At 36.7% G+C, this 128,089-nt stretch overlaps 1 protein-coding gene across 1 annotated transcript; it reads left to right on the top strand.

Annotated features, from left to right (window-relative positions):
• The first annotated feature begins 42,366 nt into the window (after positions 1-42,366).
• On the top strand, positions 42,367-113,375 carry LOC107650799 (inaD-like protein). The gene is made up of 6 exons (XM_056815408.1): positions 42,367-42,511; positions 42,949-43,064; positions 85,260-85,297; positions 94,626-94,693; positions 111,408-111,569; positions 113,193-113,375. The coding sequence occupies exons 2-6, from the start codon at positions 42,979-42,981 to the stop codon at positions 113,373-113,375; spliced, it is 537 nt and encodes a 178-aa protein (XP_056671386.1). The 5' UTR covers positions 42,367-42,511; positions 42,949-42,978.
• Positions 113,376-128,089: the final 14,714 nt, after the last annotated feature.

Below are 128,089 nucleotides of genomic sequence, written 5' to 3'. Positions count from 1 at the left end.
TCCTCTGCTGACTATTTCCAAATTACTGCATAATATCTTGTTTGTATGTAAGTGTTTGTATGTTGCTTTCTCCCATTAGACATTAGACTCTAAATTCTTTGTGAATGTGGATTGTCTTTTGCCTTTCTTCATATCCCCAGAGCTTAGAATAGTGCCTGATGTTGGAGGGGTAAGCACATGGCACCTAGGCTTAAGTACCAGCTTGTTGACTTGATTTGACTAAAATGTTAGGAATGACATTTTTGGTGGGATTTTTCTTGATGTACATTCCCATTCCTACTAATATGATAGTCATTTCTGGTTTATACTTGTCTGAGCACTTATCTTTAAAACCCTGACAAAGTATTTTTTACCTTAACTTTAACATTTAACGTTTTATATATGTGCTGATTCACAAAAAATGAGAGTTACTGGTTCTTGGCTTTTAGTTGTTATTGCTCAGTATCTGTGATTTTCTTCTCAACATACAGCAGCGACTAGTTTGTATCTCATCATAGGTAATTATATAGAGGAGGCAATAAGAGATTAAGTGACCTCCTTAGAGTTACACAGCCAGTAAGACTCAGAGACAAGCCTTGACCTCCTATCCTCTGACTCCAAGGTATTGCCTCTCTACCAGGCTTGCTTTAGTGGAAAATATTTCTATTAAATTGAATTGAGTCAACACTGTGTATTAAAATCTCATTAGGGTAAAGAGAAAGGCAAACAGAAAGACAGACAGAAAGAAAGACAGGAAGGAAGGAAAGAAGGAAGAGAGAGAGGGAGGGAAGGAGGAAGGAAGGAAGGAAGGGAGAAAGGGAAAGTCAGAGAGAAAGCAAGCAAGCAAGACAGACAGACAGACAGACAGGAAGGAAGGAAGGGAGAAAGAAAGGAGGAAAGGAAGGAAGAGAGGAACAGAAAGAGGAGAGAGTGAGAGAGACTTTTTAAGGGAACTTGCAGTCTAGACCTTGGGGTTCTTAATTATTTTTGTGGGTCCTGCACTACTCTGGCAGTCTGATGAAGTCTTGAATCTTTCATGAAGAATGTCTTGTCTACATTTATAATCAAAGGAAATGCTAAATTTCAATTAGAGCCTAGCAAAAATAAAAAAAAAAAGTAATTTTCCCCCCATCTAAGTTCTCAGATTGGCTGAAATCTGTCCATTGCCTCTCTGCCATGAGTTCTTAGACTCTATTTTAAAATTCCTGAATGCATAAATCTATAAATGCTATAAAACAGTACAGGCAGTATAATTCAGTATCAAATGAAGTTGTACCATAGCCTGCAATCAGCACCTTGCACAAGTCACCAAAGTGAGGAACCCTGTTCGACATTTTAAGAGGTACTGCTGAATTCCAAAGGGACCTTGGCTAATTTGTTAGCACAGTCCAAATCCTCGGGAGACCTAGTGGGATCAGCCATGGCCAGGAGAGGGCAGCAGATGGCTGACTGAGGCAAGGTCTCACCAATGGGCAACTGCCATCTTCTGGATAGGCTAAAAGGAGAATAAAAAGACAAAAAACTGATTACCTGATGTCCAAATGGCCACTGTTCTTGCTAGGACTTCTGATAAAAGGATGAATTTCAGTCTTGGAGGGAGCGCTAAGCACCTGCATTCATTGGTGAAGCCTTTTAAAATGCTCAAGCACTGAAGGGTTTTGGGAATCAAAAAGAATCAAAGAAACCAAAGATGGGGGCTAACTCACTCACACAAGACTGATCTTGTAAATTCCTTGAGAGCAGCAACTGGTTCATTTCTGTCTTTCTAACTCCCAATACTTGAATAATTAGAGTAGCATTGTGGATGGAAGGCTGCCTTTAGAGCCAAGGAGACCAGAGGTCAGTTCCTGTTTGTAAGCATGTATATATATGCATACACACATATTATAACACCTAATTGTAATATTATATATGTATAATATTCTATATAATATTTTATGTAATTATATGTTATATATTTAATGCATTCCTAGGGGTAGACACACAAATACATATAATATAAAATTACTATATAATATTACTCATCAGTTACATATTATATAGTATTAATTATACATTATATATGATGTGAAACACTTTCCTGTATGTATATAATTACATATGTACACACAAATGCACATACATTTTGATAGTTATTTTAATACAATTAATTTCATTGGTAACTATATTTATATTTATTTTTATTTTATACAGAACTTTACTCTGGGAAGAGATCTGTAGTAAATACCACCAAGGGATACATAACATAAACCAGGTTGAGAATCCCTTCTCTAAGACTAAGTTATGCATGAGTTGCTGAGATACCTAGGTCTGGATCCAAAATAAAATACCCCGCATGCCCCAAATGAAGCAGACTGAAATCCATAATACCCAGCACAATCCTTTCGCACAGTAGGCAATTAATGGCAGTTGAACTGAACTGAATTGAAATTGCAGTCTGTTTAATTTTAAGCCTTGCATTTATCTTGCCGTGTGGGTTTAGCCAATAGCTGACATGGAGCTGGAAGTTTCATATACGAAATAAATTATTCAAATTCTTCTAATTAAAGATGCTTATCTACATCTGTGATTATTATTAATTATTGGAATAATCATCACTGCAATGGGTTCCTGGAAATTGTCAAAAGTAAATGAATTCTAAAGTGGATTATATTTTCCCAGAGGAAATTTGGGGTTTGTTTTTCTGACCAGGACTTTGGTGTGACATGAATTGTATATATAATGAAAGTGTATTCAAAAGGCAAAAACTATAGTATTTTTGATTATGCCATTTATCTCCTCATAAAATGTTAGTAGCTTCCTATTGCCTACAGAATAAAATCCTAGCTCTCTAGATTGACATTCCTTCTCTTCTTTGATGTGACCCCAATCAATTCTTTTAGTTTCCTTTACTACCACTCTCTTTGGTTACACCTGGTAATTTAGACAAAGTGATACACTGTCCTTTTCTTATAATTCTATATATCTGTCTATCTATCTATCTATCTATCTATCTATCTATCTATCTATCTATCTATCTATCATCTCTATCTTTCAGTCTATCTGCCTATCTGCTGTCCATTTGTCCATCCATCTATCCATCCATCTGTCCATTCTTCCATCTATCATCTATCTAATCTCTCTCTTTTATAATCTCTCTCTCTCTCTCTCTCTCTCTCTCTCTCTCTCTCTCTCTCTCTCTCTCTCTCTCTCTTTCTCTCCCTCCTTTCTTTCTGTATATGTCTTCTCTATTAGAATGTAAGCTCCTTGTGAATAGGCATGACTTCATTCTATATAATTATATTCTTGGCACCTAGCAAAATGATTGGACATAGTATATGCTTATTAAATGTTTATTATGTAAGTTTCTATAGTACATGGTGTCTTAAAGAAGTATTTTCCTGATTATAACCCTGAAATAGACAGTACAAAATTATTATCCATATTTTATGGATAAGGAAATTGAGGCTTAGGGAGGTCAAGTGATCGCCCAAGGTCATTTAAGTCCCAGTTAAGATCCATCTTTTATTGGAAACTTTCCTCATCTATTCTTAATTCTAGTGCTTTCCCTCTTTTAATAATTTCCTATTTATTTATTCTGTATACAGCTTGCTTTGAATGTAAATTTTTTCATGTTTTCTCCCTTATTAAATTATAAGTTCCTTGAATCCAGAGGCTGTGTTTTGCCCCCTTTTTTATCCTCAGGTCTTAGCACAGTGTATGGCACAATGTAGGCACTTAATAAATATTCATTAAATATTTTGTAGCTACAAAGTGTCAAAGTTAGTAATTAAATGTAGATCTTCTGACTCCTACCATGTATATCCTTTTAACAAGATTGAATAACAAAAATCTGAGCCTTTGGATTCAGCTAGAATGATCAGTTAAACAAGAGACACTCCATTTTTGGCAATATTTTTCATATATGCTCCCTTCTATTCTCTCACACAGCCACCACTGTGGTACAGTGCTCTTTGCCTGTTTCTGAGACTATTGAAATAGGTTGTTTTTTCTGTTGGTCTCCTTGTTGTAAGTATTTCACCATTCCAGTCCATTTCCACCCAGCTGTCAATTAATCTTCCTAAAACTATTTTATATTGAAATGCCTTCCAGCCTGGCACCTTTTCCTTTTCCAATTTTCTTGCATCTTGCTTCTCCCACATATTCTGTGATCCAGTGACCCTAATGTCCTTGTTTCTTACACAAGACATTCCATTTCTAGGATCCAGGCATTTTTACTGCCTATCCCTTGTGCCTTGAAGTCTCTTCCTCCTCATCTCTGACTTGTGGCTTTTATGGCTTTCTTCAAGCCCAAGCTAAAATCTCTCCTTGTATAAGAGAGTGGGATCCCCAATAATGCTAGTGCCTTCCCTCTGATAATTATCTCCAATTTACTCTATTTTTTTACCTCATTATTTTCATGTAATCTCTCCAATTAGATTGTCAGCTTCTTGAGGAAAGAAGGAAGAAAGCCATTATTTATTAAATACCTACGGTGTACCAGGCATTATACTAATATTTACAAATATTTGGTTTATAATATAAATATTATTTTTATAAATCTTATTTTATCCTCACAATAATCTTGAGAGGTAGTGCTGTTGGTATTTCTATTTTCCCAATGAGGAAACTGGGGCAATAGGTAAAGTGCCCTTCTTAAGTTCATAGAGCTACTAAGTGTCTGAAGCTTGATTTGAATTCAGGTCTTTCTGATGCCAGGTCCAGGAATTGACCTAGTGTGCCATTTAACTGTTCTTCTTGAGAATATGATCTGTGAGGTTTTTTCTTTCTTCATATTCCCAGGGCTTAGCATAGTACTTGGCCTCATAGTTAGATGTATAATAAATGCTTATAAACTGATTGGCAAAGGGATCTAATATACTATAAACTGTACACATATTTAAGTGCTTCAAACATTCAGTATTTCATTGGTTTAGTTACTCCTCCCTTCAAAAAACATCACAAATGTCTGTATTAGTAGCTTTTATGAATGGAAGAAAGTTTAAAATCTAACAGTTAGCAATTGTGGTAAGAGCGTCTGAATTTAGCTACATCAATCCATGGAAAACCAACACATAATCTGTTGTTGAGACCAAAGTGAATACTCTTAAGCCTAGTGAGATCTTTGAGATCTTGTGCTCTGTTACTACCCCCCAGACAAACATCCCCCTTCCTACCACTTTGTATTCATCTGGGATGGAGGGGAGGTTTCTTCAGAACAAAAAGGAAGTTTGGGCAGAACCATTCAGCTTTTGCACATGAGGTAGTGGATGAGCATCTCTTTTTGATATGGATTGCTTATAAACCAGTTTGTCTAGCCTGAGAGCTCCTAGCTCTTTTCAGGTTTTTGGAATAATGTTTTATTGACTTATTTATATATTCTGTATAAACTAGAAAAATTAAAAAAAGTGTGAATAACATTGTACGAAATTTCAGAGAGACCCTCTTTACTTTCTGTCTTAGTAACAACTCTAAGACAGGAGGGCAAGGGCTAGGAAAATGGGGTTAAATGACTTGATCCTTCAGAAACCCACATTATATCCAATCTATGGAGATGCATCAATTAATCAATCAACATTCATTAAGCACCAACCAAGTACCAAACAATGGAGATCAGTGGAAGAAAACCTCTTTATAGCAGCTAGTCTTAGAGCCTCATCACTTCTAGGATTAAATTCAAACTATTTTGGTTGGCATTTCAAATTCTTAATAACCTGGCTCCACATTACCTTTCCAGGAACTTCAGTCATTATTCTTTATTCTAGCCAAACCAATCTTGTAGCTGTTCCTGGCACATAGCATTCCATCTCCTGACTTTGAGTCTTTGTATGAACTGTGCCTGATTCCTGGAATGCCCTCTATCCTCACTCCTGCTTATTTAAATACTCAGTTCAAGTGTTACCTCCTACATGAAGCCTTTTCCCTGATTTCTCCCAACCTAGTGTCCTGAAATTACCTTGCATTTACTTGGTATATAGATTTTGCATATACTTAGATGTCTATCTTGATATAAACTCATGTTGTGTAGGGAGTGTTTCATATCTGACTTTTTGGTTCAACACTTAGCACAGTGCCTGGCATATAATAAATGATTAATAAGTGCTTATTGATTGATTAATTGATCACTTCTTACTAGACTTTTCAATAGGATACTGGGTGATTTTCTTGCTTTTAGTCTCTTCCCTTCCTATCCCTCCTTTAGAGAAGTATAAAAATATTCTTTTTAAAGCTCTCTTCTGACCAGTCTTTTGCTTCCTGATTACTTCATGCATAAAATACAAATTCCTCTGCCTGACACCTAAAGTGCATCATAATTGTCTTTCCCAATTTATTTTATATTACTCTCCTTCATGGACTTGACATTCCAGGAAAAAATTAGTGAATGTCTCCTCAAATTATCTTGTATTTATGTTTTCCTATTGTATCTATCTCCTAGTGCCATCCATAATATTTTGGAAATATATGATAATTAATAATTTTTCTTTATTGAATATAATATGAAATGGTCTGTATCACCTTTAAAAATAAAATCAATGAATAAAAATTTATCCCTCCTGAAAGAAAAAGGAAACTAAAACTCTCAAACAAATATTCAGAAAAACAAAACATTATCACATTGTCTGTATCCAAAAATTGAATATCTTCTTTTTTTATAAAGTCCATCTTCTATCACTTTTTTTAGAAAACGAGTTCCACTTTTCATTTTCAGTGCTCTGGAATCAGTGACTACATTGATCAGAGATCTTCAGTTGTTCGCTTTACAAATGATGTCCAAAAAATTTCAACTTAATTTATTTCTCTAAGGATACCCTCAAAACAAGAAGTCATATTTGAAGTTGTTCTGATAGTCCCCATCTAACTTTAAGAGGACAATTACAAACAATTAAGAATTCAATAAATTAGAACTCAAACCTATGTAACTTTTAGCTCCTCTTCTGGGATCCCCATCAGTCTGGAAAACGTACCCATACATATTAGAAGGTACTGAAAGTGAGGTTTTTAAGTCAGAATAACCTACTCTGTAAGGTTTGGCCAAGCAGATAAATACAAACTACTCCATCATGAAAGTACACAGTCCTGGAGGGTAATCCTTGGCACAGATGCCAAGGGATTCTGATACATAAATGTCCTTATTGTGCCATGGAAATTTTCTGGATGCTAACTTTGACCCTCAGCATTATGTCATTATGTGTCTCTTGCTTCAGAGACCATCTCATTACATGAAGGACTCAAGAGATTTTCTAACTTATTTGACATCACCAACTTGGGGGGAATTATTGCCTCTGAGATGAAGTATCCTGAAATGGACTCTCCACTCACAAGCACACAATTCAGGAAATTAAAGAAGGATAATATTACAGAAAAGTAGAAGAAAAACAAAATTGAATCCACAATATAACTCATAATAAATAAGAGACACCTTCCAATGAGCAGCCTTTTTCCCAAAGGTCTCTATAGAGTCTTAAGCATTTATAGGCAGGGAGAGGAACGTTCCACATGGGTGTTCCCAGCTGCTGTTGCTATGCACAGCTTTTCCTACAGTGCTCCCTAGCTCCCATCAGGCCATTTTAGTCAATGCTTTGAGCATGGCTTCTCTAGCACTGCTACTAAGTAGGACCCAAGAGGAGCCATTTACTATAATTCCTCATGGTGAGTCTTCATGTAGTTTCCTATTGGTAGAATCTGTGATGTTTACTCCCATCAAATGGTACCAGGTGTTGCTATGAGGCAATGTTTAAACTATCTCCTAGGACACAGAAATCATGGTCATCATCATTCCCATCCTCTCCATTGTCCTTATCTTTCTTAGTATCATTTATGTGGCACTTTAATGGCTTTACAACTATTCCCTCATTTGATTGTTATAACAATCCTAGGAAGTAGGCATTATTATTTATCTCCATTTTATATATAAGGAAATTGAGCCAAATAGAGGTTAAGTGACTTGTCCAGGTCATACAGATAGTTTCTAAGGCCAAGATTTAAACTCAGTTTTCCTGAATCCAAATCTAACTCTCTAATCCATTGAATTTTAATAAAATCTAATCTCATCGCATTTTACAGAGGAGGAAAATGATGCCAAGATCCAGAGAAGTTGCTCAAGATCACAAGGTTCAGTCAAAAATCATTTATGAATATTTATTGTGTGCTAGGAGCTGTGTAACACTGGGGTTACAAAGAAAAACAGTAGATCTGAGATTTGGACCCAGATTCTCTGACTCCAAAACCAAAACTCCACTATATTTTGTACTTTCTTTGAATCAGTTTCCCTTTATGACAGACATACTCTTCTCACTGTCTTACAGATTCAGTGATGCACTGGCAGGTTTCAGGCACCATCACATGAGGCTATGCCCTATTTCTATTATTACTGAGAATCTCTTCTTTCACAAAATCTCTCCCTGACAGAAGGATTCACCTAACTCTGCTCTCAAGAGTATCAAATTCCCAAATCCAGGTTAGGATAGGGAAATTCTATATTTTTATGTCCTTTACCCCTCTGATACACAGTGAGTGATGTTTCTTCTCCTTAAAAAAGTACTTCCATGTATTCAGATCATAGGATCATGGATATAAAGCTAGAAGGAATCTTAGAGGCCATTTACTTTACAGGTAAGAAGACTAAGGCCCATAGAGTTTAAGGGATTTTTTTTTTACTTTTTAAAATTTTTATGTAGAAACAATTTTTCACAATTGTTTTCTGACATTTTCTGATTTGGATTCTCTCCCTTCCTCTCTCCTCCTCCCCCAGGCAGTAAATAGTCTGATTATCTATCTATCTATCTATCTATCTATCTATCTATCTATCTATCTATCTATCTATCTATCTATCTATACATTTCTATTTTGCACATTCCCTCACATAGGATATTTGTTACACATACAATTAAAAAAAACTTGCTAAGGAAATAAAATGGAAGGTAGCATGTTTTGTTCTGCAACCAGACTCCAACAGTTCACTCTTTGGCTATGAATATGATGATGTTAAGTGATTTTTCAAAGTCATAAAACTAGTCAGTGGAAGGTCTGGGATTTGAACTCTGGACCTATGATGCTAAGTCCAATATTGTTTTTCATTTCATTATGATGAAGAAAGAGCCTTTATTCCTTCCTAATCCTTCTTCAGATACCAAGGGACTTTTCTGAGGCAACTTAGTGAGATTATTCATCAGATCATAGAATCTTTAAGTTTAAAGGAACTAATCTAACCTCTACCCAAACAGAAATCCTCTGGTACTTGGAGGCAGTCCATTAACTTTTGGACAATTTCAGTTAGGAAATTCAACCTCATTATGCTAAAATCTGACTGTGGCTTGTACCCATTTCTTCAGTTTTGCTTTTCAAAAACCAAGCAGAATAAATAGAATCTCTCTTCTACAAGGAAGACTTTAATATATTTTAGAGCAGCCCTTGATAGCCCTCCCTAAGTCTTTACTGGTCTAAACATCCCTGGTTCCTTCAATCTATCCTATGGAATGGCTCAGAGAGGACATTTCTCTATTCCCTCAATTTTCCTCCCTCTCTGGTTGGAGGTTAGAACACTAAGCTCTTCCCAAAGTTTTCCTTTATAGAAAGCATGACATGGACTTTCTAGTTGACTTTGCTTTCTGCATGGAGTTCTGCTTGATTTGAACTCCACAGATGCTCCCCATGCTGGGCATTCCATGTGTCCCTTGGCCCTTTCCACCTTCTTTTTGTGTTGTCTTCCCCCCCAGTAGATTGTAAGCTTTTTGAGGGTGAGATTATTTTTCTTTTCCTTATTTGTATCCCCAGAATGTAGAACAGTGCGTAGCACATAGTGGTCACTTAATGACTATTTATAGATTTAAATCAAATTGAAAGTGTGTTTGTAGCTATCCAGGAAGAAACAGGTGAAGAGAGAGTTTTTGAAGGTGTTGAAGAAAATGAAATCATTGATAGATCTGATTTAGAAGAATATGGGAGGTTATGGAATCAAAGGGACAAAATTTAGCTTTGGGAATGAGGGAAAACCACCACTTTTTTCATGGAAAAGAGGAATCTGAGACAAAGACTGGTGAAAAAATTGAGTGGTTATGTTGGAGAGGAGGGAGGATGTGCCATTTAATGGCCTCAATCTTCTTGGTAGGAGGTGATGCTGTTTGCTGAAAGGAAAGGAAGGGCAGGTTGGGAATAGGAATTTGAAGGAAGTAGGGAACATTTTTTTGTTCACTAATCTTTCACCCATCAATCATTCTCTAATTTAGTTTTGAAAGGGAAAAAGTCATAAAAGTCCAGTTTGAAAAGTTAGATGTGGAAATGAGGACATAAAGACAAGGACACTTTGTACTGTATGAAAATCAGCTTCAGGAATATTAATTTTTATTTTTTTAACATAAGCTGACTGAATCTCTTCTCTCCTTTTACTGTTTGGTGCTATCAAATAATGATCCATCATGGAATGAATGAGTAAAAGCAGAAAAAAAGCCCAAGTATGAATTAATATCCTATACAGTGATCCCTCATCTATCTCAGGATTTATATTCCAACGACCCCCATGATAGATGAAAATTCTCAAAGTAACAGCATAGAGCACTTCCTTTGTATACAGTATAGTATTCATTCACAAAATCCCATGATATAATGAAAACTCCATGATTCAGAATATATATATATATATATATATATATATATACACACACACACACACACATATATATATATACATATATTTAAAACTCATGATACAGCAAAGCACTGGTAAGTGATAAAGTGAGGGATGGCTGTATATGCCTTCATGGAAATACACATACATATTCTTTGGGAGATAATGTAAAGTATATAGTATACTAGCTCTGGAAGTCAAAAGGACCCAGATTTTAGTCCTGACTGATACTTGTGTGATTTTGGGAAAGTTATGACTTTCTTAGTCCTCAATTTTCTCATATATAAAATGAGGGACTTGATCTAGACAACCTCCTAAAGTTTTTCCAGTTCCCAAACTATGAATAAGATATTGATGAATGAGTAGAATGGTAAAATGAGACACAATTAAAAAAAACTTTGTTCTCAACTTAAATACCAAAAAATGAAAAAATAATCCCAACCCTCAGCATTTTCATACACACAGCAAAACACAAAGAGAATTATATATGGTGCTTTAGAGAACCAAATATCTCAATTTCATAACTCTTGCTTTAAAAAAAGTACCTAATGAATTCTATACTCACCCTCTTCTCTTTCTATATCATTTCACTTGGCAATACCATCACCTTCCATGGATTCAGTGATAATTTCTGATGACTTTCAAAACGATTTATCTAACCTTTTCCCTAACTTCTAATCTTGCATCTTCAGCTGCCTCTTAGACATTTAGATCTGTATGTCCATTAGCATCTTAAACTCAACATGTCGAGAATAGAACTCATAATTTTCCCCTACTCAACTTCTTCCTTTCCCCAAACTTCACTATTATTGTTGGGGCAACATTATTCTCCTAGATACCTGGGTTTGAATCTAGGCTTCATCCTTGATGCCTCCTTAGGTTTCTACCCTTGACCCCATATCCAATCTTTTGCTAAGACCTGTTGATTTCACCATTGCAACAACTCCTCAATATGGCCCCTTCTATCCCCTGATACTGTCATCAACCTTGTACAGGTCCTCTTCACCTTGTGGCTGAAGTTTGGTAATAGCCTACTGGTTAATCTGCCTATCAAAAATCTCATGGTCATCTATCTTCCATTTCACCATTGAAGTGATTTTCCTAAAGCATAGTAATAACCATGAGACCCTCTACCCCCATTCAATAAGCTTCAGTAGCTCCTTATCACCTCTATGATCAAATATAAAATCCTCTATTTGGTATTCAACACCATTCATAACTCCTTTGTCCACCCACATTTCCATTCTTCTTGTACCTTATACACTTATCCTTCATACTCTTTGATCTAGTGACACTGGTGTGTCCTCATTGTTCCTCAAACAAGATATGCCATGCCCCTCCTCAAGGCATTTCCACTGATTGTCTCCAATGCTTGAAATGCTCTCCTTACTCATCTCTACCTCTTGTCCTTTTTTGCTTCCCTCCAGTTCCAACTAAAAGCCCACATTCTAAAGGAAAGCTTTTCAAATCTCTTTTAACTCCAGACCTTTCCCTTTGGATTATTTTCAATTTATCCTGTATGTAGTTTGTTTATATATTGCTTACGTGTTGTCTCCTTCCATTAAGTTGTAAGCTCCATGAGGACATGGGCTGTCTTGCCTTTATCTGTATCTCCTTTGCTTATCACAGTGCCTGGTATATAGTAGGTGCTTAATATATGTGTGTTGCAGTTACCCATGATCTCACCCTTAGTTTCCTTATCAGTAAAATAGGGATAATAATAATTCCTTCTTCATTAGGTTGCTATGAGGATAAAATGAAATAACATATATAAAATGCTTTGGAAACTCAGAAGTACCATATAAATGCTAGCTATTGTCAGTATTATTATCAAGAACTTAATGTCAGCTCTTTACTGTGATAATATATCAGAGCAGACCTTTGGGAAGTTCCCCCCTCCCTCCCAGTTAGAAGTATTGTTGAAAAGAAACAACTCTTTATAGGCTGGTCCTGATTAGATTGAATAATGAATTCCCTAAAGTGGTCACATTTCTTCACATTCACACTATTCATAGTTATGATTATGTAAATTATTTCAACTGGTTCAAGCCCAACAGAATTATGTGGGGTGAATTTGAATGATGCCACCATTTTAGGGGATTCATTATTCATACTCATTTGGACCTAGCTGTACTACTCTTAGAAATATTATGTGAACAGTCTGTAACCAATATAACTTACCCTTTCTACATGTCATGTATAAAGATACTAATTGCATCTTGATGCCACCGCAAGAAAGCAGTCCTAGTATCAGAGGACCTCGGTTTATCCTTTAGCTCAACCACTGATTAGCTATTTAACATTACACAAGTCATTTAACCAATTGAGCCTCAGTTTCTTTATCTATAACATGGAGAAATTCCCCCTTGTTTTATTTATGAGTCATATGAAGAAAGTGGGTGTTATATGAAAAAATGCATAATTACGCATGTGTAGGTATATATTAATACTCAAGTAGTTTCTGTTAGCAACTCTAATTTCTATGGATAGAGGAAAGCAGAACCCACAGAACCAAAAGAACATGCTACTCACAACCTTATAAGAAGAAATGTGACTAAGAATCACTGAAAAAATGTGTCCTGAAACAGATACAGGAAGTGCTTGAAAAATTGGTATGCTATTTTATGTGGGTGAATTTCCTATATTTGAGTGTAAATAGCTGCAAAGAAATTAATTGTATCAACGCTCAATTTCATGAATACTAAATCATTAAAAAGTTAGAAAAAGAGAAAGACTTACTCATGATGTCAAATTGAACAGGGAAACTTGGACTGGAAAAATACTAGTGTTCTCCATTTGTGAGGAGCATTAATTTTATGAAGACTCAAGGAAAAGTATAACCCAATTCCCAAAACATAATGGTATGGGATTCTTTCCTCTTGCCCACTGAGGTAGATGAGAAAATTAATCTCAGCCAATAAGGAGAGAATTCCATACCAATGGGCTTTGGGACTGAGGTTACGTGAAGATAAATTAAATTGATTGCAATCAATTGGATTTAATATTTATTAAGGACTTAATGCTCGAAAATCACTATCCTAAATACTGGTGATAAGAAGGAAAAAAACGGATACCTGATTTCTAGGAGCATAATTCTTGAAGTACTTTAAAAACTTTGTGTGGGGCTGTGTCAAGGAGAAAGAATCTGGGGATGCATTTTCAATAAGTTGACAATAGGTGAGAGTTAAAGGGAAGGAAAATTGTATATGTAAAATTATTCAAATTCAGTGTTGTTGAGTTGTTTGGTCATTTTCGGTCACCTCCAACTCTTCATGATCTCATTTGGGATTTTCTTAGCAAAGATATTGTAGTACTATGCCATTTCCTTCCCCAGATCATTTTACAGATGAGGAAACAGTGGCAATCAGAATTAAGTGCTTTGCCCAGGAACACAAAGTTAGTAAGTGTCTGGGATTGGATTTGAACTCAGGAAGATGAGCTTTGCTCCAGGACTGACACTCTATCTACTGGTTCCTCAAATTCAATAATTTCCAGCAATTAGAAAGGGCTTTATTTCTGATTTTGAGTCAAGTAACTTTCTTTTTCTAGTAGATGTTCTTTTTTTTTCTTTTTGTCACCTCTAACTGCTTTGTCCTTTGTTTCTCAGTAAAAACTGTCTAAATAAAAGAGATCCCAGGAAACCTCTCCATTGGGCTCTTCTCTTGCTCTTATAAACCTTTCAGTTCTTTCACCAAACAAAAGCTTCATAGAAAAGTTTTTCTGCTGCATTTCTCAGAATGAGTTATTGTTTTTCAAATGCTGGCCTTTATTTCCTAGGGCTATACTTATCCACAGACTTCTTCATAAGGGATCTTAGAGCATTTTGAAAAAAAATTGTTGTAAAAAGGAGTTTGTGATCCTTTGCTTTTCTACATTTATAGGAAAACTCTTCAATCCCTTAAAAATCTTTTTCTTTACATAAACAAGCTTTAAAATGCTATATAGAAAGTGGACTTCCGGTCAAGATGGCGGTGTAGAAGCAGCGAAAGTTCAGACCTCCGAAACCCTTCCTTACCGATCGCAAACAAAGTGCTCCTAGGTCACCGAAATTCAAGCTGAACAACAGGATAGACCTGGGGAAACCTCCTCCTGGACCTGGATCAAAAGGTACCACACCCCAAAAGCCAGAACCCTAGATCACTCAGATCTAAGGGGTAGACAGAAAGAAGGTCCCAGGACCCATCCCCCCCAACCCAGAGTGCTGAGCCCAAGGCAGCAGCGGGAACCTCAGGGCTCTGAGGACTCACCTTGAAAGCAACCTGAGCCAGTCTCCGGAGCGCCCAACACAGACGGCAGGGAAGCATAGAGAGAAGGGGGAAGCCTGTGGCCTCCTGGCTGGGTTCTTCCCTCTGGGTCTCGGGGGAGGTCCCAGCTTCGGGGCACCAGCTGAGCCCAATCCCATCGGGAGCCCTCAGAGCTACTGAAAGGACAGAGGGCTCAGGGCTGGCAAAGGGGTGGCTCCGAAGAGCCTACCTTGAAAGTAACCCGGGCCAGTTTCTGGGCACTCAACACAGACTGAGGAAGAGGAGGTTGCTGCTTTTCTCTTTCTTCCTTTTTTTGGCTCCGGGATCATTTGGCCCACACTACCTGAACCTAATCCCATCAGGAGCCATCAGAGTCCAGGCAAGCCACTACCCCTCCCCTCTTAGAGAGCAGGGTCTTCTGAAAGAACCAGTTGAACCTAATCCCATCAGGAGCCCTTAGAGCTGCTGAGAGGACGGAGAACTCAGGGCTGGCAAGGGGGGTGCTCCGGGGAGCTTGCCTTGAAAGTAACCCGGGCCAGTTTCCGGTCATTCAACACAGACTGTGGAAGAGGAGGTTGCTGCTCTTCTCTTTCTTCTTTTTTGGCTCTGGGATCATTCGGCCCACACTACCTGAACCTAATCCCATCAGGAGCCATTAGAGTCTAGGCAAGCCACGACCCCTCCCCCCTTAGAGAGCAGGGTCTTCTGAAAGAACCAGCTGAACCTAATCCCATCAGGAGCCCTCAGAGCTACTGAAAGGACAGAAAACTCAGGGCTGGCAAAGGGGTTGCTCCAAAGAGCTTTCCTTGAAAGTAACTCGGCCAGTCTCTGGGCACTCAACACAGGCTGTGGAAGAGGAGGTGGCTGCTTTTTTTTTTCCCTTCCCTTTTTTGGCTCTGGGATCTTTCGGCCCACACCACCTGAACCTAATCTCATCAGGAGCCCTCAGAGTCCAGGCAAGCCACAACCCCTCCCCCCTTAGAGAGCTGGGTCTTCTGAAAAAACAGAAACCTAGAGGCGAAGTCAAGATGGCAGCCTAGAAGGAGCATAGACCTGGCAGCCTGGCTAGAGCTTTAGAGATCCTCCATATCTGCTCCAGCCGTCCAGGAAGTTTAAAACTCAGAATAAACCCATCCCAAATAAGCTGAACTCAATCCCATCAAAAGTCTCCAGAACACAGGGAAGCCCAGGCTCCCCATCCATCCTCACTGACTGCTGAACTTTAAGCCAATCAAAAGCCTCCAGAGGACAGGAAAGCTCAAACCCCCAACAACCCTCCCTCAGAGATTACACCAAGAGATCCTCTGTTAAAGCTCCAAGAGGGGAGACTGATAGAAGTCCCTAAAAAACAGAAAAATGAGAGGAACAAGAGCACAGACAAATACAGGGAGGAAAGAAGGGGTGAATTTGAACAAACAACAGAAACAGAAGAAAGAAACTACAATAGACAGCTACTACTCACCAAATGGAACAGAGGGGGAGAGATCAGCAAACGATAAACCAGAAATCCCAGCAAATTGGATACAGGCTGTGGAAGAACTCAAAACACAGCTAAGAGAGGCTGAAGACAATTGGGAAAAGAACTTAAAAATTAAGATAAGTCATCTGGAAACAGAGGCACTTGAACTAAAACAAGAAAATAGTTCCCTGAAAGCCAAAATCATCCAGCTGGAAAATGAGGCAAAGGAGATGAAAGATGAAGCAAAGGAGATGAAAGACGAGATAAAGAGGATGAAAGACAATCTTCAAAGAAACTCAGACCAGAAGGAAAAAGACGACCAAAAAGCCAAAGATGAAATCCAATCTTTAAGAACCCGAGTAAAACAACTAGAATCAAGTGACCTCACAAGGCAGCAGGACACTATAAGACAAAACAAAAAGAATGAAAAAATTGAGGAAAATGTGAAGCATCTCATTCACAAAACAGACGATTTAGAAAATCGTTCAAGAAGAGACAATTTAAGAATAATTGGACTACCAGAAGACCACGACAAAAGAAAAAGCCTGGACATAATACTAGAGGAAATTATCCAGGAAAACTGTCCCGAAATCCTAGAACAAGAGGGGAAAGTGGAGATTGAAAGAATCCACAGATCACCCCCTGTTTTTAATCCCCAACTGACAACACCAAGAAATGTTATAGCCAAATTCAAAAACAATCAGATAAAAGAACAGGTATTACAAGCTGCCAAAAAGAAACCATTCAGATACCATGGAAACATGGTGAGGATAACACAGGATCTTTCTGCATCCACACTGAAGGACCGAAAGGCATGGAATATGATATTCCGGAAAGCAAGGGAACTAGGCCTACAGCCAAGAATAAAATACCCATCAAAACTGACTGTATTCTTACAGGGGAAAGTATGGTCATTTAACACAACAGAGGAATTCCAAGCATTCATAAATAAAAGACCAGACCTGAACAGAAAATTTGAAGTCCAACCACAGAATTCAAGAGAATCATCAAAAGGTAATTAAAAAAGAGGGGAAAAACAACAACAACAACAAAGGTTTTTTTTAAGAGACTCAATAAGTTAAAATGATATGTATCCCTATAAGAAAAGAGGTCATTGGCAACTCTTAAAAACTGTTGCTATCACCTAAGCAGCTAGAAGAACTACACTCAGAGGGAAGGGACAAACTGTATAGGATGAAAGGACAAGACATAAATAGGTATATAGAGATATGCATGCATAAATACATATACATGTGTATGTATATATATATATATACATGACTAAAGCTAAAAAAGAAAAGAGGTTATGACTAAAAGAAATGGGAAAAGAAACAAATGGGGATAAATTTATATGTCACAAAGAAGCTCATGGTGGGAGGGGGGAGAACATCGATACACTGGAAGGGTAAAGAGGTCGGAGATAGGAAATATTCAACTCTTACATACTTTGAAACTGACCCAAAGAGGGAAGAACAATCCAATCCATTGGGGAAGAGAATAGATTTGCGCCCTATAGAGGAGTAGAAGGGTAAAAAACAGACTGGTGGGGAGGGAAGCAGTACAAGGGAGGGAGAGGGTGGGGGGGGAATTTTTAAAAAGACTACAGGGGAAAATAAGGGAGGGAATTAGAAGGGAGGGGGGTAGAAAGGGAAATACAAGGGGGACTGATTTAAAGTAAATCACTGGACTAAAAGGTAGAGCTGAAGAAGAAAGGTTAGAATTAGGGAAGGATATCAAAATGCCAGGGAGTCCACAAGTGACAGTCATAACATTGAACGTGAATGGGATGAACTCACCCATAAAACGTAAACAAATAGAAGAATGGATTAGAATCCAAAACCCTACCATATGTTGTCTCCAAGAAACACACATGAGGCGGGTAGACACCCACAAGGTCAGAATTAAAGGATGGAGTAAGACCTTCTGGGCCTCAAGTGACAGAAAGAAGGCAGGAGTGGCAATCATGATATCTGATAAAGCCAAAGCAAAAATAGACCTGATCAAAAGGGATAGGGAAGGTTATTATATTTTGTTAAAAGGGACTTTAGATAATGAGGAAATATCACTAATCAACATATATGCACCAAATAATATAGCACCCAAATTTCTAATGAAGAAACTAGGAGAATTGAAGGAAGAAATAGACAGTAAAACCATATTAGTGGGAGACTTAAACCAACCATTATCAAATTTAGATAAATCAAATCAAAAAATAAATAAGAAAGAGGTAAAAGAAGTGAATGAAATCTTAGAAAAATTAGAATTAATAGACATATGGAGAAAAATAAATAGGGATAAAAAGGAATACACCTTCTTCTCAGCACCACATGGCACATTCACAAAGATTGACCATACATTAGGTCACAGAAACATGGCACACAAATGCAGAAAAGCAGAAATAATAAATGCAGCCTTTTCAGACCACAAGGCAATAAAAATAATGATCAGTAATGGTACGTGGAAAACCAAATCAAAAACTAATTGGAAACTAAACAATATGATACTCCAAAATCATTTAGTTAGAGAAGAAATCATAGAAACAATTAATAATTTCATTGAGGAAAATGACAATGGTGAGACATCCTTTCAAACCTTTTGGGATGCAGCCAAAGCAGTAATCAGAGGTAAATTCATATCCCTGAGTGCATATATTAACAAACTAGGGAGAACAGAGATCAATCAATTGGAAATGCAAATAAAAAAACTCGAAAGTGACCAAATTAAAAACCCCCAGCAGAAAACCAAACTAGAAATCCTAAAAATTAAGGGAGAAATTAATAAAATTGAAAGTGATAGAACTATTGATTTAATAAATAAGACAAGAAGCTGGTACTTTGAAAAAACAAACAAAATAGACAAAGTACTGGTCAATCTAATTAAAAAAAGGAAGGAAGAAAAGCAAATTAACAGCATCAAAGATGAAAAGGGGGACATCACCTCTGAGGAAGAGGAAATTAAGGCAATCATTAGAAATTACTTTGCCCAATTATATGGCAATAAATATACCAATTTAAGTGATATGGATGAATATATACAAAAATACAAACTGCCTAGACTAACAGAAGAGGAAATAGAATTCTTAAATAATCCCATATCAGAAAATGAAATCCACCAAGCCATCAAAGAACTTCCTAAGAAAAAATCCCCAGGGCCTGATGGATTCACCAGTGAATTCTATCAAACATTCAGAGAACAGTTAATCCCAATACTATACAAACTATTTGACATAATAAGCAAAGAGGGAGTTCTACCAAACTCCTTTTATGACACAAACATGGTACTGATTCCAAAACCAGGCAGGTCAAAAACAGAGAAAGAAAACTATAGACCAATCTCCCTAATGAATATAGATGCAAAAATCTTAAATAGGATACTAGCAAAAAGACTTCAGCAAGTGATCAGAAGGGTCATCCACCATGATCAAGTAGGATTTATACCAGGGATGCAGGGCTGGTTCAATATTAGGAAAACCATCCACATAATTGACCACATTAACAAGCAAACCAACAAGAACCACATGATTATCTCAATAGATGCAGAAAAAGCCTTTGATAAAATACAACACCCATTCCTATTAAAAACACTAGAAAGCATAGGAATAGAAGGGTCATTCCTAAAAATAATAAACAGTATATATCTAAAACCATCAGCTAATATCATTTGCAATGGGGATAAACTAGATGCATTCCCAATAAGATCAGGAGTGAAACAAGGATGCCCATTATCACCTCTATTATTTGACATCGTACTAGAAACACTAGCAGTAGCAATTAGAGAAGAAAAAGAAATTGAAGGCATCAAAATAGGCAAGGAGGAGACCAAGTTATCACTTTTTGCAGATGACATGATGGTCTACTTAAAGAATCCTAGAGATTCAACCAAAAAGCTAATTGAAATAATCAACAACTTTAGCAAAGTTGCAGGATACAAAATAAACCCACATTAGTCATCAGCTTTTCTATATATCTCCAACACAGCTCAGCAGCAAGAACTAGAAAGAGAAATCCCATTCAAAATCACCTTAGACAAAATAAAATACCTAGGAATCTACCTCCCAAGACAAACACAGGAACTATATGAACACAACTACAAAACACTCGCCACACAACTAAAACTAGACTTGAGCAATTGGAAAAACATTAACTGCTCATGGGTAGGACGAGCCAACATAATAAAAATGACTATCCTGCCCAAACTTATTTATCTATTTAGTGCCATACCCATGGAACTCCCAAAAAATTTCTTTACTGATTTGGAAAAAAGCATAACAAAGTTCATTTGGAATAACAAAAGATCAAGGATATCCAGGGAAATAATGAAAAAAAAACACTAATGAGGGGGGCCTAGCAGTCCCAGACCTCAAACTATATTACAAAGCAGCAGTCATCAAAACAATTTGGTACTGGCTAAGAGACAGAAAGGAGGATCAGTGGAATAGACTGGGGGAAAGCGACCTCAGCCAGATAGTATACGATAAACCCAAAGATCCCAGGTCTTGGGACAAAAATTCACTATTTGATAAGAACTGCTGGGAAAATTGGAAGACAGTGTGGGAGAGAATAGGAATTGATCAACACCTCACACCCTACACCAAGATAAATTCAAAATGGGTGAAAGACTTAAACATAAAGAAGGAAACCATAAGTAAATTGGGTAAACACAGAATAGTATATATGTCAGACCTTTGGGAAGGGAAAGACTTTAAAACCAAGCAAGACATAGAGAGAATCACAAAATGTAAAATAAATAATTTCGACTACATCAAATTAAAAGGCTTTTGTACAAACAAAAGCAATGTAACTAAAATCAGAAGGAAAACAACAAGTTGGGAAAAAATCTTCATAAAAACCTCTGACAAAGGTTTAATTACTCAAATTTATAAAGAGCTAAATCAGTTGTACAAAAAATCAAGCCATTCCCCAATTGATAAATGGGCAAGGGACATGGATAGACAGTTTTCAGATAAAGAAATCAAAACTATTAATAAGCACATGAAGAAGTGCTCCACATCTCTTATAATCAGAGAGATGCAAATCAAAACAACTCTGAGGTATCACCTCACACCTAGCAGATTGGCTAACATGACAGTTATGGAAAGTAATGAATGCTGGAGGGGATGTGGCAAAGTAGGGACATTAATTCATTGCTGGTGGAGTTGTGAACTGATCCAGCCATTCTGGAGGGCAATTTGGAACTATGCACAAAGGGCGATAAAAGAATGTCTACCCTTTGATCCAGCCATAGCACTGCTGGGTTTGTACCCCAAAGAGATAATGGACAAAAAGACTTGTACAAAAATATTCATAGCTGCGCTCTTTGTGGTGGCCAAAAATTGGAAAATGAGGGGATGCCCATCAATCGGGGAATGGCTGAACAAATTGTGGTATATGTTGGTGATGGAATACTATTGTGCTCAAAGGAATAATAAAGTGGAGGATTTCCATGTGAACTGGAACAACCTCCAGGAAGTGATGCAGAGCGAGAGGAGCAGAACCAGGAGAACATTGTACACAGAGACAAACACACTGTGGTATCATCGAACGTAATGGACTTCTCCATTAGTGGTGGTGTAATGTCCCTGCACAATCTGCAGGGATCAAGGAGAAAAAAACACTATCCAAAAGCAGAGGACAAACTGAGGGAATAGAAATACCGAGGAAAAGCAACTGCCTGACTACAATGGCTGAGGGGACATGACAGAGGAAAGACTCGGAGCGAACACTCTGATGCAAATACTAACAACATGGCAATGGGTTCAAGTCAAGAACACATATGATACCAGTGGAATCACACGTCGGCCATGGGGGGTGGGAGGGAGGAAAAGAAAATGATCTTTGTCTTTAATGAAAAATGCATGGAAATGATCAAATAAAATACTATTAAAAAAAAACTAGAAAGTGAACAAATTAAAAATCCTCAGATGAAGACTAAATTAGAGATCCTAAAAACCAAAGGAGAAATTAATAAAATTGAAAGTCAAAGAACTATTGATTTAATAAATAAGACCAAAAGCTGGTACTTTGGGGGGAAAAACCAAATAAAATAGACAAAGTACTGGTCAGTCTAATTAAAAAAAGGAAAGAAGAAAACCAAATTGACAGTATCCAAGATGAAAAGGGAGATCTCACCTCTAAATGAAGAGGAAATTAAGGCAAGCATTAAAAACTATTATGCCCAATTATATGGCAACAAATATGGCAATCTAGGTGATATGGATGAATACTTACAAAAATATAAATTGCCTAGACTAACATAGTAAGAAATAGATTACCTAAACAACCCCATATCAGAAAAAGAAATTAAGCAAGCCATCAAAGAACTCCCTAAGAAAAAATCCCCAGGTCCAGAAATTGTGGTATCTGTTGGTGATGAAATACTATTGTGCTCAAAGGAATAATAAAGTGGAGGAATTCCATGGGGACTGGAAGAACCTCCAGGAATTGATGCAGAGTGAGAGGAGCAGAACCAGGAAACCATGTACACAGAGACTGATACACTGTGGTACAATTGAATGTAATGGACTTCTCCATTAGTGACAATGCAATGACCCTGAACAACTTGGAGGAACCTATGAGAAAAACCACTATCCACATTCAGAGGAAACACTGTGGGAGTAAAAACACAGAAGAAAAACAATCACTTGAATACATGTGTCGAATGGTTAGGGCTGTAGACTCTAAATGAATATCCTAGTATAAACAACAACATGGAAATAGGTTCTGATCAAGGACACAAGTAATAACCAATGAAATTGCAAGTTGGCTGCTGGATGAGTGGGTGGAGGGGAGGGAGGGAAATAATGTGATTATTGTAACCAAGGAATAATGTTCTAAATTGACTAAATAAACTCATTCAAATGGGGAAAAAATGCTATATAAATTTATTATTTAATTTAATTTTTTTCCTAACATCATGTAAAAATAATTTCCAACAATTCAAGACAAATTTTGAATCCCAAATTCTCTCCTTCTCTTTTTCCTCCCCTTTATTTTTCCTACTGCTCTGCTGAAATGGTAACAATATAATGTAGATTCTACATGTGCAATCATGTAAAACATTTTCTCATGTTCATCATTTTGTGGAAAGGAGATTGAACAAAAGCATTAACAAAGAAACTGAAAATTTTTTTGCTTTATTCTGGACTCAGACTCCATTATTTCTTTATCTGGAAACAAATGACAGTTTTTATCACAAGTTCTTTGGGACAATATGTGATCATTTATTGCTGAGAATAGCTATGTTATTCACAGTTGTCCATTGTGCAATATTGCTGTCAGTGTACAGTGTCTCCTAGTTCTTTTTACTTCACTCTACCTTAGTTCATGTAAGTCTTTCCAAGATTTTCTGAGTTCCTCCTGCATGTCCTTTCTTAAAATACAGTGATATACTGTGACTTACTCAGCCATTCTCTAATTGATGGATATCTCCTCACTTTCTAATTCTTTGACCATGCACCAAAAAAGAGCTGCTTTAAATATTTTTGCACATATAGAATACCTTGCTACCACAACTATGGGAAGCTCAGGGCTCTGACAACAGCTGGAAAGGAGGCAGCTGATGGTGTATAATTATTCTAAATTGCAAAGTTTAAATTCTTTTTGAGAGTGATTTTAGGTAAAGAAACTTGCTACCTCTCCGATTCCAGAAAGTGAACTGTTTGGAGAAGGCACCATGAAGATGCCTGCATAGATCACAAGTTGCACCAGAAGATCCAGAGTGAACTTTGGGATGTGGTGATTTGAACTGTGTGGGGTTGAATGCATTTGTTTTGTATGTGTACTCTTATGCTGAAGGGGACTGCCGCCTCATTGGCTTTTTGTCAATGCACCTAGCAATCATTGGTTTTGTTCTCTTTTCCTCTTATCCTCAAATTATTGTAATTTCAGCATTGATTATGTTTACAAGATCCATTGGAGAGACTAGTTTTCCGTGGATCTCAGGGGGAAATGTATAATTGAATATCTATTACCCTAAAACAAAGAACTACATTTCCCAGGAGCCCACTGACTTCCTGTATTTATGTACTTCAGTAGATAGGGGATATTAGACAAGGACACGAAGGCTCCCACCTTTTTACTTCTTGTCCCAAGCTTGGTGGTGGTAAGGCAGGTGTTTAAACTGACTGATCAGCCATGGACAAGTGGTCTTTATTTTGTATTTTCTTTATTCTTTATTCCTTGATTTCTAATGATCATTAATGAATCTCTTAATATTTTTATTATTGAGATTTAATTTTAACTTTTACAATGGAGAGGACCAGAGGAGAGGGCAGACTGGTTGCAACCTTCATCTACCATATCTCCATTTTAGGCCTCTGCCTGGGAAGTTTTGGCCTCACGGCACATTCAGCTCTGCAGATCAGCTCAACTGGCTTAATCCAGTATACAAGCAACACAGAGAAGAAGCCTCTAGATAGCAGAAAAGCTTAAACACACAAGCAGAGGAGGAAGTTTACAAACCACAAAGGGAGTGGGGGGGGGGAGAGAAAAATATGAGTAAACAACAGAAGAAAAAAAGATACTACAATTGAAAGCTATAATTTGGGTATAATATCCTTGGGAGTTGTCCTTTTGGGATCTCTTTCAGGAGGTGATTGGTGGATTTTTTTCAATTTGATTTTACACTCTGGTTCCAGAATATCAGGGCAATTTCTTTAAAATGTTGCACAAACTTTTTTTTATCATAGCTTTCAGCAAGTCCAATAATTCTTAGATTGTCTCTCCTGATTTATTTTACATTTCATTTGAGTTTTTCCAGTGAGATATTTCATATTTTTCTATTTTTTCATTCTGAAGTCTTGTGGATTCAATAGCTTCCATTTGCCCAATTCCAATTTTTTAGACATTGCTTTCTTGAGTTAGCTTTTGTACCTCCTTTTCCATTTGGCAAGTTCTACTTTGTAAAGGGTAATTTTCCTCAGTGAATTTTTGTACCTCTTTTTCTGTATGGTCTATTCTGCCTGCCTTTTAAGAAGTTCTCTTTAGTGAATTTTTGTACATTTTTTCCATTTGATCAGTTCTGCTTTTTAAGATCTTCTTTTTGGTGGATTTTTATGCCTCTTTAACCAACTGGCCTATTATGTTTTTTAAAGATATTTTCTTCACTATTTTGTGCCTCCTTTACCAAGCTGTTGACATTTTTTTTTCTGATTTTCCTGCTTTACTCTCATTTATTTTTTTAATTTTTCCTTTTCTTATGTTGAATTTCTTTTTTATGTTTGCTCATTTTTCAGTCTTTTTTTCTTTTAATTAAAAAAAAAACTATTAAGGTGGTTCCTGTGGTGAAGGGAACATTGTTTTAAGTTTAATGTTCTTTGTGCAGATGCTTTCAAAGGATCGATACATTTTCAATTCTTTCAAGATGGTATGATCTAATTATAGGTGTGTTTAATATTCACCCAGCCTGTGCTCTAGTCTTTTAGGAAGACCTAAGTTGAGATCTGGTCTTAGACACTTATTAACTGTGACCTTGAGCAAGTCACTTATTGTTGTCTACCTCGATTTCCACATCTGAAATATGAGCTGGAGAAGGAAATGGCAAACCACTCCATCATCTTTGCCAAGAAAAACCCACCTGATATAACAAAGAAAAGAGGACTGTACAGCAACAATAAATGTTCTCTTATATTTTAATTTTATTTTGTTAAATGTTTTTCCAATACATTTTATTTTGGTTCTGGCCCACGGAGAATGTGGTGGGTGTATCTGTCTGAGGCTGTCAGGCCCCATGTTTTATTAAACATCTGGTTTAGAGCACTGAGAACTTAAATGACTTACCTAGGACATTTTAAACATTATATTTCAGAGTCAAGACTCTAATCCAGATCTTCCTGGTTTTTATTCCATGCCTTTCAATACTACATTTTTTTTGGTAGCAGAAGTATTAGAAATTAGGAATGGTGTGTGTGTGTGTGTGTGTGTGTGTGTGTGTGTGTGTGTGTGTGTCTGTCTGTCTGTCTGTCTGTGTGAAAAGTCAAGAAAGACTCAATTACTACAGGAGCCAGAAAGGAAGAGAATAATAGTAATGTTGGTGGTAGTAATTAATCATAATGCTAATGACAGTAGCTAGCATTTATATAGTACTTACTAAATGCCAGAAACTGTACATTATTCATAAATATCATTTCAATTAATTGTTATAGCACCCCTGGGATGTAGATACTATTATGATTCTAATTTTATATTTGAGGAAATAGAAGTGGACAGAAGGTAAGTGACTTGACCAAGGTCACACAACTAGTAAATGCTGAAGATAGATTTGAATTTGGAGGTTGTTCTGACTACAGGAATGTTTTGTGTCATATGGTGCCACTACATTTTATTCTAGAATACTGTTCCACATGAGCATAAATTTTTTTCTTTTTGAGTATTATGTATTATGTATAATATTAAGTATTATGAATGTTGAGTGAGAAGTTGATCATAAAATGTTGGAGAGTGAGTAGATTTCTTTTTTTAAGCCCTGAATTTAAAAGGTGTGATTATGATGAATTTCATAAGTACTGTCTTCCTGAGGTTCCATCTCCCACCCCTGTTGATGAAGAATATCTTACTATAAATACTACATCTGCAACTCTACTCTCCTATGGAGAATTGTTGGAAGCACCTTCAAGGACTACTCTTCAGCCACTATCCTGCACATCTGGGCCCCACTCTATATCTTTGCTGATTGAGGAATCTGGTAATAGTGAAGAAGAATGGGAAGATCTGGAGGAGATAATAGACCCAGAAAATGGCCTGTCCAAGGTAGGCTGCAATTCCCATTGTGGGACAGATTTTTTCAGAGCTCAGACTTCATACTAGTGTTCTTCAGAGTCATCTCTATTGCTCTTTTTATCTCACTAACTGTTGACAGTGCCTAAGATCTCAAGGGGTCAGTTGTGTCATTTTCATATTCATATGTAGAATGATACTCCCCTTAGCCTTATTATACTCATTTTTTTCTTGTTTATACTTGGTTTATTCTTTGATTTAATTGATTAACTTAATGTAGAGTACATACTTTACTCATACATAAATGGGGAAACTGAGTCCAGGAAAAAAGAAGGCTTTCTTTTTTACCCCCAAAGGATACATAGAAGCACTCAAGTCTAGAGTTTAGGTCTTTTGGCTCCCATTTAGTACTCAGCATAGTATGTTATTAGCTTAGGCCACCCAGCAAAAATCTTTCCTGCACCAGGAAAAGATGGATAGTTAGATGTTGATATTGATGTTGATGATGATGATGATGTTGTTGTTGTTGATGATGATGTTGATTTTAACAAAGATGTTGATGTTGATGATGATGTTAATGTAGATGGTGTTGATGATGTTGATTTTGATGATAATGTTGATGATGATGTTGTTGATGGTGGTGCTGCTGCTGATTAAATTTGGAGTTGGAAGTTTTCCTTCCATTTGAACCTTTCTGATCCTTCCCACTGTAATGATTAAAATTTTCTTGGAGACTGTCTCCAATCTCTTTCACCCTTCCATTGGTCTTCTGCCCCCCATGCACTTCTTTATGAAATATAAAAATATCTAATTTTATTTCTTTTTCCATTTTTCTTAGTATTATCCTCTTTTGTTACCACTAGTTATATATATATATATATATACATTTCATCCTATACAGTTTGTCATGGTTCCCTCTAAGTATACTTCTTCTAGATACCTGATGATAATAATAATTTTTAAGAGTTACCAATATCATCTTTTCTTATAGGAATAAAAATCATTTGAACTTATTGGGTCCCTTAAAAAAGTTTTTTTTTCCCTTTTCTTAATTACCTTTTTGTGATTCTCTTGAGTTCTGTGTTTAGGCATTAAATTTTCTGTTTAAGTCAGACTTTTTTCTTTATGAATACTTGGAAGTCTTCTATTTTATTAAATGACCATACTTTGCCCTGAAAGAATATAGTTAATTTTTCTGGGTAGTTGATTCTTGGTTGTAGACCCAGTTCCCTTGCTTTCCAGAATATATTCCATGCCTTCCAGTCCTTCATTGTGGATGCATCCAGGTCCTGTGTTATCCTAACTGTGGTTCCATGATATCTGAATGCTTTCTTCTTAGCAGTTTGCAGTATTTTTCCCTTGGTCTGATAGTTCTTGAATTTGGCTATGACATTCCTGGGCATTGTCAATTGGGAATTAAATGTAGGAGGTGATCTATGGATTCTTTCAATCTCCACCTTTCCCTCTTGTTCAAGAATGTTGGGGCACTTTTCTTGGATAATTTCCTGTAGAATGATGTCCAGGCTTTTTCTTTTGTCAGGATTTTCTGGTAGTCCAATAATTCTTGAATTGTCTCTTCTATAGTTATTTTCCAGGTCTATAATTTTATCAATGAGGTGTTTTGTATTTTCCTCCCTTTTTTCATTCTTTTGATTTTGTTTCATAGACTCTTGCTGCCTTGCAAAGTAATTTGCTTCTAGTTGTTGGTTTCTAATTTTTTGAGGCTGAATTTCATCCTTATACTTCTGGTCTATTTTTCTTTGTATGTCATCTTTCACTTTCTTTGCCTCATTTTCAAACTAGTTGATTCTGGCTTTCAAGAAACTATTTTCTTGTCTTAGTTCATGTACCTCTGTTTTCAGATGACTTATTTTGTTTTTAAGTTCTTTTCCCAATTGTCTTCAGCCTCTCTTAATTGTTTTTAAAATTGTGTTTTGAGTTCTTCCAAAGTCTGGATCTAATTTGCTGGAGTTTCTGCATTTTTGCTTGGTGTTCTGTGTTCCCCTAATTTTCTTATAACATCACTCTTTGATTTTAAATCATATGCCCATTTTGATCTTATCATCATAAGTGTGAGATATTTTGATCTAAACATAATTTTTGTCATACTGTTTTTCAATTTTCCCAGCAGTTTTAAAATTGTGAGTTATTATCTCAAAAGCTGGGATCTTTGGGTTTATCAAACACTAGATTGCTGAGGTCATTTACCCTTACTCTATTGCATTGATCCACTTTTCTATTTCTTAGCCAGTACCAGGTTGTTTTGATGATTACTGCTTTATAGTTCAGTCATAGTTATAGCTGGTACTACTAGACCACCATCTTCCCCCATTTTTTATTAGCTCTCTTGAGATTTTTGATCTTTCCTTCTTTCAGATGAATTTTTTCCCTAGTGCTATAAATTAGCTTTTCTTGTAGTTTGATAGTTATGGAACTGAATAAATAAATTAGGTAGGATTGTCATTTTTATTATATTAGCTCAGCCTACCCATGAGCAATGAATGTTTTTCCAAAACTAGTTTGATTTATCCATTGAAATTAGATCAATTTGAAGTCAATTGTCTTCTTATTTTACAACCCTTCTTCTTTTATGTTCTGACCCTATGTTTTTCCATGCATTCTATATTTATAATTGGCTGGATAGAAATAACCTGGAGAAATGACATGATATCAAGGGATGACAACTTAGTTATTTTCTTCTGAATTTCTATGTTGGAATAAATTGGACTTAGTCTAGAAAACAAGTTTAGGAATATCATAGTGTTTCCTCTAGCCAAGGCAGGCACAGGAGGTCATAGAATGAGGATATGGTAAGAAAATTTAGGAATGAGAATCTGGAAGTAGAGGATGAAGATAAACTGCATAAATAGCAAGTTAGGTCAGGAGTACTGGATGTTAGAGTCCTGTATTCAACAGGAGGCATACAAGAACTTGTTAAGAGCCTTTAACTGCTGCCCATAATGAGAAAAAACACTGAATTGTCAAGAAATATAAAAAAACACATTGGAACTAGAACACAATGTGCTAAAATGCCCAATGCTTGAAACGGTTACTAAAACATACTAGTTTTCATTCTGTTGTCATTCAAATTCCACTTTCTTTTATTTGTATTAAATATTTCTAGTCTTCATCTGGGAAGCTCCACTTGCTACAAATAATTAAGCTAGTCTCCAAGGACTATGGTAGGCAGACACATATGGAGGGTAAAGATTTGTAATTCAAATCACTCTCCATGTAAAAGAACTAGTTCTTATCTGAAATATGAAGCAAAAAGTTAATATAGGAGATGAAACAGAGGCTTTGAACGTGCTAGGCTGCCATTAATAGGAAAGTCAGGTCCCTTTGACATGGTCTGAAATGATTAATTATGGATTCACAACAGCATGAAGTAAACTGGAGAGCTACTTAAGGAGAGAAGCCATTCTTAATGAAGTGACTGTTACAGCTCAGAAGCCCAAAGTTGGTAATGTGATTCTAAGGCTCTGGGAAATAATCGTAGAAGTCAAATGAATGTATGATTGGAATTGCAATCTCAAATAAATACACATATATAGATACTAAAGGCATCATGGACAGAGACAGAGGGAGACCTAGCCTTGGAGTCAGGAAGAACTAGATTCAACTCTAGCCTCTAACAGATAGAACTTTGCAACTATGGACAAACAACTTAACTCTAAGACTCTCAGTAAGCCTTTGCCTTGTGCTGGGTAGAGGACAGTTTAAAAAAATTATCTTTATTTTGTTCCAATAACAAATTTACACATACGTTTTCCAAACTTATGATTTATGTTGTCTCCTTCCCATCTTCTCTCCCCCAGAGGACATTTCTATCAATAATCTCCTATACCAATGATATAACCAATCCAGACCAGTTAAAGACAACAAGAATTGAAACATGTCTATTTTTGTGTACAAGATATTAGTTATTTCACTTTGTAATCGAATAACTTTCTTCAAACAGATTATTACAGTGAAATCTTATTAATACATGTAATATTTTTTTCTCTCTGTGCCTCTGAGATAAGGAGTCTGTCCTTGAGTGTGTAAAAATATCCTGTGTCATTATATGTCATGTGCATGTGTATGCATGTATGTATGTAATTACCTTATATGGGGAGGGGGATGCTAAGTCTTACATGATGAGTGGTCTATATATGGACTACATTGACTTCAAATATGAATAGAATTCAGAGTGTAGCTTGGGTGTGCATGGGAGGAGTCTAGACTAAATCAATTATTCACTTAGCCCCTATGATATATGTAGTTCTTTTCAGGAAACTACTTCCTATATATTATTCATTTGGTTGACATTAGGTTCTTGGGCGTGGTATGGTTGTGAAGAAAGGAGAGGCACATATATGTACCCCAAAGATTTCCTTCTCATCTTCCACCCATGTGAGGATGACTAAAGCAGAAAGTAGCTTCATGGAAGAATATGGCAGATACATTTAGAACCAAAGTTGCCTCAGAGATGGTGTGTGTTTATTAGGTCTTTGGGAGACTGGCCTACCACATTAATATGGAGGATGAGAAAACAGCTGTGGAAAGAATGTATTCTGGATGTGTGTTCATATGAGATTAAAGAGTGAAGGATTCAGAGTAGGGGTGTGTGCTTGAATAAGATTAGGGCATGAGTACAATAAGGTTTTGTAGTTAGATGTAGCAAGAGTATGATTGGCATTGACTTGAGAAAGTGAGTCATAGTGGTTGTTCCCTCAAAGATGAGGATGAGAGTGATCAAGGTTGGTCTGTTTTCAAGGCCAAAATCCATTGCTTAGTTCCTCAGAACCTGGGAACAGGAAATGGGTCATCATTTCAAGAAATGTTTGTTGTTTTAGGGGAATGGAAAGAATGGGATCTCCTGTGGCAACACCAACATGCTCCTCCTGCCTGATGTTTCTTCTGAACTTAACATGGTGGCTGACTCAAAGGAAGACCCCTCAGTTTTCCTCAGACCAGAAGATTTACCAGAAATAGCCCTTTTCAAAGATAGTTATGGGCAGCTCGGTAGGTGAACCTTTATAGAAAACATAGCTCTACTTGGGAAGAGCTTACTTCAATAGTATTATGTCTTTTCTAGGTATCAAGAGAGACGACATGGGGTAACAGATAGCATCCTGGACTGAGAGCCAGTTAGAACAGGATCTGAATCCTGATGCAAACATTAATAGTTCTGTGATTGTGAGCAAGTTAATGATTCTCTTGGAACTTCCTTTACCTTATCTGTGAAATGGGGATAATAAACTGCTAGTGCTTGACAGGTTGTTGTAAGATTCAAATGAGTAAATCTAGTAAAGCGTTTTGTGAACTTTAAAGCCTTAAATGAATATTGTCTATTATTAATATTACTGGCTTTAAGCAGTTAACTCAACTCACCAGCAATCAGAATTCTAAATGGACAATTTTCCTAAATATGATTCAATGAATTCCTTTGGCTGCTAAACTTTAAAGGGTTATGATAGCATGAGATAATTTATTTCTTAGGACAAATATGCTAGGGCAGATTCAGTTATGTGTAATGAAGAGATAATCTTGGAGATATTTCTAGTTGCAGTAAATGGTATTAGAAATAGGATACGGAGGTATTTCTAGTTGTAATTACTGAGATACTCTGGCTGTGACTAGAAAGATACTAGAGGAAACCTGTGGGTGCCTAGTTGTAACAACTTGATATTTATTACATATGTTGTATTTCTGTTTAGCAAAGGAATAGGAGAGAAGTGATTCAGTCAGAGGACCTGGCTTCAAATCTCCACTCTGCCAATTACTATTTGTCTGACTGAACAATTCACTTAATTTCCCTGGGCTTCAGTTTTCTCACTTAAAAAATGAGGACTAATGGCCTCTAAGGTCCTTCCCAAATCTAAGCCTATGATTTTATGGTTCTGTGATCCTAAGTTAGAAAGCAGCTGAGAATGTCTTTATTCTTGGCATCTGTTGGATACTACTCCAGAAATGATATAACTAGATGGTGCAGTGAATAAACAGAGCACTAAGTCTGAAGTCATGATGACATGAACTCAAATACTGCCTCATATACCAGTTATGTGACCTTGGAAAAGTCAATCTAACTTCTGTTCACCTCAGTTTCTTCAGGTATAAAACAGCATCTATCTGGCAGGGTTCTTGTGAGGATCAAATGAGATAATATTTGTAAAGTATTTATCACTGTGTAATGGATAGAAAATGTGAGGGGTTTTTATAAAAGGTTGGACTGGATTATTTGAGAATAGGATTGCCAGGAATTTAATTAATTCCAAAGATATTTATTTTAACAATTTATTTATAAAATATAGAAAGAGTGAAGTAAGAAATCAGAGAGAGGATAGGCTAAGATATCTGGCCTACACACTAAGTATTTTGCTCTGGCCCCTGGGTCAACCCAGGCAGGGCTAATTAGTCCTTAGCCAGAGAGGCCTTAGTTTTTGAGTCAAGGACCTGGGAATGCAGGGAGCCTCTCTCAAAAGAGTAGGTCTCTCCTGAGGTTAGTCCCTTCAGAAAATCCAGGAAAGGAGTCAGTCTGTCACTCACCACATTTCAGTTCAAAGGGAGAGATCTAAGAACAGTCTCACCAAGACCAAGGTATTAGGTCCAGTAAGCAGATTCTTTATCAACCTCTAATTTGAATTCCAAGCTCCAGAAGAACTCCCCACAGGAAGTTGTAACTCCTTTTTAAAGGCACTTCTTTTGCATCACTTCCTGTGCCTTCCTCCACTTTTACATGTACTAATTACAGCTCCAACTTTTCTTAGGACTGCCCAGGGGGCAGTAAGTCAATTTTGATTCATCACCCACTATCACACACGTGGATCACAAATCTCCCCCACTCAAGTGTAAAGTGGGGGTGTTTGCACTTTTGGTGATTAAATCTAAAAATTGGGCAGTGAAGAGTTAATTTAATTTTCACAATCAAGGGAGAATTAATTTAATCTTCACCATGGTACCTGGCAATTAATAGATACTTTACAAATGCTAGCAATTAATAATGATCATAATTATTAATATTTAGCAGTATGACGAGTAGCCCACAGTGATGAAAAAGAATAAATAGTACTTACTCATTCACACACCTAAGTGGTGCAGTGCACTGAACACTGGCTTTGGAGTTACTAAGTCCTGAGTCTAGCCTTAGCCATTTACTAGCTGTGTGATCCTGAACAAGTCACTTAAATTCTGATTTCTCAGTTTTCTCAACTATAAAATGGGTATGATAAAGCAATTACCTCACAGGATGTTTTAAGACTCAAATGAGGAAATATATGAAAAGCTTAACTTAGAACAGTTCCTGGTACATAGCAAGTGCTATAGAAATTCTTATTCCCTATCACTACCCCTACTTCCACAAGCATTTAGCCTTCCCTTCCTTAGGAATAAGTTGTTTAGCTTTTGTCTGCCCTCACTAGCCTTATTGAAAAAACAACAACAACAACCAGATATTTAAATAGGTTCTAAAAGGCAGAATGTAGAAATAAAGAATGTACAAACATCAGTAGGTGCTTAATTTATGATTTTCCAAATCTTTTATATTAAAGACAGGAAAAAAGTCCATAATGTCATCTTGTTTCCTGCCTCCCCTTATTAATATTTTACTAGTAGCAATAGTTATAACTATAGCAATTCACATCTAGTATTACCACTTTGTGGTTTCATAGGTCTTTCATTACAACCATCCTAGGTTAATAGGTTAATCTGTTATTCAGAAGTTAATAGAGAAAGTAGCAGCATTTTCCTGACACTTATGGGTATAATAAGGTCTGAGAAGAGCTTGTCCTTCCCAGTTATCAAGTGACAGATACAGGACTTAAATTCAGATTGCCTTAACACAAATCCAGTGATATTTATCCATTGTCAACCTTCCACACATTAAAAAAATTCTCTTTTTGTAGAGAGGAGACTATAGGTACAAAATGTCTTATACATTTTCAGACTGGGTTGCTTTGTTAGTTGGTTTTGCTTATTTTTTGGGAAGTATACTAGGAGATGATTATAATATATATAGAATATGACAAAAATGATCAATTTTTAAAATGGGGAGGAGTCAAAACCATAAAGTTGTGAAGTCTGGTTTGAAATATTCTCAGAATTAGGACCTGCTTCCTTGGTATACCTTTTCCAAGGCTTCAAGGTTAGGGCAGTTAATGAATAAGGCAATGAAGCACATCTATCACTGTTATCACAACTTTGGAGCTGCCGGGAGGCTGAGAACTTGAGCTGTTTATTTTCATTCTGGAAGAGAAATGAGTGGATGTAAATTCAAGATGAATGCTTTCCCCTTCCCTCTTGTATGCCCAAGTATCTCCTGGGTGTGATTTTCTCATAATTTCTTGACTATAACTCAGGCTGAGCAGATGAATTTATCTCTAGCCAAGTTCGGCACTAGTCCTTAAGCCTCTCTTCTGGATTGGGGTTTAAAAGAAAACCCCAGCTTTCTTCTCAAGGCTTTCTGTTTAGGCTGTGGTACTCAACATTTTCTATTTCCTTGCTAACATTCCTACTTGCTAGGAAATCGTCTCTTCCTTTTGTCCTCCAAACTAATCAACACGGTACAAGCTTTTTGTGAATCTCTTTAAAGTTACAAGTGATATTTCTTGACTCTACCTCTTCTTTACATCACTCCTTGGAGAACAAAAGCATTTACCTCTCTATGTTAAGTGTAATTTGTCATCTATTATCCTATCCTCAGATATTAGTCCCTGTCTCTTTTTTATCATTAATATCCTGGAAGACTATCCATTAATTCTCAGTAAATTCTTTGCACGTAGTTGTCTTTCAATAAATAGGTGGTAATTGATGTAATGAAGTTGATTCTTCTAAGATGGAATCAATTCCAAGACCTTAGACAAGTTGCTCCACCCTATCTGGACCTTAGTTTATTCCTTTGTACAATTAAGCAGTTGGAAAAATGCCCCCCCCCCAACACATGACTCTCCTCTCAGGAGTAAGGTAAACTATTGAATAAATAACTGGAAACAATCATTGTATCGGTCGTTTTGGATTCACTGCTTTTAGTGTAAGTGAAGGATCAAATCTGGGACTAGGTGTGAAGGAGGGAAAAAGTTACTTTGGAAAGTAATGTGATGTAAAAACAACAATAATAATAAACATCAATAAAACTTAAAATTTTAACAAAATGAAGCTTAATGTTCTGTTCTGTTCTGATATGAATTATAACATTTTCAAAGTGTTTTAAAATTTGAAGAATACATTGAATGTATTATTGCATTAAGTCTCACAGTAACTTACTGATTTAGGTACCTCAGATATGTAGATGGCACAGAGATTTCTAGGTGACACAGTGGGTAAAGACCTAGGCATGGGGTCTGAAAGACCCGAGTTGAAATCTAGTCTTAGACAATTACTAGCTGTGTGACTCTAAGCAAGTCATTTAATCTCTACTTGCCTCACTTTCTTCAACTTCAAAATGGAATAATAGTAGAACCTACCTGACAGAGTTGTTGTAAGATTCAAATATGATATTTCTAAAGTGTTTAGCACAGTGCCAGGTGCATTTTAGGCATTTAGTGAATGCTTATTTCCACCCTATATATTTTAGTCTCTACTCTATGCAATTGTGTGCTTCCTCTCCTCTAATTTCTTGCTGTTGAAATCCTACCCATCATTTAAGGTTTAGTCCAAATGTCATGTGTTCCTAGAATGAAGCTTTCCTTGATCCTTTCAATAGAAATTAATCATGAATAAGCATTTATTAATAGCCTAATATGTATTTGGGAGTGGGCTATTACAATTTTCAGATCCTGAAAGCATTTTATAATATTCTATTCCATAGTATATTGTATAGCAATATCCCATCTTTCTATTTGATTATAAACTCCATAAGGACAAGAACTATGTCTGTTGTTGTGGCTCTTTCAGAACCAAGGACAGAGCCCTGTACTATTTGCTATTATATGGAATAACTTAGTCCCTTTCCCCCTTGACTGTTATCATATGGTCTTAGAACATTAGAGCTGTTGTAGACCCTTTTCTGATCTAGTCTGATCCTCTCATTCTATATATAAAGAACCTGAGACCCAGAAAGATTAGTAGTATAGTGAGGAGCAGGGAAATTTATATGAAAGTGTGAAGAAGAATGGAGGAAGTTAAATGCAAAGTGAATGGACAGGTTTCAAAATTGTCTATGAGACAGTAGGGGAAGAATAAAAAGATGAGAAGGGAAGTGTCTTAGAAAGAGTTCTCTTTTATATGTCTGAAAATGAACCCTGAAAACTCAATTTCTCTGTGACATAGGAAACTACTTAATTTCTAATACACAATACATCCTCACTAGTGGGGAAGATAGTCTCTAAACCAACTCTCACAACTAGATACACTTATTCTTAGCAGCTTTTTGTCTATAGTTTGTACTTCTTCATACTCCAGTCCCTGAAACTTCTTTTTGGCAAATTTTCTTGACCATCTTTTATCAGCTTTTCATGGATCGTATTGTGTGATTGAGGCCATTCTTGTACATTATTATTTCCCTTGACTGTTTTGAGAGAAATTAAAAATCACAGGCCATATTTATATCTATTATATGTGAAAAATATTCTTTTCCCTATCATATTATTTTTCTATCACAATGGGTCACTGTATCCTTTAAATTAACCATGGAGAGGGGTTTAAATCCTAAGAATTGGAGATATCATCAGTAATGAAGAGGTGGATGTGGAAATACTGAGACACTTTGAAAAAGAGACAAATGACCAAATTTTGCACCTCTGAACAAGTAGAAGTGCTCTGAGCCTTCCCTATCAGCATGCTCAGCTCTTATCAAAGATGACTAACAGTGAACTGAGATGTCCCCAAAGGTTATTTCTCTATGTCGCCCTGTTCTTTATCTGGGTTCTTCATTAGAGGATCCCTTCTGCACTTTTTATCCTCCCTGTCTTGCCTTTTTCTGTATTCTTAGTCATGGTGTAGTTCTGCAAATTTAAAATTTACTTCTTTTCCATTTCATTACTGTAGGGTTAAAGCTAAAAGGAGGACCTGAAGGTGAAGTACAGGGCATTTATGTTCTGGAAATCATGTCAGGTTCACCAGTCAGCAGAGAAGGGAGTCTTCAGCCAAATGATCAAATATTATCTGTCTGTGGAATATGGATGGAGGGCTTTAGTCTGAATGAAGCTTTGCAAGTGTGTGAGGCAGCTGGTCACACAGTCCACATCCGGGCAATGAGGTAAGTTCATATCTCCCTGTAGTTTGAAAGAAATATTCGCTATCTGGATTTTTTCTGGTATTGGACTTAATGCAATTTATTTTTATATTGTCCCATATGAAATCTCTCACAATGCGAGAGGGAAAGAGAATGAGAGAAAATAAATATGTCTTCCAGATTGACTTTTAAATCTTCCCCCTTCATAACTGACTCACATGTGGCAGTATTTGCTGTGAAGGATGCCATCTAAAAATAAATCGTGTTGTAAATCATAGGAATACAAAATGGCAGACCCTTAAGAAAAGAAGTGTTATTGAAAAAATTCTTGCTATTTCCTTGTTTGGAGGCTGGCACATTCTATTGCAGCAAGGAAGTGACTTGAATTAGATAATACAGCTTCTCAAACTCAGATCTGACAATCCTAGAGGAGAAGTGAACTTTCTACTGGTGGCCTACGGGACAAGCTGGAATTTTTCAAAGGAAATTTGAATGGTATGGTATGGTATGATATGGTATGGTATGGTATGGTAGATAATAAGCCCAAGGATCCACTTATCTTGAGAATTTCCTAAGCTTGTTGGTAGAAATTGTCTAACTCTGCCTTCAAAGGGATTGAGAGTGATGCCAGATTATCATCTTTCAGTAAAATAAAGTTGATGGTAAGGAAAGAACAGATTTAGGGGATGGGCAATAATATGAAAAGTATGTTTTTTCTAAGACTTTCCATAATTGCTTTTTGCAATTTTCAATCATGGGAAAGCTCAGAATTATCTTCAAGTATTGGCAAAGAAATATAAAAAGGTCAAAGATATGATATTCCAGGGTTTGTGCCTTCTTACTAGCTAGAAAATCAACAACAACAAAAAAAACTTACAAGAGAATTATAAATAGTAGACTAGATCAAGTGTAGCTATCTTGTCTGCCAGGCCAGTATGGGAATATAGGATTCCTGGAAGGGGATGTATGATCTAAAAGCAGGTATCATTTCTTCTATCAATTTTTCTCTAATAGAAATTATATATGTATATGTATATTCTTTTACAGTGTGAGGAACATGGAATTATGTATAGCATGATAGCACATGTACAACCTATGTCATATTACCTGCTGTTTTGGGGAAGATGGAAGGGTGGGAGGGAGAAAAAAAGGATTGAAAAATGTCATAAAACAATTACTAAAAATTGTATATACATGTAATCTAGAAAAAATATAAAAATTAATAATAACATTAAAATCAGGTTTAAAGCAGCAGGAATACAGGTCAATAACTAATAATTTTATTTAGTTGAACTCTGCTGCTACTCCACTTCTATCTTTTATCTTTTGTTATGTTTATTAGACTTTTGACTAACATTTTGACTGTATTGGACTAACTTCCAATGGCTCATAGAATCCTTTCATTGTTTTTGTTGTTGAATCTTTTCAGTTGGGTCTGAATCTTTGTGACCCTATTTGAGATTTTCTTGGCAAAGATACTGGAATGGTTTGCCATTTCCTTCACCACATTTTATAGATGAAGAACTGAGGCAAACAAGGTTAAATGATTTGCCCAGGGTCACAAAGCTAGTAAGTGTTTGAGGCCAGATTTGAACTCAGGAAAATGAGTATACCTGATTCCAAGCCCAACACACCATCAACTGCACCACACCACCTAGCTATCCTAAATAATGCCTCTAGCTTGCCATGCTATAATGTTCATCTATATGAAAGCAGTCCCTGGCTCCACAGTTAATGCTTTTGAACCAGGTTAGCTATATATGACAAGTTGCCTTTTAGTAGTCGAGTAAGCAACTTTCTGACACTCTGTAAGTCAACTTTTCTGGTCTAGGAAATAACATTTTTTCACAGGCTGGGATACATCCAGGTGAGCATGGAAAAGAATACTTCCTTCCTTCCTTCCTTCCTTCCTTCCTTCCTTCCTTCCTTCCTTCCTTCCTTCCTTCCATACTTCTCTTCTTCTTCTTCTTCTTCTTCTTCTTCTTCTTCTTCTTCTTCTTCTTCTTCTTCTTCTTCTTCTTCTTCTTCTTCTTCTTCTTCTTCTTCTTCTTCTTCTTCTTCTTCTTCTTCTTCTTCTTCTTCTTCTTCTTCTTCTTCTTCTTCTTCTTCTTCTTCTTCTTCTTCTTCTTCTTCTTCTTCTTCTTCTTCTTCTTCTTCTTCTTCTTCTTCTTCTTCTTCTTCTTCTTCTTCTTCTTCTTCTTCTTCTTCTTCTTCTTCTTCTTCTTCTTCTTCTTCTTCTTCTTCTTCTTCTTCTTCTTCTTCTTCTTCTTCTTCTTCTTCTTCTTCTTCTTCTTCTTCTTCTTCTTCTTCTTCTTCTTCTTCTTCTTCTTCTTCTTCTTCTTCTTCTTCTTCTTCTTCTTCTTCTCCTCTCTGTCTCTGTCTCTCTGTCTCTGTCTCTCTATCTCTCTGTCTCTGTCTCTGTCTCTCTGTCTGTCTGTGTCTCTTTCCCACCCCATCTCTAGACCTGGCATGTTATCTTCTGTGCCTCCTGGCAGCCCCAGATGACCTGCATTTCAAATTGATTGAACCCCTTCATCCTTCTGGGTTTGAGTTTCTTCATCTGTAAAATGAGGGAGTTGGCCTAAATTACTTGCTATATCACTTCCCATTCTAGATCTATAATATGGTCATACTACAATCTGTTAAGCTTCTGGTCAGTCCTAGAAGATGAAAATGAGAGAGTAGAAACCATCAACATAATTTCTGATTCTTTGTTTAGTAATTCTTACTTTTTTCTAATCTGGTACTTAAGGAAAACATTTTTCACATTTATACAATGTTTGAAGGTTTATAGACACCTTTAGATGCATTATTTTATTGGCTCCTCACGACAACCTGGGAAGGAAGGTACATTATTCAATACCCTCCTTCTCTTTTATTGGACCTATGATTTCAATGATGGAGGGAAACCCTAGAGAGGAAACTCCTTCTCCCAATGTAGTTTAGATTTTTTCTTCAATTTCTAGCCTATGATTGATGAGTTAGATGATTTACTTAAGTATCAGTCAATCAGTATTTATCAGAGATAGGACTTGAATCTAGGTCTTCCTGACTCAGAAGCCAGTTGTCTCTACTAATATTAAGCAGAAGAAACTCTAAGACTCTAAGCCATGAATGTTTGTTGATTGCCCCTGGTGACATAGGTCTATTTTAGACTTGAAGAGACTGCAGAGTATGGATTATACAAGATATCCCCCAGAAGTAGGCTATTTCCTTTTTTAATAGAGTTATTAATCTGTTAGCTAACAATTGTGATTGATTTTTTAAAATTGCAAAATACCTTTTGTTGTTCATTTGTTTCAGTTGTGTCAGACTCTTTATGATCCCATTTGAAGTATTCTTGGTAAAGATATTGGAGTGATTTGCTATTTCCTTCTCTTATTTTACAGATGAATAACTGAGGCAAACAGGGTGAAGTGACTTGTTCAGGGTCACAGCTAGTCTGAGGCTAGGTCTATCCACTACTGTACCATATAGATGCTTATAAAATACATTACCCACATTATTTCACCTCAGCCTAACAGTAGCCTTATGGGGTATGTGTTGACATAATCTTTTTTGACTAGTTCTATGATCTTAAAAATTCTCCTTATGAGGAATTTCCTCTGCCAATGCAGTCAGTCACCTCTTTGCCACTTATCATGTTGGGAAGTTGCCCATTGCTCTTAGAGGAAAAGAGATTTGTCTAGGCTCATACAGCTAGTTTATGACAAAAGGCAGGACCTGAACCTATGTCATGATTCAAAAATGGTCTCTCTATGTGTATGCATGATGATATATGCTGAATCATTCCCATTTTAGGATAAGAGAATTAAGACTCAGAAAAGTTGATAATCTTATTCTTAGTCATGGATCCAGTAGATGTGACAGGCAGGGTTATTGATACCCTCCTGTGCTGTGATAATATCAGTCTCTGGGGAGAAGAGGTCCACTCTCGACAAACCCAGAGCATATCAATCTCACTCCAATCCTCAGGTCAGCTGGAAGGTACAGTCCAGATTTTCTCTCTTCCAGTTCTCAAACAGACACATTGAAGTTTTGAGGCTGAGTCAAAAGGACTATTTTTACTCAGGGGAACTGAAGCTCTCCAGAATCAAAGACCTCAGATTTCAGAGATTCTCTATCAAAAGAGCTCACTGTTAAAATTGTTCTTTCCTGGCACTCCTATTGAGTGACGTACCCTTGCTGAAACCTTCCATGCCAGCCTGCCCAATCACAGATCTTGGATCAATGACCCACTTCCAGTCTGTCCCTTTTGGATAAGAATCCCAATCCCAGTGAAAACAGTAATCAGCCTGAACCTACCATGGATTTAACTCCTCTGCTATAACTGCAAAGCTAATATCTACCTAAGAAGGGATGGTACGTTATTTTTGGGTTGGGGAAATGAGACTCACAAGTATTGAACAGCTAGAGAATGATTGTGTGATGTGATAGACTAGACTGTGTAGCTCTTGGTCTCCTCTGTGCTTTGAGAATATAAGTGGCTAATTGACCCAGAGGTGATGGGGCAGGAGGCAGGGGGATCAGCCTTGGTAGGAAGCAAAGCTAGTTGTTCTAGCCCTAAGATTAAGAGCAGAAAGTTTGGTGGAGGATATGGGATGGAGTTTCTAATTACTCTGGGTGGACCAAGCCCTTTTTTGGGGGAGGGTGCTGTGCATTCTGTCAGAGAGCATTGACACTTCACCATTCTGAGCCACCAGACATGGGATCCACTGAGGGACTTGGGACTAGAGATGTAGGACACTGGGAAAGGACTTCAGCCAGTAGAGGCACATAATACAGACTATCTTTTCCAGATTGACCTTTAGCCAAAGGGAGGCAGGGCAATGGAGTCCTCTGTAACAGCTACATCAACCAGCCGCCGAGGTATACGTTACAGATCGCTGGATGAACTGAGTCTTTACCAAGAATTGTAAGTGATATTTAGGGAATGCCCTCTGGGGTCTTTGAAATGCTACTGTTTACTTGCTTGAATTAGTATGTAGCTACTATGTTTATTTTTAAATGGTACACAAAACAACATTCAGTACATTGTATTCCATAGCCTTGAAAGACTATGTGCATGTATGTGACCATAGTATTGTGGGAAAAATATTGGCAACCCTATAGGATGCCCTGGACTAGGGTTTCAATTTCCCAAGTGTCTACAGTTTCTTTTGGGGAGATGGTTGGGGAGCTTGAGGCGGGTGATACATAGAGCAATTAATGGAAGTAATTCAGAGTAAGGCCAACAACATTGCATCAGTGGGTAGATGGAGAACATGGGAAATGATAAACTAATCAGATAAAGTAGATATTCTGGTGGGGATAATCTTGTGAGTTCTGCAAGAAAGGAGAAGGGAAAGAAAAGGGAGGAGAACAGGCATTTATTGAGTGCCGAATATTTGCAAACACTTTGCTAGATGTTTTACAAATATTATCTCATGTAATTCTCACAAAACCCTAGGATGAAGGTGCTATTATTATCCCCAATTTTTGTCCTTATTTGGAAATTGAGACAGACGGAGGTTCAAATAATTTGCTGAAGATCACATGGCTACAATGCACCTGAGGATAGATTTGAACACAGGCCCAAATTCTCTATCTATTATGCATCGAAGTTGGGTATTTTATGCAGGAATGGGGGCAATCAGACTTGCTCTACCTCCTTGACAAGATCATTAGGAGGAGGTCCCTTTTTATTTTGGACCCACCTCTTGATTTCTTTGAAATAAGAGATTCCCAATGAGAGGAATCCTTGTAAAAACACAGAAAAAGTACCTGCATTGTAGCTTATAGGTTTAGAGAATTGCCTGGGGGAATTGGGGAGTTTAATGGCCTCTAAAGCCTGATTCAAACAGCTAACTTGAATCTAGTTTTCCTGTCTCCATAAGCCATCTCTTTGGCTTTAAGAAATTACGAAAATGTTACAATCTTATTTACTGATTCTGATACCTTCTCATGGTATAAGTTGACTCTGGGTTCTCAAAGGTTCTCTTAGAAAACAACCAAATCTATCAGATTCTACTTTTAACTAGTTTTTTAACTAAAAAGTTAAGTTAAAAAGACTGTTTATATAGTCTGTGACAACAAAATATGTCCTCTCTGAAGGTCAGGCTAACAAAGTCTAACAAGGAGTTTGGCCTCATGATGGTGTATTCATTGGCTATGGGAGCCTTTGAACAGATAATAAAACAGGCTTCTTCATCTCATGTGGTCCTCTTCTAAAGCAATCAGTAGTAAGAAAAGATGCTAAAATTAATCACACGATGTTTTGGAGTATGTGCAAACATTAATTCAAATGTCAGATCTTTGTCCAATGACATAGTTGACATAATTTTGGAGGCACTCAACTACATTCCCATTAATATTTGATAGAAATAACATCAGAAGACCCAATGAATTTAAAGCAAAATGATATGATGGCTTACATGTTTTCTTTGCAAAGGGTAAAAATCGAATTGGGTGAGTCAGTTTCATTATAGACTCAGTAAGAAATATTATATCTGGACTATCTGGACTGGATTATAAAATCACAGCTCTAGAGCTCTAAGGGATGTATGTAAGCAAATAGATCACCATGAAGCGAATTGTGGCCCATATATTAACATATTCTGCACCAGATGAAATTTTAGAGAAATTCTAGAGGGAATTTGTTAATGTTGACTTGGTGACCTCCATGTGAAGACTGGGAAAGGAAAGGTCAGAGCATATTGTAAAATAGAATTCAGAATTAAGAATTAAAAATGAAAACTTGTTATTATTTAGAAACTTCATGTATTTATATCACAAATGCTTTCTTTAGAAAATGAAGAACATTGCATATTTTTACAAAAATGATTCTTAGAGAGAAAAAAAAACAACCACTCCAGAATTAGTAATCTTCATGAAGTCAAGCTGTCAACCTGTTATAACAAATGTCAAAATCAACAACCTTTTAAAGGAAAGGATAGAGTAGACAAGGAGATACTATTGGCATAATTACTACAGTGTTAACTCCATTTATTCAAACAAGTTAATTCTGAAAGGTGGAAAACAATAAGGGTAAAGGACATGGGCTTTGTTTAGTATTTCTAGGAGCATTTGACATTTATATATTCACCATCATGAGGGAGGGAGGCAAAAGAGCTCAGAAAACAATTGATTATCTTTGACAAACAAAAGGTGCATTGCAGCTAAAGGCTTCAAAGGTTAAGAATATGAACTTATTTGTAAAATTTTCTGGTGGAAGTGATAACTAGTCAAAAATAATGGGGAGGAAAAAGAGCCTGAAAAAAATGTTTGGCTTGAGACCCTTAAACCAGAACCTTAAACCATTTTAAGAACACTTACAGATTAAACTGGAAAATGGACAACAAATAGACACATCATGGAACAGATTTATTGATCTAAACTGTGAGAGTACTTCATGAGCGTCTGAATTACTCATTGAAATTAGTGTCTCATCATACATGATAAAAGAATGACATATCAATATAGTCATTAGTGTATTGGGCATTGAGTCAGGAGGACCATGGATCAAAGTCTGCCAACAATACTAGCTTTGAGATTATGGGCTGTGATTTTCCTTAAATTTTCTGAGCTTCAGTTTTCTTACTTGTGAAATAAGGATAATAAGTAAAGAATTATTCACAATTTATCAAGTGCTGCTATGTGTTAGGAAGAGGAGATAAAGCCAAAAAGGGGAAATAATTCCAGCCTTCAAGGACTTGAATATAAACTATTAAAAACAAAATATAAACTATTAAAAACAAAAAATGAATATAAACTATTAAAAACAAAATAGGATCAAAATAAATAGAATGTAATTTTTGAGAAGTAATCAATAACAACTGGGGGAATCAGGAAAGGTCCTTCATTACTTTCATAAAGTTGCCATTTGACTCAGAAGAAGACTCATAAGAAAATGTTTGTAAAGGACTTGGCAAAACTTAAAGCACTATATACATATCAGCTATTATTGGGAGCAAATAAGAAAACATATGTGAAAATATTTTGCAAACCTTAAAGTGCTATTAACATGTCAACTGTTATTAATGATCACATTTGGACTTTAATACCTTAGTATTAGATGTGTCCTCCATCAGGAAATGTAAATGACATTTAAGAGAGAGTAGGAAAGAGCAACTGGACCTGCTCAGGTCTACAGAGGAGAAACCAGCACTTGAAGTGACATTTAAAAATATATCCTGGGATTGATTTTTAAACTTTTTATGATTTCATTAACTTAAATACCAGCAAACTTGAACGTTACTATATACAACACCCCCCAAGAATACCATATGAAAAGATGAATCTCTAATATATACTTGCTTTAAAAAAAGATATATCAGGACAACTAGGTGGCTCAATGGATAGAGAACCAGACCTGGAGAAAGGAGGATGTGGGTTCAAATTTGGGTTCAGATACTTCCTAGCTATGTGACCTTGGGCAAGTCACTTAACTCCAATTGCCTAGCCCTTATCCCTCTTCTGCCTTAGAACTCATACTTGGTAAGGATTCCAAGATAGAAGGTAAGGGTTAAAAAAAAGGGTATATTAAATTGAGCAATAGTAATTCCAGTTCTGCCCTTCTTGTCTTTGTTTTTTTCTGAACCTCCTTCTACTCTATTCTGTGTATTTTTATTGTTTTATTTTAAACCCTTATTCTTTGCCTTAAAATTGATATCGTGTATTGGTTCCAAGGCAGAAGAATTGTAAGGTCTAGGCAATGGGGCTTAAGTGACTTGTCCAGGGTCATACAGCTAGGAAGTATCTGAACATAAATTTGAACCCATAACTTTCCATCTCTAGGTCTGGCTCTCAATCCACTGAACCACCCAGGTGCCCCCATATTCTGTGTATTTTTAATTGTTCATTTATATTTCTATTGTCCATTTCTCATTTTTGATTTTTGATATATTTTTTAAAATGACAGCGTAAACTCAATTGTTTATCATGTATTTTCTCATTACTATCCTTTCTTCTTGTTTATTATAAATTTGGATCCTAGTTCTGATGAGTCAGTGATCCAGCTGAGCCCAGATAGCCAATTCATGGATAACCCCTCATGGCAATAAGAAGTCTTTTCTTTAATGTTAAAATGTAGTCAATTTTATTCTTTGTGTTGTCATTTGCTGCTTTCCATATCTAGTACACAAAAATTCTTCTTTGGGAAAAACATGTTCATGATATAAAAGTATGAAGCCTTTACATAATTTACATGTTTTTAGCTATCTTAATTTCTTTTTCCAGAATAGTATTTTTCCATATAGTTCATCCTTAGCTTTTTCTTTAATTAATGAAGTCATTAATTATCAGAATGTATGATGACTTGATTTGAAAGGTCTTGCCAGGTTCTTCATAGAATTTCTACACCATTTTATCTCTAGCAAAAGGTGTTAGTGCAGAAGCCTCAATTCTTTGCATGGAAGTTGTTTTGAAAATATTTATCATTATACTTCAATAAGCAGAAGAAATAATATTTCTTCTCATGTTGGGGTATATAATAAAAAATGAAAACAATATCCATTTCCAAACACTATTTTGGCCTCTCAAAGGAGTGCCTACAAGTCACCCTTTCCATTCAATTGTAGTTTCCTTCTTCCAGTTTTATTTTGTGAACTCTAGGTAATGTCCCTATATTTCCCTACCAAAAAGGGGATAATGTCAACAACCTCCAGGGTATCATATCTATATCTCCTGGGCTGATTGAAGCAGGACTTTTCTTCTAGTTCTTTTACCTTGTTACAGAGGGTAGCACATAAGAAAAGTGCCAGGCTGAAGAGTGTGTGGAACTGATCCCCTTGACGTGGGAGGGGCCCCAGGAGTTGGGATTCTGGAGGAGGAAAAGACTCTGGCTGGTAGAGGAGTTGGTCTCTCAGTCAGGAGAAGCTGAAGAGAGAAGGTTGAAAAAGACTTTCTCCTGAAGGTTACCCACTTTTTCCTGCTCATGACTGGAAATATTTCCCCCCAACATTTCCCAATTGAAAAGACTATTGAAGAGGAAATCTGAGAAAGACATTTTAAATCTCTGTCTGGCTTTACTTCAGCTTCTGTTGTCCTGAGTCTGAACTGTGGCCAAGGGGCCAAACCCAGGGTGAGTCAACCTGACTTTCCTTCAGGGGGCTCAGGCTGCCAAGGCTTGAGTTCCCCCCAAACAGGAGGAGGGAAAGAAAAGGGTTTAGATAGAGACAGGGACCCCCTTTTCCCCACTTCCCTCTCCCATTCTTTCCCTGCTAATTATTCTTTGTATTACCCTGATTGAGTTGACATTAAAATAGTTATCTTTTCCCCAAGCTGTGTGTGAGTGAACAAATCAAGTGGAGACCCTTTGGGTCTCAAATAGTGGAGGGAGGACAAGAGGGACAAGAGTGAATCTGGGAGAGCAGCCTTAGCTAAGGAGAGAAGGCAGAATAGGGAAAATCTTCAAACCCCCTCTCCTCTCTCTGAGTCAACCCTAAACATCAGTCATCTCCTCTGAACCCTGCTTTGAGAAGGGAGGTCTCCACTCTTTCCCCCTCTCTATACTGAAAGTCTTAACCCCTCTAATACAAATAAACAACCTCTCGAATACAACCCCACTATCTCCATTTTCTCTTTTTTCTCTCTCACTTACCTGGGGTAAGTGAATTTACTGACTTCTGGGGTACCATATACTATAACTAAGAGAAATGAGAGATTAGCTCTTGATCTTGGAGGCTTATATCAGGTTTTGTTTCAGTTATTCCCTTAGAAGCTCAGCTATAATGAACAATAGGGTAATTAGATGTCACAGTAGTTAGAGTAGACATGGCATCAGGAAGATTCAAGTTCAAATCCTATTTTAGATGCAATTTATGGAAATTAGGCAAATATCTCCTTTTTTCTGTCTCAACTGTGGCTCAGCATATAGAATAATAGGATTATTCATGGTTTGAGGGTTCACATAAAGAGTCCTCTTAATAAAAATGTTCATACATCCCCTAGGAATGGGTGTGCTGTTAAATGTTTGACAATTGTGCTCCAGAATAAAAGTCACACACTTTAAAATTTAACCTGTATTACTAACATTTTCTCCATCACTTTTAAAAGTCGAAACAATCCACCAAACAATAAATCAAGCCATCACTTGTAGCTGACATATAGACTGAAAATTGAACAATCTGTAGCCTTTGGGAGCAGGCTTCAGCACAAGCCTGACCCCGAGTAAAAATAGTTCTCTAGGACATTAAAAAGTAGTTCACAGGAAGATAAAAATGGGTAAAAGTCACCAGTGAGGCTGCTTAAGCAATGCACAAGGCAGTTGCCTGGGATTCCAAGAACTCTCTATGAGTGTCTTGAACATGATTTAAATACTTCTTCTCCAAAGGGCCCATAGCTGCATCCCAAATCATCTATCTGAGGGCAAAGTAACTCAAATTGCCCCAGGTCAACTCCATAGCTTATTTCCATAGCAGATGTCTCTTCTCCCCTTCTCCCATGCCCCACCTTGGTTATTGTGGTAATGTGGAGAATTAAGGAAAGATCCTATAATTGCACCAGTTTCCTGGACCACAATAAACTCTAACTCTATTTCCTCATTTGTAAAATGGGGATAATAATAGCATGTACCTCGCAGGGGTGTTGTGAAGAACAAATGAGATGTAAAGCACTTTGCCAACCTTAAACTGCTTTAATGTTAGTTGTTTTTTATTGTAGTTATTGTTATTATACAGAAGAAAATGGCTCCTAAAGTATGTCCCCGGGTGCTCTCCTTAAAACATCAAATCAGGACTGAGGCTTAAAGATTATGTGAAATATAAAACCTCCTCAGAGCAGCCCTTGGGCAACATTTAGTCATACTCAGCAAAAACATGAAAAAAATGAACTCTTTATGCAAATGAGCCAAGATTAAGAAAAAAGCCCACAAATGCACAGGGAAAGATCTGTGTAACAGATGTATAAAGCTCTAGTGGAAAAAAAAATCTTTATTTGCTGATGGAAGGGAGGGGAAAAAGGAGAGAGAAGACTGCTCAATTTCTTTTCAGCACAGCCAATTGACAAAAGGTCTATTACTGTTTGTTCCTGTTATTCTCCCTCAGTAAGCCAGTTCAACTCTACACTTTCCTCTTCTTTTGCATCCCTGATGCCTGTATCATATTGCGGACTATCTCTAATCAAGTCTCAGTCTCAGATCACTCCCACCAACTTCTTCGTTCACTTCTACAATGTACTATTCAGTGAAGGTAGAGAAGATCTTGTATTGTTCTGAATGAGTGTGCTAAAAATTTATGTTACATAGCCTCAACTAATCTCACTATTGCTGGGCAATCCTGCTATACCTCACTGATTAACTTGCTGTCCTACATAGCTTCTCTTTCAAACTTTTTCATTCATCCTTAAACCTTTCATGGCTTCCCCTTCCACCATACTCTCATTTGAGAATCTAGCCTCAAATTTACTGAGAAAAAATGAAACAATTCATTGAGAGCTCCTTTCCTTTCCCTTTCTCCAAATTGCACATCATTCAGATGCTTTTGGCTACTGTCTTACAATACCTCTAACTTACATTAAAAGATGGCCTTTATCCTCACCCAGGCAAATGCTTCTAGCTACACAAGTCATCCCATTCCTGCAGATTGACCTCTCTGTCCTCCTCACTCTCTGACTTATCTTCAATTTCTCTGTCAATTGGCTGCTTCCCTACTGCCTATAGACTTGTCTATATCTCTCCCAACCTAAAAAAAATCCCTTGATTCTTCTGTCTCTGATGATTATCATTACATATCTTTCTTATCATTTATATATAAATTCCTTTGCAAGGCTTTTTACAAGTGCCTCCACTTATTCTCTTCTTACACTCTTCTTTAATTGTCAACTAGTTGGCTTCTCCAAAGTTATTAATGATCTTTTAATTGTCAGATCTGATGGCCTTTTCTCAATTTTCACCCTTGACCTTTTTGAAGCCTTTGACACTACCAATCATGCTCTTCTGCTTAATACTCTTTAGATTTTCAAGATAGTACTTTTTCCTGGCTCTCATTGTACCTATCTGACCATTCTTCATTTTCTTTCCTTGGATCTATATTTGGGTAATACCTATTAATCACAGGTGTACCATAAGACTATGTTCTGTGCCCACTTCATATCTCCCTATATACTATTTCAGTTTGTGAGCTCATCAGCTTCTATGGATTCAATTATAATTTATGCTGATGGTTTTCTAATCTACTTCTTTAGTCCTTAACCCATCACCCCCAGTCTTACATCTCCAATTGCCTATTAGAAATCTCAGACTAGATATATTGTAGACATCTTAAACTCCAAATATCCAAAATTGAATTCATTTTCTTTCCCTCAAACTCATCCCTTCTACACTTCCCTATTATTATAGAGGGCATCACCATCCAATCCCTTAGGCTAAGAAACTGGATGTTATCCTTGATTCTTCATTATCTGGTACCACCCTCTCTCTCCAACGTCTGTTACGATGGTCTATTGATTTCACCCACCGTTGCAACATCTCTAGAATATACTCCATTTTCTTCTTTGATACTGCCAACACCATGTTGTAGGTCCTCATCACACCTGGACTATTTCAAGATCCTGTTGGTAGGTCTTCCTGTTTCTAATTTTCTCCCCCTGTCTAGTCCATCCTCTGCTTTACTATCAGAATGACTGTCCTAAAGCACAGGTCCAACCATTTCACCCTCCAATTCAATGAACTTCAACAGTTCCCTATCATCTACAGGATGAAAGCTAAAATCTTCTCTGTTTAAAAACTTCATATCATTGTTGCCCCATATTATTTTCAGTCTTCTCATAATTTACATCTCCAATGTATTTTTTGATTCAGTGACAATGACTTTCTTGCTGTTCCTTTAACAATTAACTCTATTTTTCAGTCCATTGAATTTCCTAGGTTATTTTCCATGAATAGAATGCTTTCCCTTCTCATTTCTACCTCTTTGCTTCTCAGGACTTCTTCAAGTCTTAGCTCAAATTCTACCTTATGCAAGAACCTTTTTTAAAAATCCCTCTTAATTCTAATACTTTCTCTCCATTGATTATTTCCTGTCTATGCTATCTATAGTCTTTTATATAGCCTTTAGTTGTTTGTATGTGTTAAAGTTAAATTAAAAACTCTGGTTCTTAGTTTCCATAGAGTTTATTAACATTTGCTTGAATAAAGAAGGCAGATAGACAGAAATTAATGTCTATTTCTAATCTAACCACATGTCTCTCCACATGGCTATCTCTCTCAGTCATGGTCTCCTCTACTGTCCTCTACTGTCACTGTCCAAGGAAATAGAGACAGTCTACTTCCTTGTCTTGAACCTTTTAACCTTTCCCTTTCCTTCTGGGTCAGAACTCGGTCAATTTCAGATCCCTTATGTAGGCCACAGTCTTGTGACCTACTCTGGGTTGAACTCAAGTGATGTATACTCACATGACGTAAAGCTAGCTGTCCGGGGGACACAGGTAAGAGCCAAGGAGATGTCCTTTTCACAATCCCCCCCCTTTGATTCTTTGGGAGAACAGCCTGCTAAAATATCCTCCCTTGGAGTTTCTAGGAGATTAACATGGTAGGTCTCTCCAATGAATCATTCCACATATGTAGCTAATTCCTCTAATGCTTCCCTTACTAGAGGTATATAAAACATTGCACTTTACAAAGAGGGAATTACAACAATTGGGGGATAAGAAGGAAAGAAAAGAGAAATAGAAAGTAAACAAAAAATGATTGATAGAGGCATTGACAAAAAGCCAATTAGGGGGCACTCTTCTTTGGCATAAGAATTTATATTCAGAATAAATTATATGCTCAACCCCCTTCACTTCAGTTCATTATGTCCCAAAGTTCATGCTGGTTCTTTTGATATAGTGTGTAGTTTCTGCAGGCATCCTTATGGCACCTTTTCCAAAAGATCCCTTTTCTTGATTTAGGGTCTTGGTGATTTTCTTTTCCTAAAATTTCTTTAAAAGATTTTAAACCTTGGATTTTGGGATAATTATACTTAATCAAGTTTTTACATATGTCTGCTCTATTAGATTATGAGCTCCTTGAGAGTAGGGAATGCCTTTTGCCTTTCTTTCTGTACTCAACCCTTAGCAAAGGGCCTGGCATATAATAGAGACTTAATAAGTGCTCAATGATTGACTGACTAACATCTTAGAGTGCTGCTTTCTGTTGGTTCATTTTTTTTTTGCCCATAGTGTACCTCTGTTCTTATTTAGATAGTCTTTCCTCTCTCCATTCACTTGTCTTTTGGTGACCCCACATTCCTTCTAGCTACCATACCTCCTCTTGATCCCTTCTTTATTTCTACCCCCTTACTCCCAGGAGCTAACAAATTCATTAAAAAGTATTAATTTTGGGGCAGCTGGATGACTCAGTGGATTGAGAGCCAGGCCTAGAGATGAGAGATCCTAGGTTCAAATCTGACCTCAGATACTTTCCAGCTGTGTGACCTTGGGCAAGTCACTTGACCCCCATTGCCTAGCCCTTACCACTCCTCTGCCTTGGAACCAATACACAGTATTGATTCTAAGACAGAAGGCAAAGTTTTAAAAATATTAATTTATTATTTACTTTTAAGTTTCATAGGTAAAAAATTTTGAGTTTTGAATTATTTCCCTCCTTCCAGTTCCTTCCCTACCTATTAATAAGGCAAATAATATATCAAATATATCAATGATACATGAAAAATCATGCAAAATACATGTCTATGTTAGTTTTTAATCATCTTGCAAAAAAGCAAGAAAAATAAAATAAAAAATATACTTCAATCCATTCACAATTCATCAGCTTTCTCTTTGGAGGTGAATAGCATTTTTCATGAATTGCCTTAGATCTTTGCATTAATCAGAGATGCCAAGTCTTTAACAGATGATCATCATTACAAAATTGCTGTTACTGTGTACATTATTCTCCTGGTTTTGCTTGCTTCACTTTGTATTACTTCAAATGTCTTCCCAGGTCTTTACGAAACTGTTCTGCTAGTCATTTCTTATATCACGATTGTATTCCACCACAATCATATATAAGAAGTTATTTAGTAAATCCCTAATTGGTGGATATTATCAGATTATTTCCTAATCTTGCGTTTGGTGCTATGGTTTATAGCAAGAATGTCAAGATTTATATGATTCACAGCAATATATACATTCATTGGTGACTAGAGATCTTACATTTTGATGACCAATTGTCATTTAGTGAACAAACTGATACTCTAAAGAATGTGTGTTTCTTAGCATCCTCTGTTCCAATTCCCATAATTTTCTTTGTTTCATGGACTGTATTGGCTAATAGAGAAACAAATAAACTAATAAATAATTCGTCATATGTGGCCAGCTTATTGGCAATGTACTTCCCTGTGATTATCTGGGCCAACTCTTTAGAAAATACTCAGGATATTCCTGAATCCTTATTCAAAGATATGCCAGAATGGTAGATCTTGTCATAGTTTATACTTCATTGGCACAGCCTTAAAACCCAGCCTTACCTCTATACCATATTGAGATATCAGAGTAAGAGTTAATAAGGGAAAATGAAAATGATGTCAACATCGACAGTAATTATTTAAATTTAGAAGTTAAAACACTGTAAACTAACAAGTTACAAATGATATAAAAACAAACAAACCTAGAAAGTACCTTAGTCAGCAAATATTTGACTTAGTTGAGAAATAGGGAGATGGCTGCCAAAGGCAACACTAGATTAGAATATAAATTTGTATCTAAAATCTCATGAAAAAGGATGGTAGTCAATTATGAGTAGTTCTATCTCATAAAGCAGAGAGAAGTAGTGGAGGCTAAAACCAGTTAAAATAAGTTTGGCAAGATATCAACAAGGCAGAGAAATAAAGAGAAGTATCACACAGAAGGCAATGGAAAAAATAGCAGTATCATTTAGACAGAGACATTTAACTAACAAAGAATTCTGAATAGGAACAGTAGTAAAGAATGTCATCAAGAAATGATTGGACAGAGAGGCAAAATACGAGAGTGATGGAAATTAGGAACATAGTGTATATACTACCAAATAAAAGCCCTGCTTTGTAAAAAAGTAAGTAAAAGTATCCTTTGCACATTGCAGGGGTTACAGGTACAGCACCCCATGCAATCTGGAAAATCTGGGTACCATAGAAGAAGTCTGAATTTTTTCTTTTTCTTTTATGTTTATAGTACCCTTATAAAATTTGGGTTTAGCATTTGTTTGTAGGCTATATAGTTGCTAAACATTTTTTGTGTCTTCTGTTACCTTTTGCTTGTCATCTGTGATTTCTACAAAACTCCCCCAAAATTCCCATTTAATTTCTTTTGCTGACCCATGCTATATATATAAACCAAATGGAGAAAGTCATGATGTGAAAGGGAAACCTGTATAGTCAAGCTAAATAATTCTACATGTTGGCCATTTCTGAGGATATATGTTTTATTCTGTCAATCTGTACTTCTAGTCCATCAGTTCTCTTCTGGAATTATGATTGATCATTGCTCTGATGAGAGTTCTTAAGTCTTTAATAACTATTTCTGTTACAATGTTGTAGTTGCTTTATAATTCTTCTTGTTTTGCTTTCTTTATTCTATATCCAATATTCACACAAAATCAGATGAATTCACAAGTAACTTCTACCAAATATCTAAAGAACAATGAATTCCAATGTTATATAAAAGATTTTGGAAACTAGACAAAGGAAAGTCCTTCCAAATTCCATTTATGACACAAATATGATTCTGATATCTAAACCAGGAGGAGCAAAAACAGAGAAAGAAATCTATAGACTAATCTCTTTACTGAATATTAATGCAAAAATATTAATCATAACACTAGCAAGGAGACTACAGCGATATATCATAAAGATCAATCACTATGATTTATATCAGGAATGTAGGGCTGGTTCAACATTAGAAAAACTATGAGCATAATTGACCACATCAATAGCAAAAAAAGCCCCAAATAATATAATTATCTTTATAGATGGTGAAAAAAACCTGTTGGCTGAAGTGCAACACTCATTCCTATTAAAAACACTAGAAAGCAGAGAAATTAAAAAAAAAAAACTTTCCTTAAAATAATAAGTAGTAACTATGTAAAAACACCTCCAAGGATTATCTATACTGGAGTTAAGCTAGAAGCCTTCCCAATAAGATCAAGGGTGATGCAAGAATGTTCATTATCACTGTTATTCAATATGAAGAAAAAGAAATTGAGGGGAATTAGAATAAACAATGAAGAAATGAAACTATTGCTATGTAGATGATAGTTGTATACTAGGAAAGTCCTAGAGAATCTACTAAAAAGCTAGTTGAAATATTTAATTTTGGCAATGTTGCAGGAAATAAAATAAGCATACATAAATCATCAGAATTTATACACACACACACACACACACACACACACACACACACACACACACATATATATATATAATGAACAAAGTCCAACAGGAAAAAAATAGAAAGAAATTCCATTAAAAATAACTACAGAGTTAGCAGCTGGGTAGCTGAGTAGATTGAGAGCCAGGTCTAGAGATGGGAGGTCCTAGGTTCAAATCTGGCTTCATATACTTCCTAGCTGTGTGACCCTGGGCAAGTCAATTAACCCCCATTGCTCAGCCCTTACCACTCTCCTACCTTGAAATCAATACCTAGTATTGATTTTAAGGAGGAAGGTAGGGGTTTAAAAAATAACTGCAGAAAATATAAAATACCTGGGAGTATGACTACTGTGACAAATCTAGGAACTACACTTTCAATACATGTTTCATAAAAATTAAATTAGTTATAAACAATTAGAGAAATGTTTATTTCTCATGGGTCAGCTCAGTGAATGTAATAAAAATGATTATTCTATTTAAATGTATTTATTTGGTGTCATACCAAACAAACTACCACAAATAATTTTATATAGCTAGAAAATAATTATACTAAAATTCATCTGGAAAAAGAAAAGTTCAAAAATATCAAGAGAATAAATGAAAAATGTGAAGGAAGATGGATTAGTATTACTAATTCTCAAACTGTGTTAAAACTGGTCATTAAAACAATCTGATATTGGCTAAGAAATAAAGTGATGGAGCAGTAAATGACCATGGTAATCTAGCATTTGAAAAACCCAAAGATTCAAGTTTTTGGGACAAAAGCTTCACTATTTGACAAAAACTGCTAGGAAAATTGGAAATATCTGGCAGAAATTAGATTTGATATAGATCTTACATTCTGTATCAAGGTAATGTCAAAATTGGTACATGATTTAGACATAAAGGATGATATAAACAAATTAAGTACATAGGAAAATTTTACTTCTCTGGTCTATGGAGAAGGCAAGATATAAAATGGATAATTTTGCTAAAAACATTTTTGCACAAAATCAATGCAGCCAAGATTAAAAGGAAAGTAGGAAAATAGTAAAAATCTTCAGCAAGTTTCTCTGATAAAAGCCTCATTTCTCAAATATATAGAGAACTAGTCAAATGTATAAGAATACAAGTCATTCCCCATTTGACAAGTGGTTAAAGGTAACAATATGGACAGATCCTTAGGCTGCAGATATAATTTATTGCCAGGACAACACTCTTTCCAAAGCCAACTCTTCCCATTTTGGTTGTACCCAGTGAAACTTTTGGTCCAATGCCACAAACCCTCAGGAATGCAGGATTATCTCCATCATATGATGTGTTAAAGTAAGACTTTTGTAGAATGCTTTCTAAGGCATTATCCCACTGGAAACTATGTTTGGATTACTTGTATACTCAGGCTTAAATCTACTACTAGTCTCATGCAGTCATATGGGGGCTCTCTAGATACCTATCATATTTAACTTATCTAAAGTTCTATTTATTTCCTTAACCTTTTAATTTTTTTTTGGTTAGATTTATTTAGTTCTAAGGGAGGGAAATTTAAGTCTCTTGATATTATTTTATTATCTATTTCTATCTGTATCTCATTTAGTTTTTCCTTTAAAAACATGGATGTTATAACTCTTGGTGCATACAGGTCCAATAATGATAATGCTTCATTATCCATAGTACCCCCCCCCCCAACATAATATAATTATCCTGTTCATTATACCAATTATATCCATTTTGGCCCCAACTCTGTCAAAGATTATGACCGTTTCACTTGTCTTTTCTGGATCATTTGAGGCATTGTATGTCCTGATTTAGCCCCTCATCTTCACTATATATGTATCCATCATTTTCAGTGTATTTCTTAAAAACAGCATATTGTCAGGTCCTAGTTCTTGATCCTTCCTGCTATCCATTTTCTTTCTAGGGGTGAATTAATCTCATTTACACTCAATGTCAAAGTTACTTGCTGTGCATTTCCAAAATCTCTTTCTTCTTGAGTTGGATTAATACCTCTCCAATTCATATCCCTTCCCCCAAATCCTCCCTTATCCTCTCTCCTTGCCCTCCTAGATCCAAATTGACAAATCTTTCTAAAGGTCCTTGCCTTGTCCCTTCCCCTTTATTTTAAAATTCTTTTTCTATCTACCTTTCACAAAATCTCTTCCTTATCTCCACAACTGTGTTCTCCTACTTCTTGATATGAATTTGATTCTAAACATCCATCCCCTGTCTTATCCTAGGAGACTCTCTCCTATTACTTCAACTTGATCTCCCTTCCTCTTGATATGCACATTTATCTAGGCATACCTTCCTTCCTCCCTTTACTTAACCCCTTGCTCTCCTTTCTCTTAACTCACCCTTCCTTCTCTTCTTCCCTCAATTTCCCCAAGAGGATATCAAGTCCCTCCATTATCCCATCTCCCTTCCCTCCTGTTTCCCCTGTATATTAAGAAGATTTTTACCTTTCTAATTGTGTATATTTTTCTCTCTATTCCAGGTCTGATGAGAGTAGGGTTCTAGTACTACTATCCCTTCCTCTCTTATTCTGTGGTATTTTCTGCCCTCATTCCTCCTCCATATGAGATAAACATTCTCCCCTAACTCTCCCTGGTCTATTGCACTACCATTTCAGTTTATTCCATTATACTCACCTTGACCTTGAGTTTTTTATCCATACATATCCCTTGAAAATATCCAGGCAATATTGCCATTCCCAGGGGCCAGAGATGACATTTTCCCACAGAGGAATCAAACATTTTGACCTTTTGGATTGCTTGAGATTATCCTTTCATTAACATTGTATGTTTCTTGTAGATCAAATTATCTACTGAGTTCTGGGTTTTTACCCAGAAATAGTTGAAACTTCTTTAGTTCATTAAATATGCATTTTTACCTTTCATAATTATGCTCCTCTTTGCTGAATGTTATTCTTGCTTGTAAGCCCAGTTCTTTAGCTCTACCAAATACTGTCCACATCCCACTTTTAATGCTATGACTGCTAAGTCTTATACTATTTTGACTATAACTCTACAGATTTTAAATTGTTTTTTTCTTCTTGTTGCTTATAGTATTTTCTTCTTAACCTGGGAGCTATAAAACTTAGCAATGATGTTCCTGTGCATTTTTATCTTTGGGTCTTTTAGAGGTGGTAATTGGTGAATTCTTTCATTTCTTCTCTGATCCTTTGATTCTAGAATTTCTGGGCAATTTTCCTTTATGATTTCTTTGAAAATACTGTCTGAATGGTTTTTTTTTAGATCATAACTCTGGAAGTCCAATTATTCTTATATTGTCTCTCCATGTATTTTCTAGGTCACTTGTTTTTGTGATATTTCATATTCTCTCCTATTATTTCATTCTTTTGATTTTCCTTTCCTATTTATTATTTTTTAAAGAAACCATTAGGTTCCTCTTGTCCAATTCTAGTTCTTAATACATTGTTTTTTTAATGAGCTTTTTGACTTTTGCCATTTTTTTTCATATTTTCCTAATTTTTTTGCATTGCTCTTATCTTAGTTTTTTCCTAGTTTTTCCTTAGCCTCTCTCATTTATTTTTTGAAGTCTTTTTAAAAAAAAAGATCTTTCAAAAGCTTTTTTGAGCTCATGACCATTTATGATATTTCTTTTTTGTTTTTGAAGTAGGTGTTTTTTTCTTCATTCTCCTCTGAGTTTGAGCTGAGTTCTTCTCTGTCTCTATAATAGCTACCAATATTTGGGTTCTTTCTTCTTTGCTTTATGACTTTTATTTATTTATTTTTTAATTTTAGTGGCCAAGCCAATAGACTTAATATTTGGCTTTTTGCTAGAGTCCCCAGGGTTCCTAGTGCATTGGGATATGTTACTTCAGGTTTCAAGATTTTTCGTATGTTTGTTTTTTCTTGGGTTCTATTTAGCTATTCCAGTTTTTATAGTTCAGGGTTGGATGTACTTCTAGTTCAACACTCAAACCCTAATTCTGCCACTATAGCTGTAAGTGCACAGTTCACTTCCTTCTGTGGCAGCAGCTAGAGACTCCACTCTCCTGAGAGTGAACAAAGTTGACAGGACCCATTCCATCATCAACCACCATTATCAGTGTGTGCTCCTTCTTCACTCCTCTTTATTGGTGCAGCCTATGATAGTGCATGTGTCTAATCCATGTACCTCAGATCTCTAAAGTTTCTCATTTGTCAACAGCAAGGTTTGAGTTCCTGCCCTTAGGGTCTAGTGCCCAGAGACTCTGGTGTCCATTCCTTCAATACCTAGCTATAAGCCTGTGTGGGTCTCCAGAGCTTTGACTGCAATAGACACAGCTGCTCCCAGGGTCCTCTGCCTGTGGATTCCAGTGGTATCCTTGGTGATGCAAGCTTTCGGGCTCAGCAAAAAAGGTGAGATTGCCAATCTTGACCCAAAGGGACATTTTATTAATTCTACTCTCTTTGTTCTGTTGGTGGTAAGACTGAGGCCAGGGAAGTCTGAAACCTTCCTATTTAGTTATCCCTGGCTTTTTACCTTCACTCCTGACTCCCGTCTGTTTTTAGCATTGATTCTAATGATTTATTTTTGGTTGTTTGTGGGGTGGGGGTATTAGGAGGGCAAGTAAGCCTCACACCCACAATGCATCTCTAGAGATTTTTTACATGAAAAGACCATACACACACACACACACACACACACACACACACACATACACACACATATATATAGAGAGAGAGCATTTAAAATGAAAACATGAAAGGGTAACAGTAAGGCTTTATAACAATCATTTTTTCTTGAGAAGACTTCATTTTCATGGTTATACAGTTGACTGAGAGATAAAGAATATTTTTGACTATGTTTTAAAAATTGTTAATTATTAAAAAATGTAATGGGGTGACTAAAACATCACTCTTTTGAGTCAAATTCTTTTGTAAGTGGAAGCTGTTGAGGAGTCAATGATCAACTTGAGATGGTGACCCTTAGCTGTCTTCAAACAATGGTTCATGATCTGAAAACTCATCAAATTGACTGGGAAACTCTTCATACTGATCATTGATTTTCCTTATCATTCATCTTACATGAATATATAGCTCTGTGTAAAAGGCAGTCTTTATTTTCTTCCATGCATGTTCAGACCATACAAAATTTCTTAATAGGCAAAAATCATTATGAAAAAAGCTTTGATCAGGAATCTCCTAAACATATATAGCAAGCAAGACACAAAACAAGACCTACCATTTGCAAAAGGAATCATCTGTGGAGAATGTCCTGGGCACACTATTTTTTTATTTTCTTGTAGGTTATATTTTATTTTTTAATTTTTCCCCATGGTCACACAGTTTTTGTTGTCTCCCTTCCCCGTTTTGACTCCCCTCCCAGAGTTGACAAGCAATTCCACTGGGTTATACATGTAGCACTCAAAACCTATCGCTGTACTATTCATTTTTGTAATAGAGTAATCTTTTAACAACAAAGCCCCAAATCATATATCCATATAAACAATTGATAAATCATATCTTTTCCTTCTGAATTTCTACTCCCACAGTTCTTTCTCTAAATGTGGATATCATTTTTTCTCACAAGTCCTTCAGGATTGTCCTGTAGTATTACATTGCTTTTAGTAGCAAAATCGATTACATTTGATAATCTCATAATGTTTCAGTTTCTGTGTACAATGTTCTCCTGGTTCTGCTCATTTCATTCTGCATCAGTTCATGAAGGTTCTTCCAGTTCATACAGAAATCCTCCAAATCATCATTACTTATAGCACAATAGTATTCCATTATCATCATATACCACAATTTGTTTAGCCATTCCCCCATCGAGGGACATCCCCTCATTTTCCAATTTTTTGCTTCCACAAAGAGTGTGGCTATGAATATTTTTGTACAAACATTTTTTCATTATTATCTCTATAGTGTACAAACCTACTAGTGGTATTGCTGGATCAATGGGCATGCATTCTTTTAAAATCCTTTGGGCATAACTCCAAATTACCTTCCAGAATGGTTAGATAAAATCACAACTCTACCAGCAATGCATTAGCTTCCCAATTTTGCCACATCTCCTCCAACATTTATTGTTTTCCTTTACTGTCAAATTGGCCAATTTGCTAGCTATAAGGTAGTACCTCAGAGTTGTTTTGATTTGCATTTCTCTAATCAGGAGGGATTTAGAACACTTTCTCATTTGCTTTTTGATAGTTTTGATTTCATTGTGTGAAAATTGCCTATTTGTGAACCTTGACCATTTGTCAATTGGGGAATTGCTTGATTTCTTATAAATATTACTTAGTTCATATAAATTTGAGAAATTAGACCTTTGTCAGAGATTTTTGTTATAAATTGACTTTCCCAGTTTGTTGCTTCTCTTCTGATTTTGGTTGCATTGGTTTTGTTTGAACAAACCCTTTTTAATTTAATATAATCCAAATCATTCATTTTACATCTTATAATATTCTCCGTCTCTTGCTTGGTTTTAAGTTCTTTTCTTACACAGAGATCTGGTAGGTATACTATTCTGTGTTCTATATTTAAATCATTTTGAATGTGTCTTGGTATGGGGGTGAGATGTTGATCTAAACCTAATTTTATCCATATTGTTTTTTAATTTTCCCAGAAGTTTTTGTCAAATAGTGGATTCTTGTCCCAAAAGCTGTGATCTTTGGGCTTATCAAATATTAGCTTGCTGAGGTCATTTCCCCCAAGTCTATTCCATTGATCCACCCTTCTATCTCTTATTCAGTACCATATTGTTCTGCTTTATAGTGCATTTTAAGAACTGGTACTGAAAGGCTACCATACTTCACATTTTTTTTTATTAGTTCTCTTGATATTTTTGATTTTTTGTTCTTCCAGATAAACTTTGTTATAATTTTTTGTAATTCTATAAGAAATTTTCTTGGGAGTTTAATAGGTATGGCACTAAATAAGTAAATTAATTTAGGTAGCATTGCTATTTTTATTATATTAGCTCACTCTACCCATGAGCAATCAATGCTTTTCCAATTGTTTAGATCTAGCTTTATTTGTGTGAAAAGTGTTTTATAGTCATGTTCATATAATTCCTGAGTTTGTCTTGTCAAATAGATTCCCAAATATTTTGCATTCGCTGGAGTGATTTTAAATGGAACTTCTCTTTCTAAATCTTGTTGCTGATTTTTTTTGGAAACATATAGAAATGCTGATGATTTATGTGGGCTTATCCTGCAACTTTGCTGAAGTTATTATTTCCACTTGCTTTTTAGTTGATTTCCTAGGATTCTCTAAGTATTCCATCATATCATCTGCAAAGAGCAATAGTTTGGTTTCCTCATTGCCTACCTTAATGTACATAATCTTAATGAAAAAAAAAAACCTTTTCCTATAGTTGATGAGATTCACTTATTGTTTCTGGCTGTAAATAAATACTAGTGCTATTTATATCAAGATCTGCAACACAAAGGACCTCTTTAATGTAATACACAGAATCAAAAAAATCGCCATCCTCACAGGAAAACAAGTGAGTCAAGAATAAATGTTGCTTAGAATATGACATGAAATTGGATGAGCAACTAATTGAATTGGTCCATTGATACCTATAGACTTTACAAATTGATAATGAAGTGATTCCAGAATTCAATAGTTGAGAAGAGATTGGAATAGGTAACTTGAAAAACTGTACAATTTTCTTTAATTATCTAAAAACTACTCCCTGATGCAGAATTACAACTTTTAATGTATTCTCCTGGCAATGAGAATCAAAAGGTTTTACAGAATGCCTTTCCTGAGCTTCCTACCTGCTGAGACCTTCCCCTCTAAAGTTATATCCCATCTACTCCATGTGTGTACCTATTTGTTTGCTTGTTGTCTACCTTCATTAGAATGTATGCTTTCTTAGAGGAGAGATTATGTTTGTCTTTCTTCATATGCTTAGGATAGTGCCTAGCACATAGCAAGTCCTTATTAAATGCTTGGTGACAGATTGATTTGCAATGCTATAAGACTAGATTATGAAATACTAAATTCTCTCAAGAATAAAAATTGTAAATGATCCCCATAGCAATGGAGAGGTATGTAATGGATATAAACATGCTTTTGGACTCAAATCAGTAATATGATGAAAAATTTAATGGAATTATTAACTAATAATAACTTTTATAAAATAAGTGATAAAGCAACATCATCAAGAAAAATATATTAACAGAAGGGAATACGGCGAGTCACATGTTGAGAATAAGGAATAACAGTTGAGCAGCCAGAAGGTGACACTGATATTCATAAAATACTAATATCTGTAAAATGGGGGGGAGGGTCTCAAAGGAAGTGTATTAGGAAGATATCCTGTAGAGAATTTGTGGGGTGGGTATTACAGACAATTATCACATGGAACAAGGAGTCATCTACAGAGGTTGAGAAAATATTCACATTGTTGAGACCATACATCTATTAAAATATCAAATTTTCGCTATGGTTCTATTGTATTATAAGATTGGTATATTATCACAGAGCTATTCAGCTATTCAATGGCAAAATCATTTGTCACTTTTGGACATGATTGTTAATATGGACAAAATGATTAGTCAGCCAGAAAACTTGTGACATGACATGTCAGAAGTTGGAAGGGACCTCACAGAATCCCAGGAAACTTAATGCCTTTAGTCAAATCCATAGGCAAAAGGAATATCCGAAGACCCTCAATAAAGATAAGGCCACCATTTAATGGGACAGATCATTCCAATTTTGAACAACTCTAATTTTTAGGAAATTTTCCCCCCTTCTAATATCAAGACTAAATTTTCTCCCTTGTAACTTCCACTCATTGTTCCTAGTTCTGGCCTCTGGTGCCATGTATTAAGCTTAATACCTCTTCCACATGAGGATAGATATCATATTCCTTGAGTCATCTCTTTTGCAGACTAAAACCCCTAGTTGTTCATTCAATCCTAATATGACATAGACTGTGGCCCTTCATGGTCCTCATTGCCTTCCTCTGGACAGCACTCTCAAGCTTATCAATGTTCTTTTAAAATGGTAATATTCATAATTAAGCCCATCACTCCAGATGAGAATCAATGAAGGCAGAGTGCATTAGGATTGTCACATCCTTATTGCCCAAAGCTCTGAATTAAAAATTGCATTAGATTTTTGACTACCACATGACTTACTTATATTAAGCTCAAAGTCACCTAATACATCCATAGCTTTTCTAGAACAATTTTTGCTTAACATTATCTCCCTCATCTTGTGGTAGTTAACATTGATTTTTTTGTACCCAAGTGAATGACTTTCTATTTATCCTTATTAAGTTTCAACCTACCATAGTCAGCCCAGTACGCTATTCTGTGAAGGTCTTTTTGGATTCAAAATCTGTCACCTTCAGTAATATTTATCCCTCCAGCTTTGTGTAATCTGAAAATCTGATAGTATGTCATTTATGTCTTTATTGAAATGACAGATAAAAATGTCATACACACAGAGCTCAGTCCCTAAGAAATCATTTAGTTGAATACATTCTTGAAGCATGATTCATTATGGAGAAACATTCATTGCTCTGTCTGTCCTACTTACTGGTCTGCCTTGAATCCTTCCTCTGCTGCTTACTAGTTGTGTATCAGCAAATCATTTAACTTTTCATTTTGAGTCATTAATATTTCTTTTAACAGTCTCATCTATGAAATGGGCATATTAATGCCTGTAATAACTACCAACAGGGCTATTAGGAAGTGTAAATGAAATAATTTGTGTGAACCTGGATAACTTGCAATTTCTGAACCTCAATTTCCCAATCCGTAAAGAAGGTTAATCACACCACCTACCAAGTGTTGTTGAGAGGATGAAATAAAATAATATAGTTTAAAGAATTTTGCAAATCATAATTGCTGTATAAAAGTGAATTTTTATCATCAAAACATAATGTAAATGCCAATTTTTACTAATCACATTGCTTCTAGACAGAAGTAATAGTGACTGCTTTAATCATATTGGATGCTTTTAAAGCTATCTCTCCAGGTCCCAGATTCTGTGCCTTGGAGCTTCTCTATTTATAGCATCTAAGGTTCTTCTCAACTTAAAGACTGTGAAGTTCTTTATGGGGATCCATTTGCTTTGTCCTCTTAGAAATTCCGAATCAGAAAGTGGGCAAGGCATTCAAAATGCCACAGCACCAGATGTACTGTATTCAAAATTCTTATATCAACAGGATCCATTCCCCTCTTCCCCCACCCTTTCCCCAACCTCCTCCTATCAGCAAAGGCTTTACTTTTTTTTTTTTGAAAAATAACGTGTGTTTTAATGGTGGTTGCAAAGACTGACATTCTCTGAAAGGCTAATAACTAGTTTGGCAGACTGCACAGTGTTAGGAATTGATTCAAGTTAATGAAAATGCTTCAACTTCACTGACTGTTTGAAGTATCTGCAGTGAGCAGCTTGAGGCTGAATGTGCTTGGAAAGCCGACTATATTAAAGTCATTTGATCTCTGTAGGCTGTCCCTGGAATGGACATTACATTCAACAGCTAATAAAACCATGCCAAATCCATTCATATTGGTGATGCCTTTGTGGAGACCTGGACTCTCAAGCTAGTCCTATTATTTATGCTCTTCATGGGGGTCTGGTTAAGTTGAATATAAATAGCTGAACATAGGCATCTGTGGATTTTCTGAGCCTTACAAGTATTTAATATTTTTTGATTGTTTATGAGAAACCAAACTATATTTATCTCTCTCTCCCACCCTAAAACAGCTTCCTTGCCCTTTTAGCCTTGTTGAATAATTCATCACCTTAGGACCAAAATACTGAAAAAGAATCTTAGAGCTTAGAATGTCCCTCAAACAGCTTAGGAGATCTTGGCAAAGCTTGTGCTCTCCTAATATATAATCTTTGAGACAATCGAGTTTTTAGAGAATGGTTGGTGGAAAGGCGAAGGTAGTCAGCAGCATATTCTTTGCATTTCACAGATGTTCAGTGGGTCATGTAATGATAGCAACCTCTAGAGGAGCCACATCTGGGTCTGTGACCTGTTACAAGAACCAGCTTGCAATGTGTACATTTGAACTGGAGAACTCATGGGCAAACTTGGGATGGAATGATGTAGATGGGAAGGAATGGATGGATCATGTACCACAGTGGAAGAGATATCCTTGATGAAATCATGAATCATATGAAGTATTCAGATATTGAAATATCTGAATTTTCTAAGTTTTATGTTCTGACAAGTCTTTTCATTCACTCATTTTCAGTTCTGCCCAACTCTTTGTGACCACATTTAGGGTTTTCTTGAAAAGATATTGGAGTGGCTTGCCATATCCTCCTCCCGCTCGTTTTAGAGAAGAGAAAATCAAGGCAAATAGGATTAAATAATATGCCCAGGTACACACAACTAATTAAGTGTCTGAGGCCAGATTTGAACTCAAGAAGATATCTTCCTAACTCCAGGCTTGTGTCAGCTGTACTTTATAATACTCAAGGCAGTGAATATAATTCACCTTTCCATCTCAAACAATAAAGAAGAGTAGAGTTTCTAATTTCATCTCAAGGACTACTTCAGAAGCATTAGGATGTACTCTTTGTTGATGTTCACAAGGGATTTGATGGTACAAAGTAGTTCTTGGTGTGTGGAAAGAGGTTTCAAAAGTAATGTATTCATAGTAATGTATAGGAGAGGAAGTGTATAATGAGAAAGAGAAATGAGTTAAGGTTAGAAGTGATAAGTATGAGGAGTTATCCTCAGTAAATAAAGAAGGGAGAAGACTATATTTTGCGAATTAGATTCCATAGAGGGTAGCTACAAAGAAGTAAGTAAAATAGTTGAGATATTTAGAAATTCATAGGAGATAAAATCCAAGAAAGTAGCTAGGAGCAAAACCCATGCCCTCAGGTGTCTAAGCATAAGTATTTAAACATTAGGCAACAAATAAGAATTAAAATCCTAGTAGATGAAGATAAAATTGACTTATAAGCATCACAGAGACTTGTTGGTATGAGGCTAATGACTAGACCCTGATTCTGGACGTTTCATCTTTATTTAAAAGAAACAGAATGGAGAAAGAAGGTGATGGTTGGATTAGATTATTACATATTGAGACATTCTTAACCATGTGAGGAAATTCAGGGGCCATATTTGAGAATATTTGAGTGAAGGAGAGAGAAGCAGAAGAGATTTTGTCACTAGAGTAAGCTTCAGAGTATCCAAACAGAAAGAGGAAATAGATGAAGAATTTGGGAAATAGGTGACAAGTCTGGCATAGAAATATGATGTAACAGTGATGAGAAACTTCAATTATCCAAACATCTGCTGTAATTTTCTCTCAGTACAAATCAGAGTACCTAAGAACTTCTTGTCTTAATGATAACTTCATCCTTTAAAACATGGAGAAACCACAAAGGAGAAATTTAATTTTTGACCTGATTCTTATCAATAGGGAAGAACTGGGTTGATAGAAGGGATGTTATACAAATTCTGGGAGAAAAGTGACTATTTTCTTCTAGAATTTATGATTTATGAAGAGAGAATATATAGAGCCAGTCTGACATACATCTTAGATATTTAGAAAGGCAAATTTACAATGATTCAGAGGAAAGATAGCTAGGTTCTCATTGACTGAAATGCTATAGGAGAAGTGAGGTCAGGTGGGGTGGGAGATGGGAGGATGAAAGAAGCAATATAACTTTTTTTCTAGGGTGGTTACAGAGATGTGATAGAGCTGATTCATACTAATTTTTCCAGAGTCAGTTGTTATATTTTCAATGTGAGCATTTATTCCTTCAGAAATTGGCAAATATTATAAAGACTTGCTGTATTATTTTGTTAATTATCTAGACTTAAGAACATGATGAATGAAATGATAATCATGTAGATTAAATCTAAAAATAGGTGCATATATTTTTTTTGGCAGAAAAAATTGTTAAACCTTTCCCAGCACATCGTGGGTAGATAGGATGGTAATAACTTATGGAGAGGAGGAAGAACTGCTCAATTATTGTTTTCTTCTGTATCTTTTGACAATGATAATACTCTTTGCTTTGGAATTTACAGAACAGAAATGATTTAATGAAGAGATTCGTCTAGCTGGTCTTGATGAATTCAAGTCACTTGACCTAGAAGATAAACTATATCCTGAAAAAAAAGTGGCATATGATTGCTGAGTCACTGTTTGTGATATTTTAAAGTTGATGGAAAATGGAAAAGCAAATGTGTTGTTTTTCAAAATAGCAAACAGTTTGCAAACTATATATAGGTCAGTGGGGTTAAATATCAATTTCTCAGAAAAATGTAGAACTAATATTTAAAGATATTGTTGGTAGATGTCTAGAAAAGAAAACTGTAGTCATGAGGAACTTTGGAATATGCCTTTAACAAAAACAAGTCATGTAAGATTAATTTCATTCCCTTTTTGACAGGATTGCTATATAAATGAATGAAGGAATATTGATATGTTACCCAGATTTTACCAAAGTTTTTGATAAACTATCTTATACCGTTCTTATGGAGAAAATGTAGAGATGTGGACTAGAAGATCATATACTTAGATGGATTGAGAACTGGTTGGATCACTGGATTCAAAGAGTAATTGATAATGGTTCATTGTCAATGTGGCAGAAGGTCTCTGGTGAGCTATCTTATGAATCTGTGCTTAACCCTATGCTGTTTAAAGTTTTTTTTTTTTAAATGTTAGACAAAGGCATAAATGGTCTCCTAATTAATTTTTTAGATGACACAAAATGCGAAGTGATAGCAAACATACTGCATGAGAGAATCAGGATGCAAAGAGATCTTGATGTGCTGCAGCAATTGGAAATTCAGTGGGAATAAATGGGATTTTTTCTTTGGTTACAATAAATTTTATCAGTACAGGATGGTAATAGTAAGAGAGTAGTGCTGAAAAGACATCTGGATGTTCTTATGATCTGAAAACTCAATATGAATTATCAGTATGATGTCATAGCCACAAAAGCTAATGAAGTATTGAGTTATAATCAGAGAGGCATACCTTTCTGGAATAGAGAGGTGATAGCCTGTATTTAATTTTATATATAATTTAAAAATAGAAGACCCACATCTTTACAATTTAAGGGTCAATGGATTCAAACAGTTCTCAAAAGTTGTAAATTATTAACCAATTTGAAAACATATTCCAAATTATTAATAATATTTGTCAGGGAAGGAGAGGGTGTGGGAAGTAGGAAAACTAATGCATTTTTTGATGGAGCTGTGAATGTTTTCCACTTTGGAAAGCAATTTGGAATTATGCAAATAAATCTAAGTTGGAATTATCAAAATAAATGGACCAATATACATATTTCTTGAACCAATGATTCTGTTAATACCCAAGGAGGTAATTTAAGGCTCTATATTCATTAAAATATTCATAGTCAAACTTTTTGTGATAGCAAAGGATTGATAACAAAATAGATATCCTGATTGGGAAATGGTTGAGAAAATTGTGGTATAGAAATATAATGAAATGTTATTATGCTATAAAAATTATGAATGGGGTGAATACAGAAAAGCAGGAAAAGATCATGAACTGATGCAGCTTGAAATAAGTAGAGCCAAGAATATAATGGACACATTGATTGCAACACTTTAAGCAGAATCATACACAAAAAAGGAAAAAATGAATTTTGCAAAATTATTAAGAATAAATATGGTTTAAATGAAGAGATATGAGAAGACATTCCAACTCTGCCCCTTGCAGAGATGAAGTCCACAAGTGCTCTGTTATACATTTTTCTATTCTTTTTTGTATTGACTAATATTCTGATTTTTCCCTCTTTTTATTTCTAAAAATACTATTCATTATGTGGGATTGTTGAGAGGATTGCCAGGGTTAAATATGATGATGTAATAAACAGAGGACATCAATATAAACTTATTAAAAATAATTTGTTGCAAATGCAATCCATTCTAGAGGATATTAAAAATATTGTTTATCCTCCTAACAAGTACTTACAAAGAGATTGTCTTAGTTTTCTTTGTCTGCTACCTACTGCCTTAAATGCTATAAGTTCAGGCCAATGTTTTGGCAAATTGTGAAGCAGGCAAAGTGCTCTCTCGCTCCCCTATTTTGTCATTCTGTCTTTTTCCAGGTGGCCCTCCTTAATTACCTTGTACTTATTTGTATTTTTCTCATTATAAATACCTGAATATATGTTCTTACTTTCTTCATTATTAGAGTGTATCTGTTGTTTGTTTATCTTATTATATTCAAGATCTTTAGTATTTTTAGTTTTTTTTTTCCTTAGATTATCTTATCACTCACTTTCTGACTCCTTCCCTTTTATGATTTTCCTGGATTTTAGATCCATAAATCTACTTCAGCCTCTTCCCATGCAGAACAATTCACATTTCATGAGCATTAGTCACTATCCCAAGTGACTTTTGAAGGGATAGGTCTGACTCCAGCCAGTAGAAGGGGCCAGTAGTTTTCATGTACTTATCTTCTTCCCTTTGTGAATATTGGGACATTTACTCATCTCATTTCATTTTTCATGAACTTTTTAAATATCATTAATGGTGGTTCAGCAATCAGATCTGAAATGTGTGCTTTAGAATAATGGGATTGTAATTTTATTCCATGATTAGAGAATTCATTAGAAATATAAATTTGCTATAAGTGCATGGTAAAAGTGTAATGATTTGCATAATGAATTACAAGTTATAAACAATTTTAAAGAGTGTTGAGAATGTAAAGGATTATATTTATTGGTTGGATAAAGTATTCATAAATTAAAAGATGTTAATATAAACTTGATTAAGTGTTGCCAATGTGCTATACAAGTATGGCAGTTGCAGAACTCCACTAAGGTGAGGTCCATATCAGTGGGATAGCATTTAGAAGTCTTTGCCTGATCTAATGAAGATAGATTCTCTCTGATAGCCAAGAAAAACTGGGAATCTGTGGTGGAGGACACAGAGAGTTCAGTGTATCTATAAGGGATATGGTGGAGAAAAGTCCTGTGAAAAGGAATCCCAACAAGGAGAGAAGGTAGTCACAGTGGGAACCAGAGATCTAGGTCAGAGTACCTACCATTTAGAGTTCTCACTGGTGTGCTGGGCCTATCCCAATTGTTTGGCAAATTGTTTCTGCTGTAGATATAATCCCACCTTATCCCACCTACCATCTCTCTTTTGTATAGAGCAGATGTCTGGAAACATCTATGCTAGAAATGTCGAGAGTCTTAGTCAAATGAAAGAGATGCCATTTCTTCTTGTAAAACTCTTGACTTTTGTCTATATCCATTATCTCTCCTGGTACATGGCATTTTTATTGTTATTTTGCTTTTTAAAAATTTTTTATTTTTCCAGATTATATGTTGATGTAATTTTTAATAATAGTTTTCTGACATTTTGCAATCCATGTTCTTATTTCCTCTTATCCCTTTTTGCTCCCTGAGATGACAGGTAATGTTATAATACAATACTTTTTTCCATGTTCATCATGTAAAAGAAGACACATATCATTTACATTATAGAAAAATTAATGGAAGAAATAAAGTGAAGAATGGTATGATTCAATCTTCATCTAGACTCCGACAGTTTCTTCAATAGCAGTGCATATCCCTTTCTTTAATGAGTCCCTTGGAATTGTCCTAGGTCCTTGCAATCCTGATAATATTTGTCATTCAGAGTTGATCGGTGTACATCATTGTTGTTTCTGTGTAAAGTCTTCTGTTTCTGCTCACTTCATTTTCCATCACTTCATATGTCTTTCCAGATTGTTTTTGTGATTATATTGACTATCATTTCTCATGGCACAATAATATTTCATTGCAATCACATACCACAAGTTATTCATCCATTCTGCAATTGATAGACATCTTTGGTTCATAGAATTATGATAGATCCAGGAATTCTACCCATCAGACAGCAGTGGCAAAAACTTAGTATAACAATTAGCTAAGAACAAAGGGAGGCTTCTTTCAGGATCAGTATTTTGCCCATAATCACGAAGCTAGTTTGTATCAGAGGTAAGTCTTGAATTAAAGTTTTCCTTCCTCAAAGGGTAGCCCTAATACCCTGCTTCTCCTGCCCATTATAATATGAAGTCTTAGAATATGGGAGAGAGAGAAAGAGAAGAATGAGACCTCCTTATGTCAGAGAAGTAAAACTGAGCAGTCTTCTGTAAAGTAAGATGGACAAAGGAAACAACCAATGAGGTCTATAGAATCCTAGGAATAAAGATCATTACACAAAGGCAAGAAGAGAAAAAGAGAGTCTCCAATGATCCTGAAATCAGGAAACTTTTAAACTTTTAAAGATCACAAGTTAGAGAAGAGTTGGCTTTGATGGAAGTAGTTTCTGTACTAGGAGTTTTCCACACCAGGATAATTCCAAGTCCAGATAAAAATATAATGGTCCAGACTTGCTTTTTTATCTGCTGCCAATAGGTTACCAATAGATTAATACACATTTATAATATCCTTATTAAGGCTGCTGGTAGTAGCTGTTAGTTTCTCATCCCAGAGACCTGCCTTTCTGATTGTGGTAACATCTGTTAGCCTGCTGCCACAAGAAGTAAAGAAATGCAGTGGAGTCATGAAGTTGGGAAGTGAGGAGATGCTTCACAACATTCAGTTTTGATTTCCATGTGGTTATTCTTTTCATTTACATTGTTGTAATCATTGCATATACATATGTATATTTGGTTCTGCTTACTTCTGCATCAGTTAGTATGAGTCTTTCTATGATTCACTGTATTCATCATGCTTGTTGTTTCTTAAAGCAGAATTCTACAGCTTTCATGACCCACAATTTGTTGACTTATTTCTAAATTAACTGGCATCTACTTTGTGCCAGTATTGTAATGCTATGCAAAGTATTTCTATAAATATTTTGGTGTATATGAGCCATTTTTTTGCTAATGATTTCTTTATGACATATGCTTTGGGGCCAATGCCAACAAGAATTTATAGTTGCAGAGAGGTTAATTATAAGGAAAGAAGGGTGTATGAGGTGTTCTGGGAAGATTAGTACCACTGGTGTGAAGGCTTTCTGAGCTCTTTTCAGGGCTGTTTTCCTCCTTTGGTATTTACCTGCCACCCAGCTCTCACCTGTAGCTCCAACAAGCTCTAGCATGTTCAGCGACCATACTTGGGTAAACTGTCTTACCATATTGAGATCAACTTAAGGGCCACAAACTAATTGATGAGTTAGAGGGGTCTTTGCTAGACATGTGAAGACTTCTCCTAGTGGAAGGCAGAGTTGAGAACAATTTCTTCCAAAGGCCACAAAGCAGGCATTGTGGAGTATTTAGAGCTTGGTCAGACATTGAAGAAGCCAAGGTCTTCCACTGCATCCTGGACCATCACCAGTCATCTTGGCTTCTTCTTGCCAATGGACTTGGGTGACTCTGGGAGAGAAAGTGAGACTGATGACTTTGTGCAACTCTGCCTCACTTAAATCTAATTTATGTGTGAGTCAAAAGACATCACCAGTAAAGTTACTTTGTTCTTCTTCAGTATGAAGGACAACAACCCACCAATAAAGAGAGAAACTAAGGAGTGGGAGAAGACTCTTAGAGTGCAATTGCAATGGTCTAGCTCCTGGGTACATCATCCTCTATGTCTTTGCACCACTAATTGCCTTTACTCTCTTGAACTGATGTTGGGAAGATGGGGGATAGGGAGGAGAGATGACTCTTGGTTTGAACTGAGCATCTCAACAGTTTGAACCTGTCCTATTTTTGTCATTTCAGATCTAGATGATTATACCCTAGTACACATTCCTTACATAACATAAAATGAATGACTAAGATGAAATACAACTTGGGGGGGCAGCTAGGTGACCTAGTGAATAGAGAGTCAGGCCTGAAAATGGAAGGTTCTGAGTTCAAATTTGACCTCATATACACATTTGTGTGACCTTAGGCAAGTGACTTAATTCTCATTGCCTAGCCAGAACCCTTCTTCTAGTTTGGAACTAATACATGGTATTGATTAGGAAGGGTTTTGTTTGTTTGTTTATTTTTTTATCTATGAAATATCACAAATCAAAAGCCAGCATTTCTGCTATTCTCCAAAATCAATGCTTAATTTTCTGATTAATAATATTTTTTTTTGTTGTGCTAGAGGTTTTAGATAGGTAAGTAGATGAAAGCTAAGCAATAGAGTTTATAACATGCTATTGTAGGGTTTTAGAAGTCAGAAGACCTTGTTTCACTTCCTAGCTCTGTTACCTGCTTCAGTTTCCTTTTCTTTAGGATAAGGAGGCTGGCCTAGATGATCATTGTGTCTCTTCAGCTTGAAATTTATAGTCTTTTGACTATCTAAAGCCTGCTTCCTAAAAATAGAGTAAACTAAATAAAATTTTACTTCTTCCTGAGACAGATTGCTATAACAGAAATGCTTGTACTTCATTCAGCTTTATTTCTCTAGTTTCCTACAGATCTCATTTTACCAAATATTATATTTAAACTCTTTTCATTGGCTTCCATCTTGTTTCAAAAAGGAGTTACTGAGTCACAAATTAAATTCAAAATGTCTCTATATAATTTAGCAGTGTTTCTATTCTTGTCTCACTTCTTCAATGGTGTTTATGGAAGGAACATCTAGATAACAAGAAATACCTAGGAGCTGAGCTAAAACAGACTTCCTTGATTGCTTAATTAAGGTCCCAATTTGATCCTTTGTTTCAGTAATACACTTAAGTCAGGCCTAGCTTTCAGGAAGTTGATCCATTTTGTGCCTCCAGGATTTTGAGAATCAGATTAAAGATATTTCCCAGATGTTTAGCTCTCCCCAAGCAAGTCCATTCCTTGGGGGATGGAGGGAAGGTTTGGGGCTCATGGAAAATCACAGTTTCCATGTCCTTCCCTTGAAGCAGCTTGTTGTAGCAGCCTAGGTCATTGTGACTGGCTCAAGATCTGGGTTGTAGAAGGTTTTGTTAGCTCTCTGCTGTGGGTTGCCTTGGTAACTGATGGGGAGGGGAGGATTTATGTGGCATAGCTCTTTGTATATGAGCTCATCAGGTCTCTTCAAAAAGCTAACTGCTGGGGCTAAAGGGTATAATCCTCCTCCTATTTTCTCTCCCCAATCCCTCTCCTCTTTTTCTTTTTCCTCTCTCTCCTCTTTTTTCTTCCCCTCTCCTTTCTTTCCCTTTCCTTTCTCCTTCTAATTCCCTCTCCCCAAACTCCTCCTCCATCCTTTCTTTCCCATTGCCTTCCTGAGTCACTGTGTATCTTTAGATGCTTTGTCCCCTAAAGCAGTCCAGGGTCATCAAGCATGATACCAATCAACAAACAGGTATACAAGGACTTGTTAAACATACAAATAAAAACAGAAGAAATACAGGTCCCCGTTTTCAAGGAGCTAACATTCCAAGTATTAATTCCTTCTCTAAGAAAATAATGATCTGTTTTACTCCAGGGAAGCCCAAAGAGAGGGCTGCTAAGAATTTTCGGTTGCTTTTCATTTTTTCAAGAGGATGTATACTCAGTCTTTTTCCTTAAGTGGCTTCCATTTTACTTGGGGCAATGGCTCATACCCCAACTAGTAACTTCCACATATAACCACTAGGTTAAGTAAATAAAGAAAGGTGGAAGCTGCTTGAGAGAAAGGACTCATTGTGCTTTTGCTTTCTATCTCCAACACTTAGCATAGTGCCTAGAACACAGTAAAACCTTAATAAATGTTTGATGGATTAAATTGATTTTCAAGTTCTCACAACAAACCTTTAAAGGGCCTATGGCCATATTAGGGCATATAAGAAAAAAGATGGGAACAGTGAATAAAGAGAAAAGAAATTGTTATTATCTTTTTATGTTTTTCCCCCTTTTTCTTTCAATTTTCTTTATTATGTACTTAACAAACATTAGCCACTAAGAACATTTCAGTATACAAACAGAAAAACGATTATCAATGAAACTGTAATTTATGTTGTATCATTTTTAGAGTACATTAAATTTATGATGATAATAACAAAACTGCCCAGCTTTTTTTGGGTCCCAGTCTGAATTTCCTTCTGTTCTCTTCTGTCTTTTTTTATGTTCTATCTACCCTTTAAAAGAAAAAAAAATCGCTATCAGTAATCACCACCCCTTTCCCCCATCCCAGTCAAAAAAATCTTGACCAGGCAAAACAAATAAACCATGTTGGAGAAGGTATTCTTTATTGTGTTCCCTTAGACTACCACCTTTCGGTCAAGAGGCAGGAGGATTGCTTCCTTAATAATCTTCTGAAATCATAATTGGTCACTCTACTGAGCAGAGTTCTTGAGTCTGCAAAATTGTTTTCCTTTACATTATTCCTGGAAAGAGTGGGAGTGGATCTGTGATTTTAGTGAAAAATGACCTTACAGGCTGAGGACACTGCCCCGAACTTGTAGTTTTGGAGAGTTTCCTAAAGAATAAAGAGTTTAAGTGATTTGTTTGGAGTCACACAACCAGTATGTATCTGGGGCAAGTCATAAACTTAGGTCTTTCTAGTTTCAAAGGTATATGGCTACCATGTTTCTCCTTTTTATATGATTATAGTTTATATATATATATATATATGTGCATATATGTATATATACACATTATTCTCCTGGCTCTGTTCATCTCATAATTATTTTTAAACCCTTCCCTTCCATCCTAGAATCAATACTGTGTGGTAATTCCAAGTCAGAAGAGTGCTAAGGGCTAGGTAATTGGAGTTAAGTGACTTGCCCATGGTCACACAGCTAGGAAGTGTTTGGGTCCTGATTTGAACCTGGGACCTTTGTGTCTCCAGGCCTGGCTTTCTATCCACTAACTGCCCCAACTCATTTTTAAAAAAATCTTTTTACCTTCTGTCTTAGAATCAATTCTGTGAATTGGTTCCAAGGCAGAAGAGGGATAAGAATGTCACAAAAGTCACAATGAGGATTAAGTGACTTGACAGGTCAGTTAGTTATGAATTGTCTGAGGTCAGATTTGAACCTGGGCCCTCCTATCTCCAGGCCTGACTCTTGATCCCTTGAGCCACCTAACTGCCCCTTCCTAACCCCTCCACCAAGTCATTTTTTTATTAGTTCATGTGTGCTGTTGGTTTTTCTGATGCTCCTTTGTTCAGGCAACAAGCCTTAGCCAGGGATTTGGTTTTCTTTTTTCCTCTATTCTTTTCTCTCACTGGGAAGAGGTTTAAAAGGGGGGGGGGGAACAAAACTTAAGGACAGCTATGCTAGAAATACATATCCTTTTTTAGATCCGTACTTCAAAATATAATTGTAAAACTGGCATTTTGGTAATTGATGATGACTCAACCTTGAAGTCATCCTGGACTCTTCTTTCTCCCTAAGCACTCCACCCCCATCTAATGAGCTGCAAAATCTTGTGGATTCTACTTGAACATCTTTTAAATCTGTCCCTTCTCCCTACCCACATGTCCACCACCTTCAGCAGTTCTTATCTGGAATCCCATGTAGCCTCTCTTCCCACTCCGATACAACCTCCACACAAGCACAAGATACTTTTTCTAGAGCATATGTCTGACTAAGTCCCTGCATTGCTTGGAATCTTCATTGGCTCCCCAAATGCTCCTAGGATAAAATACAAACTCTTCAGCTTGGCATTTAAAGCCCTTCACAGTCTGGCTCCCAGCCTGTCCTTCCAGAATTATTGCCTATTTCTTCACTTCATTCATTCTGTCTTCCAGCCAAGCTCTCCTACAACTGTTCTCCAGACTTGCTGTTCCATCTCTGCCCCCCATGCCTGGGTTGCATTCCCTCATCACTCCTTGACTTTCCAGAATCCTCAGCTTTGCTTTCTCTATTCATCTGTTTAGTTGTTGTACCTTGAGGAGAAGGGGTGGTTTTTCACATCACCCCTAAATCCCCAATAAGTAGTACAATACTTTATTCATACATATTCTTGAATTTGGGGTCATTCTAAACCTCTCACTAACCCTTATCCTATATATCCAATAGGTAACCATCCTGTTTTATTCTACCTTCATATGATCAATTAATAGATACTTACTAGACACCTACCATGTGTCAGGCACTTTGCTAAGTACTGGACATACCAAAAGAGGCAAAGGACAGTCACTGCCCTCAAGGAACTCACAATCTCCTGGAGAAGACAATGTGCAAATAGATCAATCTTTTACATCTATTCTTCATTCACATGGCCAGCGCCCTGTAATTTGTCCTCACCTCACTCCTGATTATTGAATGGTTGAGATCCTTGCCTCAAGTTTCTCCACTGTCTAGCCCATCCTTCTGTCAAAGATTTTCTTAAAACAGATATGACTTTAATACCCTTCTACTCAATGAAATCTAGGGGCTCTCTATTCCCTCCAGAATCAAATAGAAAATCCTCTGGCTTTTAAAACCCTTTACAATCTAATCTTTTCCTATCTTTCCATTCTTCTTACATTTAATCTACCTTCTCTTACCCTCATGTACTCAACAATCTAAAGACATTAACTTCCTTGCTTTTCATCACACAAAATATATTATCTGAATCCATGCATTTTCTTTTCTTTTTTCTTTAAACCTTTACCTTCCATCTTAGAATCTATTCTGTATTGGCTCAAGGTAGAAGAGCAGTAATGGATAGGCAAGGGGGTTAAGGGTCTTGCCTAGGATCCCAGAGTTAAGAAATGTTGGAGGCAAGATTGAACCCAGGACCACCTGTCTGGTTCTCAATCTATTGAGACACTCAGCTACCCTTGAATTCATTAATTTTCAGGGACTGTCCCCAGTGTCTGAGACACTCTCTTTTCTCATGTTTGTCTCCTGGATTTCCTGGCTTCCTTCAAGGCTCAATTCAAATTGTGTCTTCTGGAGAAGGCCTTTTAGGTCCTTTCATCTTTCTGCCCTTGTATGTACAATTTTTTCAGGTTGTTTTCTCCATTAGAATTCAAGCTTCTTGAGGATAGGGACTGTATTTCTTTATTTATATCCTTAGCAATTAGCAAAATGTTTAACTCATAAAAAGCACTCATTAAATGCCTTGTTGACCAATGACTAAATTAAATAATCACTTCAAAATCTTATGAATAATTTGCTGCATTCAAAACTATTATTATATATGCTGGAAGACCAGAGGCTTAGGGTTTCATTGATGTATATCAAGTTTATAATGAAGAAAATTTGAAAGAATAGGGGCATAGATGTACACATAAATTATTTGAAAAGCTTATGAAATCTAAAAAATCTCTGAGCTACTGTTCCTCCTTGGGACAGATTATTTTGGTTTTCAAGATTCCTTTATAAAAATGTAGATACCTCAAGCATGATGAAATGGAAAGAAGTCTATATTTAAAGCCAAAAGTCTTGGGTTCAAAATTCAGTTCTGCCACTACCATCTGAATGGTCTTGGGTTAGTCATTTCTTTTCTTCTGGGTCTCAGTTTCTAATTTATAAAGATGAGAAGGGTTTAGGATGATAGTCTTATTCTCTTCTAACTTTGAAATTTTATAATATTTTAACCATTTATTAACAAATAGTTTTTGAAGAGGATTGATTTAAGAACAAGGTACAAGGATTGGGACACTAAGGTACCTACAAAGAAAAATTGAACAAGAGGGAAAATCTGATGATTTCTAAACTTGATGAGACCTGTCTTGAGGTGGAAAATGCCTACCACTGTTTAACTTTGCAGACTGCCACTTAACTCTTCATTTGAATATGCTCAGGGTCAACAAATTGTAAGATCTTTTGACTGAAGCCAGATCCTGACTCAGAATAGGAGAATACACTTTTTTGAAAGAAACTTTTGCATGTTGGTTTAGGTAGAGAAAGTTTGATGGCTATCACATTAAAAAATTAAAAATTATTTAAGTTAAATTTCTTTTTAAAATTAGAAACATTAATACCAACAAAACAATCTCTTTCTCCCTTCCTCCCTCTCTCTCTCTCTCTCTCTCTCTCTCTGTCTCTCACTCTGTCTCTGTCTCTTTCTGTCTCTGTCTCTGTCTGTCTTTGTGTGTCTCTCTCTCTTTACATATATATATATATATATATATATATATATATATATATATATATATAAACAAGGGATAAAATCTTACCCAATCTTTAGGATCCTTCATAAGGCAGAACAAAAACAATTACTGATCAAACAATGGTCATTTATTTTGTGGTTATTATGTGCTAGACACTACACTAAGGAATTGGGAGATGAAGACAAAAATGGAAGTACTCACCCACAGTCAAATAAGATGCATTTGTTCTATAACCATAGGGTCATATAAAATTCCATTTGTTCTTGCTTTTTTCTTTCTTTTTCTCTTCCTTCTTCTGGTTCTGCTGATTTCACTATATACCATCTCATGATTCCTCATATGTTTTATATTCATTTGTTAACACTATCACAATATTTTCTTGTAATATGCCATAATTTATTCAGAAATTTTAAAATTCTTAGGAAGTTCTTTTCCATTTTTTTCAGTTACAAGCACAGCAGTTATAGATATTTTGTATAGTAAGGTTATTTTCTTCCCTTTTCATGGTATTTTGGGATAAAGTCTTAACCACCATAATAACAACAACCCACATTTATGTAGCCATTTAAGGTTTTCAAGATGTCTTACATACAGCTTCATGTAACATAATAAGAGAATCACTGGATCAAGAAATAAGTTTTATGGTTATATCATTCTCTAAACTTCTACAACTGTTCAAAGTTCAACAGAAAAGCAAGGCACCAACTCACCCATGCCCTTGCCAACATTGGATTTAATAATTTTTAAAAATATTTTTACCCATCTAGTAGGATATAAGATGGAATAATAAGGCTATCTTGATTTCCATTTCCTCTGATTATTAAAGCAACTTGAGCAGCTTTTGGGGAATGGGTTGGAATATTACAACCTGGGATAGTGGACAGAGAGCTGGCCTCAGAGATAGAAAGACTGCGGTCCACTTATTGCTTCTAATGCCTACAAGTTGTGTGATTGGACAAATCACTTCATGTCTCAGGCAACCCCTAAGAATGTTGCAGAAAAGGTATGGACCTGTAGGATGGGAGATTTTTTCCTTAACTGGAATTTCCTTAAATGAATGAAATTACAGATTCAGTCTTTATCCCTGTGAATTTTAAGAATTGTTACTTTATCTGGTTCTATAAAGTAATTTATTAAGCATTTCGACTTCAAGAATAAATCTGTTCATTTCAAAAGTATTGGAATTTTCAACATGTTTTCTTGACTTAACCATAAGTTTGGGAAAGTCCTCCATTTTTTCAGTTCTTCATTGATTTTCGTTAAAAGTATTTTGAAGTTATTTTGAACAGGTTTTTTATATATTGATATACTTGTGTTTGTATATTTGATAACATTTTCTTATTACTATTAAGAATACTGTCTTCTATTAATTTCTGGGGCACTTTAGAAATGCGGATTTGTGGGTTTATTTTGTATTCAGCTAGTTTACGAGAGTCATTGTTGCATCTTGAGTTTTCTAGGTATACAGACATGTTGGCCTATTAGATTATGAGCTCTTCGAGGGCAGGGACTATCTTCTGACTATCTTTGTAGACCACTATTTAAAAGAGTCTGGTAAGTATGTAGCAAGCACTTAATGGTTATTGATTGATAGAAGCAAACAATGCTATGCTTGTACTTCCTGATTTTGATAGTAACATAGTTAATTTTGGACCAGTCTTTCATTTTGAATCTATTTAGATAACTTTGAACTAGATATTTTTATTTTTAGCAGCATATTGTTGGAATCTACTTTTAAATTTAATTGGTAATTTTTTTGAGATTATTGGGTGAGTTTTGACTATGTGCACTTAAGTGATTATAATTGATAGCTTTTTCTATGGCAATTCTCTTAGAAGGGAATACATTTTTTATATCTTTTTCTTTATATTTATATTATTAATCCAAACTTAAAAGAACCACTATACACAAAGATGCTCTTTATTTCTATGAAAATCACATAGGTTACTTTAATTTGGATTGCCCTTTTTTCAAAGATAGGAACTTTGCTTTGGGGTTATACTGATCCCTTATCCCTTTTTTCTCTTAATTTATTTAAATACTCTTCTGATAGCTTTGTGATTTCGCCTATGCATTTCCACAAAAGTCCTCATCTTATGTTAGCAACAATTTTAAGTTGTTAGTTTAAATCCTTATCTTTTTTGACTAAGGGACTTTCTTTGCTGTTCAATGGATTCCTTAAAATGGATAGGTCTCTAAAACTTTTTTCTGTTTACTTTTGAAATAACCATCTCCTGTTTTCATAAAGCCTATTGAGTTTTGCTCCGTAAACAAACATGAGTCATGAACCTAGAATTCTTAATTTTGAATATGACATATTCCAATTTCTATAACCTCCTTTGTCCTGCTGGAGAAGTCAGTTGTCATCTTAATTGTATTTCCCTGATAAATGATTTTTTCACTTCTTGGAACAATGTGTAGGATGGCTTCCTTGACTTTCTAGCTTTGGAGTTTAACCACAAAGTGGTTAGGCATTTTAAACCTTCAGTTCCTTCTAGCAGATTATCTTGGGGAATATTTCTTTATATTTGGATAATTGTTTTTGTCAAGTCTGGAATTTTTGAGCATTTCTTGAAATGCAATATCCATATTCTTTTGTTTTTCCAATTTTCTGTGATCACTGTAACCTAGTGTATTCACTAGATTTGTATGTTTCCCAATAGTTTGCATAATTCAGTGATTGTGTATCTGTTTGAATAGGTGTGTATGTTTTTGTGTGCCATTTTTATGTTCTATTGTGGTAACACTTGCTTCTCCTAACGTATACGGGTTGGAGGTGAGTGGGTGATTGCAAATAGATTTTCCATATTGGGAATTTCCTTTATTAGTTCCTCTGATGCTTAATTTTTATATCTAATATTCCTTGCTCTTCACATCCTTCTTTTATTTGTCTGTGTAATTTTCCTTGCATTGTCAAGTCTTGCTTAATTTCTTTGAACTGTATCCTTTATCTACCTGGAGACATAATGAGGTATCTTGCCCATTTTCTTGGACCAAATCCATTGGTTATCTTTTCAGCATTGGGAATGAGTTCAATAGCTCAGAATTATCAGCACCGTCCTTTAATTTTTTCATTCTAACTTGTGTTGCTTTTTTTTTTAATTGAATATGCTTTTGTTTTGTTTTGTTCATTTTTTTTTTACTTTTGACTAGCGAAAAGTATGAGACCTTTACTTCTTTGAACCCCTTCTCTCACTCTGACGTGTTACCTTGCTCCCCTATCTATATTTCATTCCTTTAAACAATATGTTTACCAATGGGATTAGATATAGGCCAGTGACAACACCATTGAGTTTTCAAATATAGGATCATGTAATAAGAGACCTTTGAGATCATCAAATTTGACCCTACCCCCTTCCATTTTCTGGATGAGGAAACTGGGGCACAGATAGGTTATGTGACTTTTCTACAGTCCTTCTGACTTCATGGGTAGTATACATCAGTCAGAAATCTTGGATTCAAGTTCTGACCCTTATTGCTTTTGTGCCCTAGAGAAGTCCCTTCACCCACCTAAGCCTCTAAAAGAGATTGGTGCTAATTAGTTAATTAATCAGCATTTTTTATGTTCCAGACACTATGCTAAGTGCTACTAAGAAAAACAAAAAAACAATTCCTGACCTCAAGGAATAGGTAGATGGTAAGAGAGGAAGAGGAGGAGGGGAAACTTATGACAAATGGTCTAAAATTTTTTTTTCAGTGAAGAATGAGGTTAGAATTTCAGTTAAGAGGAGAGCATGGCAGGGCACTGTGGGAGTTTATAAGAGTCAAGGTTTAAAACAGTTGCTGTGATATATTAATTAGGAATGAATAGCATATTTGTTTTCTAGCAGTGAGGGCTAACTTGAGAGTAGACAGTAATTATTTGTATTGAGCCTAGTCATATAAACAATAAGTCCCATCAACAATGTGCTTCAATCATTTACAATGGGAAAGATGAAGTAATGTCATAGGTAGTATTTCATTCTCTTTCTCTCCTTCCTTTTACAGAGCTGGCTCCCCAGTGATCCCCAAGGGACAATACATAGGTAAGCCTTTTACTTTCTCTAGGGGATTATTCAAGTGACCCAATTGGATTCTGAAGATGAAACTTGTTAAATATGAGAGATTTTAAGGTAGGAAAAAGTAACATTTTTAAAACAGAAAACAACACCCTCCAACCATACATTTTCTTTTAATTTAAAAGTCCATTAAATCATGATATGCCTCTCCTTTAACTTAAAAAAAATTTAGCACTGATAATCATCTAGCATTGAGGAGTCGAATCTGTAGAAATAATTAGTGAAGAATAATCTAGAAGAGTATGGAACTGAAAACTCTGGAATCATGGTTTTAGAGTAGAAACAGAACTTGGAGCTCTCCCCAGTCAAATTACTGACTTTAATATTTTCTGAGAGATAATGAGGTACAGTGGATAGAGGGGCAATTTCAGAGTTGAGAAGACCTGGGTTTTAGCCACACCTATGACATACAAGTATTTTAAAAGTCTTAGTATAGCTTTAATCTGTTAGACTTTTGAGACATCTTGTATGTGACTCTGGGCAAATCACTTAACATCTAAATGCTCCAGATAACAGAAAATAGTAATTGTAGTATCCGTTTGCATCGGTAGAAGGCATTTCCTTATGGGGACCTCCCTAAAATAATGAAGTCACCAATTTTATCGAATCTACTTCTCTCTCTAATCTATCCAGGTAACTTTTTTCCTGAGTAATATGAATGAAAAGAGATTGCTATAGGCTGACATATCTAGATTTCCCTACCTTCTTAGAGTAGTATCCATATAAATATCTTTTTCATATAACTAGGTCTTGATTAGTGTGAACAATTCCTTGAAATGGTCCCATATATTCTAATTCATACAAGTCAAAAAGTCACAATTATGTAAAAAATGGTCATAGGTTCTAACCCATTGGAAATATGCAGTGGGAATTTGAATAATGTAACTACTTCTGGGAATTCATTTTTCATGCTAATGAGACATACCTGTATGTCATTCCAGTCATGAACATATAAAGTCCATTCTTGTGATTTCATTGTTGTAAGAAATTCCTTAGAGTGGAAATTCCCTTTCCAGATTTAAATTGAAAATGACTAATAATTGAATAATTTATAATTTAGATCAGGGGTCCTTAATCTAAGATTTGGTTCTTGTTTTTAAAATATTTTGGTCACTGTATTTCAATATAATTGATTTCCTTTGTAATCTGATGTATTTTATTTTGTGTAATGATTGGGGAAATGTAGGTTTCACCAGACTTCCAAAGGTTTCCACAATACAGAAAAAAAGAAAAAGAAAAAGGCTAAGAACCCCTGACTTAAGAGAATTGCCGGTGTAATGGAGCATTTAGGTAACTTGTCCATGGTTTAAGTATTCAGCATCTGTCGAGACCAAGACTTGAATCTAGACTCTTAGCTCAAGTACTGGCTCCATGTCCACTGTAACAGAACCTTTTATACATAATATAAATGCATTTTAAATTAAAGCATCAAGACTACGTTCTAGTAATTAACAGAGCCTAGGCATGAGCATCCTATCAGTTAAAGGTCATTAGAAGGACAAGAACTAATCCTACTACCTAGAGATATGAAAGATTGTTTGATGCAGTTTTGTGCCAAGAAGGAAGGATAATTAGATTGGAGATGGAGAGAGCTTAGGAAAGCAATGTTGGGTGAAACACAAGAACATAGCATTTATCCAACATTGCTCAAGAGTAAAAGAACTCTGTAAAGATGAAGCATCCAGACATCATGTATTTACTCCTTTTTGTACCCAACTTTTATTTTCCCAAATTCAGATAGAAATCTTTTAAAGATGTACTTTATACAACCCTGTTTTCTTAGACAAAATATAACAAGCATATTTTAAACCTTTCCTAATGACTTCTTGCTACTGTCAGAATGCTTGCCTCTAAATGTCCCATTTTCCTCGTCAGTTGTTTTGCTGCTTGTCTCCCCTGTTCTTCATTAGCCAATTTCCTTTTCAGAGTTTGAGGCCACAGGATCTCCTAATTTTGACTCTCAACTGTCTTCTGTAATCTGGAATGCATAATAGACTATTTATAGCATCCCTTTTCTTATCTAGTGCAAAAGCTAAGTCTACATGAATTCTTAGCTTCCCTGTTAAAGTTGGTAAGACACATCTACCTTGATAGTTAGGAATTCCTAACCTAAATAGAAAAGCCTTTTCCAGGACATGGAGCCCATTTAAAGTATCACAAAAGAGGTAAGTTTAAGGCTCTGAGTTCAGGTTGCTGCTGGGCTCTGGTCTACAAGTGAGAGCTGGTACTATCCCAAAGGCGATAAAATCCTAGCTGTTTTCAGTTACTCCTCAGCCCAAACGTGAGTGTGTAGATCCAAGAAAGAGAGTTCTGGATTTGGAGTCAGGAAAATCTAAGTCCAAATTCTGCCTCAGACATTTACTGGTTATGTGTTCCTAGACAAATCATTTAACTCTGCCTCAGTTTCCTTATCTGTAAAATAAAGGAGGTTACACTTGATGACTTTGAAGGTCCTTTTCAGGTCTAGATTTATGATCCTATGATCCTATCTTGGGATACCAGAAATAAGACAGAGACTAGATGTCCATAGCATCCCTCTGCAAACAATCTCATCTCTAGATCTTGGATCTACTGGCTTCTCCCCAAGAATTCTCTATTTCTGGTGCAGAGGAGGAATGACAACCCAATGCAGTGGAGGAAACTATTTTAGGATTTTCATTTAGAGGCCAGTGCAATATTGGGCAGCTCACTTATTCTCTTTTGGACTTAATTCTCTCAGCTTCTGCCCAGCTTTATATTTATGATACAGATCTATTATGTGACTTCAGAGGAATTGAGGACCATGCCAGTAAAATGTTTATCCCTACCAAGGCTCTTTCCTCATTGTTCCCTAAAAGTTGATGTTATAAGGAAAGGCACCAGAACTCAGAATTGCCTGTTTTCCAGTTTCAGAGCATCAAGGATGTGCATCAGCCTCCCCTGGTCCTGTTCCCCAGTCTCTCCCCATTCCCACAATTCAAGTGCAAACCCCTTACTCCATGGCTCCCAAGCTAAAGAATTACATACTGGCAACACATTTGTCTGGTCATTCTCCCTCACACAGAGGCATACAGATTCCCTATAAACGCTCTACTTCCAGACAATAGCACTGATGAATCACTCAGTCTCTGTTCTGCCTTTTGTCACAAATACTGCCCATGATCTAATTCACTCATTTCATAACTGCTCTATATCTCATCCCAAATATATATAGGGACTGGGTCTTGCTGTCATGCTAAACTGAGCATCAGGATCTCCTTTGATCATCTTATACAATCTGGGGGATAACGAACAATTACAAGGAGCTGTGGATCTCTTTTACCTTCTGTGCCCAGCTGTGTGCCTTTTAAATTGTGTGTTCTCAGAGTGGAGGCTTTTATGCTGGGCATGAACTTCTCTCCCTCCTATGTATATCCGAAGTCTCTGCCTTTCTACAAGGTTCCACTCAAGTCTCACCTGATTTCTCCTGTCTACTCCCAGTTTCTTATAACATTTCTTTGTGTGTCTCTTTTGCCTTTTCTATCAGATAGTAATGCTTGAAAGTGGGCACTGTGCCCTACCTGGTTGCAATTATTAACACTCAGGGCCTTATAGATAGTCAAGTGATTAACAACCTGAATTAATATATGGGAATTATCCTTCCAGGCTATTAGGAAAGTATAGCATTACATAGTTTGCTGAGAAACAGAGAGGATCTTTTGTTTTTTGTTTCATTTATTCATTCATTCATTCATTTATTTATTTGTTTGTTTATTTATTTATTGCTTGTCAAGGAGAGCTATCCATATGCTTTAATTAAGCTTTTAGATACTACATTTTTTAAATCAGGCATTTAAAAAAATATCTCTTTGTTCAGAATGAACTTCTCCTTTTGTATGTAACTTTCTCCTGTATGTAACCCATTGGTCAGATTCTTAATCGAATTCTAAGAGCAGAAGTTCCCAGAGTATACACATTCCAATTACAGGGAAGGAGGAAAAGGAGTTGAGACTCATTCTAAGTCATCCCACATTTCTTTATGTTCTGATCACTGCTTCTGGCTTCATAAGAAAGATTGCTTACTACAGCCTTTTTTAATCCCTTCACATCTTGAAATACAATGCTGCTCTGCTCTATCTTCCACCTAACTCCTTTCACTAGGAAGTGATACCTCTTGATTACTGAATTCTAGTCATGAGTGGCATCTCTGCTAAATCTTAAGGATACCATATCATTATTGAAGGGAGTAATAATGAAGGGAGGAAGAGAGAAAGAAATTGCAAAATGGCTTGGGCCCTTCTACAAAATGGAAGCTGCAGAAACAACTCACCAATGGAAAAAAGGAGCGTGGACTGGCCTTGTGAAACAATATTTAAGGATGAAAAGGTCACATGAGTGGTATAAATTATTCCAGGGCATGGAGGCTTCAGGCACCAAGGGAAGAACCTGGATGAGCCTGAGAGTAGAGATAATACTAGTACACTTTGAAATCCAGAAAATCATGGCCAAGTCCAGGAGGAGAATAGTGATCATTCTATGGTGAGATTTTCTTGAAGCAATGGTGTATCTGAGTGGATGTGCATTTTTTCCCCTCTCCACCATTACTTCCTATAGATTACTTATCTCCTCTCTGACAACAGCCTTGCCTTTCTCCCTACCCCATCTCCATCTCTTTTTTATGTATTCTCTTCCTCCATTAGAATGTAAGACCCTTCAGGGTAGAGGCTATATTTTTAAATTTGTATTTGTATGTCCAGCTTTTCACACAGCATTTGGCACTTGGTATTTAATAAGTGCTCTAGCTGCTTATCTTTGTTTGTTTGTTTCTTTTTTCCTTTCTTCCTTTCTTTCTTTCCTTCTTTTTTGTTTGATTCTTCCTTCCTTCCTTCCTTTTTTCTTTTTTTTGTTTCTTTGTTCCTTCCTTCCTTCCTTCCTTCCTTCCTTCCTTCCTTCCTTCCTTCCTTCCTTCCTTCCTTCCTTCCTTCCTTCCTTCCTTCCTTCCTTCCTTCCTTCCTTCCTTCATTTGTTTGTTTCTCTCCCCCCTCTCTCTCCCTCCCTCTCTCTTTCTTTCCTTCTTATCTATCTATCTATCTATCTATCTATCTATCTATCTATCTATCTATCTATCTGTCTGCCTATCTCTGTCAATCAATAATTTACCTATGTACTTATCATCTATTTACTTATTATCGATTATCTATCTACAATTTATCTCTTTGCTTATTATCTATCTACAATTTATCTCCTCCTCATCTATTTATTTATTGTCTATCTACTTACTTATTTACTTATTATCTGTTACCTATCTATAATTTATCTACACACTTACCATCCATTTAATTATCTCTGTATTGTTAATACACACATAAACTAAACTGCATAAAATATGCTGTACATTATACATTGGATATACACACACATATATACATACATACATAGTAGTATATATATTCTCTCTCTCTCTCTCTATATATATATATATATATGTGTAATATAACATGAGAAAAAGAACCTCTGATTCTTTGGGGATCTATATAATTTTCTTCTTCTCTTGTGTATCAGGTTCTTTTACCTTTCAGCCCTCATGATCTCTATGTCTTGGCATTTCTATTTCCTCTGTTTCCTTTGAGTCCCTGTTTTCCCCCTGAGTATTTTCTTCCATCCTTTGAGGGCACACTCCAAGTTGTCTGATTTGCAGGAGTGCATAGAGACATTTTTGAAGCCTTTCAGTGTGCTCTAGCAGGGAGCAACCTTTGCAGGAGGCATGCAGGTACAGCAGCTTTGGACTGCCTGAGGCATCACCATTGCAGCATACTCTCTGCAGGTCACTAGAACAATCTACTCAATTGCTATACTTTGTCAAAATGCAAATGAGTCTCTATGCCAACCTGGCTGATCAGGATTCAGTACTGGCACTAAATAAGAGCCTCTGTGAATGAGAAATCTTGGCAAATTCCGCATCATTTGGGGACCATGCTAGGGGCTTGCCTAGAATTTACTTTTCTCTTCATTGTCTTCAGCTTGAGACATTTGAAAGACAGTTTATTATAGTTATATCTCTGGAAGAAAATGTGTACTAAGACTTTGATATCTATCAGTTTACATAATTTTGGACAAGATTTAATCATTCTGTATGATCTGGTGAGTTTGAAGTGAGAGGACCTGAGTTCAAATTTCTTCTCTGTTAATTTATTATTTGTGCAATTTTGGCAAATGATTTCTCCTCTATGAGCCTCGGTTTCCTTATCTATAAAATGAGCTTATTTGACTAGATGAACTCTAAGTTTCCTTTGGGCTTTAGAGTCTTTATAGTATTTTTTTTCCTCCTGAAAAACAGATGAAATAGAGGCCTGCCACATCCCGTTGATCTCTCCTTTTCTTGTCATACTCTATTCTGAATTTTTAAAATCCTGTTGATCTTTCTGTCTTACTTAACTATCTGGAAAAAATACAAAGATACCATTTATCATTTATACCATTTATCAGATAAGGCATTTTTTCTTTGCCCAAAGAGATCAAATGAATTCCCATATTAATTTTTGGGGTAAATAGTCAAAAAAATAAGTAACATATAAGAGTATTGTTACAGTAAAAAAAAAAGAAAGAAATTAAAGCACGTAAAGAGTGATTTAAGATTAGTTAGGGTAGAGATTCTCTGTCACACTGTCCCTAAGGTAGATCAGACAAATTCCATAATACTAGGCCTCCTAAATAATTTTTGGGTGAGACAGATGGCTTACTTCTCATATCTACTTCATCTCAATGTCCTGTGTTATTCAATAGTTTCAGTCATATCTGACTCTTTGTGACTCCAGTTGGTGTTTCCTTGGCAAAGATACAGAAGTGGTTTGCCCTATCCTTCTCCAGCTCATTTTGCAGATTTTGCAGAGGAAATTGAGGCAAACTGGGTTAAGTGACTTACTTACAGTCCCACAGATAGGAAATATTTGAGGCCAGATTTGAACTTAGGAAGATGAGTCTTCCTGACTCTAAGCTGTCATTCTATCCACTGAGCCAACTACCTACCCATTCTCTATACTCTAGAGCAGGTACATATACCTTATAAGCAAATAGCCTTTAAAATAATCTGACCAGGATCTTCTTACTTGCTCATTGTAGCTTCACCTTCCAATCTTTGTTAAATTCTTTACAAATGGGGTTATTAAATCATAATAGAGTGAATGAACAGGAAAGTGAAATGATATTTAATTAGGTAAGTCATTCTGATGGTTCTAAGAATTGATAGTGAGAAATTAAGCTGAATTTACAAAAGTTCATAGCAAATCTATTGGGTAGAAGAAAAGTTAAGGATGACATTCAGAATGCCAAAGCCTCAGGGGAAAGAGAACTGAATTTGAAATCAGATCAAATGGATCAAATCCCAGTTTTGTCACTAATCATCTATGTAATCTTGGGCAACTCCATTTCCCTCTTCAGGTTTCAATTTCCTTATCTATAAACTAATAGAGTTAGATTAGATAAATTGGGTCAAACTCAAATAGAATCAGGGTCCACTAAGTCAAATGTTAGTATCCATGTGGTCTCCCATTTTGCATTCACTTTAAAATTTTATATTATGTATGTCTTATATTTTTATTTATTTCTTTATTTACCAATTAGATTTTAATCAGATTGTTGCCTCAGCTTTCAGGCTCTGTGTTTGACCCTTTGGAATAGATGATCTCCACGGTCCCTTCTAGTTCAAGATCTATGAGACAAAGGCATAAAAAGAGAAGACTCATTGACATGTGGGAATGCTTTGTCTACAGAATATTCAACATGGAAACATGGGAGCTAAATCCTGGTTTCTGTTAAGTCCCACCTAAAATTTTACCTTCCATAGGACACCATTCCCAACTCCTCTTAATTTGAATGCCTTCCTGCTGGTATTTCCTATTTATCCTATATGTATGTGTATATATAATATTGATTTCTTTTACATATTTGTTAAGTTATTAACTCCTCAATTATACTGTAACTCCTTGAGGTCATATTCTCTCTTTTGCCCCTTTTTTTTTATCTGCTGCACTCAGCGCAGTGCCAAGCATATATTGTTAAGTTGTTTTTCAGTTGTGTCCAACTCTTTGTGACTCTACTTGGTGCTTTCTTGGCAAGAATATTGGAGTGGTTTGCCTTTCCCTTCTCTAGCTCATTTTGCTAATAAGGAAACTGAGGCAAGCAGGACTTGCCTAGGGGCACACAGCCAATAAATGTCTGAAGCTAGATTTGAACTCAGGAAGATGAGTCTTTCAGACTCTAGGTTCAACATTATCCACTGAGTCACCTAGCTGCCCACGTGGTATATGGTGAACACTTAATAAATATTTATCGATGGGTAGATAACAAAGATTTATTTTTCTCTCTGGATCTTTTGGGATCCATCCTAGGTATCCTTTAAAAATTCAGTTATCTTTCTAGGGCAGCTGTACAGTCCACAGGGATGGAAGTTTCTCAGGTGACTTGGTTATAGCCTGTGGTCTTTTCTAAGAACACATGAAATTGCTTAGAGAAGAATAATGTGTCCTGCACTGGAACTGGGCTATCAATCATATGAACGTTCCCTCTCACAATGCAGACCACAACTCATCCCTGCCTGCCTAGCTTGTGTAATTCTTGTCCATGTCCTCCAGTAAATGCAGTACAAGGGCTCTACCCAATGTGCTGGTAGCCTTCCTTGTCCCCACCTTGACATTGCAAGGATACCAGCGCCATGTATGAATCAAGTCAGATCAAGTCAACAGGTTTTTAAGAAGCACTGATTATGTGCCAGGCACCGTGCTAAATGCTAGGAATACAAAGAATGGCAAAAATACTCTCTGCTCTCATCCAATAGATGCACCTCTTGCCATGTGCCTGATCCCTATTCTTTTTCACTCATTATTTTCCCAAGTCCCTTATTCCATTTCTTCATTATTCTCTGTCATTTCCATTAGCTTGCCCAGAGCCACCCTGCCCTTCTCCATTGCCCTCTGGATAAGACTCATTTTTAACTTTTCAGAGATTGTAGCTTAATTACTAGCAGGTTAATAATACCTTCATCACAATATTGGATTTTTCATGCACATGTTATCAGTTGTCCAAATGCTTCCAACACTGACTTTTAAAGGTTGCTGTAGGAGGTACAAAACTAGAGAGGGTGAACATGTTGGCTTAATTAACAGAGAATGAACAAAAAAACAGGCAGACCTTCAGAAAGCGTGTAGGATAGGAAAGTGGGATTCTACTAATCATAACAATATTCAGAGCACTTTTTTGTCGTTGAAAATGTGAGAATGTGACTACATGTCAGAAGGGGTCAGCCTTTGTCATTTTACCTTTATGGTGGTTATTTTTACAGCGGACAACCTGAGGAAACAAGGTTACTATGTCCTGCCACCTAACACAGCGTATTCACCACCCACAGAGGTAAGAACCCAGATCTTCACAGGCTGAAATGTGAAACTTCACAATGGGATGCCGATTATCCTTGATCAACAGAGATTTTATTTCTTGTGGGGATTATTTTCCTTTTGGCTAGACACTTGTGCTTAAGCTGATCACTCTTTAAATCACAAATCCTCTTAATTTTTGTATTGCTGCTTTTGTTTCTGAGTGCAACAGGTGTAGAGAGAGTTGGCAGATGACAGAATCATGGATTCAGAGACTTTCAACATTTAGGGTTCTAGCTCAAACCCCTTATTTCATATAAGAAGGAACTTTTCCCAAAGAAGGGAAAGAATTTGTCTAAGGTACTCAATGGGAAACCTGGAATTAAAATGCATGGCCTCAGACTCCAAAATTAGCAACCTGGGCTGGTAAAGTGCCATTATCCATCCCGCCATATTACAGATAAAAAACAAAACAAAACTGAGACCTATAGAAGAGATAGTAAGTGGCAGAACCCAACCTCCAACCTGCAAATCCAAGACCATTTCCTTTTTTGCCATTCTGTTTCCCATTATGGAACTGGAGACAGTGAAGGGCCATGGAAAGAGATTTGGAGTCAGAGTCTAGGTTTGAATATTGGCTTTGCCTTTTACTACCTGTGGGGTGTTGGTCAAATTATTTACCACTGTGGACTCTATTTTCCAATGAGGAGCTTGAACTAGACCTCTAAAATCCCTTCCAGACCTAAAACCTATTATCCTCTGCAGGAAGCTACCCTAGCAAATGTTTTAAAAATGATTTTAAAACTCAAATACCATTATACAATATGGCTATTGAATGAGAGGACCTCTCTCAAATCCTGACTCTGGCACCAACTTTCCAGGCTTCAGCTTTCTCAACTGTAAAATTAAAGGGTTAGATGGAAAAGATTCACTTTTTGTATCTTTGTATCCATGATTCTATGGATTCCAGCCTCCTGGATGGATGAAAGTGCCCCACAGGCACATTTACTTCTCTTTGCTTTGTCTCCAGTCCATCTTCCAAACTATACTTTGGGCTCTTAAGTGGACTTACTCATCGAAATCAATGTCTTATGCAAATGGTATTGATTTTTCTTCTAATTGTAATTTTCACTATAAATGCAAAAACAAGTATCACAAATTTGGTCAGTAAAGCCATCACTTGCAATTTTGGTTCTTGCTAAACTTTATCCTAAGGCTTGGTCTTCCAGGCTGAATAGACCCCATTGGGCTTCAGAACCTGCTAGGCTAGCAATAACTATGAGTCCAAGTGTATAACATGAGAAGGAAAAAATGACCCTTTCCCCTTAAGTATTCCATTTTGGTCACAGAGATCTCAGTATTGAGCAAAGTGTACTGGTACAGGAGAGAATCGTATTACACTTAAATAGACCATCCTTTTTATGTCATCAAATAAATTGTTCCTCAGCAATCTGAAAAGGGGGCATTTTGCCACTAAACAACTCATAGAATTTATCCAGTCTTTGGTTCAATCACTGCATGTCTGCTGGCATCCCTGGGAAAAGCACTTGGAATGGAAGAGATTCACAGAGTCCTTAGATCTGTGGATTTCATAACCACACCATCGCTGACTGTGATCTTCCTTTTAGAAGGCTGTCCTTGCGCCTTTTGGGACTGATTCTTTATCTGCATTTGTTATCAGTCAGACGTGTGAAGGCAGCAAGAAAAAGTGGATTCTGGCTATCATGGCAGACAGCTTGATTTGCAGGCATGTCAAAGGTTCAATATACGCAAAGCAGCCGGAGATGGATAGAGAGAGAGAAAAGAGACTCCTGAACGTCCACCCTGAAGCTGTTTGTCATTTTTCAGCCCATTTGACTAAAGTGGTCATGGTGGCTCCAGTTACTAGACCTGACATGAATTGCTTGTCTTCTACATCAACTGAATCTTGCCTCATGAGAAAAAATATATTATTTCAGTTGAGCTGAAAAATTCTCACTTAGACTCTTTACTCACAATGAGTAGAGAGAATAAGAAGATCGCTGTCTTGTATAGTAGACAGTGTGTCAGATCAGAGTTTAGATCCTGGCTCAGACACTAGCTTTATGACTATTTTCCTTTTTTAAAAATAATTTTAAAAGTTTATTTATTTAATTCATTAATTTAGAATATTTTTTCATGGTTACATGAATCATGTTCTTTCAAGCAATCAAAAAATTATGGATCTCATTCTATTTCCAAAGCTTAAGTCATTTGGAACATGGAAAACTAATATTTAGAACTAGTAGAGACCTTAGAGATTATCCAGTTTGACACTGTGTTACCCATTTTAAAGATGAGAAAACTAAGGCAGTGTTGTAAATGGAAAGAACACTGGACCTCCAAAGTTAAAGGCTCATAGATGCAGAGTTAGAGAGGACCTCAGAATTCATCTAATCTACTGGCCTCTCCCCTTATTTTTACAGATAAAGAAACTTAGGAGGATCTGAGTTCAATTCTCACCTCTGATTCTCACCTGAATTCCCATGTGCAAATTATTTAAAGTCCTTTAATCCCCTGTTTTTTCAATTGTAAAAGAAAAAAGTGAAGATAGCTCCATATTTATGATCAGTTTTAATCTCATCTAACTGGCTGACCTTACATTTGATAATCTATTTAATAGGATCTATTGAGCCTTCTCTTTTTGGAAGAACATCCTATCCATCACTTAGTTTAACATATTCAATAATCTTTCTCCCCTCCTTCCTCTCCCCTCAACTGTGTTACATTCTTATACTTTCTAACTCTTTAACTTTGGTTAAGACTATTCTTTACCTCCACAGATAACTTTTCACCATTATTTTCAAACTCACCTACTTTGTTTTTAAGGAAGACAAAGCAGAAAGGAATTCCTTTTATATTTTACTTCCTCTTTTAGAAGCAAGACTAGTCTTCATTTTGAGCCTAGATAATTATTACTTGAATGTGGCAAAAATACAGATATCACACACTCTGCTGGAAATGAGATTCTCAGTTCTTTCTTCCTCCTTAGTAGAATGATCTAGGAGTTAGTGTGAGTCTTTAACATTGGAGTTATCACTTTCCTCCTCATCTCATTAGTGACTTTTTATCTGTCAGTACACCGACAATCACACTCAACTTTCTTTTCCTAATGATATTAGCCTCTTAGCTATTTTTGTCTTGCCAACTCATTTTCCAGTCATGTTTGACTCTTTGTGAACCAATTTGAGGGTTGTTTTTTTTTTTTTGGCAAAAATGCTGGAGTAGTTTGCAATTTCCTTCCTTTTTGACCCCATTTAGAGACTCATTGGCAAAGATACTGGAGTGGTTTGCAATTTCCTTTTGAAGATCATTTTACAGTTGAGGAAACTGAAGCAAACAGGGTTAAGTGACTTGCTCAGGATCACACAGCTAATCAGTGTCTGTAGTTGGATTTTTAACTTGGGAATATGAATGAGTCCATCTCCAGGCTCAGCACTCTATCCACTGCATCACTTAATTGCTTACCTGGAATATAGTGAGCCCTTAAATATTTGTTTATCAGTTATTTGATTGATAATAAAAGATTTATTTTTCTATTTGAAATGTTTTGCAACCTATCCTAAGTATCCTTTAGAAAAGAAGATAACTTTCTAGGACTTTTTAGAGCAATATAGACTATTGTCCCTCGCTATCCATTGTGCCACCTAATTTTCTCCTCTATTCCTCCAAATTCTCAAATTCTCATGAATATCTCCTTGAAATTTTTTTTTCTTTTTAAAAATTTATTTGGTCATTTCCAAACATTATTCACTGGAAACAAAGATCATTTTCTTTTCCTCCCCGCCCCCTCTCCCACCACCTTTCCCTCTCCCATAGCCGACGCATGATTCCACTGGTTACCACATGTGTTCTTGACTCGAACCCATTTCCCTGTTGTTGGTATTTGCATTAGAGTGTTCATTTAGAGTCTCTCCTCAGTCATATCCCCTCAACCCCTGTAGTCAAGCAGTTGCTTTTCATCGGTGTTTTGACTCCCACAGTTTATCCTCTGCTTGTGGATAGTATTTTTTAGATCCCTGCAGATTGTTCAGGGACATTGCATTGCCACTAATGGAGAAGTCCATCACCTTCAATTGTACCACAATGTATCAGTCTCTGTGTACAATGTTTTCCTGGTTCTGCTCCTTTCACTCTGCATCACTTCCTGGAGGTTGTTCCAGTCTCCATGGAATTCCTCTACTTTATTATTCCTTTGAGCACAATAGTATTCCATCACCAAGATATACCACAATTTGTTCAGCCATTCCCCAATTGATGGGCATCCCCTCGTTTTCCAATTTTTGGCCACCACAAAGAGTGCAGCTATGGATATTCTTGTACAAGTCTTTTTCCTTATTATCTCTTTGGGGTACAAACCCAGCAGTGCTATAGCTGGATCAAAGGACAGACAGCCTTTTATTGCCCTTTGGGCATAGTTCCAAATTGCCCTCCAGAATGGTTGGATCAATTTACAACTCCACCAGCAATGAATTAGTGTCCCCACTTTGCCACATCCCCTCCAGCATTCATTATTTTCCATAGCTGTCATGTTAGCCAATCTGCTAGGTGTGAGGTGATACCTCAGAGTTGTTTTGATTTGCATCTCTCTGATTATAAGGGATGTAGAGCATTTTTTCATGTGCTTATTAATAGTTTTGATTTCTTTGGCTGAGAACTGCCTATTCATGTCCCTTGCCCATTTATCAATTGGAGAATGGCTTGATTTTTTGTACAATTGATTTAGTTCTTTGTAAATTTGAGTAATTAAACCTTTGTCAGAGGTTTTTATGAAGATTATTTCCCAGTTTGTTGCTACCCTTCTGATTTTGGTAACATTGGTTTTGTTTGTACAAAAACTTTTTAATTTGATGTATTCCAGATTATTTATTTTGCATTTTGTAACTCTTTCTAAGTCTTGCTTGGTTTTGAAGTCTTTCCCTTCCCAAAGGTCTGACATGTATGCTATTCTGTGTTCGCCTATTTTCTTATAGTTTCCTTCTTTATGTTCAAGTCATTCACCCATTTTGAATTTATCTTGGTGTAGGGTGTGAGGTGTTGATCTAAACCCAATCTTTCCCACACTGTCCTCCAATTTTCCCAGCAGTTTTCATGAAATAGTAGATTTTTGTCCCCAAAGCTGGGATCTTTGGGTTTGTCATATACTGTCTTGCTGAGGTCGCTTGCCCCCAGTCTATTCCACTGATCCTCCTTTCTGTCTCTTAGCCAGTACCAGATTGTTTTGATGACCGCTGCTTTATAATATAGTCTGAGATCTGGGACTGCAAGGTCCCCTTCCTTTGTATTTTTTTTCATTATTTCCCTGGATATCCTTGATCCTTTGTTCTTCCAAATGAACTTTGTTATGTTTTTTTTCCAAATCAGTAAAAAAAAAATTTGGAAGTTCCATGGGTATGGCACTAAATAGATAGATGAGTTTGGGTAGGATGGTCATTTTTATTATATTGGCTCATCCTACCCATGAGCAGTTAATGTTTTTCCAATTGTTCAAGTCTAGTTTTAGATGTGTGGAGAGTGTTTTGTAGTTGTGTTCATATAGTTCCTGTGTTTGTCTCAGGAGATAGATTCCTAAGTATTTTATTTTGTCTAAGGTAATTTTGAATGGGATTTCTCTTTCTAGTTCTTGCTGCTGAGCTGTGTTGGAATTATATAGAAATGCTGATGACTTATGTGGGTTTATTTTGTATCCTGCAACTTTGCTAAAGTTGTTGATTATTTTGATTAGCTTTTTGGTTGAATCTCTAGGATTCTTTAAGTAGACCATCATGTCATCTGCAAAGAGCGATAATTTGGTCTCCTCCTTGCCTATTTTAATGCCTTCAATTTCTTTTTCTTCTCTAATTGCTACTGCTAGTGTTTCTAGTACTGATGTCAAATAGTAGAGGTGATAATGGGCATCCTTGTTTCACTCCTGATCTTAATGGGAATGGATCTAGTTTATCCCCATTGCAGATGATATTAGTTGATGGTTTTAGATATATGCTGTTTATTATTTTTAGGAATGGCTCTTCTAGTCCTATGCTTTCTAGTGTTTTTAATAGGAATGGGTGTTGTATTTTATCAAAGGCTTTTTCTGCATCTATTGAGTTAATCATGTGGTTCTTGTTGGTTTGCTTGTTGATGTGGTCAATTATGTGGATGGTTTTCCTAATATTGAACCAGCCCTGCATCCCTGGTATGAATCCTACTTGATCATGGTGAATGATTTTTCTAATCACTTGCTGGAGTCTTTTTGCTAGTATACTATTTAAGGTTTTTGCATCTTCATTAGGGATATTGGTCTATAGTTTTCTTTCTCTGTTTTTGGCCTGCCTGGCTTTGGAATTAGTACCATGTTTGTGTCATAAAAGGAATTTGGTAGAACTCCCTCTTTGCTTATTATGTCAAATAGTTTGTATAGTATTGGAGTTAGCTGTTCTTTGAATGTTTGATAGAATTCACTGGTGAATCCATCAGGCCCTGGGGATTTTTTCTTAGGAAGTTCTTTGATGGCCTGTTGGATTTCTTTTTCTGATATGGGATTATTTAAGAAATCTATTTCTTCTTCTGTTAGTCTAGGCAATTTATATTTTTGTAAATATTCATCCATATCACCTAGGTTGTTATATTTATTGCCATATAGTTGGGCAAAGTAGTTTTTAATGATTGCCTTAATTTCCTCTTCATTGGAGGTGAGATCCCCCTTTATATCCTTGATGCTGTTAATTTGCCTTTCTTCTTTCCTTTTTTAAATTAGATTGACCAATACTTTGTCTATTTTGTCTGTTTTTTCAAAGTACCAGCTTCTAGTCTTGTTTATTAGCTCAATAGTTCTATCACTTTCGATTTTATTAATTTCTCCCTTAATTTTTAGGATCTCTAGTTTGTTTTTTTCTGGGGGGTTTTAATTTGTTTGTGCTCAAGTTTTTTGATTTGCATTTCTAATTTATTGATCTCTGCCCTCCCTAATTTGTTAATATATGCACTCAGGGATATGAATTTTCCTCTAAGTACTGCCTTGGCTGCATCCCATAAGGTTTGAAAGGATGTCTCGCTGTTGTCATTTTCCTCAATGAAATTATAAATTGTTTCTATGATTTCTTCTCTAACTAACAGATTTTGGAGTATCATATTATTTAATTTCCAATTAATTTTTGATTTGGCTCTCCATGTACCCTTACCGATTAATATTTTTATTGCCTTGTGATCTGAAAAGGCTGCATTTATTATTTCTGCTTTTCTGCATTTGAGTGCTATGTTTCTGTGACCTACTGTATAATCTATTTTTGTGAATGTGCCATGTGGTGCTGAAAAGAAGGTGTATTCCTTTTTGTCCCTATTTATTTTTCTCCATATGTATATTGATTCTAATTTTTCTAAGATTTCATTCACCTCTTTTACCTCTTTCTTGTTTATTTTTTGGTTTGATTTATCTAAATTTGATAATGGTTAGTTCAAGAATCCCACTAATATGGTTTTACTGTCTATTTCCTCCTTCAATTCTCCTAGTTTCTCCATTAAAAATTTGGATGCTATACTATTTGGTGCATACATGTTGATTAGTGATATTTCCTCACTGTCTATACTCCCTTTTAACAGAATATATTTACCTTCCCTATCCCTTTTGATCAGGTCTGTTTTTGCTTTGGCTTTGTCAGATATCATGATTGCAACTCCTGCCTTCTTTCTATCAGTTGAGGCCCAAAAGGTCTTACTCCAACCTTTAATTCTAACCTTGTGAGTATCAACCCGACTCATATGTGCTTCTTGAAGACAACAAATGGTGGGGTTTTGGGTTCTAATCCAATCTGCTATTTGTCTATGTTTTATGTGTGAGTTCATCCCATTCACATTCAAAGTTATGATTGTCACTTTTGGATTCGGGGGCATTTTGATATCTTCCCCTAGTTCTGACCTTTCTTCTTTAGCTATCTCCTTTTGAACCAGTGATTTACTTTAGCTCAGTCCCCCTAGTCCCCTCCCTTGATATACATCCCTTTCTAGCCCCTCCATTTTTATGCTCCTGTCCCCTCCTTCCCTCCTTTTTATACTCCCTCCTCCCGCCCCCTCCTTAATTTTCCTTTCTTTCTTGCCCTAATGGATAAGATAGAATTCAGGATCCCACTGGATCTAGATGTTCTTCCCTCTCAGATTTGATTTCACTGAGAGTAAGATTTAAGTAATTCCACTTCAAGCTCTCTTCCTCTCCTTCTCATATGAGAGTTCTTCCCCTCCCCTTCCCATGTGTATCTTTATATGGGAAAGATTATTCTATTAAGTCCCCCCCTATTTCTTGAAGTAAATCTTAGTGTTATCGATGGTTCCCCCCTTCCTTTTCCTTTTTTTGCCCCCACTTTTACCAAATCTTCTTGATACCCCAATCTTTCCCTGTGCATGTTTCTTCTAACTACTCTTATGATGCATACAATTTTTGAGTTACACAAAACATTTTCCCCACATATTAATATATATAATTTGATGTAAATGTAGTCCCTACAGAAGAGAGTTTGACTTAAAGAAACAGATAATATTTATCTCCTTTTCTGTTTCTTTCATATTTACCTTTTCATGTTTCTCTTGCTTTCTGTGATTGGATGTCAAATTTTCCACTAAGTTCTGGTCTTTTCTTAGCAAATGCTTGGAAATCTTCTATTTTGTTGAATGCCCATACTTTCCCCTAGAGGTATATAGTCAGTTTTGCTGGGTAGTTGATTCTTGGTTGGAGACCCAGCTCTCTTGCCTTTCTAAATATTGTGTTCCATGCTTTGAGGTCTCTTAGTGTGTTAGCTGCTAAGTCATGTGTGATCCTTATGGGAGCCCCCCCTATATCTGAAGCTCCTCTTCTTGGCTTCTTGTAGGATTTTCTCCTTTTCTTGGAAGCTCTTGAATTTGGCAATTACATTCCTGGGGGGGTTGTCTTTTGGGGATTTAGTATAAAGGGTGTTCTATGAACCCTTTTTATTTCTATTTTTCCTCCTTGCTCCAGAACATGTGGGAAATTTTCTTCTATAATCTCCTGTAGTATAGCATCGAGGTTTTTGTTTATCTCTGGTTTTTCGGACAGACCAATAATTCTCACCTTGTCTGTTCTTCCTCTGTTTTCCAGGTCTGTGACCTTTTCAGTGAAATATTTTGTGTTTTCTTCTAATTCATTATTTTTTGGCTTTGCTTTATTAATTCTTGCTGTTTTGCATGCTCACTGTCTTCCAGTTGCTTAATTCTGGTTGTTAGGGACTGGTTTTGCTTTTCAGCTTTGTCTGCCCTCCTATTAGATGCTTCTAGCTCTTTCTCCAATTGTGAAGTCTTGTCTATCAAACTGCTGATCTCTTTCTCCCATTTTTCTTTCCAGAAGGTTTCCATATTTTGGGTAAGCTCCAATTTGAGTTCTTCCAGAGCTTGTTGATAGTTTCCATTTTGGGAGGCATGTTCTGATTTTTTTTTTGCATTTCATCCTCATTCTCTTCTTTCCTTGGATACTCCCACCATAAAAGTTTTCAATAGTCACCTTTTCCCCTTTCTTCCTGGAGGCTTGATTTTGGGCCATGTGAGCCATCCCTTTGGTGGTTTTATTCCCCTTTCCTTTTTGTTCTGGGGTCTGGGTGATATGAGCGGGTTTTCTGTGAATTTAGGTTGCCTCAGACTAGTTCTTCCCAGCCTCCAAGGTTTCTTAGAGCACGGGGCCCCTGATCACAGCCCAACCGCCCAGGTGTTCAGCTCCACCCAGATAATCAGAGGGTGGTCTGCCCCTGGTGTTTAGCTCAGCCCAGGTGCTCAGCGCAATCTCCCTGAGTACAACTCCGTGGGCCCCCTGTGATCAGCGCAGGATTCTCCTGTGAAAATGCCCTGAGACGTTGTTTCCTGGCAGTCCCCAGATCCCAAGGACCCTGGAGTGCCACTCCCAGACAGAGATGTTCCCCACTCACTCGCTGTCCCTGTGAGTGCTCTGGTAGCTCACTCTGGTTTGGTGGGGGAGGTGGGGGGAAGGAAGGGTGACTCAGTTCACGTTCCTGTGCAAGCTTTCCCTCCTTCTTATTATAGTGTGGAAATGTTCAACCGCCCCCTCCCGCCCTGTACCTTTGCCTCTGTGGGGTACTGGGGAGTCCTTCTGTTCCTCCAAAGGTGATTTTTATGCTCCTTTGATGTAGTCTATTTCCTTTGGTGCCGGGGAGAGGAAGCATCATGTAGTGTTTAGATTGCAGCCATGTTTATCCGGAAGTCTCCTCAGTCCATTTTTGAACTGGGTCTTCCTGACTCCAAGTCCAATATTCTATCTGCTATGTTTCCTAGTTCTGTAGATACTTACTGCCTCAATGGCCTTGGGCAAGTCTATTAAACTTTCTAGGTCTCAGTTTCCTAATCTGTAAAAGGAGAGGGTTGGACTCTGGTGTCTAGAGTCACTTTCAACTTTACCTCGTTAATTTCTATAAGCTAATACATGCCTAGAAATTAGCAAAGAGAAGACCATAAACGAGGATTCCAAATCCTAACCCAAGATTCTTTCTGCTGTAGGACACTGCCTCTTAAATTTAATGCATTAAGTATAAAATTTAAAACCAGTATAGCTTAATATAATAGATGGACATTGTAAAACTTTTTTTGGATTCAGAAGATGATGGTTCATCCCTTTGGTCTATCTTGACATTCTTTTATTCTTTCTACTCTCTGCATTAGCTCATTTCCAGATCATCTCCTATCCTATTGACTCTAAAATAAAAACCAAACTTCTAATGCTGGCATTTAAGATGCTCCACAATCTGGTTTCCACCTACCTTCCCAGACTTACTTTTTATCTCTCTCCTTCAGACATTCTGTGTTCCACCCAAACTGGATTACTAACTGCTCCTCAAACTCAAAGTTCTGTTTCCCTCTTCATTGTATTCACACAGAATGTTTTTTTGTTCTTGAAGTGTGATCCATCCTCACCTGTCTCTTAGAACCAGAATATTCATTCAAGGCTCATCCCAGATGTTACCTCCTATACAAAATCCTCCGTGACATCTGCCAATCCCACCTCTTCCATTACTAAATTGTTAATGTCCTTTCCATCTTCAAATTACCTTTTGTTTTCCTACTCATCTCTTTCCTTTCTCCTATAATTTGATATTTATGATATCCAGGCTAATATAGTTACTAATTAAATTGAATGCAATGGCATTGCAACTATAATATCATCTTACAATGTTTCTTTGTATCATCTTACAATGGTTTCTTTGGACCTTGAGTCCACATTAGATAAGAATGAGCTAAAGGAACTGGAGATATTTGACCTACAGAAGACTAGATCCCAGGTAGACATGATAACTGTCTTCAAGGATTTCAAGGGTTGTCCTTTGGAGGATGGATAACATTTGTTATATTTGGTTCCAGAAGACAGAACTAGAAACAATGGGTAGAAGTTACAAACAAACCAATTTAGGTGTGATGATGGGGAAAAAAACAAACTTCCTAACAACTAAAGCTGCTCAAAAGTATAAGATTCTACCTTGGTAAGGTGTGTGCTCTCCATCCTTGGGTGTCTTTGGGTAGAGACTAGATGACCACTTTTTGCACGTTATTTTGGTATTCCCTTTATGTTTGTGTTGGACTAGATGGCCCCTGATAACCCTCCCAACTCTCTAATTCTATGATTCTGCGATTTCTCACAGATATTGTGTTTTATTGGCATCACTGAAAGTAACCACAAATCAAAGTGTTGAATTCTGAGAAATCCTCCTTGTACATAGCATTTGGTGACAACATTTTAAAAGCATAGAGAAATGGAAGGAACCTTTGAAATTATTTACCCGGATTCTTTCATTTTATAGATAAGAAAACTAGGGGTCAGGAGGTTTAATGATTTGCCTGAGGTCAAAACACTAGTGGGAATTTGAGAAGGAATTTGACCCCAGGTCCCCTGATTCCAGAGACAATCTTCATTCTACTATACCACTTTGCGGGCAAACTTCCCCTCCTTCGACAAGTTCAGATTTGCAGGAATCTATGACTGGTTTGGGACATAATGGTTATGTACAAGATAAAATTAAATTCAGCCAATCCTTTTAAAACTACCTACCACATATATGCATGCATTACATTATGTTCTAGAGGTACAGAGATGAAATACGACCTAGTTTTTTCTCTCAAGGAGTTTATAGTCTCATGATTGTGGTGGTAGGGTTGGGAGTGATATCTATCTATCTATCTATCTATCTATCTATCTATCTATCTATCTATCTATCTATCTATCTATCTATCTATCTATCTATCGTTGCAGCTAGGGTAAGTATCCCTAGCTGCAACTTTGCTTAGTTTCAACTTCTGGTCTGATCCCCATGCTACAGTCTTAGATACTTAGATGTTCTCACCTCCCTCAGCCTCTCTCCCCTTTGACTTGAAGGGCTGAAGTGTGGGGTACTAAATTCTTTCAAAACATTTTCTTTATAGAGAGCAATAATTAGCCTTCTAGCTCACCTCACTTTTCATCTGCAGCTCTGCTTAGTCTTAATTCCATGGAACAAGGTGCTCCTGCCTGGATACCCCTTGGTGTCTTGCTTCCATTTCCCAATTTCCAGCTTCCTTTTGATGTCATATCTTCTCCCATTAGATTATAAATCCCTTGAGGGCAGGGACTGCCTTTCTTTTTCTTATTTGTAACCCTAGTGTTTCTCCCAGTGTCTGGAACATATTAGGCACTTTGATTAAGTTGACTGAATTGAAGTTTTAATAGAAGTACAATGGAAAAGTCCACAAAGGGTGGACAATATGAAGGGTTCAAAGAGGAAGGAATCACTTAGAACCGAGAGAAGAAAAAAACTCCATGCTAGAGGATGCACCCGGTCTAGTCTTCTATGGAAGGAAATTCTCTTTATCTTTGCATTTTCCATAGCCCTAGAACCATGATTCAAGCAGGAATTTTCCATAAATATTCATCAAATTATTGTCTGAAGTGCTGAATTTTAAGTTCCTAGAATGCAGAATTAACTAGTACTTCTGATATTTAGCATATACATGTGTTAAATATCAAGGATGATAATGTATGAAAGATACCATGGTATAGTGAAGAGAGAGCCATTCTTTGAAACAAGAATACCTGGCATTGAAGTGTCTTGCCTTGGATATACATCAGCTGTTTCATTCTGGGAAAATCGCTTTACCTCTCATTGCTCAAAGTAACTCTAAATCCATAGAGTTTAGACAGGTTGCTGCTTTCCATTGATACAGGGAAGTTTCCTTATCAGAAGCTTTCTATGCCTATTTCTTTTCCTAATTTCTATGAAATTACAAGAGCAATCCCATCCAGTTTCCCATTCTAAATAAATACCTTCTGAATTGAGTTCCCTTGAGCACAGAGGTAAATTTCACTATATATTTTTGGCATCCCAGGACCAATGAACAGCATACACTTAGCTGACACTGGCAATACTCTATCTGCTGAGTTGATGGTATCTGTCAACTGATTTGAGTGGCTTATAGAGGGTCTGGAAATACTTTCTGTAGGATCACAGAATGTTGATTAAGTTGCCCGAATTTAAGAAAATCACAGAATTTTGGACCTAATTAGGGAAATTTGAAATCCCCCAGTTCATATCTATTATTTTCTAGATATGAAAATAGAAGCAGAGAGATTTGGAGTGACCTCCCCAATGTGACATAGCTAATAACTGGGGGTCTGGGACTCAAATCTAGCCCTTCCATATCATAGTCCAGTATTCTTTCCACGACCACATGCCATTTTATTAGGTCCAATCTTCTGGAAAGTCAGGGTCAATAAGGTATTTCATAAAGGTCATCACAGTTTTTCCTCCCAACTACTTAAAGAATGTCCTGGATGTAAGAAATGTTCTTTGGTGTAAGACAAATGTTTGGCCTGTCTAGGATTCTGATTCTAGTAGAGTATTACAACCAAGCAATAAGCATGAGAGCAGTTAAGTGGCTCAGTGGATCAAATCATATCTAGAAAGTCTTGGGCTCAAATCTGGCCTCAGATACATCCTAGCCATAACACTCCAAACAAGTCACTTAACCCCCATTGCTTAGCCTTTAATTCTTTTCTTCCTTGGAACCAATACCTAGTATTGATTCTAAGATGGAAGGTAAGGGTTAAATATAAAAGAAGCAATAAGTGTGTATTAAATTATTACTAGTGATAGTAATGTGATGAACACCAGGGATACTGTCATGAACACTAGGGATACAGAGACAAAAATGAAGCATGATTTATTCTCAAGGAGTTTATAGTCTATTTGGGGAAACTATAAGCATAAAATAAGGACCTGCAAAATATAAATAGAATAAAAAATTTTAAAATATAGTTTTTGGTAGAGAGATGCTAGCAGAAGGAAAAACAATGTTTGAGGAAAATAGTATAGAGGAGGAAGAAAGGTTAAAGCTTATTTACTTTGCACTTATCTTTTTAATATTTTAACCCTAAGGAGTAGGAGCTATTCTTATCCTCATTTTACAGTAGAGAAAACTGAGTCAAATAGAGATTTAAGTGACTTGTCCAAGATCAGTTACATAGCTGATGGGAGGGAGCTGGACTTAGGTGGTTCTGAGTCCCTGGCTGGCACTCTTTCATGAGTTTAAGATTTCTAGCATCCTTGACACATGGTCAGTTAGCACTGTTTGAAAATGTCAAAAATGGGGAACTCACTATCTCTTGAAGCACCCCATTTCCTATCAGCCACAGTTATTCCCTTCTGTTGGGTCCCTTTTTGTGACTTAAATCCATTAGCCTTAGTTTTTTCCCAAACAAGTTTGATCCATCTTTTTCACAGCAGCCTTTGCAATATTCCTCTGTATACCATCCTCTGTCTCCTCTGTGCCTATGCACAGTCTATGCTTGAAGCTTCTACAATTTTTTTCTCTTGATGTCCATTTTTTATAATCTCTACTTCCCAAGGCTCAGGCTCAAGATCTCTTCTAGATTCTCTTGAATAGTTAACGACTCCCAGCTATTTCATATCCAGTATTTTTAAATTTACTTTTCTGTGTCCATATTGTTTCCTCCCAGGGCAGTGTAAGATTCTTGAGGGCAGGCACTGCTCTCATTTCATTCTTAGCATAGTGCCACCTAGACATGGGGTTACTGCTTGTCAAATGCAATTAAATTTGAAAACACTGGTCAAGTTTTTCAAAAGTCTTATCTTCTCTATAAATGATATAGACCAATGCAGTAGCTCCAAGAGAATGGTGATCTGAACAGTGGAATCTGGTTCTCTTACTAAGCATCACGACAATGAATTAGACAGGCTATTTTGGGCCAGACTTTTGCATCACTGATGAGACATACCAATGAGTCATTTCTTTCCCCCTTTAAGATTAGTGCCTCAGATTGAGCCAACACTAACTAGAAATTGTCATGGTTCTAGCATTGTCCAGATATCTTTGTGAAGGAATTGGCAAAGAGGAGTGCGCTTTGTATCCTGAGTACAAAACCAGGTACCATAATTGGCATCTACTTCTAAGCACCTTTTAGTTGTGAAAGTATTTTCCCTGTTTCCCTGAAAGAGAAGAGGCAGATCATTCTTTGATTCCTAAGATGTAGCCCTCTGGATTCTGGAAGGATTGTTTCAGTTGATGAGATGCATCCTCATATTTCTTCTCCCTAGGGCTATGATTGGCTTCAGATCATTGTAATGGTTGAAGCAGATGGGACAGAGGTGAGGAGGGAGAAGGAAGAAGGACCCTAATTGGGAAGGATAGAGAGACTCATGTTTATGGCATTTAAGCAAGTCATTCTAAGTTCCAGGTCTTGCCAACTTTCACTTTCATTGAATTCACTTGGAAGAAATGCTTCTTATAGTGAAACAGTTTAAAGTGGAATCAGAAAACCTGGGTTCAAATCCTTCCTTTGCTACTTATTATTACCTGTTTGAATTTGGGCAAATGGTGACCTCTTTGGGCCTCATTTTGTCATCTGTAAAATGAGTGAATTGGACTAGATCACCTCTAAGGTCTCTTCCAGCTCTAAGTCTACAATTCTTTGATTCTTTGTTTTTAAAACAATCTACTTTTGTTTGGAAGCCAATAGCTCAAGCTATAAATAACATCTATAACTATGTTTAGATTAGATATCACACATCAGCAGTCATCACCCTCTTGTTCCACATCACCCTTGACTCCTGAAGATAAATGCTTACCCTTTGTCTATTCTAGATGCAATACTAGTGTCCTGTTGCTTTTATAAATAGATGCGACATGTTACAGATTATACAGCAAAATCCACTTATGCTGGCTTTCAGCATTTTCCATTCCAATTAAAGGATCCCAGGCTGCTTCAGTATTTGCTCAGACAATATTTGTCATGCATAGCAATTTCCCACTTAACAGGTTCTCCCCTTGGTATGAGTTTGTTTCAATGTATTTCCTGTGGTCTATGAATAAAACTTAAAAAATTTTTTCCTGCATCCTACTTATAAGAAATATGAGTTATGTTTTCATTCTGCATCTAATTCCGTAGGATTTTCTAGATATTAGATCTCTATTTGGACTTTACAATCTGCCAAGCAAGGCATCTAGTGAATGTTTGACAATGATTTGTAATGTCTGCAATATTTAACTTCAAAGAGTTCTTTAAGCCTTAACAGAGGTACCAAGACAGGGCTGCCCTTCACTAGTGGGGAGACCTTTAATTCTATCTTGGGTACCTAACTCTGTCTTTGGAACATTGGCTTAATAATGATGGTTCATTTATGTCTCTGGGATAGATAATTAGATAAGCTATAAGGTAAAATCAACACCTATAAACTGATTACATTCTTCTGCCTTTATAGGGCTATCTTGTGGAAGTGGACTTGGAAAAAAGAGGGACAGGAAGCTTAGGATTTTCCCTAACAGGTGGCAGTAATGGCCACTCATTTCTAATCAAAGCAATTTCCCCTGGTAGCATTGCCGACCTTGATGGAAGACTTCAAGCTGGAGATATTTTACTAAAGGTACCATGTTTATCTCATATATTTAAAAAATAGTCTTTGTTGTAGTTAGACCTTGCCAATAACCTATTAATAGGATCATGTAATATCTGTGCATGTGACAAATGAGCAATGTGGATGTGATTTTTGTTGTACTAATTTAAGAACATAAACTTTTGGAGAGCCAGGACTATGGAATATGTGTTCTTTCTGAATGATAGCATGGGAAGACATTCTAAGCCTTGGCAAGTGGGAAAATCCCAGGGTATTTCCATTGATTAATTTGAAGTTAATTCAAACCATTGAAATTAAATTAATGTTAATTATCTTTAATTAAAAACACATATCTACTGTGTAATACTTTGTGGGAGAAGGAAGGTGTTGTATAAGAATTCAGTACTAATTTAAACTCCAAAGATCTTGTGAATTCAGTGTAAAGTCTGAGCCCCAATTAATATGGTCTTCTATTCTCCCTTAGCACCCAAATAATTCCTGGGAATTAAGTTGGACATTTAGTACATTGATTTCCTAGTGACCTGAAATACTAAGTATACTTTCCAAAATGCCTGGGGACAGTGACCAGACTGGTGAATAGCTTTACGATCATTTATGAGAACCAGTTGAAGGGACTGGGAATATTTAGCTGGGAAAAGAAGACTTGGGAGGAAGGCATGTTATAACTGTCCTCAAGAATTTGAGAGTTTGACAAGTGAAAGATGAGCATTGTTCTGCTTGGCCCCATAAAGAGAACTAGGAAGAATGAATGGATGGTAGATTTAGGAGTGGGTTTAGGTTTGATGCACGGGGGTAACCCCCCCCCCCAAAATTAATAGAACTGTAAATTGGAATGAACTGCTTTAGGAGGTTCTCAGACCTCACAAAAGATTATCCAATGAAGATTAGATGTACCATTTGTCAAATGTATTGTAGAGGAGCAGAGGTGTCAAGTACTCCTGCCACATATCCTGGAAGTGTGGCCAGGACCCAGATTAAAATGTAATTGGGAAATATTTAGCAAAATGAGTAAAATACAACAGAATATGGACAACTGAGCAAATGGTTTTCTATACATATGGTTTTCTAATGGTAAATTAATATGCAATTTCAGGATCCTTATGTATAGTTTAGTGCCTCCCCCTTTTCTATCTCATTTCAACACCACTCCTGTAGGAGATATTCTTGTTTGCCTGTAGGTTGGATTAGAAGGCAATGGAGGCCCCTTCTAGCTCTGAGGTTTGGTGATGATCAGTGGAGTTTTAAGTCTATTAAGCAACAGCCATTAGACAAATAAGAAAAGGAGAAAAGATGTTTAAGCATTTGAGAAATAGTTTTATTTTGAAGGGAGAGCTTTTAAAATTTGATCAACAGCTTTGTTTTGATCATGGTCTAGTAGGAAGGTAGCTAGGCTGAAAAAAAACCCCTATGAAATTGTAATTCAGAAGCAGGAATAATGGATCACAACTAAATGAAAGCTTTAGCTGTGTTTTTTTAGGTAAAGAAACGAGATGGGGACATTTTCTCTTCAATAACATGATGGATAGGAAAATGCATGACTTAGATAACATTTATAGATGGAGTTAATATTGCAATATATGGTTTAAAATTATTTAAGGTAACAATATCCCTTTTCTGTATGTATTTAATCAGGTGAATGGCAAATCACTATTGGGTCAATCACGAAAGGCAGTTACTGATCTTCTTCGTCAGACTTGGGGCATCGTCAGGCTCACTCTCTGTCGACGTACTGATGTGAATTCATCTCATTACAACCATGGATACAACAAGATGTTTTCACGAAGGAAAGATATAGCTCTGCCCGGTAGGTCATAATGCAGTCCTTTGATCCCTTCTGTTCTTTTCTCCTCTGGGACCTCTCTCTCCATCAATCATCCACTTACTTCTCTCAAGTGACTTCAATCTCTCTCTCTCTCTCTCTACAGGGTTATACCCCTTAGCCTATGCATATACTCATTTCTCCTCTCTTCTTAAAAAAACCAACCGAACAAAACCCCAAATTCAACCTTCCCCTGACCCTGTCATTCCCTCAAGTGATCACCAATCTCTTCTTTATTCATGATTATAAACTAGAAGAGGAATACTTTGAGAGAGGCACTACCTATATTTTCCATCAACTCTAATCAAGAGATATTTTAATAATTCTGAAATCATATCTTCTACTATCTCATCTCAAATGTCATGAATCAATATTCTCAGGATCTCTTTAGGTTTCATAAATTTGTTTTGTTTTTAGTATTTTGATAGCTTTCTAAATAATTATTTTTTGTAACATATATGCTATTTTATGCATTTAAAACATTATTCTCTGAAAGGATCCACAGGTTTTATAATGGGGCCAAAGGTCCCATGATATATATATATATATATATATATATATATATATATATATATATATATATATATATATATATATAAAGATTAGAAGCCAATGATGATGATGATAATAGTTTTTACATATCACTTTAAGTTTTGCAAAGGACTTTACCTGTGACCTTATTTGATTCTCATTATATCTTTGTAAAGTAGGTGCTATTATTATTTTTGGCTTACACATGAGGATGCTAAGGCCAAGAAAGCTTAGGTGTTTTGCCAGTGTAAAAACCCTAGTAAGTGTATGAGGCAGACTTAAAACTCAGATTTTTCTGCCTCAAAGTCCAACACTTTATCCATTACTAGAGAGGGAGAGAAGGAGGGGTGTGAATTTAGAGACTGATGTTTAATGGAAATTATCAAACTCATGGGCTATAGTGAAAATTCTTAGCTCAATGTCACCCACAAAATATTATTACTTTAGATCTGTCAAGCATTGAATTATCCGGGGGAATTTCTAGCTCATTGTAAATAGACCAATCTTTTAAAATGCCTGCTATATCATGAAAACACAATTCTTTAAAATAAATCTAAAACTATAAGACATACAATCATTCCTGAAAGGGGAATGGCAATGAATCATGAATCAATAACTGTCCTAGGCATAGCCAGGTCTGCCATTGGTCACCTCCTTGGCTGACCAGAAAAAAAAGAAAAAAGACAGAGACGTAACTCTGTTCTCCTGGCAGGAAGGAAGACATGACCAGAAGGAACACAGCCCCCCAAAGCTTCTGATCTAAGCCTTATGGACAGAGGAGGGGAGAGAAAATGAAAGCAGAGACTTAGCCAAATCTTTGCTTTCCTGGACAGTCAGAAAAGAAAGACAACAAAAGTAAGAATGATGGAAACATGAATGTAAGCCTTCATGTTCATTGTTTTTTACTGAAAGAAAAGAGCGAGGGCAAGAAAGAAAGAAGAAAATTAGAATTAAATTCCCAATGTGCTCCATCACAGGGAAAAGCCAAAAGAGTGAAGGAAGTAAATATTTACAAGAGGACCCATATTTTGAAAACTCACTTACTACTACTGGTTTAATCAGGTTCAATACTCCTAGTCATGTTCCTTCTTGCTAGGAATCGGCTCTGCCACTATTCAACTCATCTGAGAGAGGGACGTTATCTCTTATCTTCTGCATTTGAAGCTATGAAGGTTTAAGCAGGTGGAATTATTTTTTCTAAGTGAAGGGGGTGTGATGCATGAACTGTATTGCCTATACATGTATGTGTATCCAGTGGGGCATGAAGAGATTTCTCTGATGTCTCCTCTGGCTGCCCTTCTCCAAAGTAAGACTTTCATTCCTACCAAGAGAAAGTAGGAGACTCATGCCAGATGGTAGCCGTACTACTTTCCTTAGAACTGGGCTAGATTTTACCTGACCTCTTCATAACTATCATTAGTCTAGGAGAAATATATATATATATATATATATATATATATATATATATATATATATATTTTTTTTTGTTTGTTTGTTTCAAGCTGAGCTCCTCATGGGATCCCTTAATGGAAAAAAGAATACCCCAAGCTATATAACCACAGTGATGCAGCTCCCTTCCCACCAAATACTAGTTCCACAATAAACAAAAGTAGCAAATAGAAAAAAAAACCCAAACAAACAGTCCCCCCACCCTTGCCCATATTACCAAGATGAGAGCAAACAGAAATCAGAGAAGGTAGACAGGTGAGAAAATATACCAGACAATACCACAGAGGGAATGAGTTCTCCCATTGAGAGTGACATATCTCATCTCAACAGAAGGAGAGTGATGGTCCTAAGTTTCAAGGAAATTTTCTCTCAGGGGAAATTCATCACACTCTCTAGTAGAGCAAGCTAGGGAGAGTTTTGGGAAAGGGAAATCTCCTCCATGACATGTTGGCTTTTTCCCATAGTCTTTCTTTCCCTTCAGGGATCTAAAGAGACTCTGGAACTCTTTGGAAGCTGGAAGTCAGAAGACCAGGATCTCTCTTCACTCAAACTCTCACCAGCTCTGCCTCTCATAAAGGCATGAAGCCTTGAGTAATCAAACTCCATGAATAGATTTGTCTATCAGTGGGCTTTTAGTCCCAGGATTTTTAATGAAGGAGTAGGAATCAATTGTCAATCAAGGGGTTTCTGCTTTATTAATAAAAAAGAAAGTTTTCTTATTCTAAGTCTACTGGGCTCACAGTTTTGAATAAGGGGGTCTTTCCCTATTAATAAAGATAAAATAAGCACCTTCTCCCCATCTCCCATCCTCACTGACCATCCATGCCCTAATGAAAACCAGTCTTTCCTTAGACCTATCCCTACAGGAGCTGAATGGGAGGGACAATGTCATCTTTCCTTCTTTTCTTCTTCCACACAGCTAGAAGGTAACTTGGATTGATTTGTAAATGATACCATTGCTGAGGATGGCTGAGTGGGCAGATTGGTAGCATCCAAGACCAATTTCAAGAGTCATTTTCATTTGCTATATCCATTTCTAAATCATCCATTCTCTTCTCAGGATCCTGCCCCTTCATCTCTGTTCCCACTCCTTTCCTGTAATTTTTCCTCTCCTCCAAAGACATCACTGTCTTTTTTTTTGTTAAATACAATGGATTCCTTTCCTATTCTCCCTATCCATGAACTCTCTGCAGCATTTGGACCCTATGGACTACCCTCTAATTGCTATCTTCATCTTTTGGCTTCCATGACATTTCATTTTATGCTATCTAGATTTTTAGGTGATTGACCATAGCTTTAGGAGATTTTGGAGAGCCTTTAATTCAAGAAGGTTTGTGTGTGTGTGTGTGTGTTTGTGTGTGTGTGTGTGTGTATGGGTCTGTGTGTATGCATACATGATAGACTCCTTTGATAATCTAGTGAAACCTATGGACCCTTTCCCAGAATAATTTTCATATAACAATTTACAAAAAATACATACAATTACACAGGTGGTTAGAGTTCAGTGAAAATAAAGATGTAAAATTTTCCCCATCTTAATCTCATTAACCTCCTGAAACCTATTCATGTACCTCAGTGGACCCTAGTTTAGAACCTCTGATATAGTCCAGGCCATTATATGTATGAGGAAACTGAAGGCATTATTTGCCCCAAATCATACAGTGATTAATTAGCAGAGTGGCCCTTTCCAACTACCCTTCCCCCCAAGCCATAAGTGATGCTTCTCCATAAAGTATCTTCCTGAGGCACCATGGTGATTATGTAACTTTCTTGAAAACATTCCCTGATTCTCTACTGCCTACCAAATAAGGCATAAACTCCTGGCTGGTTAAGGCTATTTATTTTCCTATTCTCCTCATTCATTTGCTCTAGGCTCTAGCAAAACTTTATTGCTCCCTTCCTCCTGCTCAATTGCTTCCTTGTCCTGCCTTTGGTTTCTGATATTACCACCTTTCCCTCATGTCTGGGGTAGATTCCTCTCAGTTTTATTTGTGGAAGCCCTTTCAAGGTCAATTTAGGTGCCACTCACGCCATATAATTAGCATTTAACAAACATTTATTGCACTTAACTGCATTTAAGAATGTGCCAGCTACCTACCAACTTATACAATTTATTACTGTCTTAACCCAAATAATACCAACCTGCTCATGTTTGTCAGTTCATTCCTTATAATATTCCTCCACGCTTTTCACATCTCCCTGCTCTCCCATCACCTCAGGCCTATTCTGCTGCCTTTAACTGCTTTAGATGCATCCTGGAATCAGATCCAAAGATTATTTTGCTCTGATGCCTCCCATCTGCCTGCCTACCCCCTTGCTGCTACATGCTCTGGTTTCAGCTGAAGGGAGCAGGACCTAGTCCTTAGCTGTGGGCATCCCTGACCTCACACACTGCCAATTGCCAGTCTGCTATTCCAACATGGCTATGACTCCTAGAATGTTGTGTCTCTATGGCTTTCCTTCAAGAAGTTCACCTAGGGCAGGCAGGGGGCTGAAGGAGGAAGGGAGTCAGGACCTCTGGGGGGGGTCACTATCCCTTGGCTGCCCTCTGGACGTAGAAAATGGCACTGAATCTGTAGGTACAATTCAGTCCAGAAACTATGACCTGGGTCATTCCCCAGTTGCCAAAATAAGATTCATACTTCCCCAATGATATCTGCTTCAAATTATAAGATGTCTGGGTTACTTCAAAGAAAATTACCTCCTGACTCCCTCCCTTTCTTGACTATAAGATAGAAACTATGATTTGAACTTTCCATCCACAACCCTTATTATATATCCCTACTGTCCCCATGATGTTTACTTCATCTCAGGGATTGTCTCCTCAAATGTTTGTACTCCACCCATCCATCCCTGTATCCTCAATGCCTAGTCAGGATAGACAGACACCGACTACTGGATCCCTTCCCTTGTTGATGGATTACAGGATTCTGGGCTCTCTGAAGGAGATCTGGGGTCTAGGGCACAGGACTTTACCCACAGCTATAGTAGGGGCCTCTTTCCTTCCTGAATGACTTGTCCATTCCTTGATTCTAAAGAGATGGTATCTGGATTGTCCTTTGCCAACTTCTTCCTTGATTCCACTATTGACTTTAGTGGGGGCCCATGAAGAAGCCAAAGTCCTTCACTTTTAAGGACAAATAAAAGAAACTTCCTTCCCTTTTCTTTCTTGGATGCCTTCATGACAACATCACTCAAACATCAAGAACATTTCAAGTGAGACTGCTAACAGACTGAAGTAAAGATGGATGACAATTGGGGGCTCTTCTTAATTTGATGATGTCAACCTACTACCTTCTTCAGTCTGTGAGAAAGGTCATGTATGGCGTAGGACCCGCCTAAGTGCAAACTCTGATCTGCTGCTATTGGACTAGATGCTTCCTTGTGATGACAAACTGTTGTAGAAAAGGATATCCCATGCAAGCATGGGTGCCACAGGACCTCTTGTAGTAAATAATCCTTAGAAATGGACCCAAAAAATTAGTCTTCTATTCTAAAAGAGAGGAAAAAAAAACTTCAGGGAATATCTATTCCAGGCAATGTTCTTTCTCGTTATGGAGGAAGTAGTACCACTCTCTGAGACAGCTCGGGGAATGGCTCCACAATTCAGAACAGAAAGGACCTGAAAAGCAAAATTCTACCTGTATTGAGCTCTATTTCCATCGACTTGTGTATGATGAACAAATCCTTTTCCAACTGCAGCTAATGCATCCTAGTATACACAGAATAAATTAGACTAGCTCCAGAACACTTCATGTGTTTTGCCCCATTGCTGGGAGGAGCCTGGCAAGAAGATGGGAGTGAGCAAAGAATTACTTATTTTTTTGTGGACTAAGACAAACTTTTAGAAATGGGAATTTAATGTGGAACACCTATAATCTGTTCCCTGATTTATATTAGGTAATAAAAGCATGATTTTATATATTGAATTACAATTCAAGAAGAGACACATGTGTGACCCTGGGCAAGTCACTTAACCCCCATTGCCTAGCCCTTACCACTCTTCTGACTTGGAACCAATACACAGTATTGATTATGAGACAAAAAAAGGAAGAGACACAAAATATAGGATTGTATCAGTAGGAATGTCTTTAACCAATGCCAGCTATTTGATTATCTATCTGCATGGGATCTATATTCGTATTCCCCAATATCATCTATATCTATGTAAAATGAAAGGTATATATGCTGTATTTGCCTCATAATATACATATCTAAAACTACTCATATACAGCTAACTACACAGTAGTTAATGTTCAAATATAATGTATAAATATAAAATATACAAAATAGAGAGTAGTAACTACTGGATCCCTCCCCTTGTTGATGGGGTAAAGGGGAGCAGTTTTAATAAAAACAGGAATATATATATATATATATATATATGTACACACACACACACACATATATATATAAATTTCCCCCCTTATTTTTCTTTTTATAACTGCCTACTGAGAGAAAGGGGGCAGCTAGGTGGCACAGTGGATAGAGTATAGGACCTGGAGTTAGGAAGACTTATCTTCCTGAGTTCATATCTGGCCTCAGACATTTCTTAGTTGTATGACCAGGGGCAAGTCACTTAATGCTATTTGCCTCAGTTTCCTCATCTGTAAAATGGGCTGGAGAAGGAAGTGGCAACCACTAGTATTTTTGCCAAGAAAATCCTAAATGGGGTCAAAGAGTCAGACACACTGAAAGGAGTGAACAACACAACTGAGAAGCAGTCAGGCAAGTCTGGCTGAATAATATCTTTATTTCACCTCTGTCCTACTATTCAGAAATCAGATGATATTGCCATTTTTTCAGCATCTTTGAAAACTGAGGTTCCACTCCCAGATCTGCTGAGTTTTCTTTGAAAACCAGAAATACCTACCCCACCCCCAATAACCTCTTCTTTGGTACCAGGTACCTAACCTTTGGTTAGGAACAAAGGGACCAAACCAGGCCCCCAAAATATGGTCAGGCACCTGATTTCTGATGTCTCCACATCAGGATGCACTCTCCCAAGCTGGGCTTCCTTCCCTCCTTCTCTTTTGAGGGAACTGCAGTGGAAGTACTAGTTTCTGTGACATTTAAAATATTTGGCATGATTCAATGGCTTCTAAATATATTTTGCTCTATTTAAAATGTCCTGTATCCTTTTCTAGTTTGGGATTGGAGCTGGGCGATTGACTGCCATCTGGTGATCAGTATGAGATTGCAAGTCCTCCTGGGCTAGGAGGCATGGGACTGATTGGCTCTCCCCTATTGAGGCATCATTCCTATTCTCTTAGTAAGTGCTTGCTGGGGTCACCTTAAAGGCTACAATTTACATCATTTCCCTTCCACCCAAACTCCTTTTTGTTTAGTCTCCCTAATCTTTAATTCCCCTGTAGGGGAAATACACACACACACACATGTTCCTCCCAATACCTGCGCCCTCCCAAAAACCTATGCCCTTAGTTATTTTTAGAGGCATGCCAAAGCCCACTAGAGAAATATTCAGGGAAGTAATGGAACAACAGCTAAGAGGGAAAACAGAACAGTGGTACCCCAGGCTCTCAGTCAAACCCAGCCTTCCATGCATTATACAGCAAATTAGAACTGCCTTTTACTTGCCTTCCTCCTCACCCCATTTCCTCTTACTATCTCCTTTGCTTTCCTAAGGGAGAGTCTTGTCCCAGAGGCATTTACCAAATATTAAAGATTTGAATTTTGAGCTAAATTTGATTTGGAAGAGAGTTTGGGTGTCCACTTGATTAAACCCCAATTTCCCTCTGGATCTGGTTCTGGTCCAGTCTGGATGGAGTCCTTCATTCATTTACTTAGAAACCATTTATTAAGTAATTGTTATATGTAGGCACTGTGCTAAGCACCAGAGAAGAGGCAGAGATCATTGAGCTTTGGTCACAGACCTCAGGAACCTTACAATCTGGTAAGGGGATATGGCATATAGAATACTGAATGATAAGTAGAGTATAGAATAGAATGAGAGAATAACAAATATATGGCGCTATGTAAATTTGAAGGAAGGAAATATAATTACTGGTAGGGTGGATCAGGAAAGAATTCTTGGAGGTGGTAGCATAGATGTGTAGGATAAAGATGGAAGTCAATGGAAATGACACTCTGGGCAGAGTGAATGGCATGAGCAAAGAGAGAGAAAAATAAGGTGCTAGGTAAGTACAAGGAATTATGAAAGTCTTAAGTTTGACTAGAGCATAGTGTAAATGGTTCTGGGTGGGCTGGGACTGGGATCTAGTGCGAGATTAGGCTAGAAAGGTAGAGAGGTGTCAGGATGGCCCCAAAGACTTTCTTTGGTAGGTGACAGGGAGATGTTGAAGGAAGTTTATGATGAGTGATGTCAGCTTTAGTAACTAGGGAGTATGGTTTTGAGTGTGAGAGGCAAGAAAAAAATAAGCTTGAGTAGACAGGAAGATTTTTAGACCAACTGTGGGGAACAAGAAAGGGAATCAATAAAAATAGTATCAAACAGCAATGAGAGCCCTTTTGAGGTTAAGCAGCTCGGAGGAGAGGATGGTAATGAAGAGAGGAATATGGATTTATTAAACTCTTGTTATATGTCAGGCACTGTGCTAAGAACTTTAAAAATATATTATTTGATTGTTCTAATCCTTAGGCAGCAAGGTGGCATAGTGGATATAGTACTGAACCTGGAAACAAGAAATCTTCCCGAGTTCGAATCTGCCTTCAGACACTTACTAGCTATCTGACCCTGGCCAAGTCACCTAACTCTATTTGCCTCACTTTCTTCATCTGTAAAATCAGCTTGAAAAGTAAATGACAAACCATTCTAGTATCTTTGCCAAGAAAACCCAAATGGGGTCATGAAGAGTCAGACATGATTCTTCAATTGAATAACAATAATCCTGAGAAGTAGGAGCTATTATCCTCATTTTACAGTTGAGGAAACTGAGCCAAATAGAGGCTTAATTGACTTGTCCAAGGTTATATGGCTCATAAGTGCCTGCAGTGGGATAAGTACTTAGGTGGTCCCAAGTCCCTGGCTGGTTCTCTAACCTCTGCCCTATCTAGCTGCCTAAATTTATATCATCTTGAATTTGAGACAATCCCCAGTCCCATTAAGCAGCTAAGAGCAGAATTAAAGAAATTAGATAGTAGGCAATGGTTACCTTTGGTCGAGTATTTATTACCAAGGACTTGGAGGTGTCATGGTATCATTGGATCAAAGGGATCATTGGATCAAGGATTCCTCACCCCTGCCCCCCATTCATTCCATTCCAACTCATGTGAGTTCTTTTTCATCTGATCATAATTTCACCGTCTTACTCTGGCCCCATCTTTTTAGGAGAGAGATATTCTTTCTTTCTTTCTTTGCCCCAGCTGTCATGCCCCTGATTATGCTTTTCCTTGTGATTTTTAGAAGTCAGGTCTCTGAAAGTTAGTGCTTGGCCAAAAATGTTTGTTGGTTGCCCTTTTGGTCTCTACCTTATTTAAAATAGACCCTTCTTCCTTACAGTTGTAGATTGATATCTGCTGCCTTCTTCTCTGGGCTGATCTCATGCCCTATTATTTTTCCCTTTCAACTATCAGCAGGTCAAACCCACCATAAATGATTTGTTTTTCCTACCCCAACTCTCACAGATGGCTCTGGTTCCTACTTCTCATCTCCATAGGTCTAGTCTGTTGGTAGTACTGGTGTAGGTGACACTTCCAGGGGCTGTTAAATGTGGTCAATATATTACCCTTCCTCTAAGCTTTTGGCTGCACTATGACCCTATTGGGGAAATGGTTTTCTTCTTAGTTCAAGGGTTTTTCAAAACTTAAGAGCACATAATATTTACGTAGTCTCCTTCCTCCCCACCCTCAGTCATCAAGAGAGCAATATCATTAGTGTTAAATTCAGATCTGCTTGTTACTATGATTTTCAAAAAGAAAGATATTCTTCCCTTTAGATTTTGAAGCCCACAGTTTATAAAGAGGAAAATGGAGCCCAAGATGGTGTGTAAAGAGTAGGATAGCATCCAGCTGCTTTAAATAAATTCACATCTCAAGGCCCCAATTAAATCCTAGGGAGCAGAAAGAACTTGCAGATGTTATATCTAAAGAGAACGCAGAGAAAATGGGTGAGGCATTTGAGGAGTGGAAATAGGCAAGTGTCCCAATTTTTTAAAAAGGGAAAATGGTGAAATTTAGAAGCTACAGCCTAGTAAAATTTGACGTCAATCCCTGGCAAACTTCTAGAATGGGATTAAACAGATGTTTTTTGAGCTCATTGAAAAGGATGTCCTGATCATTAGAAGGCAGACAGGGTTCAGTGAGAACAAGTCGTGCCAAACGAACTTCATTTCCTTTTCTGATAGGGTTACCAGCATGGTAGACAGGGAAATATTACAGCTGTAGTATCTCGTTATCAACAAAACATTTTGACCAAGTCTCTAGTGGTAAAAATATGAGTAAGTAGATCAACTGTGGTTAGTTGATCAACTGGGCCCAAAGAGAGATAATTACCAGAGAGCTATTCATCTGGAGGAGGCTTCTAGTGGTCTTGCAGGGTCCTCTGCCTTAGTTCATGTTCTAAATAAAAAAATAATCATATTTATCAAACTGGTGGGCACAAAAGTAGGAGGAATAGCTAAACTGTAGGTCAGAATCAAGCTATAAAATAAGTTCAGCATGTTGGAACACTAGGCTAAAATCAATAAGATGAAATTAAACAGGGATAAAGTGAAACTTCTGCATTAGGTTAAAAAGAATCAAAAAGCTTAAGCATGGTATTAGAAAGGAGAGACATGATTGGACAACAACCCAACAGAAAAAGACCAGAGATTTTTTTTGGTTCACCACGAGTTCAGTACAAACCATCAATATGATGTAGCTGCTAAACAAACACAAACATATTGTTCGGTCCTGTCTAACTCTTTGTGGCCGTATGGAATCTAGCATGCCAATACCATACATGGGGTTTTCTTGGCAAAGTTACTAGTGTGGTTTGCTATTTCTTTCTCTAGTGGATTAAGGCAAGCAGAGGTTAAATGACCTGCCTAGGTTACATAGCTAGTGTCTTAAATTGGGTTTGGACTCAGTGCTTTCTGAATCATCTTCCTGAGTTCAAATATGGCCTCAGACACAAACCATGTGGTCCTGGGAAAGTCACTTACCACTGTTTGCCTCAGTTTCCTCAACTATAAATTGAACTGGAGAAAGAAATGGCAAACCATTTTAATATCTTCACCAAAGAAAACCCGAAATAGGGACACAAAGAGTCAGATACAACTGAAAAACAATTGAACAATTATAATAATTTCCCGATTACAGACCCAAAGCTCTATTCACTGAGCAATCTAGCTGTCTCTAACAAACTTAGGATGCAAAAATAAAAGTTTGGGTCCAAATCATAAGTCTTTCTGTGCTGGTCACACCTGAAGGGTTGAATAATAAGGAAATCATCACATTTTAAGAAAATCGAAAAGCTAAATTAGATTGAGACACTAGTAAGAAAAAGGGAGAAGAAGGGTCTAGAAAATATAAGGGACAGTTGAAGAAACTGGGGTTTTCTGGTTTAGTATGGGGAAAAGTCTTAAGTCATTTCATATATTGAAAGGTCTGTCAAACAAAAAGAGTGGGCTAGTTCCATTTTGCTCCAGTAAGCAGAATTTGGGACAATGGATGTTTTCTAGACATCCTAAATTTAACATATCCCAAACTGAACTTATTTTTTTCCCCAAAATCTTCTCTTCTTAATTTGTCTATTACTGTCAAGAGCACTACTATCCTTCCATTCAGCTTGGCTTACAACCTAGGTTTTTAAATCATCATTCTCTTCTCCCTACTTCACATCCAATCCATTGTAGCCAGATCCTATCAAATATACTTTGAAGTATCTCTTGTATACACTTCCTTCTCTCCTCAGACACCGACAGTGTCCTGGTGTGAGCCCTTATCACCTCATATCTGGATTAATGAAATAATCTTGTGCCTCAAGGCTTTCCCTACTCTACTCCATCTTTCAGTCAATGTCAAGTTAATCCCCCTAAAGCACAGGTCTGACCTTATCACTTTCATCTTCCCCCCCTTTCCTCCCTCCTCCATTTAATAAACTCTAGTGGTTCTCTGTTGCCTCAAGGACTAAATATAAAATCCTCTGTTTGGGTTTTTTTAAACCCTTATTTTCTGTCTTAGAATTGAGACTGGATATTATTGGTTTCAAGGCAGAAGAACAGTAAGGACTAGGCAATTGGGGTTAAGTGACTTGCTCAGGGTCACATAGCAAGAAGATGTCTGATGCTAGATTTGACCCCAGAATCTCCCTACACTCCTGACTCTCTATCCCCTGAGCCACCCAACTGCCTCATGTTGGATCTCAAAATCCTTGATACACTGGCTTCTTCCTACCATTTTCACCAGATATCTGTAATCCACAATACTGACTTTCTTGCTGGTCCTTGCACAAGACAGTTCATCTCCCAGTTCCATATGTATTTTTCTTGGCTATATCTCATGCCTCAAATTCTTTCCCTCTCATTTCTGACCATGATTTCCTTAGTTAAAATCTCACCTTCTGAAACAACCTTTCTTTGTTCCTTTCATAATTCCTCATAGTATCTTTCCTTTAAGATTATCTTCTATTTATCCTGTCTAGATCTTGTTCTTGGTGGTTTGTGTGTCATTTCCACCATTAGACAGTGAGCTCCTTGAAGGTAGGAGCTATTTTTTGCCCTTCTCTGAATTCCCAGGGCTTAGTACAATTGCTAGCATGGGAGAAGTGCTTGATAAATGCTTGTTGACTGATTTGGCAATGAAGAGAAAGAAGTTAAAAGAAGATAAATGTCAGCTCAGTATAAGGAAATTTTTCTTTCTTTTTTTTTACATTTTATATCTTTTTTATTCAAAGATATTTTATTTTCTCAATTTCATTGTGATAACAATTTTCAATATGCTTTCTGAAACTATAAGATTCAAGTTGTCTTTTTCCTCTCTTCCCTCCCCCTTCTCAGAGATGGTAAGCAATTTGATATGGATTATACATATATTATCATGTAAAACACAGTTCTGAACTGGTAATTGTTGAAAGAGAATACTCATACAAAACCAAAACCCCCAAATAAAGCCATACATAAGCTAATGTGAAAAATAATATGCTCTGATTTGCATTCCAACTCAACATTTCTTTTTCTGGAGATGAATAGCATTTTTTTGTCCTAAGTCCTTCAGATTGTCCTAGACTGTTATATTACTGAGTTGATCATTGTATAATATTGCTGTTGCTGTGTAGAATGTTTTCCTGGTTCTGCTTATTTTGCTCTGCATCAGTTCTCATAGCTTTAAATCATCTTGTTCACATTTTCTTATAGCACAATAGTATTCCATCACCAACATATACCACAATTTATTCAGCCATTCCCCAATTGGAGGGCATCCCTTCAATTTCCAATTCTTTGCCACCACAAAAATTGCCATAAATATTTTTGTACAAATAGGTCATATCGAACCTTTTCTAACAATTATTGCTTTCCAATAATTCAGCAAATTTCTTGTGAAGTAATGGTCTTCCTATTGCTAACAGTGTTTAAAGTCTGATTGAATAGCAAATCCAATTTAACAAATATTTAATTAGTGTTTACTTCGTGAAGTTAAGTTGCACAGTAGAGTGCTAGGCATGGAGTTAGGACTTTACTTCAAATATGGCCTTAGGCACTTATTGTGTGACCTGGACAAGTCACTTAATCCTGTTTGCCTCAGTTCCTCATCTGTAAAGTGATCCAGAGAAGGAAATACCAAACCTCTCCAGTAACTTTGCCAAGAAAGCCACAAAATGAAGTCACAAAGAGTTAGAAATAATTGAAAAAATGGCAAAATAACAAAACTCAATGCAAGGGACTATGGATATGACAAAAAGAGAAATGTTCCCTGTTCTCAAGGAGCTCATATTCTACAAAAGCAATAGAATATGTAAACTTATATGTACATCTATCTTTCTACAATGTGTGCATGAATAGACATGTACATATGAACATATATAAGATAATTTGAGGAGGGAGAACAAAGGCTTCATGCCACATGAGTAGAAGGAAGGTAGAGATTCAGAAGGAATTCCAGGCATTAGGGGACAGCTTGTGCAAAGAAAGTGATATAAAAGATAAAAGGAAAAATTCAAGGAGTGGTAAGTAGGCCAGTCTTTTTGGAATATAGAGTATGTGAAAAGAAATAATATTTAATAAGGCTAGAAAATATAGCCTGGAGATGGATTATAAAAGGTTCTGAATGTCAATGAATGAATGAAAAAAGCATTCAAGTGTAATATAGCAGGGATACAAAAACAAGCAAGCAAGCAAGATAAAATTTAAGAAACTTACATTTCAATGGGAAATACAACCCCTATAGTGGAATATTGGCTCGGGAGATCTGTTTTTTGGATGGGGAAATCAGAGGGAATGGTAATGGGAGTCACAGGGCAAATGACTGCCATGTTTTCTCTGGGAATGAAAGGAATGAAAGTGTTGATTGAATTACAATGTTCAGAGCTAGAATTAGAGGGTTAGAGAATGAGGAAGATGGAGGAAGTAGAAGCTGGAGAGCAGCTAGCATTAGCATGGTGGAATGAAGATGGTTCAGAAGCTATTGAAGTGCTGATTAGTTAACTTCTTACAATTTCAGAGAAGCTTTAGTCTCAGTTGGAAGTAGAGAGTAAACAACCAGAGGTGTTTGTATCTTATCCCAGAAAGAGGTTTCTTAATATATAGTCATTCACTGAATTTATTTTAAAATA

The sequence above is a fragment of the Monodelphis domestica genome, chromosome 1 (assembly GCF_027887165.1).
Source record: "Monodelphis domestica isolate mMonDom1 chromosome 1, mMonDom1.pri, whole genome shotgun sequence".
NCBI classification, from domain to species: Eukaryota; Metazoa; Chordata; class Mammalia; order Didelphimorphia; family Didelphidae; genus Monodelphis; species Monodelphis domestica.
Note: the sequence above shows the minus strand (reverse complement) of the source record. Positions and strands in the feature narration are given on the sequence as shown.

Bases quoted from the DNA above. Each gene is read 5' to 3' on its own strand.
- LOC107650799 (XM_056815408.1), top strand. From the start codon at position 42,979: ATGGAGTCCTCTGTAACAGCTACATCAACCAGCCGCCGAGGTATACGT. The intron at 43,065-85,259 runs GTAAGTGATATT...TTCCTTTTACAG, and splicing joins CTGAGTCTTTACCAAGAATT to AGCTGGCTCCCCAGTGATCC. The intron at 111,570-113,192 runs GTACCATGTTTA...GTATTTAATCAG, and splicing joins CTGGAGATATTTTACTAAAG to GTGAATGGCAAATCACTATT.